The 110,661-nt window shown below is 39.2% G+C and overlaps 6 protein-coding genes across 12 annotated transcripts; 5 read left to right on the plus strand and 1 right to left on the minus strand.

The window, feature by feature from the left end:
- Positions 1–3,808: 3,808 nt before the first annotated feature.
- lrrc4bb (leucine rich repeat containing 4Bb) lies at positions 3,809–6,146 on the plus strand. Its single transcript, XM_085360671.1, has 2 exons — positions 3,809–4,051; positions 4,170–6,146. The coding sequence occupies exons 1-2, from the start codon at positions 3,809–3,811 to the stop codon at positions 6,144–6,146; spliced, it is 2,220 nt and encodes a 739-aa protein (XP_085216797.1).
- Positions 6,147–22,645: 16,499 nt separating this feature from the next.
- On the plus strand, positions 22,646–29,203 carry LOC146626551 (testicular acid phosphatase homolog). The gene is made up of 11 exons (XM_085361320.1): positions 22,646–22,735; positions 23,793–23,888; positions 24,841–24,927; positions 25,889–26,035; positions 26,274–26,372; positions 27,276–27,371; positions 27,772–27,904; positions 28,138–28,220; positions 28,335–28,441; positions 28,706–28,887; positions 29,094–29,203. Exons 1-11 carry the CDS (start codon positions 22,646–22,648, stop codon positions 29,201–29,203), a joined length of 1,230 nt encoding a protein of 409 aa, XP_085217446.1.
- Positions 29,204–29,398: 195 nt separating this feature from the next.
- Positions 29,399–54,178, minus strand: LOC146626552 (myosin-binding protein C, fast-type-like). Of its 2 annotated transcripts, XM_085361318.1 has the most exons (29): positions 54,113–54,174; positions 50,192–50,206; positions 48,334–48,354; positions 40,295–40,363; positions 40,039–40,187; positions 39,821–39,938; positions 39,661–39,709; positions 39,414–39,470; positions 39,129–39,301; positions 38,816–38,948; positions 38,161–38,285; positions 37,916–38,021; positions 36,117–36,283; positions 35,606–35,771; positions 35,387–35,493; positions 35,261–35,290; positions 35,013–35,155; positions 33,624–33,783; positions 33,383–33,487; positions 33,109–33,297; positions 32,863–32,997; positions 32,578–32,745; positions 32,330–32,418; positions 31,855–32,050; positions 31,609–31,748; positions 30,552–30,711; positions 30,021–30,157; positions 29,747–29,933; positions 29,399–29,552 (listed from the first exon to the last, which is right to left on the minus strand). In XM_085361318.1, exons 1-29 carry the CDS (start codon positions 54,132–54,134, stop codon positions 29,530–29,532), a joined length of 3,339 nt encoding a protein of 1,112 aa, XP_085217444.1. In that variant the 5' UTR covers positions 54,135–54,174; the 3' UTR covers positions 29,399–29,529. The 2 variants fall into 2 exon arrangements, with proteins under 2 accessions (XP_085217444.1, XP_085217445.1); XM_085361319.1 differs by lacking the exon at positions 48,334–48,354 and having other exon boundaries at positions 54,113–54,178.
- An 8,385-nt stretch (positions 54,179–62,563) lies between these two features.
- LOC146626553 (tenascin-N-like) lies at positions 62,564–76,423 on the plus strand. Its single transcript, XM_085361814.1, has 8 exons — positions 62,564–62,707; positions 71,782–71,848; positions 72,193–72,447; positions 73,383–73,628; positions 74,337–74,594; positions 74,710–74,940; positions 75,564–75,821; positions 76,215–76,423. The coding sequence occupies exons 1-8, from the start codon at positions 62,564–62,566 to the stop codon at positions 76,421–76,423; spliced, it is 1,668 nt and encodes a 555-aa protein (XP_085217940.1).
- Positions 76,424–79,744: 3,321 nt separating this feature from the next.
- On the plus strand, positions 79,745–82,690 carry LOC146626554 (stonustoxin subunit beta-like). 2 transcript variants are annotated; one of them, XM_085360672.1, is made up of 5 exons: positions 79,745–79,869; positions 81,271–81,303; positions 81,440–81,505; positions 81,601–81,743; positions 81,958–82,690. In XM_085360672.1, the coding sequence occupies exons 1-5, from the start codon at positions 79,821–79,823 to the stop codon at positions 82,384–82,386; spliced, it is 720 nt and encodes a 239-aa protein (XP_085216798.1). In that variant the 5' UTR covers positions 79,745–79,820; the 3' UTR covers positions 82,387–82,690. The 2 variants fall into 2 exon arrangements, with proteins under 2 accessions (XP_085216798.1, XP_085216799.1); XM_085360673.1 differs by having other exon boundaries at positions 81,443–81,505.
- Positions 82,691–88,098: 5,408 nt separating this feature from the next.
- plekha4 (pleckstrin homology domain containing A4) lies at positions 88,099–102,182 on the plus strand. 5 transcript variants are annotated; one of them, XM_085361322.1, is made up of 24 exons: positions 88,099–88,320; positions 90,291–90,354; positions 90,478–90,576; positions 90,700–90,772; positions 90,866–90,966; positions 91,117–91,235; positions 91,324–91,536; positions 91,649–91,943; positions 92,251–92,307; positions 92,479–92,628; positions 93,476–93,535; positions 93,646–93,726; positions 95,473–95,625; positions 95,747–95,845; positions 96,049–96,157; positions 96,603–96,664; positions 96,977–97,078; positions 97,170–97,260; positions 97,464–97,519; positions 97,986–98,126; positions 98,209–98,616; positions 99,223–99,344; positions 99,439–99,548; positions 100,479–102,182. In XM_085361322.1, the coding sequence occupies exons 1-24, from the start codon at positions 88,280–88,282 to the stop codon at positions 101,657–101,659; spliced, it is 3,987 nt and encodes a 1,328-aa protein (XP_085217448.1). In that variant the 5' UTR covers positions 88,099–88,279; the 3' UTR covers positions 101,660–102,182. The 5 variants fall into 5 exon arrangements, with proteins under 5 accessions (XP_085217448.1, XP_085217451.1, XP_085217453.1 ...); XM_085361325.1 differs by lacking the exon at positions 88,099–88,320 and adding an exon at positions 89,682–90,088; XM_085361327.1 differs by lacking the exon at positions 88,099–88,320 and adding an exon at positions 89,682–90,088 and having other exon boundaries at positions 90,291–90,309.
- The last annotated feature ends 8,479 nt before the right edge of the window (positions 102,183–110,661 follow it).

The raw sequence follows: 110,661 nt of genomic DNA on the forward strand, positions 1-110,661 counted from the left end.
GCTATATGATGAGGAGAGATTGCAGATCAGAGGTTGCGACTGCAGGGTAGAAAAACATGGGCAAGTTATGGGTTTTTGAGATGTGATGGAAAAAAATAAGAAAAATAGGGGGAAGAAGAAAAAAAATACAACAACTTGCAATTGTTAAAAGTCTGAAGACGTTTGCTACGAGCTTGTCTTTTTTTTCCCTCTCTCTCCCTCTCTCTAACAGTGGTTGATGTATCCATACTGGTGAAATGCGTCCCATCCATCCTACCCCAATTCCCACGTCCTGAATCAATCTGGTGTTGTCATAGTTACAGTAGATGATCTTGGCCCTGCTGCACCTGTGTCGCTTTGTGTTCATCTTGAGCATCTGTAAATACATGAGGTCTAATTGGGGCTTGTATTCAAAAAAGCAACCCACAGCCTCAGTTTATATTGAAAACAACAGCACCACAAATTTTTTTCTCCATTTTTCTGTTTTTTGGCCTCTTCATAAACCTTAATGACAGTTGTGGAGTGGAAGACATTGATACAATCAGGCACTCGCGATGATGTGATTGGTTTGTAGCAGTTGGTCAGCAGCTTTTAGCTAATTTGTCTTTTAACGAGTGAGCGATCTCTCAGGCCTGATCGAATAATCAATATCTACATCGTTGCAATCTGCTTTTGACACGAACACAAAGGGCTAAAATAAAAAAAAAAACAAACAAAAAAAAAACAAAGAGAGAGAGAGAGAGAGAGATTCATTTAAGTGAAATTGGCTTGAAGAATTTAATGTGGCCAGTGTTTCAGCTATGTCAAGAAGCCCTAGAAAACACATTTTGCACAAAGATCAGAAAGAAGGCCAACTGCGACAGGATCAGATGGGCCAAGATTCTAGAAATAAAGACCATCGCAGTGTATTTTGTAGCTCTCGAGCTCTCCTTTTGTCAAGAACTTAAAGATGGCAGGTGAAGTCAACAGGCATGTTTGCAGGTTCAAGGTCTCTCCCACAATACAGCTCTTTACAATACAATGTGGTGCTCTCCGCTGACTGGTTGCACCACCTCATTTAGTGACATTTCCCATGTAATGCAACGAACAAATGCAGCTCAAGTGCTTAACTGTACTTAAGGGAAAAAATGCTGCATTAAACAACTTATTGATTACAAGGGCCAGCTGGTTTTTAATTCAAGGGGAATGCATCTTTCCCTCAGTGATGCAATGAAGGAAGCAAGTTTGTTTTAACAAAAGGCTGTGTGTGGGGCCAAAACTTCACCATTAGCTTACATTTCTTTCTAGACTTCAAGTGTCATGAAAGTGGCTGGAGGAATTTGGAAATACTTTCCATCCAGCTGTGTTTATATGATACTTTGTACACCGCTCAATTTAAAAGGAAAAAAAAGGGAGGAAAGAAAGGCATAGCACCACCATCGCTGTGTGTTTTTAATGAAGTAGCAGCGTATGAAACACTGGTACTTCTTTGGCCGGCTGAATATTAATGATGTTTTGCTTTGATGCTTTCATGAATCATTGCAACTATCAGACCTCTACTCTGAATCAGATACAATTCTGATGTCTAAGAGAGCCAGTCAGATTATTGAAATGCATAATTAGCTGTGAGATGGGGATGAGTGGGAGACTCTTCAAGGAAGGACAACAGTGTAAAGAGCACCATAATGAGGACTGGTGCAAAGGAGCTGCTTACTGTAATATTTAGGTTTATTTGTATTCACACGTCTACATTCATTAGCTTATCTGGGATGTACGTATGTGCTGTCATTTCTTTGTGTCAGTTACAGTTACGATGGTCGTAGATCTGGATGTGGGCATGTGTCGAAGAGAGAGAATGAGACAGGGCGAGAGAGTCAGTGGGATGTGCAAAGCATCTGAAAAAAGTCTATTTTTAGCGTACATTCCCTTACGAGCTTTCTTAATAGCTGCTTTAACTTCTTCGAAGTATGTTTTAGATGAAAACCAATGTTGACCTGATCCTCAGACCTTGACCATTAAGATTCGTTGCAGATTTGTTCCTGCTGTTGTTATGCTGAAGGCCAAAGTTCAACCCTGTTCTATCTCCTATGAACAGAATTCCAAAATTCAGCTTTGGCTTTTCTTACCGAGTGTGTTATAATAGCAAATACTGCAAGCATACACTATAAGCTTTGAGTTAAATGCATTTTGATTTAGACAGCAAAGGCGCTGTTTATCCATTTTGGACACAAAATGTTGATCAAGCTCAGCTAAACACAGTAATGTGGAATAGGGCACTGGACAGTAAAAACACAAGATGGTGAGTGAGCAGGTTGCCACAGCAACAGTGTTTCTAGGCGCATGCATCGTCGCTGCATAGGAGAGGAGATGCTAAGGACTGCCATGGAGCTGTTTCATAAAAAAAGAAAGAATAAACAGTTTATTACATTAATAAGAGATTCTTTTATTTTTTAAAATGCATCCAAGAGTTATTTTAAATGCCATATCGATAGAGGTGACATTGTGTTTATATTAGTGTCAGGAAACAAGGATTTTTTATCATTTGTTCTCAGACATGACAGACTTGTGACTGCCAGAGTCATAGTGACGAGAATTATGTGCTTGAGAAAACAATGAGCACTTTCTCTTTCTAATCATTATAAGGGGAACAGCCCAAGCATTTCTAAATTTAGTGAGTCTGCTGATGCTCGCAGCCATTTCTGTTGCAAGATGTGTGTGTGTGACACTCGATTAACCAAAAACAAGGCTTTTGAAAAACACAATGCACATTCAGGAATTCAACCCCCCCCCCCCCCCCTCCAAAACAAACAGAAAGGCTTATTTTGCACCATTTTTTCCTCTTTCTGTATAATCCAGTTGTCATATTCATGTCTGGTTCATCAGTTTTAGTTGTTGGGGGAATCTTGTCCGATTTAGCGTGGCATATTGGGCACCGCATGTGCATTGCAGTAAAATGTCAAGAGTCAATAATCATTCCTTCATGTCTTAATTTCTAAACTACTGCATGCAGGCATCATTTGTTACCTCATTTGTAATGCTGTGCTGCTGATTCATGATGGATTGCATGAATTTCTGCATTAACCTTAGGGCCACATGGACTTGTAACTGCATACAACCACTTTGCATTCTTTGGGAATGTGAGAGTCTACCTCTGTCAGTGCGTATTTGGCTTGAAGAATGCCAGTATCATAAAGTGGATGCTGCAGCACCTGTGACCCAACTTGCAGTTTTAGAATTTTGTGTCCATTTCAGACCATGACCCTGATGTTAGGTTTAAACCTAAATGGCAGCTGACTCAGTGGTTGATAGACATGTCTTTAGAATAGAAAATTGTACCATTATTCCAGAGGAGATATTGGTGATATTTAGAGATTTTCAGTTCAGTTCTGCAAATAGTCGCATGTGTGTGCTAGGCTTGTAAAGTAAATCTTTCTGCACTGTGCACTCACTTGACCTCCTTCCTCTCTCTTCTTTTGTCTCTTCCCTTACAGGGAGAACCAACAGTCTCCATCGTGACAACACTTTCACAAGCAAATCCTCCCCTAAATTTGATTTCTCTTCTAATAATTGTCATGGGAAGAAAATGCAGAGTTCTCTAAAATGAAAAATTGAGAAAGCCCAAGTATTTGATTACCAAGGAACTATGAGCAAAAGCAAAGTAAGAATCTATTATTGATAAAGTCTTTAATATAGCATTGCACTTTTTTCCTCAGTTTTTAAGTGGCTGCTTGAAGGAGCAAAAGAGAATCAGAGCGTTAAATATGAACATCAAGATAAGCACCTGAAGTCGCTTGATTGGAGGTGACCTATCAACTTCTTAGCAATAGGGGTAGGTCATGACTCAGTTGCCATGCGTGTTGTCATGGTGACCAGTCCAGGTACCCCTTTCCCCCTCCTCTGGTTGGTCCAACTTTTGTTGTGGTTTCACAACCATGGACCTCAGCTGACAGAGGCAGCACCCCCGTGCCCCTCCCCCTGTATCTGCTCCAATCAGGCAAGCCGTGTCATCTGTACAAGGAGGAGTTTAGATCAAATCCCTGACAGTATTTCAGAGAACACAAGATACCTCAATCTACAAGAGAACTCAATTCAGGTAATTTTGGTTTCATCCACAAATGGAAAACACATTAAGACTTTAAAGATAGATACCTTGAGAGCATTATGTTTAATTTTGCTACAATATGCCTCCCTTTTATTTGTTTCCACACTAGGTGATCAAGTCTGATACATTTAAGCATCTGCGACATTTGGAAATCCTCCAGCTCTCAAAGAACCACATCCGACAGATTGAGGTGGGAGCTTTTAATGGTCTTCCTAACCTCAATACACTGGAGCTTTTTGACAACCGTCTTACAGTGGTGCCATCCCAAGCTTTTGAGTATCTAAGCAAGCTAAGGGAACTATGGCTAAGAAACAACCCAATCGAGACGCTGCCGGCGTTTGCCTTTCATCGTGTTCCCTCTTTACGGCGTCTTGACCTAGGGGAACTCAGGAAGCTGGATTTCATCTCAGAGGCTGCCTTTGAAGGTCTGATAAACTTGCGCTTCTTGAATCTTGGCATGTGTGGCTTGAAGGACATACCTAACCTCACCCCATTAGTGCGACTAGAGGAGTTGGAGCTATCAGGGAACCAGCTCGGGATAGTCCGGCCTGGATCCTTCCAGGGTCTAGTTTCACTTCGCAAGCTGTGGCTAATGCACTCCAGAGTGTCAGTCATTGAACGCAATGCCTTTGATGATCTCAAAAACTTGGAGGAGCTGAACCTCTCTCACAATTCCCTGCATTCCCTGCCTCATGACCTCTTCACCCCTCTGCACCAGTTGGAGAGGGTACATCTAAACCATAACCCTTGGGTTTGTAACTGTGACGTTCTCTGGCTCAGCTGGTGGCTGAAAGAAACAGTTCCCAGCAACACCACTTGTTGTGCTCGCTGCCACGCACCCCCAGGTCTAAAGGGCAAGTACATTGGAGAACTAGACCAGAGCCACTTTACCTGCTATGCCCCAGTGATTGTTGAGCCACCCACTGACCTCAATGTCACTGAAGGCATGGCTGCTGAGCTGAAATGTCGTACTGGAACGTCAATGACCTCCGTGAACTGGTTCACTCCAAATGGCACGCTGATGACCCACGGATCATACCGAGTTAGGATCTCAGTGCTCCATGACGGAACACTGAACTTCACAAATGTGACCATGCAAGACACAGGACAGTACACTTGCATGGTAACCAACTCTGCTGGAAATACCACTGCATCCGCCGTTCTCAATGTATCTGCTTCGGACCCCAGCAACACCTACAGCTATTTCACCACCGTCACTGTGGAAACACTAGAGCCAAGAACAGACGAGGAGGAGTCTGCAAGACAGTATATTAACGAGACCTTCATAGATTTTCCTAATCCTACTGTCCACCAACCTGGTGTTACTATAACGCCTTCTCTCTCTTCTCTCTCCTCACTGTCTCCACGAATCAATAGAGCTCCTGAAAATACAGTGACTGAGCCCCCAGAACATGTAACTAACATTCCAGGCCTGGATGATGTAATGAAAACAACTAAGATCATCATTGGTTGCTTTGTGGCCATTACTTTCATGGCAGCAGTAATGTTGGTGGTCTTCTATAAACTCCGTAAGCAACACCAGCTACACAAGCACCACGGCCCAGCCAGAGCCATTGAAATTGTGAATGTAGAGGATGAGATCGGAGCCGGAGCAGGAAGTGGCATCTCAGGTGGTTCGACAATGAATTCTGGAACAGGTGGAGAAGGAACCCTACGGATACATCATCCAGAAATAGTCAACCTTCCCAACATTGGTCGTACCGATACGCTAAACCATTACTACAAGACACATCATTTTAACAACAATGTGATGGGTCTTAGTATTGGCACTGAAGGGATGGGGCCAGGAGGGATCCTGAGTAACAAGAGCCAGCAAGGTCAAGATATTCCTATCTCCTGTACCTCTGTCCCGATCTCAACATCCAACTTGCTCACCTCATCAGGCAACGGCACCAACACCATCCCCAGTTCGATGTCCCCACCACTCCCCATGTCTCTGCCTATGCCTACCATGGGCTTACATGGATCGATCAAGGGTTTCATGGGCCAAAGCCAGAATCCACAAATGGAACCTCTTCTTTTCAAGGGGAGTTCGAAGGAAAATGTACAAGAGACTCAAATCTAACAGCAAAAGTGAGAGTATTGAGTGAGAGTGAGTGAGAGAGAGTTGACGACAGAGAGGGGATTGATCTTGGGTTTATGCGCAGAATGATTAGACACTAGAGTGCACTGACATTACACTAGGAAAGAGGATAGACTGAAACGGCAATACACAAACACATAGACTTATCTGTGACAGTGTACTGAGCCAAGGATTACCACAATGGCCCACTTGTGTTTGTAGTAACGATCATGGCCATGGAGATCAAGGAATGGACATTGCTACAATGTAAATCTGTGCCAAAGCAAATGTTTTTTGCAGTTTCTACAAGCTGTGTCCTCATAGGAAAAAAAAAATAGCCTTTCAGAGTAATCAGTCCCCAAACCGTTGTTGGCCAGCAGAGTTGAAAGACACGCACAGCACTTGCCACACTGAAGATCAGAGATATTGCAGAATAAAATCCAAGAGACATTTTTCTTCCTCAAAAAACCACGAGCCACATTCTCTCTCTAGTGACTCAAAAGACTCCCTCAAGGTGAAAATTATGTAGGCATAAATAGATGGACAAAAGGGTACAGTGCAAACTACTGTGAAAAATCCACAAATTATATAAATATATTTTCATCTAAATATGTATCATTGCAGACTCTGATGCAGACATATTTTGGGGTGGATGTATAAGCTGGTATAGTTTGTTTCTTTGTGAATAATCAGGGGCGGCGATAGTTGAGGTTTGTTATGATATGTTTTAAGTTTGGCTACTTCTCAGAAACATAAGGGCTCAATTGCAACACTCATTGTGAATCTTTGAATTGGCTTTGTGGCATAAAGTCCATTTAGGTTGTATTACAGTAAATGCAGATCTCTGTTTGACAAACTTTTGTCTGTTGTTTCAGTAATAATCATTACAAACTTTTGTGTTCTGAAAGTGTATTATGTATTTTGTAAAAGCCAGCTTCTTGGTATTTGAATTGACAATTCTGATACTTAAATGCCAGCATCAATTAATGGTAAAAACAAACACGAACAGGTAATCCAATGCAATGACCTGTAAGGGTAAATTAAAGTGTTGACAATGTGTTATTTGAATCAGATCAGTAGCCAGATATTTGCTTTTAGACTGGAATTTGATATGATCTCCTTGCTCGTGGTTACCATAATCATGCCATGAAATGCTGTCATAAGGATGAGTCGACATCTATCTGCAGCAGCTTTCAAGAAGGGAGTGAACATCCATCTTAAGAAGATTGGAATGAAAGGAAATGTACAGTATATTAATAATAATAATGTCTGGTTGTATGACAATTGTAAGATCCACATTTTTAAAGTGTAACTTTCATATGTTAAATGCCATTTACGCTTCTTGCGTTTCAACTATGTATTTCTTTATTTTTGTTAGTTTGATATAATGTGTACAGTTGTCTAGCCATGTATCATTACGTGTGAAATAAATCAATCATATATTGGGTTGTATCGGGTCAATATGGCAACCACGCAGGTTAAGAGTGAGACATTGTGCCGTTCTCTGTGCTAAAACCTGGATTGAATGTATGGTTAGTGGTTTAGCCATTAGTCACCCTGGTAATGACACGTACTGTCTGTCCTGTTAACGCGGTCAGACAGGCTTTTAGCGACTTGCCTGTGGATGGGCTACACTTCTGGTTTTGGAAGATGAATGTTTTCATGATCTAATCCTTTAATGAAGGCGGGTTTGTCAAAAATTAGTCTTCGCCCATGGTAATTCTTCTGCTCTTGTGCTGACAAAGTTTGAAATGTGAACAGACAATTAAGGAAAAGTAATGTTTGTTGCAATTGAGCGCAAACTGGACAAGTAACCAGTTATTCCAGACAATGGAAAATCAGTGTTGACTGTAATGAAGGTCTAATTTTGCTGGGATGTGTGTGTGTGTGTGTGTGTGTGTGTGTCCCTCAAAGCTACACATTGTATATGAGGTATTTTCTATTCAAAAGAAGGATTTTGCCATTAGCAATGAGCTCATGCGTTCTGGAAGAAGGCATAAAATGAAGTATTGATAGTAACAGTGATGATAATAAGAGTGATGCTGCTAGACAAAATCCAGAATCGGCTCTCACATTGTTATATCTGTGAAAGGAACATCTTCTAATGCTAGCAAGCTAAGGCATTTTTCAAGTATGCCTTGAACATATGTATTGATTTTTTTGTAACTTGGATTGTCTAAACTGCAGCCATTTCTCTATTATTTCTCAACCTTATGTTATTATTTCTGGTCATAAATATAATTTAAAAAAAAAATATAGTCAATGTAAATCTGCAACCTGTCCAACAGATTTAGAGGGCAGGATTTGACTGTATCCCCACAGAGACACAAAAAGAATCTAAATTAATTCTAAAGACGTAACATATGGCTGCCCCCTTGATGTGCTACATTTGGTGCTCCGTCGTCAAATTTCAAAGAGCATACTAGATACCTCCTTGTGTGCCGGGAATGAGGGTACATTTCTCCACGTTAACCGTGGAACAAATCTTTTACCTGAACATTACTGTAGCAATGTTTTATTATGATGATGATGACTCACCTAATCAGCATGGAAATGTTCCTTTCAAATCTCTGAGCATCCGTAAAACACGACATGCAAGGTTATCATCGTTATTATTAACGTTTGAAGGAAACGCAGATGGCTTTTGTTGCATCTTAGTATTGTGGCTGCCATTGTACTCTGTGTTCGATGCTACTGCAGAGAAAGCTCATTCTCGTAATGTTCAGAACTATATGACCCCTTTTAATGAAGTTGACAAGCTTGAGACTGTACATACCGATCATCTGTACCTAACTGTAGCATTGAGTTTGGCTACAGATGGAGTTCTGACATGTTTGTATCCTCTGCATCACCCATTGCTTACAATGGATGCTTCTGTCCAAGTGACATTTATTGGTTTGTTGGAGGCAAAACTCCTTAATGAAATGGATTATGGTATCTGAGACACCAAATTGCGAGACAAGAAAGTGGACTGACCTTTTGGTTCTTTAAAGGTAAGCTGTTCTGTTTGATAAAACAATATTAAAAAGATAGTCTGCTTTAAAAGATTTGAAAGAGAAATGTGCAAAGCAACAGAACTTTTAGATTCCTTTACACAAAAAAACTATATAAAAATGTCATGTGTTTTCTTTTCTTTTTCTTTTGGGTTTTATTTCCAGTTGTTGGTTGTATCTTAGTATGTGGTATTATCAGTTTGGGCCTTTATGGATTGTCATTAAATGTAATTTTTTCCCCTTCAGAAATTCATCCAGGTACACAGTGTGACAGAAGAGTGTATTTCTTGAGTTATAGCAAAATCAACATGTGCAATATTTACACTTCAATGACTGTCATGCAGTGACTGAGAGGTATTTTATTTCGCTGTTTACTATTTGTGTGATTTCAGTTTTCTGCTTCCTGTAAGGATATAGTCTTTTATTAGAAACATACCACTTTCCTTTTTTGTTGTGATTTCATTCTACAGAACACAACCACAACTATTCTAAATATGAAATGCATTAACAAGTTTAAAATGACAAATGACCTTTCAAATAAGTTATTGCGTGAACTTTTATAATATACTTTTCGTTTACTACACACGTTTGCTTTTTCAGAGGTTAATCAGGAAAGAGGAAATACTTTCAAAATAAGGTTTTGGATCAACACTATGGCTTGCCCCAGTCATGTTAAAAATAATTACATTTAGAAGTATCTTTTAGTACGGAAATGTAATTTTGTTTCTTGCAGAATTATAGCAAACATGGCTATATACACTCACTGGTCACTTTATTAGAGTTAGTACAGGCTGGGACCACCTTTTGTCTTCAGAACTGTTTTAATTCTTAATAGCATAGATTCAACAAGATGCTAAAAGCATTGCTCAGAGGTTTGGGTCCATATTGACATGAAAACATCACACAGGTGATGATGATGTGAAACCACATTCCAAAACCTTGAAATTTGGGGACAGTGAACTCATTTTCATGTTCAAAAAAACCGCTTTGAGATGATTTGAACTTTCTGATATGGCAGGTTATCCTGTTGAAAGCAGCATTATAAGATGGATACACTGTGGTTATAATATGATGGGCATGATCAGCAGCAATACTCAGGTATGTTGTGATGTTTTTAAACGATGCTTAGTGTGTACTAAGGGTCCCAAGGTGTGACAAAGAATATCCCCCACACCATTATACCACCATGAGCAATGTCGTTTATGCCAAATTCAAACCCTATTATATTGATATATATCATATGTTGCAGCAGAATTGGACACTTATCAGACCAGGCAATGCTTTTCCAATTTTCTATTCTCCAATTATGGTGAGCCTGTGTGAACTGTAGCCTCAGTTTCCAGTTTCTTCTGCTGCTTAAGCTTATTTCACAGCGTTGTGCACTCAGATACACTCTACTCCATACCTTGGTTGTAATCAGTGAATATTTAAGTGACTGTAGCCTTACTGCCAGCTTAAAGCAGTCTGGGCATTCTCCTTTGACCTCTGGTATTTCAGTCCTGAGAACTAAATGAACGATTTTCTGTTTTTTCTGACCGTTGTCTGTATACCATAGAGATGGTTATGTTAGAACACCCCAGGAAATACTCAAATACTCAGACCAGCCACGTGGCACCACCAACCATGTAAAAGGACATTCAGAGTTACTTAAGTCACTTTTCTCTAATATTTCGATATTTGTTTTTTAATGTCAACAGGTTGACTTGACCATGTCTACACCTAAATGAGTTGAGGTGCTGCCATGTGAAAAATGATCTGTTATACTTTGCTGATTGAAATCATAAAAACAGATACATTTTTATCATTTATTTTGGAAATGATCTTTCTAGCAACATTGCAATTAAAGAACAAACATTTAACACAAAGTGCTCCACAACATCACCTGCAGTCTAGAGTTGGCCTACATCAAAGTACAACTGACACACACTTCATACTAGCTGCATTTGCTTTAACTGAGCTATACAGAAAAAAGAAGGTACACAAAGGTCATACCACTAAGTCCATAATTAAGGTGTACTAATTGAATAAGAGGTGCTGGTGTGCCAATCACAATCTAACAAATTCAACAAAAAAAACTAACAACTCTGGAATCACTATAGCGTGGAAACCACGTTAGTAAATCAACTGGTGCTTTGTGTTATATTAGGGTAATTATAAATTACCCACTCTGCCAATTTTTATTACTAGTATAAATTTACTTACAAACAGGCTAAAAAGGGAAATCAAACAAACAATCACTTCTTTCCGGTGATTAGACATTTTCCATGCAAGGCAACTGTGAAACGACTCAGTGGCTATGACACCAACATGAACAGAACTATGCGCCTGACACTGTGGCTTCTTCTTGTTCTGCATCATTATCACTACTTCTTTTTCTGAAAGGGTTGATTGTGTGTTGTAAAGTGTTCTTAAGCTAAGTGAAATGAGGTGAGACTGTATACGCAATCACAGTCTTGTCTGCAAGATGTATCATAAGTTCAAGCCGCATTATAAAACAAGTTCAAGGGAATAAGCATTGCAATAAGTGTTGCATCAGCTATAAGCCATAACCATGAATCTGAATGTGTTTAGATAAAATGTTTGGACCTTACATCGGGGAGATTGTATCTGAAATATCTTTGGGGGCACTATGTAAAGTCATTTTCTTGAATGTAATTGTCCTTGGCTTGTACTACGGTCTCCAGAGACCTCAGTCCCCACGAGATGTCTTACACATAATGTTAAAGGCTTGCACACCAAAATAGCAATAGACAACACAGCTTCAGTATAATATGGTTAGGCTCTATTGAAGTATTTCAAAAGAAATGTTCTGTAACACCATGAGAACACCATGAGATGACACATCTTGAAGCATATTATAATTATCTGTTCTGTAGCATTTTTCCTGTTTGTCAGCTTGTATTAATAGCGAGCAAACATATGGTACGGAGAATGTGCAAGACTTGACTTGAATTTGTCCTTTTTCTGCCATGTTTGAAAAGAGCAATACTCACATGGAGCGAGGGGGGTGTGAGAGCGAGAAAAGAGTGTGTATGCTGCAGAAAAAAATGCATTAAAATGTGCCGAAGATGAAAGAGAAATGCTCAAAAGCGAATACATTTTTAGCATTCTGTGATCTTGGCGTGCATATAATGTAATGCAAGAGGGGTACATTTAAATTAGCAAAGGTGGAATTTAAAATACCGGTTTCATCCCTTGCAGCAAGAAACAACCACAGTCCACAGGAGGTTTATATATCAACAAAAATCTCCACTTGTAATTTTAAACTGTGCTTTCTATTAAAAGGGAAAGAGGAAAACCTGATTTCTGTTTGCAAAATTCTCCCTGTGCAATCACATCTCCTTTGCACAGTTGTAGAGCAGTCATTTCCTATAAATCCACTGTGCCTGCACTATCCTCTCCTCTTCCCTTCTCCCTTCAAATCCAATAACCTCCCAGCTGTGTGTTTCTCCAGGGATTCCCCCAGCTCCCCTGGCCCACAGACAGACTGCAGAATCTGTGGGGAACCTGACACAACATAAACTCCACTGTGAAGCAGAGGTGTCAGAGTCTGTGGGCTGCATCGAGGAGCCATGGAAATGCAAAGGCCTTTTTATTTCTTCACACTTTAAAGGTTGAAGGGACAAATGCATGCGTAAAACACAAGAGTAAAGTGTTCGATATGAATGTGTGAAAAAGTACAACCTATGACCTATTTATTCATTGTAATGTGAAGATTCACTAACTACTGTCGGGCTTAACTCTGGCTAAGGAAGCATGAGAAAAGCTGTATGGAATTATATGAGAAAAATGTGACACTGACCCACTTGGGTATAGTTTATGCAAGACGGGTAAAAGGAAACCAGTGGCCCTTTGATTTAAAGTCTGCTCTTTAAAGATTCATTTTTGACTGTTACATGAAAGTATGTGCTTACTACTGATGTACTTTGAGGGCTTTTTTATACTGTACTGAACATACAGTGCTTTGCTTTTATTTTGGTCTATATTTAGACCCCCTCAGTATTATTAAGAGGCATTGAGCAGATCTTTTTTGTTTGGTGATACAGTTTCATTTTTCACCCAAAATAACTCAATTATTAATCCAGGCATAGAAGATAAACAAACATACCATAGGGAGACTCTTTTTGCTAGACATGTATAGCCATCTCGTGTAACTTGCAAGCACTCAGAAGCCCTTGTAACCCCAGACAGTTCTTTCCCTCTACTGGGGATAAAACACTCAACCTGACCAACAAGACTTGTCACCCGGAAAAAAAAGCTGTATATCTTTCTCTCCACTGAATATTGCCAAATGGGTTTGGAAATAGAGCCGCTGCTTTATGTGTGTGGGGAATTAGGCTGATGGCAACTTATGTCTGGTTTGCTTGTGTTCTAAGTTGTTTTTACTCATGCGCAAATACTTTTATTGAAATTAGTATTTCTTACGACTGTTTATGCATAAAATAATGTATATAAGGTAGGGCTGTTCAAAATGTAAAAATAATATAAAGGTGCTTTGGAAATCTGACTATTATTAATAACACATCAGACCATTTTAGAGTCTAATTTTCTGTATTAGGTCAGAGACAAAAATATCTCTTGGTGATGAATCCAAATGACAATCTGAAATAGCCTCTTTGAAAAAACACAAAGCAGGCTTTGTTATATTGCTTTATAATCATGTTATGTGCTACCACAATATAACACAAAGAAACCTCACCAGTGTTTGTTACACTGTAGGGAAGGTATATGGTGGGTGAGGAGGTTTAAAGTAAGTACTTTCCTATTAATATTCTCTTTCCAGCATACATCGTAAACTGACACATCCTATGTATTTACTGGAAGAAGATCTGTAGTAAATTGTTCCCCAGTGCATTCACTCCCACATACTAACACATTTTTCAGGCAGTGGAGCTAATGTTGTTATTAGATTATTACACTTACTTGAATATTGATTTGCCGTAACTGCAGGTATAGGGCAATGCCTCTACTTTGCCTTGTTAATGTTGTGGCACTCTATGCATTTAATAGCACTATGAATTATGTAGAGACTTTTAGCCTACTTTGATGCTGTAGTGGTATTCAGATATTCAGCTCTAGCACTCAAGCCAGTGAAGGAGCAAAATATGAAGCCACAGCTAGCAAGCAGATAGCTTAGCACAACAACTTGACATGAGCCAGGGAATGGTATTTTGAATCTCCTGTCCAAAGGTAAAATCAGCTCACCTGCTACTCCACTGCTCATGAATTCGGTGAATAACTTCTAAATCTTTGAATTCATACTTTTTTTTTTTCAAAAGTGGAAAAATTACACACTGTAGCAGTGGTTAGCCCTACAAAGCTAGCTTAGTTAGCAAGAGTAAGAAATAGCACAGCTGATGCTTGATGTACACTCATTTGTCATTAAATATTTTTATACATAATTGTTATGCACAATTATGCACTTAAAAAACATTCAGTGTTTGTGGCAAATGACGTATACAATTACCGTAAATTGCTTCCCTTTTTAAAGTTTGAGTTTAAAGCTAAACTTGTAACTATGTCCTTGAATCCTAGTTTTATTTTTTTAGCATAAAATACGGTATATTATCTAATAATTATAGCCTAATTATTATGTTAACTGTGACAACCCAGGTGACAATGGACATGTCTGGACAGGTTGTCATCTCTGAGATAACACCTTGTACCTTGCCTTGCTTACACTAATACTATACTGCCAATTTAGCAACACTGAATCACCTACAACATGTAACTTTGGAGTTATAAAAGAAGACATAACATCTAAGCAAGCTGAGGGAGAAAATGCAAACACTAGACAGAAAGCCCAACTGACAAGCACAGTCAAAACAGATCCATCTTAATGTTAAGCAACAAAGTGACCTGAGAATTTGATCTCCCAAACAGTGGAAGAAATTATAATAAATGCCCAACAATACAACAGTGCAGCAGCACACATGTGACCAAGTCTGCTTATCCATAGTCATTCCAGCAAAGTGTGGGCTAAGCTTGTAGAAGAACAACAAACAACACAGTTTTCTCAGATTTGTGCTCAAAAATTTCTTCTCGTGTTAGGGAGCTGCCTTAAGAACCAGTAGATTAGGAACCTTTGTCGAGTTTAAAGTCAGAATTCTCTGTGTTATGAAAGCGGCTCTCTTTTTACCTGGATAAATCACTGTGATCAATTATACTGAATACACAACCTCAGTTTATATCGTGAGTTTCTGTTCGAATGATCACCTTTTCAAAGATTCTTTTGTTTAAAGAATTTTTTCAATTGCATTGCCACTAGAATGTGCATGTATTCATTTTGTTATTCATAAAATGTCTAAATGTTTTTATTCTTGATTCTAATCTGCTGCTTAATCTGTTTTACACTGCTGGAAGCTGCTAGGAAACAGGACACACATTTAAATCCATTCAGTCAAATTAAGATTAATTTCACTTTGATCTGCTAACAAACTAAAGTGATTTCAATGTCGTCTTTATTAGGCTGTGGGACAGTAACTTTTAATGACTAAACGGATCCATTTTAAAGTTTCAGAACTCTAATTTGCTGCGGTCGCCTTGGACATAAACAGTAGCACTGAGAGCGCACTCAGTGATAAAATAATTAACTTAAAATTTTTATTTTACCACTGTGTGAACTAAATCCGCATGTCATAATTTTCTGCAGAGTTAACCTTGTCTTTTTTGTAAGAGTGTCACATTTTTGCAGTTACTTTTTATGTTCTTTATAGATTTTAATCAACATGTTATCATAATTAGGTGACACTCATAGGCATCATTTTGTGTGCATGAAGAATCATGTGACCTGTGAAATGCCCCCTTTTTATGTGAGGCCTGAAGCAGAAAGCCTGAACTAAGAGAGAAAGATGAAAACTACTGCCACCACTATTGCCAACTGAGGTGTGGGTCATTGTCAAGCCAGTTGTGTTGAACATTGTAGTATACCATACCCCTGTTCTAGTTTGGTGCATTTCTTGCAGTAGTACCAACTGTGGGCCTGGCAATTTTAAGGATTCCTTTTGATGGGTTAGCTTTTGTTTAGTCAGAATGTGTGGAAAACCCTTTAAACTGGTCATCAGCCCCATTTTTTCAGAAAAGGGGGTTATGATTTGAAGTTTGATTACACAAATAGTAAAATGAAAACAATAATTTAATAGCAGAACATTTCTCCATAGACAGGCAAAATTGATATCATCGATGCCCACAGATATAAACAGATACTTCCATGTGTACCAAAAATATGATACGGTGATCAAAATGTACAAGACTGTAATTTCTCTAATGAAAGATATACTGACTTTTGTGAGAGTTAGTGGGTGGTGAATATAAGTAATGAATATAATACATTATTTATATAGTAATATATAATATAAATATTAATTTCCTTGTAAATTAATTTGTCAGAAATTGTTTTTTTTTTATTTAATTTGTATTGAAGATATTTTTGAAACTGACCAGTTGCTTGTCCAGTTTTTGTTATTATTTTCTAAAATGCCTAAAGAGATTCACTCTGACTCCAAGATAAATGATGTAAGCAAAATTGTTACATTGTTGCATTTTTCTATCTGATATTAGCAAAGTGTTTTCTAAACTTGATATATATTCAGAGGAAAATGTGTTTGTGCATGAAAAGAGTTCCTAAGAAAAGGTGGATTGTCTTTTTATTTGTATCAAAAACATGAGATTTTTCTTGGTATTTAAAAAGATGATTCATGGAGAATAGAATACACTTACCTCTCCAGATTTTAGATGCCCATTTTGCTTATTCTCTGTTTTTCCTAAAGATGGAAGTTTTTGTCCTGAGGGGGTTAAGAATATTGACAAGAAGAGTTACTGACTGAGTAGACAGCCAGGTTGTTGACATGCAGCAGAGTACTCCAGGTACCTAACAGTCTAAGCAGTCATACATGTTTGTGGGTTACATGATACATATTTGATATGATATATTTGTTTCACTCAGGGCTGATCTACTGAGTTTTGCACAAGCAGTCAAAATTTTATAGAGGAAAGGGAAGGATGTGGGCGCTTGTTTGCAGGCCACATGAGCTTTGCTTGCTTCACATCTTTACATATTGGGAAATTGATGCAACACTGCTTTGTTCTGTTGGCTTACGATATATATGAAGAGATAATGAGATTGTGTTCTGTTCTGATTGAAGGGGATGATGACATCGATATGAAATAGCTGTGGTCTTCACATGGCTTCTGTGCGTGATCTACACAGATACATCTTTGTCTAATGGGTCATTTGACCTGCACCAGTTTATGCTGATTGAATCACAGTGAAATAAGCATGTAGCACATTGCCAGCTATATACACCAGGTAGGCTAGTCTGTTTCCTTTTTCTTCTTAACAATGCCTGAGAAATGATTGAAACTAGAGGCGACTTCTATAGAAAAAAAACAAATGGCCAAGCGGACACAGTCTTCAGTATCACTTTGTGCACAGCATCAGTGATCATAAGAAACATACAAAGAAAATAGATTCTCAGTGACATTTATGCAAATGAGACTGTGGCATGTGAGTCTGCACCCAGCATGACGAGAGGGGAATTCACCATCACTTGGCTGCTCTACTGCTGCTGCTGCTGCTACCATTAGCATTAGCATTGGTCACACATCCCCTCATCTTAGGCCGCTTCCACACCCCTCCTTCTCATCCTCTCTACCCCAACTCCTGACCGTGTCTCCACCCTCCCAGTACCACCACCCCCACCCTCGTCTCTGCCTGCCTCTGCGTCCTCTCTTTCCTGTTCTCGCTGCAGTGTTGCTATAGCAACGGAGAAATGTGGGAATACCTCCGTCCTTCAGAGAGGGGGATGGAGGAGGGGTAGGGGGGAGATAGAGGCGAAGAGGAAGAGGATGGGAGAGAGACGGAGAGTTAAGCGGCAGACAGAAGAAGAGACAAGAGCAGAGGAGTGGAGGGAAGACTGTTAATTAAAAGACAGACAGAGAGGGGCTGCGACTCACTGAATGGACACCATTGCCTGTCACTGAGACTCCTGACTCACTTAGTGACTCCAACCGTTTGTCCATCTCCTCTGGCCCCTAAAAGCAACCCCCCCCCCCCCCCCCCCACACACACACACACACACACACCACACACACTACCACCACCCTCCCATTGATATTCAGTCTCTGCGATGAAGAAGATGCCACTGTTATCAGGCTGCAGAGGGGTGTGAGTGTCTGTGTGGGTGGGGGTGGGTTCGACTCAGATGGCATAGTGTCGCACAGCCATGGCGTAGCTTCACGCTGAGCCTTACGCTCACATGTTTGACGATCCATGTGTTCTGGATGTCTCCATTTGTAGTGAGGCTGCAGTTTCCATGACAACGCCCAGACTAAAATAGCACCCCCTTCCTCCCCCCAACCCCCACCACCAGCTCTTCTCTCATACACTCATAACTGTTCACTCCTGATCTTGAGGCTCGTTCTAGATGTCCCATACTGCTCGTCTCCATTCATCATATGGACTGAAGCACTAATACCGCCAACACCATCATCAGCTCCACACACACAAGTGCGTACACACGCACACACACACACACACACACACACACACACACACACACACACACACACACACACACACACATGCATGCGCACGCATACACGCCACTCATCACATCTCCTCCCACCTCTTATCTCCCATTTTCAGTCTCTCGGTCGCCCTGCAACAGATTCTGTCAACACGCATCAGCCTCTGCGTTGCCATGGCGACGGTCTTGAAAATCGCTGCAATTATTTCAGCAAAGACAGAAAAAACGAAAGAAAAGAAGAAAAAAAAGGGAAAAACCACACTATAGCCACTCGGGGGAGGGAAACTGATCGAGTGAGAGATGTCTGCCTGTGTGTATGTGTTGGTGCTTTATGTTTATGAGAGCAACAGAGGGAGAGAGTGTGTGCGTGTACATGCATGTTTTGCGACCCTTCAATGAACCAGTGTGTGAATTTTAGCATTTTTCAAACAAATATGCAAATGTGGTGATGTGATTTTACATTATATATGAGTTTCTTTTGGCCCCATATTGTAAAAAGCATTTATTATCCTCCACTAAAAACCCTAAATGGATATGCAAATATATGTATATGTTACTGTGAGATGAGTGCAGGTGGACTCGCTGACCCATATTTAAAGGGGTGCTTTTCAAAGCCAACTTGTACCAAAGTCTGTATCACACACATGTTGCCCCCATGCGTGTGTGTCTGTGTTTGTGTATCAGTGAGAGGATTACTGTGTAGTGCTGTGGTGTGGAATTGAAGGGGTTAAACAGATGTACACACAGACCACTGCACAGTATCAGAGTTTTAAATTAGTTCCGACATATGCTGAACGTCAGTGCACATATACGTTTTAAAAGCTGGCATTATAGTTGCTACAATGGACTTTATCACAAGTTCTTTAAGGTAAAGTTCTTTAATGGTCCCCATGCAGAACATTAAAAAGGACCAACAAGCAGGCAGTCAAATAAAATGTTCTTTAATGACTTAGAGAAAAATACAGAACAAAAGGCTCTGCAGGAACATGCAGAACTCTCAAGTGTCTCGCAGAGTTTCCAGAAAGGGAGCAAGGAAACCAGGAAAGCAAAATAACCAGGAATAAACAGGTAGATCACATGATGATATGGAAAAGATTGACGGAAAACACGCAGATTACACACTAGGGAGAATGTTAATAAGGCTCAGGTGAACTGAATCAGACGCTAAAGTGGGGGTAACTGTGACCGAGGACCTGTCCTGGGGCAACCATATCACCTCAGTTGTACGGAAGGCCCAACAGCGCCTCTACTACCTGAGGAGACTGCGGAGCGCACACATTCCCAGATCTCTGATGTTGAACTTCTACAACTGTGCCATCAGCAGCGTTCTGACGTATGGATTTCTAGTGTGGTTCCCCAGCTGCACCAAGGCCGATCAGCAAGCACTCCAGCGGGTGGTGAAAGAAGCTGGCAGAATTATTGGAACAAGTCTGCCAGAGATCAGTAATATCTTCCCCACTCGCTGTCTGAGGAGGGTGCACAGTATCCTGCGGGACCAACATCACCCTGCGCGCCACCTTTTCCATCTGCTGCCCTCAGGGAGAAGGTACAGGTCTATACAGGCCAGAACATCCAGACTGGCCAACAGCCTGTATCCACAGGCTGTGAGGCTCCTGAACTCTCTGCCCCCCTCTCACGGACAATAACCATATCCAACTTCTTAATAGCAATGAACTGGTCTGCATTGGTGCATCATATCTTTATTCTCTTCCCCCTCCTGCCCCCCCCCCCCCTCTTTCTTAAATAGATAACTATCATATCTGATATCATATCTCACAGTACAATAATATTGAATGGGTTGCATTGTTGTATTTTGTCATGTTTCTCAGGTCTTTGTCTGAATTTCTACGAACATTATTGCTAAGGATTGTCTTATTGCATTGGAGTCACACTGGGTTAAATATGTACACTTGGGTTTTAAGGGGTATTTATTATTTTCTTCTTTTTTTTGGGTTGTATGGAAGCCCCAAACGCAATTTCATTGTTCTTGACAATGACAATAAATAAATAAATACTAAATACTAAATACTAAGAGAACAAAGAGAGGAAGTAATAGCACAGAAGCATGTGAAGGACTAACCTTTAAATTAAGAAAAAACAGAAAAGAATAAAGTCGCAGAGAAACAAGAAGACAAAGAGAGGCGAAACATGGAAAGCAGAGAAAAAAAGTAAAATACGCGAAACATGAGGGCAAAACCAATTACACTAAGGTTACAAGCTAAACCGTGGCAACTAAAAATACTTTAAATCCAGTGTGTTTCTGTTAATACTGTGTGACACTGTAAAAATTACTATAAGGCAAAGAAATAATAATACCTGATTTTTTTGTCTTCTTGAAAATAAATCCCAGTCTGCATTAAAAGGACAAAAACTAACAGCATTTTAGTCTTTGCATAAAGTACACATAATTAGCATTGCATACATAAACAACTGAAGTGGCATTGTGATAAAATCTACAAGCCTTTAGAAAACACTTTAGTGAACTATACAAACAGAAGAATAAAGATATAAATGATCACCAAACTAAAAGCAGAACTGGACACATTTAATCTTGTTGTTGTTTTAACAAAGTACGCGGGATTCTCGCTCAGTATACAAGCTGCCAGTTATGCTCTTTTTTTCTTTGCAGATCATTATCTATAAAACCTAATTTAGTATCTAAAATGTTACTCTGACACGCCACCTCAGTGAATACTTTAAATTGCTTGTTACAAAAGATGCTATCTTACACTTATCAAACACGATGGCAACGCTGCATAGCTCTAAATCTTTACACTTACTAATCCCATTGTATCTCATAAAGCTACTTTGATACTAACAGATACTTACATGTGTGCCATGTAAGGGAAAACACTCCAGGCCCTGTAATTTTAGGGCAAAACCAACAGTGGATGACATAGCAAGTTATAATGAGTGTTTGTGGCTCTGGGCCAGTGCTTAAGTGAGGACATGTGTGTTTACGCATGCAGGAGTACAATTTTAGAAGCCAGGTGGGTGCATCTACACTTTGTCATGGTGCTATTGTAAAGCATCTAAATGTGGGGGTGCTTTTAAAGTGAAATTATCCACACAAGGGTCACACGTTTTCATAAGATCAGAAGCTGACACAAAAATGCCTGCCGTGGCGGGCTGTCATGTCATGTGCGCAGCGGGGAATAGAAGGAGACAGTGACTTGGACTCCAGTTGACAATGGAGATAGACTGGGACCAATAATCCCAGAGGAGAGGTGGAGAGAAAGACAAAGAGGGAGAGAGAGAGAGAGAGAGCGACACCCACGCAAGGCCAGGTAGGGAGGCTATAAAAGCACTGCCTAAATTTACTGAAACATGCACTTAGTGTCAGCCTGGGTGTGAGTGAGGATTTGACACACCCACCCACACAAACACACACACACACATATATATATCTATATGTCTGCGAATCATTTGTACTACAACACCAAAATATGTGAACAAGCAGCTGAGGTAAGTGCAAATCTTCATTTATATAAAAAAAAAAGCATTTTGTTGCATGCATGCGCACGCTGCATATTGCGCTTTAAGGTTTTAATTAATGTTTGAATCACAACATAATAATAATTTCTCTTAACTGGAAAGAAAGAACACTATTATCAACAGATCAGTGGCTCAGCTTGTTAAAAGATTATGGAAATTTACTGAAAGTGACTTCAACTTTTAAGAACAAAGTAACCCAAATTAAAAAAAATATATATTTCAATGATTATGTTACATGCTTAGTTGATTCCTCTTATCATAGTCAACATGTACTTCGAGTAAAATATTATAATAATAATATAAACCATATCCTAAGATCATGACTGGTACACACAGCCCACTTTATCTCCATCACTGCACTGTTTCTGTTTCTTTTTGTTCCCTTATTTAATGGGAAATTGTGATTTTATAGATTAACTTTCTTGATACTTTTCGTCTTTCAGTGAAAGAATTTTGTAAAGCAGGTGACGCTCGACTAGCTGAAAAGATGCAGAAGTTGCAGAAGAGTTTGGGCTGTTTGTTCCTTCTCTGCTGCATCTGTTTGACTGAATGCCGGGTGCTGAAGTTTGTTGTAGCTGTAAGTTCCCCCATTTGTCGCCTCCCCCCCACAAGATGTTTGACAGCATTTCTTTGTTGAATCCTGTGATTATTATATAATCTGGAAGACACTTTGCTGTGCATGGTTACTGATTGCATTGTAGTTTTCCTGCCCGATCAGTATTATTGTTTTTGCACTTTTTTGTGTAACAAAGGATTACTTTGAGCCTAAACTCCAACAGTGTCTAGCATATCTCTCCCACACACTGCAGCTTTATACATAAACCTCTTTACATAACACCTTATTACCCAACTGAATGATTTAAGAAAAAGAAATCACACTATTCTTATGATTTGGCGTTTCATATTTTTTATTTTTTTGTATCCTTTAAAAAAAAACTTGTATGTGTATGTTGCTTAAGTGCTTTAACCACTTACCTTGGGACAGCATACAATAAAATTATATATCTGCTACATAACTATTACGGCTTAACCAACTGCTTGACAGTAAAAGTGTGTTATCAGCTAAATCCACTAAATTCCTGCTAGTCTTCAGCAACCTCGTATACAGCTCCACTGAATTTCATTGAGTTTAGATTCACAAATCTTTGGGTTTTTTTTTTTTTTTTTTGAAAACTATTATTTTTAGTTATTGATTTAATTACTTTACATACATAAAAAAAATCTCATGTTGTTGTGCAGCAATTATATTCAAAAGCCTTTGGATCTTTGCTGACTTGTGCTTGTGTTATTGTGTTATTTTTATGATGTGTTTCACTCGAGTGGTTTGTAAAATTACTGTGGGATCAACAAGAGTGAATCAGATGTGTGCACAATCCCGTTAATTCAACCTTTCTGTTATGTCACGGCTCAGAAAGTGAGCTGTCAGGTAATAACACTAATGCAACAGTTCTAATGATTGTGCCTTGATGACATCATCAGAATGACACTTGTGCCTCAAATCCTGCCCACGCTGTCCACAGTCACAGATCTCTATTTATTACCTCTGTCTCAGGGTGATAATCTTGTTTAAGTGTGCAGTGTAATGCTAACACAGCAGCATGGCATCATGTGACAATATCTGTTTTGCTGCTCAGGTGTTCCGGCACGGAGATCGATCACCTATTGAGTCATATCCCAGGGATCCATATGGGGAGGAAGTGTGGGCTCAGGGTTTCGGACAGTTGACTGAGGTACTTGATTTGTCATTGACATTTTGGTTTGTTGTTAACAAAACACGTGAAGAGATTTTGGTTGTATAAACTGAATTGTCTAATAGTTTTACTCTAGCTCTTGTTTTACACAAAATCATTTGGGCTGTGGTACGGAGGCCCTACAGTGCAGAAGAAACAAAAATTGTAGAAATTGCAATACAGCATTTTAGAAAAGAGAAGAATAAAACAAAATACATAATAACAGCATAGCAAGAAACAAACAACAAAACAGTCAAAGCTGTTATTTATCTTAACAAACAAATTAGAAAATAACACCAAGAGGAAAAAAAATTAAGTTACACAACAGAACACAAGAATATTACATAAACCTTTTTTTAAAAAAAACCCCAAAAAACCCAAAAAAACCACTGACATTTAAAATTAATAACAAAACAGAAAATTACATTTCAGTAGTTTACAAAGTATGTCCTTTCTAAATGTTTCTAGTTTTCTCTTTAATGTTATTTTGTTTTGCGCTTTAAGGCCACCATACTTGAACTGGGGTGACACACAGTTCACTAAAATATAGGTGAAAAAGTCAAACAAAAGAAAAATAATAATAGAGACTTTATGCTTATAATTTGACAAGAAATTCATAAACAGGAGGATCACAGGCTTAACACAATGAATGCATCACTGTACTTCAAAAACTGCTGAATTCATTTACTTAAAATCTTTCACTATAAAATACACTTTTAACAGACTTCGGGCTTTAATTAAATTCCTTCCTCCTGTGACTTTGCTCTGTTGTCGGGCAATTAGCTGCTTTACAGTGTATAAACTCATTATTTTGTCTTTGAGAAACACTGGTAACAGGGTAAAAGTTGCTTATCTATGTAAAAAGGTTGATTAGGACCATAAATCTGCAGCGTTTTCAATCAAAAGGTCAAATTCTGCTAAAAATGTAAAATGCTGGCAATTTTCCTTCCAGCTGGGCATGAAACAGCAGTTTGAACTCGGCCGGTTTCTAAGGAGGCGTTACGGAAATTTCCTCAGTGAAGACTATAACAGCAAAGAGGTAGGTGTATCTGTGTATGCAAACACATATGCGTATCTGCGTGTTAATTGCTGTTTCCTTCCCCATCTTTGTTTAGGTGAACTCTGTTGTGAGCTTCCTAAGCCTCTTGTCATGCGTGCCCTGTAAAATCAAGTGCGCGTACGAGCAGTCACCATCTGTCACGTCTGTAAAAACATACAATAAGTTAATGAGCCTGACTCATTTTGGTGAACTCACTGTCATGACCGTGCAGTGTGCTAAACATGGGAGGGTAATGTAGCCCGTGGGCTTCATGTAAAGTACAGCTGTCAGCAAATATGCAGCTTCTGTGTGCTGGATCCTAAACACACTGACATTATAAGAGATTTGTAATTTCTTTTTTGCCTCTGCTTTGTCATACTCGTTACCTTCCTTTTTCTCTTGCTTTAAGTGCTCGTCTTTCTCTCTTAAACAAAACACAATTACCACAACTAATGACAGCTGTTCTCAGAACTTATCACTGACAATCTCTTGCCTAAATCTCAGTGAACTTGTGCCATACCTTTTCGCGTGTTGCCATGTCTGTTTTACGTTCACAAAAGGGGGGCAAAACAGAAGCACTCCTGGTATCACAAGAACATCCAACCTTATCTGCTTGATTTATGATGTGTAAAAACCTGATAGAGAGTGACAGAGAGCTATAGAAGAGGGAAGACTGATGTCAGAAGAGATCACAGCAAGACAGATTGCCCCCCCCTCCCCTTTCCTTCTCATTCATTTGACTCTTCTATGACTCTTTGGGTTAAGGAAGTACCTCAGTTGACTTGGGATGAGTACTGCTTGCAAAAATAAAGGCAAAAACTTTAATGAGATTTCTAAATGTAGAAAAGAAACGTAAGCCTCATTTACCCCAGAACACAGCACATAGTCGGATCAGTGAAACCACTCCAGTACCAGCATATGAATGCTTTTTAATGCCATGTATTCTCTGTGATTACAACAGATATATGTGCGGAGTACTGACTACGACCGCACTCTGATGAGTGCCCAGGCTTGCCTTGCTGGGATGTTCCCCCAAACCAGACCCATCATGCCCCAGTTACTGTGGCGGCCTATTCCAGTGCACACCATCCCCAGAGCCCTCGACAAGGTGGGCTGCTGAGCCACATAAATATTTTCTTTTCACAGCAGCAGCCACGCAAAGCTGATTACAAAATTGTATAAATTATTTTGGGCTTTTCTCTGTAGCTCCATGCGGCCATCTGTGTGCATCCCAGCTGTGATTCCCCACAGTGTTAAAGTGTGAAATGAGCATACATTTGTGCCCACAAGAAGTACCTCGAGTTAACGTTCATTATTTCCACTGATGTTTAACTGCTGTTTTAAAGTTGCTGAGGTCTCCAGGTAAAGACTGTCCAAGGTTCAGCGCTATGATGACGGAGACCTTCGAGAGTCATCCCTACCAGAAGTTCCTTAAAGCTCACCAGGTAAGACAAAGGCCGTCTCCACACAGCCAGACAGACCTCTAAATACACTGTTCTGTAGCCCATCAGCATCTGTTCAGTGACGTGAATGCTCACAGCCCAGTTTGTGTTCAGCATATCTTTTCCGTGAGTCATGTGCCTGCTAACCAGTGAAAACTTGTTTGTAACCCCGTCGTTTAATATCATCAGGCTTACACAATCAAAATTGCTGCAAACAAAATCGTGTCCTTACCTCAGCCTCTCCTGGTCTGCTTATCCCGGCCCTAATTTGTAAATTAACTCACATGCTGAAATGCCTATTTCAGTAAGTATATACTTCACAGTTGTTGATGTCAACGTAATCAGCACCTCTAGTAGACGTGTTTGTTATGCTGAAGACATCATGTCCTCTCAGTGATTTTCTCAGGCACGGTGACTCCAGTGCCTACGAAAAGCTGCACAGTGCAATTTCTCTCACATTCTCAGAGACACTAATTAACGGTTAGATTGAATTAGATTAAGAATTACAATAAAATGGTTTTAATTAAATGGAGTCCCACATGCGGCCTATTAGGGTGATAGTTGAGATCAGGCCAGGGCATCCTGCATTGAATTTTAACACCCTCTGCTGGAGGCAGAGTACCTGCAAGGTATATACACGAACCAAACTGGTGCCACGTATCACCGTGTTATCTGACCAAAGGTTAAACTTACAGTCATCGCCACATTAATGAACTACTAATGCTAATTTATGCAATTTTTGATTATAAACCCCTAAAATAGATATCTAATCAGTGTGCCTGGACAAATATCCATAAATAAATGGAATGTTACTCATAAAAATGGTAATTAAACTGTTGTGTTCCCTTGAGCCTTATTATTTAAAGAGTTTAAACTGATGTCCTTATTCTTTTCTTCCCTGTGCAGTACTTTGTGGAGGCTCTCTCTAACCACACTGGCTACCCCGTGTCCAAGCTGGTTGGTAAAAAAATATGGAGGGTCCACGACACTCTTAACTGTGAGGTATACTTTAAAGCAAGCCCACAAATATTTCTGCTACCTGTATTATGCACATTACAAGCTGCTACAAAACCCAGATGCAGAGAAGTGACAGAGAAAAACACAAAAAAGGAACAATAATGTGCTTTCGTCAAAGTATCTCCAGAGAAATAGAGCGAGGGTAGGAGTGCGGGGAAATCACTTTATACATACAGTAAAAGACGAATGGGGCAACATATTGAAATGATAATTAAAGCATAATGAGATGCAAAATGAGCATCTGTTATCTTCAGACTGGTGCTAAAAATAGACGGGATAATAGAAACTATAAAGTACGGCCATTTAAACCTCGTTTGCTGCCATGTTGTATAATGTGATTATTAGCGTAAGGCAGTGCCGTAATGAACATTCTTCTCTTTTGCAGAGGATTCATAACTTGACTCTGCCACGCTGGGCCACCCAAGAGGTCTTGGACACCCTGAAGAGAATAGCTTCCTTTGAGGTCATGTACAGCATCCTCAGTCACAAGCGAAAAGAGAAGGCCAGGCTCTCGGGAGGTGGGAATTCACATTAGAGGCAATTAATTTAGAGCACTCAAGAGGAAAAAAAAAAGAAGAAGCTCTGTTTATCTCATGTGACTGCTGGCCGAAGCTTTGTTTATTAGCACATATGAGCTAATGGGACAAAGATGATTACAGGGCCAAGACAGGATGCTCAATAAGGTCAAAAGGATTGTCTTGGTATGTGAGAAAAATTAATTTGCACTGTTGACATTGTGGTAATTCTCCAGGGGTCCTGCTGAATGCCATCCTGAGGAATTTCTCTAAGGCTGTAGAGCAAGGGAGCACTCTCAAATTCATTATGTACTCAGCTGTAAGTGCATTGCTTGTGTACGAGCACACATTTATAATCTGCTGTGTAAACTGCTGCTTGATGTACTGTATCTCCTCGCCTTCTTATTGCTTTGGTGCTTGTTCCTCGTTCCAGCATGACTCTACACTCATCACCCTCCAGGCAGCTCTGGACGTGTATAACGGGCTTCTTCCTCCTTACGCTGCCTGTCAACTCTTTGAGTTCTACCAGGAGCATGATGGGTAATGACTTCCTTCCAGTTTTATTTCCTGCACTATTCTCTTTTGCATATTCAAGCACACTATGTAGGTCAGATGCCCACCACATTTTGAGGTATCGCGGTTTTCTGTTTGGATGCACCGAGCAAATACCTTTCCTTTGCGATCTGAGGAAATTTGGCAGCCGCCCAGGGCTGCAGTTGTGAAAGCATCACATAATACAAATACATTTGCATAACACTTACAGATGTGTGTCCTCTCATTGGATTCGTCCTAATAATTACCCAGATCCTATTCTGTGGAGCTGCACTACCACAATGACTCTCGGAACAACCCCTACCCCAACCCTGTGCCAGAATGTAACGGGTTGAGCCCTTGTCCTTTATCCTTGTTTAATGAGCTGGTGAAGGACGTACTGGCAGATGACTGGCAGGCCGAGTGTGGGTTTAAGACAAAATGGTCAAGCACAGGTGAACAAGATAAAGTTTATAATCTGTGTCTATGTCTGTATTTGGTGTTGCCACCAGGTTTCTCTGCAACATGTTTATTATTATTGGGGGGTTTTTTTTGGAGGGGGGGCTTGTCTGGGATTATTCAGAACACACTGCCTCATTTAAACATATCAAGGCTTTTGGATATTTGCCATGTATAGCTAAACAGTTGTTGTCTCCCACAGGTACCATAACAGCTCTTGCAGTGGCTGTGGGACTCCTGGCGGTGGCGCTGTTATTCAGTATAGGGGTGATAATCCTCAGGCGGAGAGGACAGTACTCCAGGGAAGTGTAGCAGAGATGATTGACACACTTGTACCATGAAATATATAAATATAAAAATGCTTCCCAACTAATGTTCACTGTAATATGATCGTGATAGTTATTGTGTGCTTGAGCAGATTTGAGCCTTCATAAAGAATACACAATATACATAAATAATCATGAAATAATTTTTTAACAGACATAAAATGTAATCAGAATAAACAACTTTTACAGCAAGGATCACTATATTTTATTTAATTCAATCTTGACAGTGTGCTCTCCTCATTGTGACGTCCACTGCTTACATTCACTGTTTGGCTCATAATTTGAATTTCATATTCGTTGCTGTCCAGTTTCTCACTTCTCTGGCTCTTTGTAAACTGTGAAAGAACAAGAGAGATAGTGGTTGTCAGCTTTTGTTAGATTGGAGTCCAAGTGTGATGGCAATCATTGTTTTGTTGTAAAGTGTTTAGCAGAACCATCAAGACTCATCCTGTCCTAAAATAACCAAAGTTCCTCCTGTTCCTTCATCTGTCCTCCTCTACCCGCTCAGACGGTTGCCCAGTGTTCTTACCTCGGACATCAAGTGTGCACTCCACTTCATCCTTGCCCAGTTCATTGACAGCCATGCAAGAGTATTTCCCTCCATCGAAGGTGCTGGGCTTTCGAATGTTGAGGGTCAGAACTCCTTGATTGTTCTGCATCAAGTACTTGGGATCCTCCCCAATAATCATCTTGTTCTTCATCCAGACAATCTTAGGCTAAGATTTGAACAAGCTGAGTTAAGAAAGCTAAAGCTAAAACTTCTTGGCTAATTAGTGGACTCAATTTTTAACATGTGCTTTTACCTTAGGAAAGCCTTTGACAGCACAGCTGATAGCAGTGCTGTAACCAGCCACAACACTTCTATCCACCAGCGGCTGAGTAAACTTGGGAGAGCAGCACATGTCTTTCTCCTTGTAGGGCTTTGATTTGAGTTCCAAGCCTTCAGAAGAGGGTGGGAAGTAAATCAGGGAAAAAAGGTTGCAAAAATCAGAAATGAACTGTATGAACTTAAACATGCAGCTCACATGTTTAAAAAGAACAACAAAAATACAACTTTGCCACTAAAAATATAAAGTACTTCTTTGAATTATATGCAGCATGAGTATATGAAATCAAAAGTTTACTTATTTATTAAATAGAAAATCATTAAGGATAATATGGTTGGTATAAACTGAATATACACCAATGAACTAAAGACCAAACACCACTGGAATAAATGGCTTACACTGTACTTATAACTTGGCTAACTCAGATGTATTTAGATGACTTAAAATCAGCATTTTAGGCCTAAATATGTGTTCAACTGCATGTAAATATTGGAAACACTGTCATACCTGTTTTGCCAATCACAGCCGTGTTCTTGCTCATGCGCGGCTCCTCGCTCAGGCCACAGAGATTTTCGCTGTAGATGCGGAACATGTATTCGTTGCCCATGACCAGATCCGAAACTGTGCAGTTTGTTCGTCTATTGTGCTCATAAACAGTGAACCATTCCTAGAAAGAGAAAAGAAGTGATAATATTATATTAAACCACAAAATCCCCCACAAATCTAGCATGGAGAACAAACCAAGTGTTGCTAAAGGTAAAAGAAGCAGCATTTGGTAGCTAATGTTAGCAAACCCAAGATTCAGATTTGGCTCCTTCTCTGATGCAAAGACGACAAGAGTAAGCAGGATTGGCCAGAACAAATCAGTGAATCAGATAAATAGCATGTTATTCTGTAATTCTCCATAAAGCATAAATAAATATGCTTTTGTGCGAATGCAGCCAAAGCACACACTTCATCCTGTCAGCTGTGATCTCTCTGCTTTGAATGCATGAAGCAGGTTGGTCAAACAGACTCGCAAGACCTGCAGCTCTTCATAAATCCACTAAGCTATAAACTGTTTATATAAACAGATGTCTGCATAATCTGTAGGCAGGGGCCAAGATTTCTGGTTTGCTTGTATATCACGTTCTGTTGACCAATCACGCTTGAGCAGGCTTTGGCAGCATGCCGATAAAACGGTCTATGTGGAGAACAAAAGAAAGGCCGCATTTGTTAAAAGGTTTTATTTTAACTTGGAGTTAGGAATAATCCTTGATTGCAAAAGTTAAAAATTAAGTTAAACAGTATATAACAAATAGCTTAAATAAGCAGAATGATATGTAGCACAATAAAATAGAATAGACCATGCCAAAAGAAACTAATCTGAAACCACAGTAGATACAACAAAGTTAAATAAAAACGTGAATAAAGTAAGAAAGCAGTGTCCCTGCAGGTAAAGTGAGTCATGAGCGATGATTCAGAGAGATAACGTCCTGCGTAGTATACAGGTCCTCGCTGGACATCTTGGCAGGTGACTGTGGCGCTGACGAAGACTGAAAACACCCCCATTTCCCTTTCTCACCTTGGTCTTCATGTCTGCCTTCTGGATAGTGTATCCAGAAATATCACAGTTGCCATCATCCTTGGGGGGGTCCCACTCAAGTGCTGCATTGAAGCCCCAGACGTCAGTCGCCTTCACATTCAAAGGTGGCCCAGGCTTGTCTGTTTGGGGTTAAACTTTTATTAGTGTAAGCTTCTAAACTCTGATGAATATTGCATCATCTCGTGTGCCGTTGGGCTAAGTCGTCTAGAGTCCTGGGAGTCATACCAACAATCCTGATGTTAATGCTGGCCCTGTCCTCCATGTTCTCAATCTTCAGAACCAGCTCATATGTTCCAGAGTGCTCTCTCTCTGCTGAGCGAATGAACAGAATGCTGTCCACGTTTGAGTTACGCACGTTGACCATCTTCTCGTCAAGCGGTTTGCCATCCTTGAACCAGTTTGCGACGGGGCGTGGCTTGCCCTGTGGTGCAAAAACATAATCAAGTTTTATGACTTAAAAAATGTAGCTTCAGGTTGTTTTTTTTTCTTCATACTTTCAATACTCAAATTATTAAAACGATGCACAAAACAAAAAAACAAACAAACTAAAAAACTAGGTTTTGTTTTCTAAAGTAAGCTCCTAATTTATTATTCTAATGCTTTTTAGAACATAAGAAAAAAACTAAATTTGGTTCTCACTAAGATATCACTGTTACTGATTGTTATACTGATTAGTGCACAGAAACTCATCCTTTCTAACCTGGAAGGGGATAGTCAGGTTGATCTTCTCTCCCACTTTCCTGATGTACTTTGTTCTCAGGTCACGAGGAAGGCGGATCTTTGGATGTTCTGAAGAAGAAACAGACATCCTGTTTAAACTTCTTATCATAACATGAGTATGAGTATGAGTCTCTGTGGTCAACACAAAGAAAAACTATGCTACACCCAAATGTGCTATTTACATTTATACTTGCTCACTTTATTTGGCTGTGAATCTGACTCACTCACCGACGATCTCACGGATGGTGACGGGCTGTGACATTATAGCAGGAGGACTGCGCCCGGCAATGTTTACTGCCACCACCCTAAAGTTGATCTTCTCTCCCACCGGGAGGCCGCGCACCACAAATCCCTGTCTCTCGCACAGCTCCTGGTTTGCCACCACCCACTCAGTGTCTACGTTAAAAGAAAACTTCATGTATTAAATTAAACTAAGTGTGATCTGTGTCTCTTTCTTTTTTTCATTCATTCAGCTGTTTTCATTTATTACACGTAAATATACGGCATTATCACCTCCTTCCTTGCAGTATTCAATAACGTAGCCGTCGAGGCCCCCAGCTCCAATCTTCTCTGGGGCGAGCCACTTCAAGCTGCAAGTGCTGTCTGTCACATCGTGGACTGTCAGACGCGTTGGCTCGCTTGTTGGGGCTGAGGATGACAGGAAAGGAGACTCAAGAGAATCAGTGACTGGCTTCACTGAGCAAAGGAGGGACAGGGAGTTGCTGAGAAAGAGGACGTAAGGACGACTGTGAAACGTACCAATAGGCATGAACGGTTTGGAGCTGAGACTTGGCTGAGACATGCCAATGCTGTTGACAGCGAACACCCTCATCTCATACAGAACACCTTCAATCATCCTCTTAGCCTCGTATGTGGTTGATTCGTACACGTCAAAGTTGAGCTTTGTCCATCTGGAAGAGCCTTTCTTCTTCCTCTCCATGAGATAACCTGGTGGAGTAATAATGCAGTTACATGAACAGGTTGAATAATAATTTTGTTTTCCTTAAACAAATTAATATAATGCATGTTCCACCTTTAACTGGTGCACCGCCATCAAATTTAGGAGGGTCCCAAATAATGGAGGCGCAGTCCTCTCCCACTCCTGTGCACTTGATATTCTCAGGGGGGTCGGGCACATCTGATAAAAAGATTGCAGTTTATTTAAATACAACAGAGAAGACAGGTCAAACTGGTATTTGCAAAAAAACATCCCTTTTCTGCTGCCCACTATGAGGGGAAACCAGCTGATGTTATCCTGTAAAACCTTCACTTACCCACAATCTTCAGAAACAGCACAGCCTTGTCCTCTCCGGCAGGGTTGGCGACAGTGATGGAGTAGTTGCCCTCATCGTCTCTCTCCGCCCCCTCTATGACAAAGCAGCTGAGGTCTTTCCTGGACTCCACCCTTACACGTCCTTCAGTGTCTGTGATTGGCTAACACACGATATTAAAGCAGTTAAAACATGCCTAACAATTAGGGTTTACTTGTAACTTAAAGTTGGGCTAATAGAGATTAGAGTAGGGGTATCAAACATAAGGCTTCGGGGCCAGAATAAACCCACTCACATATCTAAACCAGCTGAAGGCAGAATCTTCTGACTGTTCATTGTTTTTTGCACGAGGAAATATTGTGTTGCAAGTCTTTAAGAGTGGATCACATCATGGGAAGGGGCTGTCTGTGAACTGTTAATTTTATCCAAGCCAGAGGTCTGAATCATCCTCTGTTTTACAGCCAAAGACATTACTCAGGGCCTGCAGTACCACACTGAAGTGAGGCGGTTAAGCCAAAGAGCTGTGCCAGTGCTTTTCATAAAGTTACAGCAGTAGTGTTTCTTTGTAATAAGACAGAAGACAGAGCAGGAAAAAACTGAGGCATGGCGCATTTATGAAGCTGCACTTCTTTTTCTGAAGACATCTCAGACTTTTCATCATCTTTTTTGTGGATGGATAGTTCATAAAGTGTGACCATTACAAGAATGTATTGTTTATACTGCAGGGAGATTTATCTTTTTTATTCACTTTTTACTGTCCACTTGTTCTGCTACTTCAGTCTGCTAGTGATGAAATGGTGGCACATGAACTAAAACGAGTGTTAGCTGGTGGCACTTGTGCAAACCAGAAGGGCATGAATGGACCACTTGGACTGAACTTAGGTTGAGTGTAAAATAAGAAGAAGGGAGCTGTCTTAGTATGACACTGATGGCACCTAAGGTCTGCTCATAACTCCACATGTTATCATTAAATTATATTCTAAAAAGTTTTCATTTCCACACATGTCCTATTATTTAAGTTGTCAAGTTATGCAATTAGTTATTAGGAGCAGAACCACGCCTTCTTCAAGCTGTTCGTCTCGTTTACGTGCCCCACCCTCTCTCACCTTTTCAATTCTTTAACTTCTTCACTTCTATTTAGTACATGGGGACTTGCAAGGCCCAGGAGCCGCTGTCAGTCCCTTTTGAGGCTTTCCCAAAACCACAGCTCAATTCATGTCCAAGCCATTCACCTTTACCTACCTAAATGCTGACAAACTGAAAATGAGGCCCAGCTAGTGAACTAAGAATATTTCCTTTACAATTTTATCTCATTTTTAAGTTTGCTAAATCTATATGTCCATATATCTAGTTTAGTTTTAGTTAACTGCAGCTATTTTTTGGAGCCCTTACATTATCTCCTTTGGACCAGACAACAGTTGGAGCTGGCTCGCCAGTGATCTCCACATCCAGACGAAGCTTGTTCCCAGCTACCACGATGATAGTGTTTTGGGAGACCATGTTTCCAGTGGTGTCCAGGTGGATTTTTGGAGGTTCTGGTTAAAATACAGCATTCAAAGAGAGTCATCAATCAAGTAGGCTGTCTTGGGTTTGAACTATAAACAGGATGTTTAATTAAGATGTAAATTACAGGTACCTACCTTGCCTAGGCACATAGTCGATCTTAATTTCTGTTATGAAAGAGAAAAGAGGTGACAGTATTATCCAGGCTGCTGGTGACTAATTTTTCCACAGCAGGACCTTTGTAATTGTTCGGTCTTTCTCACCCAAGAAGTTCAGTTTGGCAGAAAGTGACAGGGCATATCCATCAGGTACAAATGTGTAGTCTCCAGCATCCTCTGGCTTCACATTATCAATGACCAGTCGGTGAAACCTGAGACAAGCAGTGCAAAAGATATCATGTAGTTTTATGGAAACATCTGTGTCAATAAAACCCCCCAACTTTGTTCACATGAAGGCAAAACCGTTTGGTATCGTCTTTTCACCTTCCAATGTGGGTCATTTTGATGCGCTCGCTTGGCAAGACCTCCACGCCATCTTTGTACCACTTTCCTGTGACCTTGTCGTCAGACACTTCACACTTGAACATAGCCTGATCTGTTGCCCTGACTGTCAGATCAGCGATGTCCTGCAACACCTCCAGTTCCTTTTCTGAGGAAGGCCACAAAAGCATAGATCAGGCAGGAGACAGACTGTGTAGGTGTAGCAGGAGAGGAAATAAGGACACCCACTGATCCACTCATCTTGACACCCACTGCCATGAGTTGTTACTTTGTTTTTAAAGAGAGGTGCTGAGCCCTTGGGCCAGCAGTCTTCTGCAGTGAACGTTTAAATGAGAGAAACCCTTGGCTACTGTATATATATTACCTTTTGATACACATGTGTGAATGCTCTAAAAATATTATCATTATTAGCTTGGCTTTTCTAAAAGTTTATGTTTTACTCTCACTCAAAACTAAAATAAAGACGTGAGATTATTATGATTTCATGTGGTACCTTCCACCTCCAGTTCTCCTTTGGTATGACCCCCATTTGTCCAAGCGTGGTACATTCCGATGTCATCCAGTGTAGCTTCATGAATGATAAGTGTGTGCTTCTTTCCATCCTTCTTAAAGCGATATTTTGAATCTTTGTCTTTGTGAATCTCTTGGTCTTCAAAAAACCTGGAAATTAATATAAAACAGATATTTTTTAAAAGTTGTCACTAAAACTCTCTAAAAACAAACTGTAAGGTGAAACCAGCTCTAACTTTACAAGTCACACTGCAAAATGACTTTGGAAATGTATGATTTTAGATTAATCAAGATTTTACAAGATAATATAAATCTAGCTGTGTATACCACGTTTTTAAAAATATAATTAATTTCATTCATTTGCTCTTTGTGCTTTTTATTAGGTTTTTCAAAATGCACCTTTAAATAAGAAGACACAATATTAAATTTAGCGACGCTGTATCAAAATTATCTCAAAAATAAAAACTCCAGTGAAACAAACTGAAATAAACTTCAGAATTTGAGCTTGAAATGCTTTTGTTGACTGACGATGTTCAAAGCCATCTAACTTCCATATCAAAATCTACACATTTGGTTGAATTTGTGACAAAATCTCCTGAATCAAGCAGATCAAATAGCCTCCACACATTTTGACCAGAACCAAGATTTCCTACAATATAGTTTCATCTGATATGAAGATGAGAAGGTCACGTTTCTCTTAAGGTTCCAGCGCAGCATTTTAGGTTGAAGTCTGAACTTTGACCGAGTCATTACAACACTTCCTGCTGTTCTTAGAATCATTGTCCTGCTGCATGACCAAATTTGGGCTAAGTCACCTCACATTTGACTTAGGAATACTTTAATATACAGATGAGTTCATGGTCAGCCAGATCATTAACCCTCCACTACCGTGCTTGAGAGTTGGTTTGAGGTGTTTGTGCTGATATGCTGTGTTTAGTTTTTGCCACACACGGCCCCGTGTATTATAGCAAAACATCTACAATTTGGCCTTTGTACAGTGTACATTGTTCCAGAAGTCTTGTAGCTGATTCAGATGCAACTTTTTACACCTAAGCTGTGCTGCCATGTTGTTTTTAGAGGCTTTCCCCTGGCAACCCTTCCAAACAAGCCACACTTGTTCAATCTTACTCTAATCTTATTCTCATTAATCTTATCATTTTAGGTGCTAAAAGAGGCCTGTAGATTCATCTTTTGCAGGTTTGAGTATTGCATGGACTAACTTTGGGGCGACTTTGCTGAGACATTTGCTCCTGGGAAGATTGTGACATTGTGTTAATGTACATCTGAATGCTTCAGATCACCAAACTGCCAAATCTTTTCTTTTATAGCGCTCACACTTGCTGATTGATGACTAATTGATAACTAATCAAGTGTATTGTCCTCTTATGCACGCGGTAATGGTGTTCTTACGTTTTTTGGAGAACTTTATGGAGTCCTGTGAAAACTATTGTTTTCTACATGTGACTTTAAATCAGGGGTGGGCAATTCCAGGCCCCGAGGGCCGGTGTCCTGCAGGTTTTAGATCTCACCTTGGGTCAACACACCTGAATCACATGATTAGTTCATTACCAGGCCTCTGGAGAACTGCAGGAGCTAGTTTAGCCATTTAAATCAGCTGTGTTGGTTCAAGGACACATCTAAAACCGGCAGGGACACCGGCCCTCGAGGCCTGGAGTTGCCCACCCCTGCTTTAAATGCTTTTGTAAAAAGAACAAGTTAAAAAACTTTCAGCATATGTACATAACCTGAATCTTTATTGCTGATAATGTGAATTTCACTCACCACATCACGTGGGCACCCTCTTCCGACACCTCTATCTCAAACTCCACTCTTTCTCCCACAACCACGTGATAGTCATCCATCAGCTTGGTGATAGTCACAGGGGGCTCTGAACACAACAGAGGAAGATTTTACAATTCATGAACCAAGCACTGAAACTTCACTTTTCATGCTTTGGGACAAGACGTGCTGCTTTACTGTATTCTCAGATCGCTACTGTTACCAAACAAGCAGAAGAGAAAGTGCACCTTTGACAAACACCTCTGTGAAACACTTGTCTTCCCCAACCACGCACTCATATGCAGCATCGTCTGCCAGGGTTGCCTTATTTATGGTGAGTGTTCTGACATTGCCGCTCGCCTCCATGATATACCTTAAAAAGACAGTGTTTTTTCATCAAAAAGAAAGCACCTCTGAAAGTATTTCCACTACTGTATAGTATCAGATCCTTCCGTTTTAAAATGTGGATTTGAATCAATCTTATGACAGTTGCAGTGGTACATATTTTGTCTAGCAAAGCCAACACATATATTACAGTTTTCTGCCAGGATACAGTATTTTTCCCACATTGGGACATTTAAGGAAACAGAGATCTTTGTCCTGCTTGAGTTTCTGGATTTGGGGCATATGATGTCTTGGCAGTATGACTTGCTTTAACCCACTGGGAGGCCTCTTATGACTGCCTAAAAATAAAACATGTTGATGGCAGCATCGTTTCTGACTGTGTCGCACAGATAATTTTAGCTTGATATTTTTAAGCACTGCCCACCAAGTCAATCTAAGCTTGATGATCTGATGATATGACACACTACTGTTTAATTAAGCCGTACCCTGTACAAAGCACACAAAAAGATGCGTGTGGATAACTGGTGTGTGTGTGTGTGTTTATGCTTTTAATCATACTTGGCTGAGGGTTTGATCTCCTGACCATTCTTCAGCCATTTGACCTGAACATTGGGATCCACCACTTCACACCTCAGGGTAATTTTCTTGCCCTTTTCCACTGAGTAGCAAGATTCAAGCTTCTTCAGGAAAGCTGTAGTTGAAAACACACAGAGAAAAACCTTAAATTAACTCATTAACTCACGTATGTCATACCCGCTCAGCCTCATAGTGCCCATCCTCTTGCCTTCTTCTTTCTATCCTTTTCCTCTCAATCATATTTGCAATACTCCTCCACTTCTTCCCCTCCCTTCCGTTAATTGACCCGACTTACCCTCGCTATGTATAACAGGCACGGCCTTCATTTTTTTCAGACGCTTCAGCATGCCCCTCAGGTCAGTGATGCCATACTCAAAGGCGATTTTCTCATACTGGCTTGGGTGGGCACTCTTAAGCAGTTCCCACACATCTATCTCTGGTTCTACTTTTTCAGGTTTCTTCTTCTTCCTGGCAGAGAAATAAAAGGGGGTTTCTTAACGGGTAGGGCAGAAGAAGCACAAAATACAATGAGGAAATCATACTGTCTCCTCGATAAACAAAACAATGTCAAGATTCTCACTTAGCAGCTTTGAGCAGAGCGCTGAAATCCAGATCTCCCTCATCCTCTCCAGCGTCACTGCATGTACAGAATCAGACTAACTGTAACACACATAATGCATTTTGCCATGGCACAACATTAAGTGTACTATACTGTCAAACCAATGTGCTGTGAGACATGTTCACACATATATACACAGAAAAAAACATTTTAAAAAGTCTATGCATGCATTTTCCACAAGATGAAACACAAACCCCAGAGCACTTACGCTCTCTTGAAGGCAGACAAAATATCTGCCTGCTCGTCCTGATGTGCAGCTGTAATAAGAGAAGTTGCAGAGAACGCACATTATTCCTGGATCAGATCAAAACATCAGTATGTATAGAATCCGTGGCAGCCTTAGCAGGCGCGAGTCTGTTTTCACTCACCCTCAACAGAGATCTCAAAGGTGGAGCTGTCACATTTGTCTTTTGAAGTCACTTCACACCTGTAACCACCAGCGTCTCCAGGGACCACTTTGATGACCTTCATTTCATAAGTATAGATCTTAGGGAGAAAATATTCATTAGTTCTTAGCTATTTCTGAAGGAAGAGGATCGGCCAACACGGTACAAAAAAAATATCTATGTCTCTCTTTGACACACACTTTAGTATTTCTGTCGTAAGTTTCTTTGAACTGCAAATGTTTTCCAGCCTTGCTGCCAAGGTCCAGCCACTTGCCCTTCAACCATTTCATGGTGGGTTTTCTTGTCAGGTTGGTGGAGTCGACCTTGGCTATGAAAGTGACATCCGTTCCTGCCATTCACAAGCAACAGTTAATTCACATGACATTATATACTCAGATTGCATATTACGGATTACTGGAGACAGCAATAACACAAGCATTCATTTGTGTATCTAACCTGCGACAGCGACTACATTATCCGGCGGTTTCTCCACAAAGAGCCCAGTGAGCTCAGTAGACTGAGGCTCTGAAAAGAAGGAGTAAAAAAGATTTGTTAAATCAGTAAATCATTAAAATCTGGAGCCCATTTTTATAGATTCATTTAAGACATGTGCTGCAAAATAACATACAACAAAAAATAATGTTCAAAATGCCAAAATGCAAGAGACACGGTGAATGGTTTGGATATATCTTTGCTTATACAGAGGATCTAAAGTACATATAAAACACATACAGTATAAGTCACATTGTTTCTGAACAATGATACTTCCATGCACGATGGGGGCACTTTTTGGACACTTGCTTGCTGATAGAGCAAGCTCAGTAACAGCAGATGAAGTGTCCTGCTTGTTCAGGCAAGCAAAACGTACAGAAATACACAATCACTATATAAAAATCTGAAACTATTAACAAATGCACCTGGTGTCCTTTATGCATCAGCTTTTTTCTACCATCATCCAAGATTTGGCATTCAAGGTGCTACTCTATAAACAATGCACACTTGTAATTGGCATTAGGTTCTTTTGTTGCGTCCTACTCTACAGTGCAGCTCTCTGCTTTGTTTTCTGACAGGGAAAATAAATGTGCCTAATAAATTCAGTTTACTAAACAATCACAGCCAAGACTTGGCTTGGAAGCCATGAGAAGCTACTCAGGAATACAATCTCCTCTTTGAGCATGACCAACACATAGCTGGCACACATCTGAATTTCATCACGTTTTCACGCATTGCATTGTCACAGTCCTGCACTGTGCTTTCACATCGTCCTCATTCTCCCTCCAGTGCAGGGTCTGCTACAAAAAACAATTATCCCACTTTCACATTTGAAAGTATAACACTTCTAAGTTATACTGTACCATAAGTCTGTATAAACTCAAGGTAAGTAAACAACAGTTACACAATGATTATTTTAGAGTCATTGCATCGAAACAACACACAGTAAAATGCAACCATTCTCTCATAATGATAAGATCATGATCTCAGTAGTCATGATCTGAGCTTCAAATAATCAGTTTAATCATCAAACATCGAATCTAATATTTGAAATTATCTTGATTACTTCTGCTGGACTGATTTCCAAGGCTGCAATCAAATCAGATACTTTACCCCACACAGAGCAACAACAGAACACCCCATGCTGCCTGAATAACAACACCCCCCCCCCCCCCTCCCCCCACAAATATTACACAAAAATCCCAAGCCAGCACTGAGTTTAATTCACATTCAAACTGCTTAGTATTTACAAAAAAAAAAAAAAAAAAAGCTCAAGTGTTTATGGGAAAAAAGGTAGATCAGAATCCAGGTGTGGGTTACAGCGGTCAACTGAGAAGAAGTGATGTCCAGTCAAGTGGCACAGAAAGCACATGCTAAGGTTTTATCTATTAGGACATTATTATATAATAATAATTATAAATAACACAGTCCATATCAGGTTCTTAAATTATTTAAATACAACTAATGACATATTATAGTGTCCCACAATTTGTTAATTAAATAAATAATAATTTAAAAAGGCATTTTAACTTACTTTTTTGTAAAAAGTAAGTTAAAAAGCAGAAGCAATTTGTTAAGCGCCACCTTAGTGCTTCTATGGGAATTAAGATGGTAAGTAGCAACCAGGTGTTGTTGATCAAATGCGCTTGGTTAAATGTGAATAAATGTTGAATGCAAAAATTAAAAGAACTTGAATTTATAATTTATATACTGCTTTTAAATAGAATCAAACGACAACATTAATCTCACATACTTCACCAAATAAATCATTGAGGTGTGATTTAGATTTAACTTAAAAATCTATTTTTATATCCTGTTCTTATAAGTTATAAATCTAATACGTAGTATAAACTTAGTATAAATTTTGTTGCAATAAATTCAGCCAAGGGAATGTTGGATTCCAATACTTTTTTTTTAATTGGCAGTAACTTTTTTGCAGACATCCATTACTAGTATGAGAGCCCCGAAACAAACTGCAGTTGGCCAAGTGATGATAATCCCCCCACACATTATACCCCTGTGAGCATGGCTTTAAACAGCCTTGGTATGATAAGCACTTCCCACACAGAAATTGACTCTTAAGAGATACATTAAAGGCAAACTCAACTCAGAGGAGTGGAATAAACTTTCTGTAGCCAGGACAGGGGATCAAAGAAACGGCAGACCTGAAAATATTTTAAAAATCTATAAATCTATATTTAAAATGTGGACTGTATACAAAAGATATTTGACCCCCCTGATGATTCTTTGAAATTAAATTTAAATGCCCTGAGTAATTACTGCATGACTAAATCAGTGCACAAACTCAGCCATATGCCACAGTGTTGAGTCAATGATGTTGTTCAGCCTGATATATTAATAACATTGATCTTTGAAAAAAAAAAAAGACTTCTCAGATCTGACTTAATGAGGATGAAAAATATATTTTTTAGTGACATTATGTTGAATTATTAAGATAAATTAGTCTAGAATTTGATATAGACATCATAGCTTCTACATTAGGCTGATTTTGGTACATTTCTTCAGATTCCCTCTGTTTCTATCTTCATCCTGGCTGCGTTTGTCTGTATTGCTAACCAGAATGGTGTGGCTTGGTGGATTCGTGGTGGACGATGGTGATGATGAGAAACTGTACTCCCAGTGTTGGGGTGAAATATGGCCGACAGCTTAAGATCAGTGGTTCTTATGTTTCCCTTTGAAGGTTTTGCACATGTTCAAGGTTTTTTTGTCTTTGTTTCATGCTCCAGTTTTTCCCACTCACACTCTACCACTAAGCTTACCCTTTCTTCTCTTATATATGTGCCATGCTGAGCTGTGTCTGGATCATCTGCAGTACAATGTACCTTTCCTCCCTCTAGGCAAATGTTGTCACAGCAGGAGTAGCTTGCTGAGTTCCACATTCAGCGATGGGCATTCATGACATCAGAGGAGATGCACACTTATGAATGGTAGGAAAGGAAAAAGCTGTGGTCATACATCCACCGCTGGCCACATTTGACAGGAAATTTATAGAGGTGCCCAATTTATTATTCATGACCTCATATTGACTCTCTAGCCCACTTTTTGCTTGGCAGGCCACTACTTTCTGGTATGATTCAGCACAGCAACCAGCCTTCCCTACATGGCTGCCTTGTTGTGAGGACACAAAACAGTCTTGACACGTTTGATAGAGTCTGTGACTTCTCATCTTTCCTTTGCATACCTCCACGTCCATCATCTGTGTATTTCCAACAGTCCAAAAAAGAAACACTTTGGCAATCGTCCTGGTAATACTGCCATCGCTCCCAAGGTCCAGTCTGCCAGTCTTAACTCCAAACATATTCCTAACATATGACAACATACACCGCAGGAAAGAGTTTACATTTCTCAGTTGCCACTAATGCTGCACCTTACCTCATACTAAGAACACATAGATGTTCAAATTGGAAAAGGAAAACCCTTATAAGTGCTGTGTTTCCCTGTTAAGCACAGCAAGTCTTGGACATTTTGCACACGTCTGAAAAAGTACACCAAGAAATTAGCACCCTTCAGCTCCCTGGGGCCTTCACCCTTCCAGAACCATTCCATGCAATCTCCATCTAGTTCATAGGTGTCAAACTCTGGCCCGCGGGCCAAATTTGGCCCGCAGCCTAATTACATTTGGCCCGCGAAGCCATACCAAATTACTATTAGAGCTGGCCTACTGGTATTATACAGCTAATATATATATCGTTTAGTATTAAGCTTTGCTTGTTCCATATTCAGTTTTTCAGCAAAACTTGTTTGAGTCCATAAGAAAAGATTCATTCTTATACCTGGAGGAAGATTTTGTTTTTCAATAAATATTAGCGTTAGCCCGCGACTTTGTTCCAGTTTTGAATTTTGGCCCACTGTGTATTTGAGTTTGACACCCCTGATCTAGTTAGTCAAAATAGAGCAGACGTTCAACTGATCACTCTGGCATCACTAAGGCAGATGGGGACAGCTTTGTATCAAGAGCTCTTAAATTTTTCTTGTAAAACCTGAGCTGCAGCGCTGTAGCAACACTTTTAGATTTAGCCTTTATGACACTTTAACGAAGTTTAGTTAGTCAAACATCTCAGATCCTTTGAGCTGACAAGACATGAGCCTATATGCAGATCACATGCTCTCTGGAGGAACTGCGTTTGATAATGTCTTGGATGACCTCACTACCTGACCTCTCCTTGCAGTTTCCTAATACAGCATGATGTTAAATTTGAGAAGCAACCATAAAAAGTGTCATAACATCAGATGACACTTGGCACGTTAACAGCAACAGCTGCTATTGTGCCCCAATGAGTGCCGCACACGAACCACAGCTGTGTTTCCACTCTCATTGTTTAAATTGCCTGAGGGACAGAAGCACAAGAGGGTTGGTATCATAGGTCACAGATGGAGAGACAATAATTTTCACATGGAGAAACAAATTCTAAATTGCTGAAAGAACATAAACAAAATAATTTGTCTGTGAGTTGTCTGGTAGCATCAGTGGATACCACCAGTAGGGGACAGAAATGGATGAATGACATAAGAACGCTGTCACACACTAGGATGCCTACAGTGTTTTCTCTTTCTGAAGCTGCTACTGAGATAGATACACAGACAAGCCATCTTTAAAAACACTGGGAGAAAAAGTGAATAACATGATTATCTCTGTACACTCCCACCTATCAAGAGATTAGATATGTTAGGCACCAAATGATCTGACATATCAGGATGACATACTGCTGGCAGAGAAGAAAAGAGAAAATAAAAAGGAGCCAAGCTGACTGGGTTTCAACATATCCAATATGACAGCATTCTGGGATCCAGTCGTGGGTTGCCAAACAAAGTGTAACCAATGACTTCAGGAGAAGGACAACCTTCTAGCACCCAAGGTTCACTTACAGAGTGAAGGTTGGACCATGCAGTTAGACACAACGTGCCCTTTAAGGTGATGGATGATGCACAAATATTTGTGCCTGTCACTCCCATCTAGTGTGATGGGGTGAATTTAAACTTTTCCTAACCTTAACCAAATAGTTACCTAAAGATAAATATGTGGCATTTAGTGCCTAAACCTAATAAGTGAGTCAAAGTGAAAAGTGTGTGAAAAACAGAAAAAACCACGAGCAACCATCTGTTTGTCTGGGTTTCTCTCGGGAAGACAAGTTAGAATCCTGCACCATGGGAAATAGCTAAGCCCGTGGCGATAGTGTGACGCTCTGGGCAATGTTCTGATGAGAAAATGTGTCATTCGTGTACATGTTTGACTCGTATCACATATCCCGTCAATCGACATTGTTGCAGACAAAGTAGAACAAGTTATGGTAATGTTATTACCTGACAGAAGTGGCAAACCTTCAGGCAAACATTGCATACAGCAGAACGTTCAAATTTGTTCATGAATTAAACATTGGAGTTTTGAGTGTTAACTCCATAGTTCCCAGTTTGATTAAACATCTGTGGGATGAACCCAGAAAACAAGTCAAAACTATGAAGACCCTACCTCACACTTTACTACTATACCTGACAGGAGCAAGGTATTCAAGTGCCTTCAGGATCTCTGAAGGTAACTGAATCCGTCCTGCTAAGTCTATCCCATGACAGGTCGGAGGAAACTGTACAATATTAGGTTATTGTTTTAAAACTTATGGCTGATAAGCACTGAGAGAAGTAGAATCTCTTTTTATAATCCCCAAGAGGAGCTCTGTGGCATACCACAGAATTTTGGTCAAACAGCTTCATGCACATTTTATGAGCTCTGTAGTGAGTGATACTTTGTCTTGGCAGACAGCAGTCTCATCGCAGACCAAGAACCTTGTGTACAAACAACTTCAATCCAAAGAAGTTTTGTATGCAACCAACTGGTTTTAATAATATATGTTGTAAAACTGAAAAAATAAAAAGCACCACAAAACCTCCAACAATGCAGCTCCCTCTCTAGGCAGTGTTTTCTTTTAGGGGAATATTGTATTTTGATATAAATATTTTGGAGGAGCACATAATGGCTAATAGATATTAATTTGTAAATAATTGGATGTGAATAAAAACAAATATTATACTACAGTATATTTCTAACTTTCTTTAAAGATATAGCACATTTAAAGGCAACTTGAAAGAAAGGCAGATGTGAAATGTCAAAATGAGGTCAGAGGTCAAATATGACATAATATTTGGATAATAACTATGCTGTAGAATTTTAAACAAACTTAAAGAAAAAAATACATTTTATGAAATTTTTTATCTTAATTGAACTTAAAGAAGAGGTTGGAGGTCAAAGTAAAGCATAGCTCTGTATGGCATAATTATGACTGATCTTCAGATCAAACTATTGATGTTAAAGGAGAGGTCAGAGGTCAAATCTTTACATGATATTTTGTCGACAATACTTTTAAGATTTGTACTTTCCAAGTTATAAGGCTTTTTGTCAATTTTCATCCAGAAATCATAAAGTTTATTTTGAAGGCCTTGGTGGATGTAAGAAAAACATTTGTTGACTGTTAACATGACCCAACTCTACAACCCTACATAGTTTTATCAGAATTGTGTTTACAGACAGAATGAGGCACATGCAAATGCTAGGAAAACTTAAAAAAAAGCATTAAATCTGTCCAAACTGAAGTAATCAAATGATTTCATCTAATAAACTGGACCCAGGCTCACTAAACGATATATTATGTGACAGTTTGACTAGCACATAATACCGATATTTCACTGATATTAATCTTAACACTCAAACAGATGATTTAGAAAACTATAGTTTCAGCAAACACATCAACATAAAATGCTGCTCTTTTCTTACCATCTCCATCAGTTTCTGTATCTGCTGCAGACAAGGAAGCAAACAAAACTGAAAAAAGCAGCTATGAAGCAAAAATGCTTATTGTTGCACAAAAACCACTTATTGCTGCAACAGAGACCAAGCAACACAGCAACATGGCTGTAACACAAGCACCATGCACTGTCACATTTTTCATTAAAATTCGCTAACATCCAATCCACCTTGAATATGCAAATTCAAATATTTTCCTATTAACACATTCAGAGTTGCTAGGTAGATAAACACATTAACTATGGAATTTTTTAAAAAATAGAAACAGAAACATACTTTTAAATGATGTAAATAACAAAACTGTGCAGTTTTACTCGCTACATGTGTTTCACATGTTTAGCATATAAAGCTTAAGGTTAAAGTCGACCTATTGTGCTCATTACCAGCTTTATTTCAAACTCTTCTAGAGTAGCTCCACATGTTTCATGGTTCAAAACAACCCTCATTCATTTCAAACTAGGCCTTGGTGCAGCCACATTGGTCACCCTCTGTTTGAAGCAGCTCCTCCCTTTTTAACACCTTCCTCCCTTTAAGAAAACTTTCTAATGCTTAACTCATCCTTGCAAGAAGAAGATTTGAAAAGCAGGTGGGAGCTGGTGTGCTCACTACCAGAGCAGTGTATTTCCTTCCTATGACATCATACAGATCTAATAGCAGAGCAGTTTAGAGAGCTCTGCTTACATGTACATATGGTGACCTCGGTATTTGAAACCATGACCATGTACCGAGGCAAAAAGTAAAGCATAGTAGGTCCACTTTAATTTCACACATAACATATACTATAAGGTATATGTATATAAAGTGTATTAAAAAAAGAGCCAGGTAAGAAAAATTATCACAACATGTGAAATGAATAATCCTGTTATTCATGTCATAACAGCACAGCAGTCAGATATGTTACAGTCGGTAACGTATCGCTTAGTTCTGTGAAGAAAAATCTTTGTGAAAAAAAGAAGATTTAGCCCATTTCGAGAATACACAACAAAAAGTTGCGAGGATCACCTGAGACCAACCTACAAACTTGCAACCTGAAGGAATCATGCACATACTGTAATTTTCACACATTATGTCACATATGAACTCATATGTGAGGACATTAAATTGATACCACAGGCATATACATTAAAATATAACACTCAAGGTAAATTTAGTGCTTCCATGTCAGTTCATTCCCACGATTCTGCCTTACCTCCATCTTCAGCAGGTGCATCTAAGGAAAATGAAGGGACATTAACTTGGAGTTCCAATATACACTAGAAATAGTTACTACGTGCAGTGAAAAAGAATGTCTTTGTACATTAGACAGACACTGGGGCACCTACACATTACACCTACAGGGCATGGAAGCTCCTGGTGCGCAGTTTTTATGCTGATGTTCATGGCAGAGGAGATTTGGAGCTCGGGAGCTACTGAGAGCTATGGAAACTTTCATGCACAATCTCAGAACTCGGTGACCCTACTCGACCCGACTTTGCAATAATACTATTTACAGTTGATCATGGTTTATCCAGGAGGTAAGAAATGTCCTTCCTAGGTCCTTGATTTTATACTTCATTATATAATGTATGTGCTTTTGTGTCGTGACCCTGAATTACATAAAAGGAAGGAAAGGAATGGCTGGATGAATGGATATACTTTAGTCCTTATAGTGTATTATTCCCTGACACTAATAGACCACCACATCTTCTTCAGGATGTGGCAGAGGGAAAATGAATAATGGTTAAGTAACTAATAACAACAAATGTTGAGACCTGGAAAATGTTATATTTGGAAACGCTGCAAATGTAACAAAACCAAAAACTCACAAAAACTCATACAGTGCATGCCTGCAGTGAAATGCAAACCAAAGGTCACAGTGAGAACTCAGAGTCTACAGATGTGGAAAATGCATCCAGTTGCAGTCAGTCAATGAACTATGTTAAAATCCTCAAAGACAGCTTGTCCTGTCTGCTTCACACACACAGTTCATTTCTGTACAATCCAAAACTATTCATATTAACAAAGAAAAGAACAGTTGTTCTGAAAAGGAAAAGCAAAAGAAGGAGTAAAGACGATGATTATTTCTAATTAGAATGGTTATGAATATAAACAAACAAGCATGTTGCTTTGACATACACTGCATTCATGTGCAGATAACATGGTGTAATTTCCTTGATTTTACATAATCACAGTGTAATATTAAAGTGTCTGCTTGTAGTTAGCTCTGGTGATGAGATGTGATAGGCCAGCTAAAAAACGCAAACACACTAAATGGGAGTGGCACAACAATTTCATTATTCCATTCAGCAGTTTCCTGTTGTCTCATGATGTGATTGAATTTTAGGCCTGTCTTCTTGACTCAGTAATTGCTCAACTCATTATCTAGCAATAGCAAAACCATTTGTTCTGTATTCATCAGGTAATTAGTTTTACAGATTAGTTAAAATGCATTTTTCAACACTCAGTTCAACTCAAACCCACTCTGTGTCACTTATCAACAATGCACAAATCCTCAAAAGTCTCAAAAAAAGAAGCAAAGAAAGTCATTGTCCTTCTTCTTCTTCTTCTTCATCGGCCTCCACTGGGGCTACAATTAGTGGATGTTTGTTGGACATAGAAAAATAAAAAATAAAACCATGACAGTCCCATAGGAAAACTAACATTAGAGACACATGGCCACACTAAAATATGGCTTGTGGAAACCAAAGCACTTCTGCCAGAGCTCTTTCTGTATGGCTACATAATTTGAAGACATTGGTTAAACAACAATTTCATAATGCATTTCATAAAATATTCTCAAACACTATAAGATAAAAATAGAGACCACACAGTCGCATGTAGGCATGCAGGAATAAAATGAAGATGCTCACTCGCTTGATAAAAAGTTTATGAATAAATAATATCAGTGGACACTGATTACACGCCATTATAAGCTGAAGCCTGCCTCTGTCTGATACATGCAGTTGACATGATATATGAGTGAAAAGTGAAAATGTGAGAGCTATAATCATGTCACCATGTGATAATGTAAGACACGCAAAAGGTCAGTTGTGGAGCAGTTTACTTACCCACCGCTGGTTTCTCTGAAAAACACAAAAAGGGGAAAAGGGTTAGAAAAATATATTCAGAAGTTATAGAAATGTACTGTGATCTGTTACATTTAAGAATCCTTTATCTGTTTTCAAAGGATCCTTCCTCTCAGGGAAAACGATATCTTTAGTAGACTTACTGTTTTGCATCTTTAATAACACCTAGTCTGACGATGGTTAAAGGTCCTGTTTGTCTGAGGGTAATGGCTTTCTACAAAATGATGACGTTTACCATGTATCTTATTTATTAGTGAAGCTACTAATCCCAGAATGTAAATTTTAAATATGGCATACGGTAAGAAGATACATTTTACATACAAAGTAGCCACTTTTTAAAAAGTAGCTTTAACAATCACATCCAATGTGATTGTTAAAGCCTAAATATGGTAAAAGCAACTTGTCAATGGAAATAGAGGCTTATAATACACCCAACTTCCACAGTGTCTTGCTGGGGGTCACTGGACTAGCTGCTAAAGGCCAGGGATGGTATCTTATGACCTCCCTGAAGTCATACCATATTCTCTTAGCTACACAAAGTTTCCTTGAATAGCCACTCCAACTTGACCTGGTGTGGTTTACTGTCCACATGTTGTAAATTTCTGGATAAAACAGGTGTTGTGACAGAAAATATAATCATGATTTATTGTGTTTCTCTTTTTAAAAGATCTTAAATGTGTAGAATACAATACTAATACATGCCTGCATGCCTCATAACAACATTATATTTAATGCTACAACTGCATTATCTCATATGACATTGTTCTAACAAAAGGAAAAAATGAGACAGCTTGATAATTTTTTTTCAGTAGAAGAAGCTGGAAACAGATATAAATTGAAATAGTATTCAGAGAAAAACGAGCTTTTGGTTTTAATACTTCATATATCCTGTTTGAGGATTTAAGACCTGCATTGAGTGTAAATCTGCACCGGCATCTGCTATGTAAGTCCACATGGAGAGAGAATCTTGATCATCTTCAACAAGTCTGTGATAAAGCAGTGTAATGAACTTCTGAACAGCTGCTTCTCACAGTCAAAATAGTCCCCTCAGAGACTTTCGGTGGTTTCATGTGCAGTTCTGCTACTCATATAATTAGGAGGCTTTTGAAGATGCGCTGATAGATGTTAATATACAAGTATATTAAAAAAAGAACAAGACTTACATTATCCTTATGACAAACACAATTATTGACATTTTGGTGCACAATGTCTGTGGCGCAAACCTGACGCCACATGTTAAAACAATAACACGGGCTGCGCTAGCTGTACTATACTCACGGACATCTTACTTTGAAGGAATTGATTTCTGGGGCCTGGAAATTGAACAGCTAGCTGTGGAATGCCACTGTATTACTTTCAGAGGGAATTTTCCCGTCACTGCTGCTGCTATTTGAATTCAGTTTGGATCAATGCACTGCTTGGATTCCTCCATCAGCTGATGCAGAAGTCGTCCAAATGACTGTGGTGAATGGTTATGGATAATAAATGGATAACCCGGACGTTTCCCTGCACCAGGCAGTCAAACACGTTCTCTGATGTCTTGCTTCAGCACTGCTGCCAGGAAAGATAAAAAAAAAAACCTTTCTTGCCTCATGCCACAATATCTGCATGTGCTTGCTAAATTTTGACGATTAAGCTGCTTATTGTGTTATATATGCAGTTAATGAAAGCTCTGCCACTCAGTGAGGAAGTGACAGTGGTTTCTAGTGGTGGTACTTTATTATATGGATTATGAAATCACAGATTTTGCCATCAAGAGTGACTTAAAGACAAATGTATTCATTCGCCAAGTGGACATTAATCATTTCATCATTTTAAGTTGAGGTTTTTGAACCCTTTTGAAGATAAACAGCGCAGACGGATTGGAGAAACTTCACAGAGCAGTTTTGATTCCGCTTGCGCTCATCGTGTTTCATCAGGACACAGCGATGAAAGGAATTATGACTGTGGATCATACCATTGCTTCCAACCACTGACTACAAAACTGTCACACACTTGACTGACTGCTCTGGAGCAGTGCCACATTAAAGAGGGCATCAGACCTGAAGACCAAGAAGGAACTCTTTAGGTGAAAATGACAGATTACATAATGATTTATCTCAGCCGGGACTCCAAAACTGTTAGGCAAAACCCGATACGTCAGGGTGTGTGAAACTCTATGAAAGTAGAAAAGGTCAGGGCTTACTGCAGAGTATTTTTAGCTGTTAGTTGAGGGTGTGATCTGAGTGCTGTTAAGTGAAGTAGCACAGAAAATCTTTGAACTAATGTGGAAATGTGAAAGGTAATTCAGTTTGTGGGTAAATAGTGGTGTTGCACGCTAGGTACAAAATGTCACCAAAATTCTTTTCAACAAGAGTATTAGTTGAGAAAGTATTTAAAAAATATATTCCGTCAAATATTTCCTAGAAGCACCAAGCACAACTTAAAAACGAAAAAGTGCCAGGTTATCTGATCTTTGTATTTGAAGCTTTGCAGTTAAGTTTGGCTTGGAATGACAGAGCAGTGGGTGGTGCAGGCAGAGTATGCAAAGTGGAATCATATTCATAACACTTTGGCTCTATATGGTGAATAACAGCAGTGCCTGGTTAGGTTTCTGGGATAAAAATAAAAGGGCCATGATTAGATCTTTAAAAGGATTAGGGCAAGGACAGATGCTGGGAAACAGAATCAAATATTACACAGTCGAATTAAGAATAATGTATGAACAACTCCAGCAAAGCCTATGACTTTCACTATCACAATGTGGTCAGCGGGAGACCCCTTGGGGGAAAGGGTTTGGGAGGCTCAACACCCGTCAGCACAATCTTGCCCTACAAAACTCGGCTATCCCAAGAGATCTATCAGGGCAACTGAGACTGTCTGCAACCTGAGCCTGCTATCAGCTTAGTCGGTTGATTTAAGGTGATACTGAATGGGTCAATGTGGAAGATAGTAGTGAAGGTCAACAGGCAATTATATATGAGAAGGCATGATGCAATCAAGGATGTCAAATCCCTATCCTATTGGGCATTACATAATCCAAAATGCAGATTATCATATATAATAGCAACAACAGTTTTTTACCCTGAATGCTGCATTGAAAACAAGTACTGTGTATATGTTCTATGAAGTGAGTCAGCTACAGTGACACAAGCTGACCTTCATATAGGACTCACGTAAAGCTCCAGCAGTATTTGCTTATGGAGCTGCTGCAGCTGGAAGCTTGCCAGTTCAGCCAACAAGAAAGCAATCTGTGCTCCGATGTCATAAAGATATTCAGTCTAGTGATGTAATAACAACTGGCTACGTCATTATTTACTCCGTCTCAAATCTTCTTTATGGACAGATAACAAGAAAGCAGACAGGTGAAATGGGAATATCCTTGACAAATGCGTAGTATCAATAGTGAATTATTTCATTTATCAATAAAAAATGATGGCTATTTTCCATCATATTTTGTATCAATCACTTTGTAATATTAATATCGGGTTCAAACTCATGGTCAGTCTCACCAGTAGCTATAACATTAATACCAAAGCCACTTTCACCTCATTTAAGTTTGGTCATCTGCTTGTATTTTCTGCCATAACAGCAGACATGCTGCACAAAATATTACAAAACCATCTTTCATAGTACTCTTGTTTGTTTTTCACAACCTATAGGATATGTGTAGTGTAAATAAATATGCATATATTATTTTTAAAATAAAATTTCTCAGTTTTAGTGCACTATGTAATGATTATATATTTAACACTGAAAAAATGAAAACAAAATATAGGGAACAATTCACATTATCCATTAATTTCTACAACATTCGTGTGAATTTACTGTTATTTATATTTTTCAAGTCAACACACCTCAGTATAATGAAACTCTCTAAACTAATTACAATGAAGTATGATGTTACAAAAAGTATCTGCATACCTTCAGGGACTGGCTCAGGCATGGTTATTCCTGTGTCTTCTGTTTGCTGCTGGAAGACTGAGGGCTTGTGGGGCTTTTTTCCTTTTTATTTCTCCCCTCTCTCTCTTTCTGTTATTCAAAGCTTTCCTGGCACTCAAGTCACCCACGCCCTCCAGTGAGCGAAGAGTTTTGGAGATATGACACCCTTGGGGAGTTCAAAAAGAGACGCACCCTGAGTGAGACCTTGTTAAGGTGGAGACAAAAGAGGATAATGTGATGTTGAAAAGGGTCACATTTGCAGGATGACGAGATTAATAGGCTTACTAAACCTGTTGAGCTTTTGAAACTTTGCTGGACACATACAGAATACACTGAAACGAGTACTAGGCGATTAAGTTTTTGACACTTTATCTAGCTCCTTGCAGTGTCAGACTAATCTCTCACTTATCACCTTTTATGCTCACATTAAAATTGAGATCAACAAGCATTTGAAAGATTATCTTTAGGTTTATTTTACCTCACTTAATACTTTGTTAGATATGCTGTACTCCCTTAGATGTAAGCTATGTAGCTATATATGGTAATACATGGCTGACCCACCTAACATACATTAAATTATATATATTTGATAGATGCCTACAGTTTTTCAGAATTTAACAAGTTAGCAATCATCTAGCCTTGCATCCTTGTAAAACCTAAATAATTTGCAAATTTTTACACTGAGTACAACTATTTATAAGATTGTGTAAGAATATTTAGAAAATATACTTCATTTGCTTTCTAGCAGACAATTAGAGAAAGTGCAAAATCATTAAATATGAGAGAAGCTACTTTCCTTTAAATATGAGAGAAGCTACTTACCTTAGCACGAAGATAGAACAAAAAGGAAAAACAATTTGTCTTTAATTTCATAAAATCAAGACAATTTGCATATAAAGTAAGCATAAAAAAATTGTGGTTTCTTTATTAGCAGTGGCATGTGTTTGGTGTTTTCCTAGGGTTGCCAACTCCCTGAAAAATAAATAAGGGACACCTCGTGGCCAGGGCCGGGCGACCCAGTTGTCTTCACCCTTCCCAGTGTGGTGAATTTTCTAGCTCTTTTTTTGTGTGTGAAATTATTTTTTTAACCCTTTGACTTGAATTTGATTTAAGTAGATGTGTATTCTTTGTGATATGAACACATGTGAAACAAATGATCATTTAGCCATTTATTTTTAGCTCAAAATGACAACATTAACACAATAAAACAGGTCTCCTTCTTAAACAGAAGCCTGTCATGCTTAACTTTTGAGAATATAAGTAAATCTTTCTTTAAAAGAACTCTGTCCTGCTTAACTTAAAATAATAGAAAACAATAGAAAGAAAAACATTCTTGTAACAGTGCACATTTAGTGCATTTAGTACAATCGGCTTCAGTTGAAATATTATTTCAGCTTTTCTAATGCTAATCAGCTGCTCCTGTTTGTAAACCCGCTTGTTCCCATGATTACGCATCTTAACTCATCATCATTATTCATCTATGTATTACTTTTATGTATTAGTCATCTATTTGTTGTAATCATCTATCCTTGCAGTTGTTTATTACACAAAATAAATTATATTATCACACTTCTGGCCACATAGCGCTGATATTCATTGCACATGCCCATATTAACTTTTTCCAGCCAGGTGTTTTCCTTTTCCCATTCTTCCCTTTCTCTGAGGGGAACAAACATTGCTGCTCTAATGCTGGGCTCACACTGTGCGGTTTTAGGCCCATTTTGAGCCGATTTTTGACCGATTTTGGCCTTCATCGTGCATCGTGTAGTATACGTGGGGTAACGAGAAGTGATTAACACCTCACGACCAGCTCCCGATCATCAATCGCTCGTGAGGGTCTCATCACAGCCGCTCACACTGCTCGCGCGCAAACACGTAAACGTTGGTGTAAAAGATGGAGCAGCACGGCTGTGCAGCGTGTGATCTGGACACAAGCGATGGAGGCACAACTTGTAGAACTTTGGAAAGCTCATCCGAGCCTTTTCGATGTGGCATCACAAAATTATCACGACCACAACAACCGTGAAAACAGTTGGATTTACACTGCTGCTCAATCACAGCTGCCTGATCATGTTTTTCATTAGCAATTTAGCAAAGTTGATGGTGGTGGTGTGTCTGTGTGAGTGAAAGACAGAGAGAGCGAGCGACAGATTTTCTGTTATAACCTTCATGTTATGGAGGCACAGTGTGAGCACTCAGGTCGCATCAGAGCATCGGGCGGTATAGTGTGAGACCCTGCATCGTGACCTACCAACTTCTAACCCCTGCGAGTCAATCGTGCAGTTTGAGCAGGAGCTGAATAACGTGACTGAAAAAATCGCACAGTGTTTGCCCAGCTTTAGGTGTACTGTCGTCCGAGACTTGCACCGCCGTGTCGGCGTTTGTTTCCCTGTTGGCCATGCTTCTTGTTGTGGTCATCTGTTGTCTTCCGGTATTTTCTCCGTAAGCGACCTTTCCTCGACCAATGAGATGAGCGGTAATCTGAATTGTCATACTCGAATTGTCATAAGTGTGCTGTCAGCTCATTGGTCACAAAGCAGGAGAGGGGCTGGGAATTATGTTTTCAAACAAAGCGTTAATTCCATTAAAAGTTATAGACTACTTTTGATTCTCACGGGACAAAGTGCGTCCCTTATTAGCTCAATACGGGACGTGTACTTTTGTTTCGAAATACGGGACGATTCCGTATTTTAAGGGACGGTTGGCAACCCTATGTTTTCCCCTACTGAGAGGCTCAAGCTATTTTTTTTCTGCTAAGCTAAGCTAACCCTTTGCTAACATTCCTTTCATTAGCCATCTCCTTTTATTTCCCTCAAGAATTGCGCTCAAGTTCTTACATAAGCAAAGGTACCAACATGTTGTCATCTAAAGTAATGTTAGTTTGTATTGTAGTGCTCCAAAACGTGGCTTTTCTTTTCCCTCAAGACAACTGAAAGCAACACTTAAAATACAGGTCAATACCTGAAGCTTACATGTTGGTGTGAACAGTTGCAGCATGCTTTTATAGGGTTTATAGAGTTACCCTTTGCAGCATCTTCTTTTCCCATACATTTGTTTGTATAGATTCAGATACTATATATATCTTCATCAATGGATGCCTTCTCCTCCTTCATTTATCAGAAATGTGCATGCATCAGCTAGAGTCAATTTGGAGACAAGACCTCTGCCCCTGGGGTCAAAGTGTGAATCCCTGAAAGGGACAGGAATGTCATCCGTGGGCCCAACTGTCTGCAAGTTAGATAGCCTAGTGGTAAGACAGGTGGTCCCTAACCTAATATAACTTTAGTACCTACTCTGCAGTAGAGGCTGGCATATCTCTAGAAAGGGAAAAAGATCATTGGACTCAGGTAATTTATCTGATGTATGGTTATTTGGCTTTGGACAGGGCATCTTTATGCTGATACCTATTTTACAAAATATTGAAGCAATTGTTTTTTTAAACTCTTTATAATGTCAAAAGCTGATATAACTGAGTACAGTTCCTTGCACTATGATAACAGCATGTAAGTGGTGAATAGTAAAGCTCATGCATGGAAAGTAGACTGTGCTGTTTAAAATAACCCTGATGCAAGAAATAAAATTACAAAGAAGTTTGCGCTTGGCAGCTAGAATGACTGTGTGCATGCGCAGTAAGAGACAGATAAGTCCAGCATGTATATTAAGTTTCTCAGAGAACACTTTGCGCAGTTTAGCGCTGCAAAAAGCATTTTAAATAGTGATGAGATGATTAATTGGCAACATGAAAATAACCCTTCCTACTCAGCACCCAGTGTAGCTAATGTTATTAGTCAGTGATTATTCAGGAATATGTGATAGAGTTTTTGAGGCAGTGTCTGCAAGCAGAAATTTAAATTTTGAATTGAAAGCATTCTAGCTGATGCAGCATTTAAGAAGAAATGCTGAAATTACCACTTCATGCCTCTAGCATTCAACAGCTGTTAAACTGACAAAACCCTCAGGAGGCCGGGGATGCTCTCTTATATGGCTTTGTGTTATTCCTGTTAGGTTTTTTTCACCTTCTTACATGTTGAATTGCATGCTTCACTGTTTTTATCTAAACAGTGTAAACTGTATTGCAGATATTGACATACTTAATATTACCCCTTTTATTAATCTAGAGCCACAGAAGTTTGCAGATGATTCTGACGTTCGTGACTTTGTGTTACGGCAATAATTTTTAAACTTATACAAGATTTCTTCAAATACTCTCAACAATCTGATAAGAGAATGAAACGGAGGGAAACTTGAACTATCTAAGGACTTTTACTGATCGACAGTCGCAGATGTAATTTGTAATTTGCATTTCGTTCTCCTGAAAGAAAAGCACATCTTTCAACATCTGCTAATATATTATCACTCTGATTTACCAGATTTTATTGCTTTAGCTGTCTGACTTGCAGTTGTTGATAAGCTTTTATGAGGAGCCCCGTGGTTACTGCTGAAGACACAAATAACTGTAATCTATGGCTGTCGTGCCAAAAGATTTGCCTAAAGATGAATTTTTTTTTCTAACTCCTTCTACACATTGAATTAATTTCAAAGCAACAGGAACAGAATCTTTTTTGTACCGTCTGTAATTAGATGGCTTAATTTAAACATAAAATTCAGTAGCAGTACTTCCCTGCACTGCAGCAGCTTGGTAATTTACGCTAAAGACTGACCAATCACTTCACTGCCTGGTGGGCAATATAAATATATTAGGGTTTGTTTTATTTTATTTTGTTATGGTAACTCCCTACTTTAAGTGCATATAAATATATATTTTTTAAAATCTATTTATTTTCACGGGGTGTCTTAATACTATATACAATCTGAGCAACCCATATTTTCTGTACCTTTAAGACAAATGAAGGTTTATGTTACAAGTATTCACATAATGAACACTCTGTCATCTACATTCAATAAGTCTAATGGCATTTTCTGCCTGAAATGTTTTGTAATTAAATTAAATGTAATTGATATCAATATTTTTTCATTAGCAGAGTCATTAGTCAGTCATCTGGAAAATATGTCAACAGCTTGGGGCATTAAAAATGTCTGAGTTTGTATCTTCCAGTTCAAAGTGTCTTTTTATAATCCCACTATTTTTACATAACATTGAAACAATCCCAGCAAATGATTGCAAAATTATTGGTTAAAGGCTTCATTGTGTTAACCTCCGGCTAATGTGTGGCATGATGGCTCCATCTTGTGGTAATATTAGGAAATGTCAAATACAACTATGAAGAACTCAACTCAGGTGACTGAAAGTACTGACAGTACATCAGTGATAGTTATGAAAGATTTGAGTAATTTGAGTGAATTTAAATGTCCATCGGACAGCTCAATTGCAAGGGCTTCATCCTATCAAGATTCAAATTTCAAGATATTTTGCATGATGGTGCTCAGTTGAAAACACAAGCACAAACAAATACTTTAGACTTTACTTTCGTTTTACATTTAACTTTATTATGGTAAAGCACATACATACAAATACATAACATTCACAGCCTGAACTTAAGTACATTTTGTGCATTTGACTGAACAAATGTGAGCATTTTCTTGCAATAAAATAATTGTGGGCCTGCAGTAAGATTGCACATCAAGTGAAACTCCAAAATAAAAATCTGATGCTACAAATATTAGTAACCAAATTTTCAATTTTGCCCACTTCCCTTTCTAAAAGCACAGGGCTGAATTATAATTTTTATTTGTTGTTGTTCTGATGCATTTTTCATGTTTTGTGAAGCCATAAAGCACTTATCAAAAATCATGTCTCGCAATATATACATTTGAATCTGCATCACTTAATTTAGTCCATTTAGTTGTCATTAGAGCACCATAGGGCGAAAGGTGGGTACACTCTTGACAGGTCGCCAGTCTGTCGCAGTGCTGGGATAGCCTCCTTGGATGGATGGTTATAGCTGTAGAGTTGTCACATGTTGTATTTCACAGACAGGTGCCTCCACAGCACCTGCAAGCTGCTATAGAGTGTCTTCTATAGCAGCAGGTCCTGAAGCCTTCCAACAGTAGCAAAAAACAATTTGGATTATTTTTTAAAGAATATACTATCCCAATATTATTTTGATGTTTAAACCCAAATACCTGAAAAGAGTCGTACAGCAGAGCCAGAGATCTCAGAAAGTTACCGAATCTGACACACGGTGAAGAGAGAGAAATCCCCTCCAATGCTGACGGTGGATCAAGGAGGCCAGCGCTTATGCTGCAGGCCCGGATGCACTGTCTACACTGGCTGTCTCTCACCCTTTACCCACCCCTGTTGCTTGTCATGTGTTTCTTTGGTGTATTAAGAGTTTTTTCATGTGCTATGTGCAGAGGTGTTTTTTTTTTCTGTTCTCAAACTGAACCCCCTGTTGGAGCTCAGTCTGGGGGAGTTATTTTTTCTCCTTATCTTTCCTCATGTGGTGCATTTTCCATTGTTATACCTCTCTGACCTGTCTTCCCCATGTGATGTTTTTGTGTAATGCATGTATGGTCGGAGGGTAAGATGGCGCCTCCATTGCGTGCAAAAGGTCGGCAGCCTTAACATGAAATTTCCCCTTGTGGGACTAATAAAGACATCTTATCTTATCTTATCTTATCTGCAGCTCTCTGGGGAATTACTCATCTGCAGTAACAAACCAGTTTTATTACAGATTGACAAATATGGGACATTCATGCTGATGAAGCACAGTTTATTAAAAATCATTTAATACATGAAATGCAATGGTCCTGGAGCTGCCAGGGAAGAAAAGATGTTTAAAATCCAAGATGAAAATGCAAGTACTATTACATGGGGTTAAAATAGTGTTTTGTTGAAGTCACACCCATAAAAGGCTTTAATACAATATTTCCGACATTAGATGCTAAATATCTAAACCTATCCGGCACCCATGGAGGCAGCCTACAGTTAGAGTTGCCCAGGAAGAAGGGTGTGGCTGAGGTCTCATCAATGTTACCTAGACTTGAGCAGCCCTTCTAAGAGCGTGAGGCCCGGGTTCGAATCTTGCCCATGGCAGCATGTTTTCAGCGGACTCTTCAAGCTGAAGGAACTTCAACCTGTGCAGTTTGTTTCAGCGAATTGTTTTGCTTGGTCAGGATTTTGGCTAATTTATTACAATTTGCAAAGTTTTTATGATTTCAGCAACTTTTCTAATATGGACTCCAGCTTCTACACCTGTCTTCAGCAGACAGTTCAGCTTCTTCATGTTGTGCCAATTTTTCACCTTTCAGCAACTACTACTTTAAATGGAACTTCAGCTTGTTCAGCTTGTTCAGCTTGTTTTAGCGGACTGTTTTGGTTGTTTAATATTTCTGCTATTTTATTAAAATTCTGCAAAGTTTTTATGATTTCAGCTTCTTCAACTGTTTTCAGCAGACAGTTCAAGTTGTTCTGCACCCTGCACATTTTTTGTGTCATCATATCTCTTTTTGAAATGTGAATTGATTTGGCTCACTGAGATGAGCAGCTGCCCTGATTCTGGTCGACACAGGTTCGAGTCCTACCCGTGGTCAGTAGCGGTTTTTGATACTGGCGGTTGCCCAGGGCAGCATCGTGGTGGGGGTGGCATCAAGGACATGGGCAAAAAAAGTCGCTCGTATTCATGCTGCCCTGAAATCATGCCAGCGAATTTTGGGGATGGCATAGGCACGGATCAGTTTTCTATCACCCATTTGCTGGGAGTAAGGGCGCCCTCCGTTTGCGACGTGCGCCTGCTGCTTGCGGCACAGAGAGGAGAGGGCAGGGCGCCGGGGGATTCGCAGCATCTAATAGCCTACCCGCAAAATAAAACAAAACAAAATAAAACCCAACAAACACGAGACATAATGATACAGATTTATAATTTGAATTGATGTTTTTTCGAAATTCTATAAGCGAAAAGTGAGCGCGAGAGCCTTCGGTGCGCCTGCTTGCTACTGAAGTCAAAGTAAACTGTATTGTCATCTCCGCTTCATATAGTACAGTACATAGAGAGACGAGACGATGAGGCTCCAGTTATGTATCCTGAAACAATCAGAATCACACTCAGAATACTTTATTAATCCCTAAGGAAATTATGTGGGTCACAGTTGCTCCAAGAAGAAATGGTAAAAATAGTAACAGTAACAGATAAAACTCCAAACAATACATTATGTTACAGGTCTTAGACATTTAAGAAATATCAATAATATATACAGATTACTCAATTATAAATATCCAGGATTGACTGTGATTATAAATAAATATCAAGAAAATTGCCAAGAATATTACAGAGTAGAAAAGAGCGTGTGTAAAAAGGGTGTAACTACTGCAGTGCTTACAGTGTATTAGATGGAGGAGTTGTACAGGGAGATGGCCACAGGCAGGAATGATTTCCTGTGTTGTTCCGTGGTGCTTTTTGGTAATCTCAGTCTCTCATGAGCATGTTCCTGTGAGTAGCCAGCATGTCATGGAGTGGGTGGGAGGTATTATCCATGATTGTCCTTATCTTAGACAACATCTACCTCTCAGACACCACCCTAACAGAGTCCAGCTCCATCCCCACAACATTACTGGGCTTTAGGATCAGTTTATTTAGTTTGTTGGCATCTGTGACCCTCAACCTGCTGACCCAGCAGGTAACAGCATAGAGGATAGCACTGACCACAACCGAGATAGAACATTAAATAGTAGGGATAGTGAAAACTTCTGTTTACATTTGTTAGCCACTTGGCTATGATAGTAAACAGTAGACACTGATGTAGCCTACTGAATCTTTCGGACTGTGTTCAGCACAATATTAATTAGTGATTGTCAGTTGTTGATTTGTCCTATTCTCATTGTGTGACGAATTATGACGGCTGTTTGTTAGCCGTTTGCATACTATGCATACTCTCTCTCTCTTCATACATATGTGTGTGTGTGTGTGTGTGTGTGTGTGTGTGTGTGTTTCTCTGGTTAAATTCAGTATGGTTCTGACAACAGTTTTTACAATAAAATATGTTAATGTACAATCCTTAATATGTTTTATGTGTGGTTGGGGGGTGGGGTGGAGGGTATCGGGGCACCAGAGGGAGTGTTCGCCTAGGACGCCAAACAGGCTAGGACCGCCACTGCTCGTGGCAGTTGCTGCACAGCTTTCTTGCTAGCGCTCGTTCTGCATTCTTGACACTCTTCACTTTACCCTTTCAAATAAAGCTGTCTTCAGCAAACAGTTCAGCTTCTACACCTCTTCTCGGCAGATATTTCTCCTTTTTCAGCTTTTTTCGGCAGATAATTTCCGCTACACTGCATTCACGCTGCATTTTCACAGGAACTTTTTCTAGTCTTGTTTAGTATCACTTCGATTCATTAAGACAAGAAAACATTTACTCCAATACAAGAGAAAAAGTGGAGGTCCCACTTTTAACAGTGTAACCTTTTGGACAAAACATACTTTTGACTCTCCATTTAACATATTCCATCCAATGCTGACAAAGCATATCAACAGATACCCTGTTTTCTTGTCCCAATTTGCACGTTTGTGTGATTTGTTGATATTTTGTATTATTTTCCTATGGTTAACTAAAAAACTTTTGAAATGCTCTATCCTGTTCCAAACAAGTTTGACTCTTGAAACATCTCCTAGAAACCACTTTTAAAAGGTTCAATCAGCTCAGCTTCTCTCACAATAACACTACCATGTGGTCAGCCACACAGCTACATTTCAGAACACACTGCCTGTCCTTTATATTGCATTCAGTCTTCTCCAAAGTTAGTCCATATCACTGTTGGAAGACCTCAAACATTACCCATATGTTTGATCTAAGATAAGTTAAAATATCTGGAGGTGATCATTCAAAGCAACGGACAGTACAGATGACAGGTACAGGCAAGGTGGAGTGATTTGTGACAGAAAGGGATTAGAAAGAGTAAAAGGAAAAGTTTACAAGATGGTAGTGAGCTGGGTATTATGCATGGCATGAACAAAATGGAGGAACTGAAAAAAAGCTTACCGATGTCAAGCATAAGGGTGCTATAAATATTGCTGCTTGCTGAGACTGTACAAAAAAAAGTTAACACGTTTCACCGTAGCGTCAGAGAAACCAGCCACAGAGAGTAAACCAGACAGTTTAGTTTCCACCACATTCTACTTTCCTAAGAAGCCATTAGACCCAAATCATTTTTAAAATTGTTTAAAAATATGAAAGATATGTAATATGAAAATAAGTTAATATTGGCACCAAATTTAACTAGCACTAATAAACATGAAATGAGCAGATGGAGGTGAAAGATCTCAAGGCGCGGAAGGAGAAGTAACTATTTAGTTAGTCACTTGCCAATAAAAGAGACCAAAAGTTATAAAGTTAACAATTGAGCTGTAATATCCCAGGATCAGAGAAATTATTATTGTTAGAATATCATGTAGCTTGTTCAAGGTTATCTTAGGAAAACAAAGGAATTTGTACAGTTCAAAATATGTGGTGTCATTTGAGATTCATATGAAGCTTTTATCTTTCAGTTGTGACCACTTGATGCTGTGTAACTTCCTGAATCTACTTTGTTTTTACACATCGTGATGATCAGATAAAGCTCACTGTCAGTTACCCTGCTAAGAGGAACTTATGCAGTCAAAATGATGATCTCTTAAATATTAGTTGGTGTTTAAAATGCATCAACAATTTACAAAGAAGTGTTACACAGTGCAAACAATTTGTCTCAGTGTCACTAATCTACTATCCTTTCTTCTAAGAAGAAAAAGAGCATGAACATGGAAATGATGTCAAATCTAAATGCAGCGATATCTTAAAGACTACTTACATGTTGTAGTCTATGCAGAATTAATCAGTATGGAGTTTTAATTTGGATATTAAAGGAAAACGTATACATATGTCACCCCTTTTCTGCTCTTAGGGTGCCTCTGACCCCACTGCAGCAAATACACCAATAGTGAAATCTACTGGACTTTGTAATGTAAGAAAGTAATCAGTGAAACAAACAATGAAAGCAGCATAATCAATGCTTCAAATGTGGTTTTGACTTTTTTTTTCTCGTTTTTAGTAGCATAACTCTCAGGATAACATTGCTAGGAGGCACCAAGTCCTGCCCCATCTCACCTATGGTGGCTTTTGTTTTAAATGTGTAAACACACCTCTGTGCACCAAGATAAAAGCAAAATGTTTGTAAGTTACCCAGCTCAATAAATTCAGTTCAATTCAATTCAATTTTATTTATATAGCGCCAAATCACAACAAAAGTCACCTCAAGATGCTTTATATTGTAAAGCAGCTACAGAGAAAAACACAACAATCATATGACCCCCTATGAGCAAGCACTTTGGCGACAGTAGGAAGGAAAAACAGGAAGAAACCTCCAGCAGAACCAGGCTCAGGGAGGGGCGGCCATCTGCTGCGACCGGTTGGGGTGAGAGAAGGAAGACATGCTGTGGAAGAGAGACAGGGGTTAATAACAGATATGATTCAATGCAGAGCGGTCTATTAACACATAGTGAGTGAGAAAGGTGACTGGAAAGGAAAAACTCAATGCATGACGGGAATCCCCTGGCAGCTTACGTCTATCGCAGCATAACTAAGGGAGGATTCAGAGTCACCGGGTCCAGCCTTAACTATATGCTTTAGCAAAAAGGAAAGTTTTAAGCCTAATCTTGAAAATAGAGATAGTGTCTGTCTCCCAAATCCAAACTGGAAGCTGGTTCCACAGAAGTGAACTGAAAACTGAGGGCTCTGCCTCCCATTCTACTTGTAAATAATATAGGAACAACAAGTAGGCCTGCAGTGCAAGAGCGAAGTGCTCTAATAGGGTGATATGGTACTACAAGGTTATTAAGATAAGATTGGGCCTGATTATTTAAGACCTTGTATTTCCTTGGAGGCCATCTTGTCTTGGTGGTAAAGAGGAAAACTGCCTCAAATGCAGCTCTTTTATAGGAAATGGGCTGGCAAGAGTAGGAGTTTGGTTGGTCAACCATTTGCAGAAATTTAGTCATTAGAGATGTGTAAAATGACCTTTAAAATATGTATTTTCATACATGACACGTCTACTTTCATTTTTGACAAGTGATTGATAATGTTAGGATTATTTGTGAAAACTAATCTTCTTTGTTTGTCCCTCTCTGGAAGGATTATGTCATGGGGCGGTTTGAACTGAGAAGGCGTGGTCTGAAAGGGTATAAAGGTGGACTTAGAGAAAAGAGAGAAAATCGTTTGGGAGTCAACACCTCTTTTAGTCCACACTCCAGTTAGTGGTGGTAATACACCATTTTGTTGTTTGCCAACTGCCAATAAAACTTAAAAGAAGAAGAAGAAGAAATGGATAGGCTGCCATTTTGGAAGTTTCTGTGTGTGGGTGTAAAAGACTGGCCAATAAACTCTGTTCCATCAAGTCAGAGTGATGTCTGCTGTTTTCCATTCCACACCTCTCTGTGATCCAAATATATAATATAATGGCAATGGCATCAAAATAATGCATAATGTTTGTTTGTGTCATGTCCAGTGCTGTAGCAGGCAGGATGGGGACCCAAACGCAGGACTCAACAAAGTAGGCAGCTTCACTGCTGTAGAAACAAACTCCAAAACAAACTCATGACCAGTGTTGGGACTAACGCGTTATTAACTCATTCACTGCCAGCCATTTTCAAATCAGGTAACTCCCCACTGCCAGGGTTTTTGAGCATTTTTACTCATTTTTGAAGAGCCACAGAAAACTGTGTGTTATGATCATATAAACGCTGAACCTACCAAAATGAAGAACAGACTCTCTTCTTTCATCCAAAAAAAAAAAGCTTGTTTCTACCATTTTCCATTCTTTAGTAATCAGCTGTAGAGGAGAGGTGGGTTCCACCAAAAATGCCTGTTTTGACCAAAAAAAGGGAGAAAACGAGCTTTTTGTGAAAAATACATTTCAAGCAGAAAAGTGCCTTTGACACTAATATTTCTTGCTCTGTGACACCTCTAACATATAAAATAGTTATTCACTTCTATAAAACAGAAATAACACTGAGAAAGGTTATGTTTTATCAAAACAATTTATTTACAAATATATGAAAAAATAAAATGTATTCTAGCCCCTCCCATTGAAAAACGTAATTGACGTCTATAGACGTCAATGGCAGTCAACGTAAGTTTTTCAATTGACGTCTATAGACGTCAATGGCAGTGAATGAGTTAAGTAACGCGTTACAGTAACTACGTTATTATTGTGGTAACGAGCACGGTAACTAGTTATTATGCCAAAACCAGGAACGCGTTACTCGTTACTGGGATTTAGATAGGCTCGTTATTCGTTACTTCGTGTGGTGGCTATCGCGGAGCTTCCACAGATTCAATAACATTAGCAAGTGGTGGAGGCCAGCAGGTGGATGAAGGAAAAGGGAGGTAAGAGGAGAGACCCGAAGCGGCCACTGGTCCGAGTGTCAGGTGAACTGAACTTCACGTAAGAAGTTATAACCTGCAGTCCATCTGGGTCAGATATGAACCAAGTTTAGGTGGAGTTTATTTTCGTTGTGCTGACTTTTTCTAGCTAGCATGACGGAGTTTACAGCTGGGTGGGTGCTATGTTACTGATGTTGAACTTTATTTTGTTCATAAGGTTAATTATTAGAGTTGCCAACCGTCCCGTAAAAAATGGAATCGTCTCTATTCAGATAAAATATTACGCGTTTCTTATTGAGGTGAAAAGGAACAGTTTGTCCCGGACTTCAGCTAGAATGGAAAAAGACACAAAGCTGGAGTTTTTCTGCGTCTTTACGCTGTCAGCTGCCTTTTCTCCTCTCATTCTCTCCCCCCTCTCCTGTTTCTACTTCAATCATGAAACTGATCAATGATCAGCTGATCGGCTTTTGTCTCTTGTTTACAGTGGAGCAAAAAAGTATTTAGTCAGCCACCGATTGTGCAAGTTCCCCCACCTAAAATGATGACAGAGGTCAGTAATTTGCACCAGAGGTACACTTCAACTGTGAGAGACAGAATATGAAAAAAAAAAAAAATCCATGAATCCACATGGTAGGATTTGTAAAGAATTTATTCGTAAATCAGGGTGGAAAATAAGTATTTGGTCAATAACAAAAATACAACTCAATACTTTGTAACATAACCTTTGTTGGCAGTAACAGAGGTCAAACGTTTACTATAGGTCTTTACCAGGTTTGCACACACAGTAGCTGGTATTTTGGCCCATTCCTCCATGCAGATCTTCTCGAGAGCAGTGATGTTTTGGGGCTGTCGCCGAGCAACACGGACTTTCAACTCCCGCCACAGATTTTCTATGGGGTTGAGGTCTGGAGACTGGCTAGGCCACTCCAGGACTTTCAAATGCTTCTTACGGAGCCACTCCTTTGTTGCCCGGGCGGTGTGTTTTGGATCATTGTCATGTTGGAAGACCCAGCCTCGTTTCATCTTCAAAGTTCTCACTGATGGAAGGAGGTTTTGGCTCAAAATCTCACGATACATGGCCCCATTCATTCTGTCCTTAACACGGATCAGTCGTCCTGTCCCCTTGGCAGAAAAACAGCCCCATAGCATGATGTTTCCACCCCCATGCTTCACAGTAGGTATGGTGTTCTTGGGATGCAACTCAGTATTCGTCTTCCTCCAAACACGACGAGTTGAGTTTATACCAAAAAGTTCTACTTTGGTTTCATCTGACCACATGACATTCTCCCAATCCTCTGCTGTATCATCCATGTGCTCTCTGGCAAACTTCAGACGGGCCTGGACATGCACTGGCTTCAGCAGCGGAACACGTCTGGCACTGCGGGATTTGATTCCCTTACTTATTTTCCACCCTAATTTACGAATAAATTCTTTACAAATCCTACCATGTGAATTCATAGATTTTTTTTCACATTCTGTCTCTCACAGTTGAAGTGTACCTCTGGTGCAAATTACTGACCTCTGTCATCATTTTAAGTGGGGGAACTTGCACAATCGGTGGCTGACTAAATACTTTTTTGCCCCACTGTATTTATCGCCCACTTTGCGCCAGAAAGAGGAAACCAGCGGATGTCGCGATAAACAACAGCAGCACTTTTAAGCTTGATCAGCTGTTGTTAGAATTTATTTAATATTAATTTCTAGTATCAGTTGATGTTGACTGGAGCCACAGCTGTAAACCTGCTGGTCATGATATCGGTTTGAATATGTGGTGAGAGGGAAACATGAAGATGAAACCAGGAGATGTCCTTACTGAATCATCAGAGCTGTGATGGAGAAACAGGTTTACCTTTTAGTTAACATGAATGAGTTGAAGGGAAGTTATGAACTGTTTCTGAGAGACAAATAACACCAGGATCCTTTTCTAAGTAGCTGACAGCTGGTAACTGTGCAGGGGCGGATCTAGCAAAGTGTTGCCAGGGGTCCATGTAGGGAATTAAAAGGGAAAGGGGGGCACAAGGAAATACTTTCTTATTCTCATTTAAAATGTCTCACTTTTAAAAAAATAATTATCTGAGTCTTACAACAAACAATTGATAGATTGATACATATATACCATCAGAACAGTGTACATCACTGTCACAACAGAGTTTATTTTCATTCAAAGGCTTTATGATTTTTCCTATACTGGTGGGCCGGTCTCTAGTCAAAATGCCCGGGACGATTTTTTTGTCCCAGTCCAGCCCTGTATGCAGCTCATCTGCAGTCTGGTGTTACCTACATCTTCCTATTCAGAAGGCAGAATTTCCGAGTTCTGAGTACAATCGAAAGCACCACGACTGCAGTTTTTGTGTTGGATGTAAAAAGCAGGCTAGGATAGAATCAGGCGTGGGATTTCTCTCGTGGAAATGTGCACATTATCTTTTCCTTTCTATTGGTAGGTGGCACAGTGCACTTGTGGCAAGTAAGCAAGCTAGAAGACTGGCAATCTTGCTGGGTATCCAGTTACGGAAGCAACACATTAACAAGAGAATTCTGAGTAAAACCAAAGTTACTTTCCCTAGTAACTAGTTACTCTGAAAGTAACGAGTAACTTGAAGTAACTGAGTTACTTTTGATAGAAGTAACTAGTAATGTAACTGAGTTAATAATTTAAAGTAACTTACCCAACACTGCTCATGACAACAAACATATACTGCTGGTGTGTAACATGTTCATGTGCAGAACTGAACATGCTACATACCAGACAAGGAACTATCAAAATAAAACAGAAAACATGAGACACAGACTGAAATGTGGACTTGACACTGGGACCGAGGACGACTAGGTATGAAAGAAAGAACACAGGGGAGAGGCACAGAAACACAACCTAAATTCTAGAAACTACAAAGAATAACTGAGAAACAAGACTATGACATGAATAACACTAAATCAAAGAATATGTAAAATAACACCCAGTAAAAACCCATTTTTATTTATATCTAAATACACAATCAGCATGAACTAGCAGTTACAGAAAATGTAAAGTGATTACCTTTAATAAACACATAAAACAGACAACTTGATTAATGTACCCTTGACAAGCAGCAGACAGTTAATAATGAAGAAATGGGCGGGGCAAAGGTCTCTGTATTTATGCGAGGCCCTAAAGGAGAAGCAGCTATTTACTTCACCACTTGCTAATATGGTTACAAGAGGAGCATAGTTAAGAATTACAGTCTGTGTTGGACAGTAACCACCCAGGTGCTGAGAAATCATTTGTGTTTTTGTCAAAATACCAACAGAGGTGAATGTGTAGTATGTGTGCCAGTTACGAGTCCTGAAGACGATGAAGCTTTTATCCCTTATCTCAGACCACTTGTTGCTCTGTGTCTTCCTGAGTCTACTTTGGGTAAGTTTTTTTTTACCTTTCACTTTGATGGTGATCAGATAGTGAAGCTCAGTGTAGGTTACCCTCGACAAAAGGAAACAGTGCAGTCAAAACCACAGTGAAGCCTAAATGCATGACATGCTTCATTATGTATTTGAAACACTATAGTTATGTTTTGTAAAATACTGGTTTGTACAGAAATATAAGAACAACAAAATCTTGTTAAACGGCATGAAAATTCTGGACTTTTCCAGATTTTGAAACATGAATTTATTCCTTCTTTGCGACACCGATCTGTTTCCTCTGAGAACAAAAAGAGCACGAAAGAAGAAAATTCAACAATATCTTAAACACTTACACGATACAGACTTAATGATTTAATCAAATCAGATGTGGAATTTTAAAGAGTGTGTCCGAGGAGAAATGTGTTAGATATTTCATAGGCCAGTAACTGTAAGTAACTGTAGCTATAATATACAATATAATAATACATATGATTTGCATTTTTAGTAAAAGCAAACACTTAATTAATAGATTTTTTGCCAGCTCTGTGATTTTTATGTTACAGATGTTGCTAGTTGTAGAAGCTGACACATAAAATGCTAAAATAATTTGACACTGACTTACTTAAACTCCCAGAGACCAGCCATTTGGCTTTTCTACCTATAAAACCCGGAGAGCTGCCAAATGGCTGGTAGGCTTTTAGCTAAGGTTTAGCTTCAGCCAAGTGTTTCCTGCACATTATTTTTTTTATTTTTAGTGAAAGTTTTTGTTCTTATAAAGCAGAATGCTCAGAGGATATCTCGAAGTATTACTGTTCACATAATGTTTATGATATAATGTAGATGTGAAATTAAAAGCAGCAAACATCGCTCTGTGACTCTGCCACAGACTCGTGTTAACTGGGTATTCAATGGTGATTTTTTTTCACAGATTTTAGATTCTGTAGTTTTCACTCTTTTTCTGCTTTTAGGGCACAACTGACTCCACTAAAATAATCACACCAACAGTGACGACGACAGTGACAGCAGGACAGAAAAGTACAGCAAAAACAACACAAAAATTTATTCCACTGGCTGAAACAAGTCCCACTCCACAAACTTCAACAGAACAAACAACATCTACAACAGCAAAAGCCCGTAAGAATGAAACACTATTTTTTTTAACTTTTGTTGGTTATTGGTAAAACTGAAGTGAATATCATTCTGGGTTTTTATTGTGGTAAAAGGTGAACACCACTCTCAACTCATCACAGCTCCTGATGATGTAACAAAAGGCACAGTGGTACAAAGGAATGAAAGCAGTATAGTCAGTGCTTCAGTTCTTGTTCTTTTTAAAACTTTTTTGTAACTACAACCACTGTGTGTCCTCTTTTCTTTTTCAGCTCCAAATAATGTTGACATAGTGAATGTGACCACACAAAATGAGAACAGTATAACTCTGACCTGGAACAAGGTTAACAACATCCCAACATACATCCTGCAATATGGTAATATAATAAAAAAGATAAATAAAACTGAAGAAGGACCCATAGTACATGTGGTCACTTCTCTGACTGCTGGGAGAAACTACACATTCATTCTCTTCACCACGTCTGAGGGACTCAACAGCAGTGGATACAGATTCAGTGCTGTGACAGGTTGGTGAGCACTGAACAAAACATTCAGTCTAATTAAAACATAAACAAAATACAAGATGTTGTTGGGAACATTGTTTTAGTTTCTTTTGTGTGTGTTTTTCCTATTGTAGCTCCTCGTAATGCTAAAGAATTCAAGGCCGTTGGTCAAAATGAGACCAGCATAAAGCTGCAATGGAAAACAGTCTCCAACAGTGACAGTTATATTCTTTTGTTTAATGAAAGACAGATCAGCATTAAGAATTTTACAGAAGAATACACAGTCTCAAATTTGACTGATGGAACCAGATACAATTTCACTCTCCTCACTGTGTTTAGAAATGTCAGAAGCAGTGGAGTAAACTGCATCGCAGTCACTGGTAAGATATATTTTCTCTAACATAGACAGATAAACCAGGATGGACCGGCTCATTAGTACTTGAAACTTTAGCTGATGGAGAGTTGTTGTTTTTTTTTTAATCAAAGCCACTTTCCTCTGTTATCTTTAGCTCTACAAAGTGTTAATAATGTGACTGTGGTGCATCAAAATGAGATGAGTATACCACTGGAGTGGGACAAGGTTAAAAACATCCCAGAATACATCCTACAGAATAATAACATAAACATTTGCTAAATTTTCCAATTTGAATATGTCAAATACTAACCCGACCTATAATCCTAGACTGCTTACTGCTAACCTGGTGGAGGTTAACAGATTAAAAACATCTAAAACAGTCATAGTCCTTTAAAATGTTCCACAGTTGATGCTCCTCTACAACATGAACAAGGGCAGAGCTCTATAATGATGTTTAAGGTTTCTCAGAAACAGAAGAGTGTAGCTCACCTAATATTTTTCAAAAGGACCGATAAAAATACTGAAACTGAAGCCTCGCTCCATGTTTCTGTTTCTGACAGAAAATGTTGTTACAGTTTCTTGTTTGTGCGTTTTTCTATTCTAGCTCCTCGTAATGCTGACGAATTTAAGAAAAATGGACAAGATGAGACCAGCATAACTCTGGAGTGGAAAACAGTCCCCAACATCGACAATTATATTCTTGTGTTTAATGAAAGAGAGATCAACATTAGTAATTCTGAAAAAGAATACAGAGTGTTAAATTTGACCAGTGGAACCAGATACAATTTCACTCTCTTCACTGTGTTTGGAAATGTCAGAAGCAGTGGAGTAAACTGCATCACAGTCACTGGTGAGATGTAATTTCTCTATATTTTCTCATTTTTTTGGGGAACATGCTTATATACTAGCTTCTCGTAACATAAACATTTGTTAAATTTTCCTATTTTTTGTCTGATGTACATTTACAACATTAGACAGGGGACATTAGAATTTGAAATTTAACTTTTATACTTTCTAAAGGCTTAGGAAACATCAATGGTTACTTAAGGATGAAACATTGTGAATCAGACTTTGTAAAATTGTCTTTATTTCATCTTTAGCTCCTGATATAATATATTTAAATGGACAATATAAGTCCAAGTCGATATTCTATATTTTCCTTCTGGCCTGCAGTGCCATTTATTCATCCTGGCTCCACCCACCAACCATATCTCTGTGAAGAAGGAAGTGTGCATCTAACCCTGATGATAGGCTTGTGCTTGTGATAGAGCAGCAAATATGGATAATGTGCTCTTAGCGAGCAGCATGCTTAATTATTATATTTTATACAATAATTATCTAATTATTATATTATTAGTACACACTATTTATTTATTTAATTTTGACTGATCTGATCACCTGATTGGAAACATACATTGATGCTGAGCCATTTAGCTCACACACCTACTCAGACTTAAGTATGTAAAAGCTTGTGATAACTGAACTAGCTCTATGCTCCCGTATTTCATTTTAAAAGAAAAAGATGAACAAATTCCACTTCTGAGTTTTGTTTTTTCAGTTCCACCAGTGGTGCCTTGGGTCAGTGTGACTGAACGATTTGCTAACAGCATAACTCTAGAGTGGGAGAACATGAATAAAGCCTGGCAATACGAGCTTCAAATCAATGGTGGTGTGTCAGATAGTGTGTCAGACGTCTCCTCAGATACAATCAGAAAAGTAGTGACATCTCTTCAGCCTGGATCACAGTATGATTTCAGCTTAACCACAGTGTTCGCTGGACTCAGGAGCACTCCTTATACGAATTTCACAGTAACAGGTAAAAAAAATTATCTCTGTTAGACTTTTATAACTTTTTCTTGTCTCTTTTCAATGAGTTGTGTAAAAAAGAAGAAGCAGGTTCTTGCATATAACTGTTTTCTCCTCTATTTCAGCCATAGACTGTGCCAGTGCAGACTGGAAAGTTACCAACTCATCAATCAAAGCAAAGATTGAAGGCTTGTTCTCGACCGCAACGGCCCGTAATGGATCTAACGTTCATGTCAGTGATGGACGTGAAAATGTGTCGTTTACTGGACTTTACCCTGGTGCCACCTATAACATCTCTCTTGTCTATGAAAAGTCTTCCAGAGTTTTCCTGCAGTGTGAACACAAATTAACAATTTGTGAGTACAACAGAAACCATTTGAAGGACTAGCATATTTTTAATCTGTAAATTAGTTTTTAAGATCTTAAAGTATTCACTCATATTGGTTACAGAAAGGTTATCTGTGAATTTATTTAATTTAATTTTTAATTTTTAGTTTTCACCCTTGCATTCAATTTTTAATCTTAAAAAGGTTTATTGCAGAAAAATAATTTTGTTAACATACCTACATACCACAGGTTAACACAGTTACATAATATGATTCAGTATTAATATATGAGCTTTAACTAACTATCATTTTATTACTAACTGAAGAATTCATTCTGATGAATTAGCTCAAGAAATTAAAAAGGTTAAAACAGAAAATGAGTAATTCTTTCAATATCTAATGTGTCAATGTTGGGGTCTTTATTTTTAGTTTTTATATGAAAATTCCAAAAATATAATAAACTTTATAAACTGTAGGGTACTGCTTTGAATTAAAAGTAAAACAAATAATCTTTCTATTTGAGAACAAATTTTAAAATGATGCACTTTTCACAGACTCTGTTTTATAGTATAAAAAGTTTAATTATACTTACTATAAGTCATATATTTTCTGCTTTAGTTGTGACTGTAAAACCTTTTTCTTGTTTTACTCAGTTCCTCCTAATCTAAATGCTCACTGTGAGTACTGGGCAGCTGGATACTCTGTTCTTATTAAATGGACAGTTCCAGAGGGCGAGTGGACTAATGCGGAGGTGAATGTGGCTGGAAAGACTCACACAGTAGCTAGTCCTGAAACTGAGATCATAATCGATGGATTCCAACCTGCCAAAAAATATAAGGTGTCTGTAACTTCACTGTCTGGGGTGAGGAGTTCTGAACCGCATGTGTTTTACTGCCAAACTGATCCAAGGGGTGAGTAAAAGTAACTACATTACCATGTTACTGCTTGTAATCATAACAACATACAGTATTTTCAACTTTGACTTGATTACAAATCGTTTCATTTCACTCAAGTTTAAAAATAAACCTCTACATTTTTTAACTTCGTTGTATTTTAATAATGCTTTTGCTCCCTTTAGAAGTTAATTTACTTGAGTTATCTTCGTCTAATATGAAATGTGTGATCTGAAAAACCTCATTTTAACAAATATGCAAAAAGCTTAGAAGTCATAAAGAGAGCACTGTATACTGTCCCTAAATGCCATTTCATTGACACAGCTATTAAATTTGACAAAACATAAATAGTCTGTCTCAATGCTACAACACAAAACATCCCTAATTTAAATTTAACTGGCGCCCACTCAGGTTCATTTGTGCTGAGACTCTTCCGCCATCTAGTGGTCTTCAGTCCTTACTGCTTTTCTACTGGTCTGCTTCTGTCTATCTACTGGAGCAGGAAGATGACAAACAATCCAGCTGTCTCCATGGAGATGACCAAGTGTGATGGAGGAGGAGATGAATTATATGAAGACTATGACAATGTCACAGTGCTTGGCACCGAGCATGACTTCTAAGCAGAAGAGACCAGTTATGTACTTGGTTAGTTTAAAAACTAGATAAAAAATATTCTACTAAGTACTCTAAGTACTCAATTTAGATTAAAAAGTACTCATTTTTAGGCAAGAAAAGTACTAGTTTCATATGGCGAAAGTATTGTTTTAGTTTAGTTTAGTTTAGTTTAGTTTAGTTTAGTTTAGTTTAGTGCGCTCTCTGCCCTGTCTTAGAAACCACACTTTTTCCCATGGAGGAAATGTAATCTGAGGAGCTGTCCTGTCAGCACTTAGCTTTGGCACAAATTGATGCAGAAGACACTGCCAGTGCCAAAGTGCCTTTTGACTTTGCTTCATGTGATCTGTGTGTGTTTGTGACCGCTTAGGCTTTCTCTGAGGAGAATCTGTGAATTGCTTTGTTGACCGGTCTCTGCTGTGTTTGTTCCTGTGTTAGTTAGTAGTAGCAGCCCGGCACTTACTTTAAGATTCATCTTTAATAAAAACCTTTTGTTTTTGCTCGTGATTGTGTCTCACTGTCTCCTTTTTTAGACAATTGTGTTACTTCTCCACATAACCCTCAGTGTTGCAAATTTCATGATACTTCCCATGTCCTCTGTTTGCATCTATCACCTTCTGAGCCTTGTTCAAACACTGCATGTTGATAGATTTAAAAAAGAAAAATTTAGAAGCATTAGAATGAATGTCCTGTGATCAGTAAGATGGGAATGTTACTGTAAAAGTTCACCCTGTGTTCAAAGAGGGGGAAAAAAATTGCAATCGAAGCAGTTAAAAAGAATGCGCTCTCTCATGTTCAAGAAATCTGTTTAACCATGTAACATTAATATGATGAAAAACTTGTTCCAAATCGGCTCTATAGGAGTTTACTTTTATGTAATATTGTTATAAAACCCCTGATGTCTTCAAATGATCCAAAATTTTAGTTTGTAGTGTTTGCTTTTATTTTTAAAGACTAATCTATGGTGCAAAAATATGTCCATCCAAGCCGAACAACTGCTGAACATCTGGCTGTATTGCAGAGGAGCTATTACAGTTTCCAGATTTGTTGGGATATGTTGTTCCTAATGACAACCAGTAGGGGGAGACAGAGACAGCTTTTCCTTACCCACAAATAAAGCATGGTCCACATTTCTATTTGACAGTTTATAGTAGGAGTCACAATGGCACAGTATCAGCAGTAAAAGAAGATATATTTAATTAAGTTATTTTGTTGGTTTTACTACTACTACTACTACTAATAATAATAATGCTCAGATTATGACTTCAGTTAGACTTCATACAGATCCCCGTGCAGTTTATCCATGAAAATTCTCAGTGCAATCCTGTAATTACTGATCCTTATTCCAGTGTTATGAACATATGTCAGCACTAAGTTTGGGTCCATACCTTCTGCCTAATTTACCGCCTATCATATCTATGTGCTCGCGTGCAGCCTTGTTCATTACTTCTCAGGATCTGCTTTCATGTCACCCGTCTAATCCTCTAACTAACTCCCCTGCTTCCTGTTAACAAGGTAAGGTTAAGAGTGAAGAGGTCAGGGCAGCTGAGGTACAGTTTGAACAGTTCATCTGACACTGATGGATTAACGTTCCCAGGAGAGTATAGAGAAGGGGAAAATCTCCTGGAACGAGAAGAACGTTAATGACATGCAGTGGTTGCAGCACTGAAGGACAAGATTGAGGAAGGGACCAGAGAACCCTATAGAGGCCCACAGTGTTAGTGACACTACATACTGATTGTCATGGTCCGGGTGAGTGCCGGGTTTTTCCAGAGTCCACGTTTCCACCTCTAAGCTGAGTTGCTTTGATTTGTTTTGTTTTTTTGTTGTTTTTTTTTTACATAATAGAGATATAATTAATACCATCATGTTCATTAATGTGCTCATCCTGTCCAGAACAGAGGGGGCCTATTAGAGATGGAGATGGATAAAAAGATAAATCTGGTTTATTTGGTTTCATTTGAAGTGGAACCAGATTCCACTGTTGTTTTAAAAACATTACTTTAAAGTAAACACATTTTTCTTTATTCCTTTATTACTAGTTTTATATAGAACTTGTGTTCCCATTTTATATACTGTTTTTGGTAGATTTTTGGTCTTTTCCCACTAAGCAACATTAATAAAACATACTTATATTTATTTATTTAAAAGTTTCAAATGATCAATGCATTTGGTTTATTATCATCATGTGATTGATGAAACAAAGTATTTCAGACACAGATGTAAACACTTGGGCACTCTGGGACACTTCTGACACCACAGTGCATGGCATGCACGGCATGTACCATTTAATGTCAGCACTGCAATCAGCGCTTCAGTGAGTCATCTGCTTGCACATGCAGGAACACAAGAATCATGAGGCAGCCTTGACATGAGGTTTGGCAGGTTGCCGGAAACAGTAAACACCTCAGTCTGCCGTGGAGAGCAGAGAGATGATCACAAGAACGGGTTTACAATCAGCGACATGCTTTTTTCTTTTAACCCGACCTGTTCACATTGAGGCATCTGTAATGGTGAACGGTTTATGAGGAAGTGATGTGGGGCATGAGCACAGCTGAGCCTGGTACGATGAACCAAGGAACCTCCACTCAGGCAACTCCCTGTCGCAGTATTTGGGTCACACTTAGTCACATTAAATCCGGTTTTCAGGATTAAAACTTGAACTTGAACTAGTTTTGCATGTGTGCTGATATGTACAGTGATATGGATGTTGCATAGCAATTGTAAATGCATTTTAAAAAGTGAAAACAAAAAGAATCTATCCTCTTTTCAGGTTGCATTAGTATTTTAAGTAACAGAATTTTAAGAACATTTTACCATAGTAACAACCTTCGTAATGATAATAATTTAAAACAGTTAAATTCATATCTAAAGCTACTTGTAACTGAATTTATTAGTTTTTTATTATTATTTGTATTGCTGTAAGGACATAAAGTATCATATCTAAAAGCTAAAGTTGTTTTTTTTAGATTGGTACTTAGAATTTGTATGTGTGTGCGTTTGCATAGCTTTGCTCCCACATACATCCACCATAAGTACATCAGCACTGTCAGTGGGCAATGTACAGAGATCACTGGAGGTGATGTAGAGAGAATAGGGTGGGGTTTACTTGGTAAAAGGGGCGTCCTAGAGACGCCGAAGAATCCTTCTATACTTTAAAAGGAAAACATACATACACAGCTCTCATTACAAACCTCCTGCCTCCCCTTCTTTTCTATTGGTAACTTTTATCTCTTATGTCACCACCAATGATGATTCCTTCATCTCTGTCCTGCACCAAAGGTATATAAGCACTGCATTAAGTTGTCACATAGTCCAGTCAACGAATACTCTTCATCCTCAGTGAGACCAGCCACATCAGGTCGAGATAGACTCAAGCTACTCAAATAGCAAGCTGGTATCAAGATGCCTAACACCAACAGAATCATTTCGGAGACGAGGAAGGCAGAAAAAGGTGATTTTTTAAATATATTTTATCTAAAGATATATAACTTTTTTTTCCTTTCCTTTTTCCAGCATGTACATACTACAGTGATATGCTTTAAATGTACTCACTGAGGTGAACCAAACTGCATTTTCAGCAGTGAAGTGTTTTTCATCCTCACAGGCAGATCCTGAGAGAACAGTTGACCAGAGTTTGTCTGTATAAAAATGTCTTTAAAAAAACCTATATTTATTTACAATACTTTCACATTTCTGCTTGTTGTTGATGGGTTTATAATGGTATTATTCCCTGGGAGCAATGGTTTAAAAACAAAAAGCATCATCTGCCTGAACCAGATGTAACCCATGGGAATGCATTTATGTATTATACTGTAAGTTACAAGAACAGCTTCGAAAATGGTCACATGTTTTCAGCCTCCACTGAACAGATACTGTCTTTACAAATAGTGTCTTTGCAGATCTTATCATAGCTTATAACTTGTCTGTACTCATCTTAACTAATGCAAAACAAAAGTCAAAGGGTCAACAGAAACACAGTAAATGAATCAGTACTATAATTTAGAAAAAGCCAAAAAGAATACATGTATTACAATTCCAGGTATCATCTACTGTTTTTTGTCTAGTCTGTTTTCTGTCACCACAATTTTCAGATATATTGCAGCAGATATTTTAAACCATTTAGATATGAGCAGCTACATGTTTGTAGATTAATATTCTGAGATGATGCGTGTTGATATAAATACATCCCATTACTTTTGTTTTTGAAGGTTCATATCTTAATGCAGTGAAGATTAAGTGTCCTTACCAAAACACTGAGACTGCATCCTTATGCGTGACAGCAAAATATCACTTTCATATCTGGCTTAAGTGCCTGTTATGCAACAATTAATCAGTTAGAAATTAAGAGGGAAGTGATTTTGCTAAGATCAGCCTTCTGCATTATTAATTTTAGGGATGCCCATGTTGCATGTGTTGCAATCCATTATCTTCACATTAACTCTGACTTTAATTCAGCTAGGTGTGACTTGACACTTGGATGACTTTCCTATGATCTTGTGGCAATAAGCTAGCTTAGGATCTAGATCCCCAACTTATCTGATTTGCACAGACAGATCATGTCACTCTTCTCATCTCATAATCTGCTTTGAGCTTCACGCTGCACTCTAGTGTGACTGAAGCCAACCCCAACAGCATCTCAGATGTCTTGGTCATTCCAACTGCCTGGCATGAATCCACCACTGACTCTGGAAAGCATGCAATCTCTGATGTGATGATCTGACAAAGGCAGATGCCTTTCTAAGTATACCCAGTTTTCCTGTGGTTCACTTCATCACCGCTTGAGATGCACCTGTCACCTAATATTTATACCAGTTAAGAATATTGATGTTAATAAAGGTTTCTTTGGTTTCAGGAAAAAAGGCCAAAGTGGTAAAAACGCCCACAGGTAAGACTTGAATCCTACCACAGGTTGGATTATCTTTTTGATTTTCTTTTTTAAATCATGCCTTCTTTAAAGGCTGGCCCCACTATGGTTCATCTAACGTTTAGTATCTCCTGATATTTATTGTTATTTTACTCAGCAGAGAAGATCCCAGGGTATGAGACAAATATCCCTGAACCCAAATGTAGAGCTGATCTTATCAAATGTAAGTTTGATTGTGCAGTTTTTTTTTTTTATAATTCTTTCCAAGCACCATTTGTTAAGTTATTGTTTATTATTATTTATTTTTTGCTTTGTCAGATTGGATTAACTTGTCTCTGGATGACAAAACAGCCAATAAAATGCTGTGGATCACAGAAGGTGGTGCCAAAGTGGCCAGAATGACTGATAACCTCACGTGTCCTGTCTTGGACAGACCAGAGCGATATGAGTACGCTCCACAGGTAGAGTATGAGGATGCATTTAGCCAGAAATGGCATACATTACAAATGTATTTTCTGCTCATTTTAAATGTTTACAATGGTGTAAAATTAGATGTGCTTGGAAACAGTATGTACCCCAAGTTTATTTCAAACCTGAACCTACTGGTGTTGTATTTCCAAAAGGAGAAAGCAATGCTGCTTGTATTATAGTGACATTATCACCTCTGTGCATAAGGTTCTTTGCAAAGAGGGAATCCTGGGAAGACGAGGCTACTGGGAAATGGAGTATTCTGGATGGGTTGTGATTGGAGTCGCATACGAAGGAGCTGGAAGAAGGAACAAGGATGGGCCCTGTGGCCTGGGAGAAAACGAGGAGTCCTGGGGTCTCGGCTGGAGTGGTTCCAGCTATCATGCCTGGCACAACGGTCGCATTACACAGATTGTGGAGCTTCCCAGGTGCTCCACAATAGGTGTATATGTTGACCAGCCTGTTGGTGTCATTGATTTTTATGCTGTGGAGGATGTGATTGAGGGAGGAGAACGCAATGGGAAAAAGGAGGTTAAACTTTTGAAGCAGTTTAAGAGCTCCTTAAAGGAGAAAATGATGCCAGGTTTATGGGTAGGAACAAACTCTGACTGTGTAATCAAAAAGAAGGAGGAATAAAGGAGTGGAAGCATAGAGGCAGATTATAATCATATCTAAAATTGAGTGGAGCTGAACTCTTGTTGGGTGAGGAGTGAAGTAGCTGTTATCCTATTGCAATAAAGCTGCAATAAGGCTGTTTTATATTTTACCAAAACACTACAGTATCTCTGAGGAAAACAGAAAATTAAAAAAAAAAAAACATTTTAATCAAGGGAGCAAAGTGCAATTAGAAGATATTCAGAAAGGAGTCACCTTCTGAATGTTGTCCACACTGTTGGATTTTTCTGAAAACACAGGACCACTCAAGGTTTATACTAATATATATGTGTGTATTTGTATTTCTCTATTGTTATTGTTTGCTAAGAATGTATATTTAGTTAGACATAAGTGTATGTAAAATGTTAAATATGAAAAAATGTTAATCAAAAATAAAGTATGGAAAAAGGAGACTTTTTTTCTTTTTTTTGCTAATGTGAATGTTGCTATAGTATGAAGACAGCAAAAATATGCAAAAAAACAAAAACAAAAAGTAGGGACAGAATCAGGATTTAAGCAGTACAGTAGTACACTCACAAGGTGCATGTTAGACTCATTGTAAAATCAGACCAAGTCCCAAATCTAATTGTGATTCCCCAGAGTGCTGCTATGGAAATTACATAAGGCTGGTGTCTAACTGTGTAGTAGGTGTAAAATTTCAATTGGCATAAATGAAATATAAATAAATAAAATCCAAAAGGGATATTGCAACAGAATTAAAATGATGAATCTAAATATTTGAATTAAAGCTTATTTTCTTACCTGGCAGAAAGACTTTCTCTTTATTCCTATTATCTAATATAATCGGTATAATTTAAATTAATTAAACATGCAGCATATTCAAATTTGGATAAATTCGGGATTACATACAATTCATCTTTTTGAGATTTGTTTTTGGTTCTATACTGAAAATGAAATTAATTGCACGTTTTCTGTCTGTGGTCAATGTCTGAAGCTTTTTAAGTAGTTAAAATAAAGTCGTATGCACAGTGTTAAGTTTGCACAACATAAAACTCCTTCAGTGTTGTTCAGTAAAGAAGACTGACTAGAGACTGCTTCCCTGGAGTTTAAAGGGGCTCACTTTGACATGTGAGATGCTCCAGCTCGAACATTAGTTTCTGTCTTTGACAGCTTGACCTTACCTCCCACTGCTTTCAAAACTAAAGCATCAGCTTAATAGGAACTAAAAGTGGCACTCATTTAAAACTGTTATCCTGCCCACAAGGCACCCACAGACGTCAGTGGTATATCAGCTAAATATGCTGCAATTTTTTTAATGTAATGTAATATTTAGACAGAGATACTGACCCCTTGGAAGACCCCAGTTGGATGTTAGACATATTGATATAGATTTAACAAGTGCCAAGAAAAGCCCCAGTAAGCAATGCATTCAAGTCAATCAGGTATTTGACACACTTTTTTTTTTTTCTTTTTTCTAAATGACATCAGAAACAGCAGTATGCGACATTACGTGATGGCAGAGCTTCAGTTCATCTTTTGTCATTTTTTTTTTTTTTTTTTTTTTTTTAATAAATAGGACAGGGGGAATGAATGAGAGAAAGAGGGGGAGAGAAAGAAAGAAAACCAAAAGGGAGAAGAGACGGTGAGAAGGGGGGGGAAGAGAGAGAGAGAAAAAAAAAAAAAGAACTCCTGGGTCACCTGTATGGAGAAAAAAAAAACAAACAAACAAACAAAAAAAACAAACAGAGGAGACAGCAAACAACAAAGAGCAACATAATAATAGAGAAAACAAAGCACCATCACAATAAACTAGCTAGTCATAGATATCAATATTTACTAAATAATAAACGATATTGTGCAGCACGCAAGATAGACAGCGCACAGTGTGCTTTGAGGCAGCAGCCAAGAAAGCTTTAGTCCGCGTCTGTGAATACCCATGTGTGTACACCTGTGTGGATCAGCATGCTTGCATTCCAAAGGTTTCTCCATGTAATGATCTGCTAGGGAGTGTGGGGGGGCCACAGCCCCGTCCTCCAGGGTGTGAAGCGGGTATGGAGGAGATCAAAACTCCAGACATCCAGAGGCCCCCAGAACACAAGAGACCATGGAAGACCAACAGAGGGGCAGCCGCGCCACTGGTATTTGACACACTTAAACTGTTGTCATTGCTTCTGCATACTGTACATACAATGACAGTCATGTCAGCGTTGAGACAGCAGAGGACATACAGACATTACCCTTCCAGAAGCAGGTCAGTAGAAATCTCACTCTTCAAAGGGGGTCAAAATGAAGTCACGTGTAGTCAAATCAATGCTTTCTGTACTTTATCCATTTACTTATTCTTAATTAGTAATACTCAAAAACTGCACCTCTAGCTTTAGGCAGTTAAACACCAACCAAATTGAGCTTAGCTTAGTTTATTTAGGCTATTTCAGTGTGATTCTTGTGATGAGTATATATAAGAATTTACAGCCAGTACAGTTAAACCGATATGACAGGTACAAACATCCATCATTGACCAAAGAAAATGAAACCGGAGACTTGGATCCAAGAGTAATAAAACCCACGGTGTCACCTCACTGCGTGTTTTGGATGTGTATATGTGATCATATGATAGGTATGAGAGTTGGAAGAGTGGAAACTCTCTGCTGGTGTAATGAGCAAAGTGATATATGCTATAAAGCAAATGGCACATATGGTCACACATATAGCATGGCATAAGGAGGATGCAGGGTGAGGGTGGGAGGAATGACCAGCAATCCCTGCTGTTGTGTGAACATGCTTTGCAAACAATACAGACAGAATTTAAAATATCCCTTTAAATATTTTTGAATTGAATGTTAGAACGTTTTATGTATCTTCCCGTAGGAGCGTGATATGATGAGAGTTGGATTTTCTCCAATGTCCTGTTTTCAAACACTCTCCGAGCTTTTTGTGTGCAGCAGATAGAACCAGTTACTGACCAGTACTAAGTTCTGTTTGTTCCAGTGTGCTTCCACAATATTATTCCTTCATGGTTCCGCACCACCTGATCGACAGCAGAAGCTACTCAAGCATTACTGTGATGAAGTTATACTGGTTCCAAAAGATTTGTTGTCACGTATCTACTAGCCCACATTCACACTATCTGCAGTCTAACATGGACTGATAGGGTCACCAGTTTCATGTTGCTCTTTCGCTCCATGTTATCTATACATAACACTTTACACTGTTGTCATGCTCTGCTGCTGGACAAATGTTTCACATGTATACTTTTCTGGTTGCAAGTAGCAATTGTGGCTTTTCTTTTCCAATTGTGGCTGTACTACTCTCTATTTACTATTAAAACATACAATAATAAAGTATTTTAACATGAAGCTAATCAATGTATTTTTTAAACATATTTTTATTTATCATATATGCCCATAATGAAAAGTGCCCTCAGCAGAAACAGTGATGGACGAAATTATTAAACAGCACCACCTGCTGGATCGTACTTGTCAGTACACCACAACAGAAAACCAAACCACGTGCACACAAAAATTGATTTCTCTTTTTTGGATCTTTCGTTTTTGTATGGAACATATGGAACATCACAAAACATGTTAAAGTGCTATTGTGTGTACTTTTTTTCTCTAGAAAATTAATCATGAATGTTGTTTAAGGGAATATGGGGAAAATTATGTTCTATGTTATCACTTGTCACATAGTGTAGATCACGAACTTTAACTATTTTACCTATTACTTCGCAACACAATACTTACAATGAATAACAAATTATTATCTAGAAAAATTGTTTTCATAGTAGGAACTAATTCAAAATGACCTTAAACCTTATTGTAGATTGTAGATAATCTATGTGTGTATTATGCGAGATCTACATTATTAGGAAAAGTCTAATCAATTGAAAATTAAATAAATAATTAATTAACAACAAATTAAATAAATAATTAACACGGTATAAGCTCAATCAGTGAATGGGCATCAAACAAGGTCGCTTTCAAATGACAATACCAATAACAAACCTTTGACCAGAGAAATCTTCCTGTGATTTAATCATCTGATGGATGCAGCTGAATAAAATGTTGTTGGTGTGATTTATGCTTGACCTTTGGCCTTTCAAGCTAATGTTGCCATTTTTTCCTCACTAAAATAAACTGCATTTCCCATAATCCTATGAGAGGGCCCCACAGGTTGTTAAGCGTGTAACAGGAGACTATTAGTAGTCATGCAGCTGTCTGTCACTGCATGCGGGCGACTGCTCACTATGTTAAAAGGGAGTGGTCAATAATTACTGTAGGCTAGCTGATTTGTCCCACGTGAGAACGGGACATCCTGAGCATCCTGGATAAAGACCTTCCTGGATAAAAGCAAATGGCCTGGACACGTGAGCTAATTATAAGACAGCACGATTATTATTGAGTGTTGAGAAATAGCTTGAGTGTTTGCGTCTAGGTCGCAGGATTCTGAAAAGCTCATTTCACAGGAGATACTCTTAGATTAAAGATACTGCCAACCAGGCTTCAGGACGCTCCTGCTTACACTAAGGGCAGGGATAGCTCAGTGGGTAGAGTGGCGGCCCCATGATCGGAAGGTCGGGGGTTCGATTCCCCTGAACAGCTACCCTGAGGTACCCCTGAGCAAGGTACCGTCCCTACACACTGCTCCCCGGGCGCCCAATGGCTGCCCACTGTTTCACTGAGTGAATGGGTTAAATGCAGAGAGGGATTTTCCCCACGGGGACCAATAAAGTACACTTCTTTCTTTTCTCTTGTCTCCCGTGTTCTTATCATACCACTTAAAATGCTTTTGATATCTTACTCCTGTGCTACAATAACACCAGCTCTCCTGAGGCATGTGTACACTGCTGATTATCAGCATTCAGCTTCTCTTTGAGTGCCTTTCTTCCCGTTAAGCTTTTGTACATATAAGTATATAACAGGCATAGTTTTAATTACTCTCAATCCGTCAACCTTAAAGCGCTGTACTTTCTTTCTTCTTCTTCTTTTTTTATAGCTGTATTAACGGAGCATCATTAGTTTTCTTCTGTACTCTCTACAATCAGCTATACAAGACGCTGACTTGGCATAGCAGAAAAAATATATAAGAAGGGACCATCTCGGAAAATTATTTTTGCCTAATTGTGGGAGCCTTTCAAGTCTAGACAGGCTAATTATAAAATAATTGGTTATCTTATATTTTAATGCAGCTTCTGAAGGTTTTACATCTGTTCTTAAGGCTTCTTTTTCTTTTAATAATTTAAACTTTAATAGATTTAAAGTGCCTAAACAATCCATCAACCAAATGTCAAATTGCTTTCCTAACTCAAAACTTTACTTTGTCTTGCACATGGCATGGTTTTGGAAGTAAGCCAGAGCCTTAAAGCCTTTGTCTCATTGTGCCCCTCATTCTCTGAATATTTTGGCTTTTATTGGGGGTGCTGACTCAAGACTGGCATCCAAATCTCTGATTGTAGTAAAGCTACACTGAGAATTTAAATAATGCAAGGGGCAAAACAGAAGAACGAGAAAACAGCTGTTTTTTGTTTTTTTTAATGTGTGTGTGGGAATTCTTGAGTCACAAACCCACACTCAGCAAAAGACAGAGAGGCTGTTAAGGGCAGGGCAAGAGGGAGGGACAGTGAAGAAGAAGAGGGGGAGGAAGAAAGAAGGGGCTCACAGAGAGTGCACTGTTAGTGGACAGAAAAACAGACTGAGTGCTAACAGCCAGCGTAGGTAGAGCACCAAGCGAGGACTGCTGCTACAAGTCAGACCAGAGTGAAACAGTCGACAACAGAGAGGGAGATTCACACGTCCACGGAGAGCAGCGGAGTGTAGCAGAAGAGCGTTGTGACTGTTTGGGCAACAGGAGCTCGTGGTAGCCAAGAAGAAGGCTGCCAAGCCTGAAGAGATGCTGTGAGGAACAGTGCCAAGTGATGGAGCTTGAAGCAGCCAGCAGGCAGGCGCGATTAGTCAGGTATATACAGCAATATGGCATCTTTATTAACATTTATGTCTCATGTAGTTCTAGATGGTTGCACAGTTAAACATCACACTTCTTAATCATTTATCTTTATTTAATCTTTGGTCAATAATGTGACAAATTGTGAGCAAAGTTGCTAAAGGTTAACAATACTGTGAAGCAGCTTTGTGGCTGATATTTATTATCTGTGGCTGAAACACTCAGTGGCCCCCTGAGGGACCTCTTTGAACCTGTGCTAAACTTTTCTGTAGTAACTCAGCAAGTTTTACTCTTATAAGCATCAACTTTATGGCTTCAACACCTTAAAATGTGCAGCAACCAGCAATCTCGTGTCCTCAGAAATGACAGCCCAGTTAAGAGTCGAGAGAGTGTCCTACGTCACTGCTTTGCTTATCAAGGTCAAACGTATTTTGATAGCTTTCGTTGGCTTTTAAAAGTATGAGAATGTGGGAGACATGCAAATGTTTTTGTTGATAGAGAGAGGGAGAGGATTATTTTCTGGGGCAATGTATTCAACATGGTCTGTGTCCAACTTCACATGATGCTTCAGAGTCCTCGGGCATCACAAAGCGCACTCTGTGTCGTGCACAGACCCACCGTTTGTCCTCCCCACCATCCCTCTTTAGCATTTTAAGTCTTCTCCTCTCTGAGGTGGTGACCCTCACTGATTAAAAAGGAGATTTTCCAAATATTTCACAACACCCACAGAACCCCCAGTGGCTATGAGGTTGTTGGTCTCTAACAAAGACGTGACTGAGTTCTCTCATTTACTCCATGCCGCGCTTGTAGGGAAATGTGGTTGATACCGGCAGAGCTTGTGGATACCAAATCATATCAAACATCTGGTTCATCCATGCAAGTGTTTGTGGTGGCTCAACGTGAGATGCTCCTCGTGATTTATTTTTTCATCTTCAAGTTCATCTGTATTAGTGTTTCACAAAGGTCACAAATGAGCCAAGAAGGCCGTAAAAATACATCTTTGATAAGGAAGCTTAAGCAGGTGTAACTCGAAATTTCAGTTTCTCCATTGGAGTTATTTTGCTGTCAAATATTTATGGACGAATGCAAATGCCTTACATAATATGCACACACAAAAGAAATGTAAGGAATATTTTTGTTGTAGTACATGAAGAAATATATAAATATATACTGCACACTAATAGTAAAAGAAACAGTAATAAGAAAGTAGTTTAACATAAAATACCAAATCCACTGATTGTTGTATATTGTCACATATAAACATGCAAAAATTTTATTTTCCCTTTTATATTTAATTTTTTATACTACTATAGCATTATTATTATTATTATTATTATTATTATTATTATTATTATACAAAGTAAACAACTTTTACTTTCCCACCACCATGCTCCTTTATTTGGGTTTTCTATTCTCAGCGATCCACACTGCAGTTATGCAGTTTGGACCAGATAGTGTCTCATACCAGCCCTGTCCCTGCTGCCAGATTGGTTTTCACACAGTCCCAGCCCCTCCCTACCACCACAGCGACGCAGCTGTCACCTGTCAGTTTGCATGGTGGGGATGCGCATCGGCCTGTTATGGCTCAGAATAGAATTGTGGGAGAGTTTTTCTGGAAGTATGGGGCAACCACACCAAGTCCTTGAGAGAATGAACAGTTGAGCAGGGAAAAATCTCAACTATATAGGAATGTGGCATTTGTTACGTCGGAGCTTACAGGGCTGCTGGTCAGTGGAGTGACTGACTGCTTCTACAGAGGGGGACACTGATTCAGATTGGACTGGTAAGCGGTTACATCTTAGCCATACCAGCTTCAAGTAGCTCATTTGAATATGTGGGCAGAGTCATCTTACAGCCATGTATCTTGGTATTCAGGGGGTCTATGTGGAACTTTATGGGGTTTTATTACTGTGTGACTATTTCCTTTTAACTGTTGTTTCCATCTTTTTCCTGTGGTCTGAACACATTTATTTGTCACCCTACAGAATGGATGACCACGACAGAGTAAGCCAAGCGTCCAGCGTGGCCACAATATCTTATTTTCCCGTGGTAAAGTTTTGTTTTCAAATTACAAGGCTCCCGTCTTTGTACGCATGGGTGACCTAGTGTGATGCTGTTAATGCATAAGCACATGTGTGCACACAAATGTATTTTTCCCTGTTTTGGTAACAGGAAAGTGATGGGAAGGTGCAGACATTCGGGAAGAGGTGTCAGTCTGCCAAGAGAGATCCCAACTGCTCTGTGGTTATCAGAGGATGGCTCAACAAAAAAGTACTTTTGCATCATTTGCTTTCATGATCTACTTAAAAAGATCAACAACTTCACTGTTGCATGCGGAAGAGTGTGTGACTGAGTTTACTGAAGAGCAGAGCCTAATTGATCTTCCTCCCGCAGGATAGCTCTGGTTTGAAGCTTTGGAAAAGACGATGGTTCGTCCTCTCTAACTACTGTCTGTTTTACTATAAAGGTAAGAGATCGGCACTTTGTCTGGAGGAGAAATTGTATCATGTGTGGTGATGCATCCCTTCTTTTGTTAATGTCTCATCCATCCTCTTCTCAGACAGCAGAGAAGAATCTGTTCTGGGGAGCATCCCACTGCCAAGCTACAAAATCCTGTTCTGCACGCCGAGGGAATGCAAGAACAGAAAGTTCACCTTTAAGGTATTATTGTTAAACCAAGTCATTGCAAGGCTATAAGGCATTCTCCAATCATGCGTATGTGCATGCAATATTTAAGTGTATATGTAGATTAGGAAATGTGAATTTTTAATAATGAAAAAAACAATTTGTGAATAATATGTGTCAAACTAGGTAGTGCATCAGGGGATGCGCTCTTATTTCTTCAGTGCAGACACTCAGGAGGACATGTTGGGTTGGGTTCGAGCCCTCAGTCAGTCTGCTGCAATGGAGCCAGACAGCTCCATGAACAGGTTCAGTTCTATTCAAAATAGTCATGAGGTTTTACATTCGGTCGTTTTACACTATTTTGACTCATAAGCATTTTTCTGATGCTTTCAGGCGCTGCTCAAGTTATCACGACTTTACGCAGATAGGTGGCAGCAGTGAATCAGTGGACCTCCCTAAATCTCCCTCTGATGATGAGGGTCTATCCCAGAAACACAGGCACGTCAGCAGGATTCTGAGTGAACCGAGTAAGCTCAGTGGTGGAAGGATGGGGAGATCGCACTCAGAGCAGAGGGAGAGGCGGAGCATTCATCAAAGAAACAGCAGGTTGTCAAGTCGTCTGTGTGTGTGTGAATGGCATATCCAAGTGGTTTTCTTAAAAGCTGAAACAATAACTGCAAAGGCTGCTTTGTGCTGTTTCTGCTATATTCACAAACAGAACACCGAGCCCAGATTTAAGCAGAAGAAGAGCTTGTGGTCCAAACAAGGAGGAGGATTTTCTCCTGGGTCAAATCGCACCGTCACAAACAGATGTTATGGCAACAGGTTCTTTGACCTCCAGAGGTCAGCTGGGATCAAGACCACACACACCAATGGGAAGGGTTGACATACGACCCCATGATGACCCGATCATGCTGCCACATACTCTTTACTATGCACCTGCCTCACCGAATCTGGAGTTCAAATCCAATCCCAGCACTCCAGGCTCAGAAAGGTGGCAAAGTCTAAGCAAGGTTGGAACTTTCAAAAAAAGATCTTGATATTTAATTGTTTCATGAGAGTCAATCTGTATAAAACCTAATGCCAAAACTCATCTTATCTCAGAGAAATGGCCTCCAAACAGGGGGATTGGAAAGATTTCCCTCGAATATGAATAAAGTATTCTGATCTGAAAAGTATCCAAGTTGTATCACGCATTTTATCTAACTTGACTAATACAGTGTATTAAAAAGCATCAGCTTGAGTGGAATGGCCCTTTTAAAGCACAGTTTTGTGTTAACAGCTCATGTTTGTCAACCCTTTCTCTTTCCCTGTTTTTAGCCTGCCCCTGTATATGGTTCTGTTCATCATAGCAGTGGGCGAAGACCTTTAGGGAAGGTAAGCAATTAAAAAAATCTTTGTTGTTATTAGTAATGTTAAATTTAATTGAGTAAAATCTTCTGAAACAGATCATTAAAGTCACCAATAACAGTTTTTACTCTCTCTGCACAGTAGCACAGTGTTTGATATTGTGTTCTCTTTTCACATACATGCGGTCTCCTTCCTCAGAGTTACTCCACAGGGGCACATGCAGACTTACTGCCCCCTTTACCCCCCTCATCGAGAGCCTCACATTCTCCACACCCCCCACAACACCACCACCATCATCATCACCATCACCGCAGCCATTTATCTGATTGTGTGCTACCGCCAGCTATGGTACAGCCCAGCCTGCTGAACTGTGCTGTATTCTTACAGCTTTTTGTGTGGTACAACATGCTCAGTGGTGCTGTGGTGTCACGTGTCCTACCCCTTTATTTAAAAAAGAAAACACTGTAGACTTTTTCTAAATGTATTAATACAGTTGTCCTGTGTATGTCATTGACTTGTTATATGTCTGTCACTGTCTTTTATTGTCACTAAGTCTGTTTTTTTTTGTTACTAACAAACTGTGTGTTTGTTATTATAATTGTGTTTTTCTGTTTTATTATGTATTTATACTGTTTTGTCTGCCAAGATTATGCTACATGTACTATAATGACTATTACATGAAGTTGGTGTTTGATCAGTAATCTAAAAATACATGTGTTTTAAGCATTTTCAACATTTATGTCTCTGATTCATGGCAATTCATGCTATAAGCAGATGGTTGCAGTGTGCTAAAGCTTGTGCAGTGTTCTGCAGTGTTAAAACAGCTGAGTTTTAACATTCAGGCAGTAACATTTAAGCATTAATCTACATGTTTCCCTTAATATGATTTAACATTAGCAAGATTTTTTTTTTTAAAATTTAAAGAAAATGTTTATATATATATATATATATATATATATATATATATATATATATATATATATATATATATATATATATATATATATATATATATATATATATATATATATATATATATATATATATATATATATATATATATATATATATATATAAGGTATCTAATGATACATTGAAGGTTTGTGAAGAGGAAGGAGAAATATTTTAAAATCATTGTTAAAAAAAAAAAAAAAAAAGTACTGTGAAACAAAAGGGTGACTATGATGATTTTCAGGCCCCAAAACCTGACCCGAGGGAAATGCCACCACTCCGGCCACTTGAAAGTGATGCAGACGTGAGTGTTCATAATTTCAGCATTTGGGTCTTAACAGTCACCAGACCAGCGCAAACTGAAATCATTTGTTAGGTTTTTTTGTAGTCATGAGTTTGATTTTGTCTCCTCAGGCTGTGTTAACAAGGTTGTGTGGGTGTGACAAACTGCTGCAGTCTCTGTCTGTAGAATTGGCCCAGCTACAAATGGATAAGGTCGGAAATTCAAAAGATTTAATTCTATATAGACAATACATGACCCAAGCATTTAATCTAAAGACACACGCACACACACACATATAAACTTAGCACAAACAGCAAGGAAACTTTTGTGTGGTCGAGTATTTGTTTGCTGTAAAAATGCTTCTTGGAAACAAATCTTACACCATTTAATTCCCTTTAAATGGTGTAAGATTTGGAAGGAAAACGTATTCGTGGGTTGAGCAGCAGAGTTGAGTATGTGGATCGCACCCATAATTAACTTACCAAATCTTCTCTGCCAATCCCAAACAGCTGTTTCTGCTTTTGACTCTTTATTGGTGTCATTTATTGGATTAGATGATTGAAGCCTTAAAACAGAAGACATACTGGGCCTCAGTAGCATGTGGAAGAACCATACACAGCAACAACAGCCTGGTGCGTCCTTCTCGTGCTGCTCATCAGCTTTGTCACACACTGCTGTGGGATGGCATCCCATTCTTCAACAGCATTTGTTGCAAGTCAGTGGTGTGGCGTGATTGTGCTGATCACTCTGGCACGAATAGCACGCTCAAGCTGATACCACAAGTGTTCAGTGGGGTTGAGGTCAGGACTGCAAGCAGGCCATTCCATCCTACCCACTCCCAAATTCTGAAGGTTGTTTCTGATAAGCCCCACTCTGTGGGGGGAAGCGTTGTCTTCTTGGAGGATAGAGTTCGGTCCAGGACTGTGGAGATGTGTGACTGCCAGTGGTTGCAGAATCTCATCTTGATATTTCTCTGACTTTAGTTTGCCTCCAATGATGACATGCCTTGTTTTTTCAGTTGCCTCCACCAAAAGCCATTACCCTATAAGTGCAGCAATCAGCATAGCGTTGTCCACATCTTCTCCACACTTTGGTCCTACAATCCACCTGCTGTAGGCAAAATCTTGGCTCATTGCTTAGCGTAAACAGGCCTGGCAGTGAAGTGCAGTCCTGGCAAGCCTCCTGGCAGCCCTATGAGACCAGGGATTGGTTGTATATAGGCTGTTCTGCATTGTCTGGGTAGAGAGTAGTCAGGCATATTGTCCTGCAAACCTTGACTATAAATTTGTAGAAGACTATCTATGGTGCTGACAACATGAGGAAATGGTCTTCTTGTGGTTAACTTCTTGGTCCTGTCTCTAGCATCCACTGTTATATGGAACTTGGCCTTCAATTTGGAGACGATACTGGGATTCACTCCAAATAATGCTGCAGCTGGGTTTTGCAGAACACTAGCTTGAAATTGCCCTATGGCACAGGCTCTATCTAGCTTAGAGCAGACACTAACTGACTGCTGTAGCAGGGTCCCTGCTCACAGGTGCAACCCACCTACTCTACCTACAAATGGATTTTCCTTGTAAATATGGCACCATTTAAAGGGAAATAAACACGCTCTACAAAGGAATAAGATTTATTGGCAAGAAGCACTATTACAACCAACTAATAATCAACCAAACACCAATTTCTTTACTTTTGGTTCCACTCAACTAATAGAATTTAAAAAAAAAAAAAACATATAGGTTCACTCCCAGTACATTTATTTATTAGGACACTGTGACTTTTTAAGAACAATTATTACAGAAAAAATAGGACAGTCGTAAGAAAAGTTACTGAACTTATTGAGTAATTAAAACATTTGTGCAATTAAGCTACGAGAAGTACAGCCAGATTTTGTTTATGTTTATTTAGAACTTTACACACATATAAAGTTCTTTTCCTCACATCTGCGCGTGTTTCAGGACAATGTCCAGTGTGCTTTGGAAGTTTCCAGACTGCAGCTAGAAGAGTGGAAGAGCCATGGACCCCAGGCCCACGAGGAAGCGCTGACCGAGAAGGCTTTGTTACAAGAGGAGCTGGTGACAGTCCGGGCCAGAATGTGTGACGTATCACTGGTGTGTTAAAAAACAAAAAACAAAAACCCTCATATTAGATTACAATAATATTTCTTCACTGATGCTGAATCATCAACTATGGGTTATTGAACTAATCCTCTGATATTTTCTTTATATTCAGGAAATAGAGCGGGTTTGGTGCCAGTATGAGAGGATGGAGAGTGAACTGTCTGTTGTCCGTTCACAACTTCAGCACATCTGTAACTTTGGAATGCCACAAGTAATTTTACACTACAAACCAAATAGTTTTTGCCTGATAAGACCCATGGCCTCCCAAAGAAACTTTGTTAAAGTGTGCACAACAGCTATTGAAAAGTTTGCCTCAAATTTGATGATCCTCATGTGGGGAGTGGGGCTCAAAATGTGAAACTCTCTTATATTTTGATGTTCTATGTGGATCATGTCCATGTTCTATCCAATCAGGAGCAATCTCAGGCTCAGAGAGAGCTGTGGATGATGGAGGACATACTCGATGGACTAAAATCCAATCGGAGTCACTTCCGCTACCTGCTGGGGATACAGAGACATCACTGTGAGCATCAGCTAGACATCCTACTGTAATATTCAGACTCTTACTGCACAACTTTGCTTTCATCCATTTATAACAGTCGATCTTTGCCTGAATCTTTGCATTTCTGAACAATAACAGCACATTAAATGTGACATTTAAATGAAAAAAAGGTTATCAACAACACCAGCTCATTACACTGTCTGAGCTACTGACAACCCTTAAACTCATGTACTCAATAATACAAATGATTGAAATACCATGTTTTAAAGCAAGACACGTGATGTTGTTATTCAGTGCAGATCAGTGCCACATAGCTAATTATAATAATAATTGCTCCTGGCTGCCACTTGGGGCCACCAGTGTATACAGCAGTTTCCTGGTGTAACCTTGATACTGCACATGGAACCTGACAATAACCTGACAATGACCAGAGTCAACACTGTGACCTTTTCTGTCTCTCCCTCAGTGTTTCAGTCCACAGCTCCGCATCCTGGATCCCCTGGCTCTCCCACAGAGTGTCTTCCAGTGGTATGACACTTGTCCATTGTTCATTTGTCAGTGGCCCCTGACATTTGCGCTCTGCTTATGAACAAGCAGGGAATTGTTGTCCATTCAAGTCATTTTGCTGGCTTGCTGGCTACATGATGTTTTTTGGCTTTACAGCATTTGATTTTAGTTATTGATAATATTCATCGTGTGAGGCTAGTTGTTAGAGAGTAAAAACAGAACAGCAAGATTTGCACAGAGCAGCATTCATTTATATGACTATGTCTGGCACAGATAAATTGGCTTTTCCATAATAGTTCCACAGTGTTCATCACATTCCTATGATCCCTGCAGGACGTGGAAGAGGAGCCGCCAGTCCGCCCACCGTTACCCCAGGAGCTACAAGAAAGCCAGAGCAGGAACATGAGCCATGGATGGGCAGAGTCCCCATATGAGGTGGGCAATTTTTTAAAATCCGCCAGAAAAGACATTCAAGTTTGGTAATATTTTCATGGATGTTTCTGATATTTCTATGCTTATGTTTCAGGCAATCTACAGCCACACTGTTGATCCTGTACACAGAAGAGGAAACAGCCAGCCTGCCCTCCTTAATGTGAAAGCACATAGAGATCCCTCCGGTTGGCACAAATATGCTCACTACAGAAATAGGCTGATATTAATACACTGTGCTGTATATTAATTTTTTCTGTCATATCTATTATTAATAGCTTTAGTAGGTGTTCTATGCATAATGCTAAATTATCCCACAGTGGCTTTCTACCCTTACATTTCTTTATACCCATTCTTTTTCCACTTTCCTCTATTTTCATCTCATTTTTAGACTCTCAGTCTGGTTCAAAGTGGATCCCACCAGACACAACCAACCAATCGACCAAGGTTTGATTCTTCATAATTTCCTGTGTGTTGGCATGCGGTGTGATCCAAAATGCTCCAAATATAGAAGCAGTCAAAGCTGATATTTCCTCATTGCAATCACAGCCAAATTCTAATTCTTTGATTCTCTCATCCTCCTTGCAATTAGGGCATGTTGCAGTACCTGTTCTAGACGAGAGGGGGAGGTAGAAGCTCACGTCTCAATGCAGTAGCTCAGCTCAACTGTAGCCACAAACCCCCTCTTTCTCACCTGCACAAATGCATATATATAACAGTATATATAGACAGGCATAGCGAGCAAATATCCATCATAATTTCACACACACAGATTCTTCTGCACAAACAGATTCAAACATAAAGCTATTTTAATCATCTTTATAATGGCTGACAGGGTTTCTCGCTTTATGAATCTTTGAGCTGCAGTCATCATAAATGACTCATATTCTAAACAGCCCATGTTTTTTTCTAGAAGCTGAAGATGAAGATGAGTGAAGAAGAGCAGATTGAGAGAATGAAGAGAAATCAGGAGAGGGTGACTAATAGGAAAAAACCTCCTGTTCCTGCTCCAGGTGCCCAGACTCAGGGTCAAAGTTCAGAGCCAAAAGCAGAGGTTTGCCAAGTAATGAATGAATGAATGAATGACTATATTGTGTTGTATATATATTTACTTTTCTCACTTGGTATTCTCTCAGGCCCCTTTTCCCTTAAGGGTGACGCGAGTGGTTACAGCTGTACTACCGTCTTCGCTTGTGGCCAGACGAGTTTCTGTCGAGGATCCTCCTGCTGAGCTTGATGCTCCACTGGCTGAGCAGATCCCATCTGAGAAACAGCTAAATCTGGCTGAACAGGGTAAAAAACTGTTAAGCAAACCACCCAGGAGGCCCTTGTTGGAGAATCCTGATCAAAACTGGTCTTCAGCAGAGATGGACCAGGATCAGCCCATTAAGAAGACATACAAAGATCAGCATCAAGGAGCATCCAGGACCTCCACGAAAGAGTTACTTTCAGAAGTGAGCAGAACTGAGAGTTTAGAGACGTCAAGCAATCAAATTCGAGATGACGCCGGTTTAGAAAATGGAAGCGCAAGCTCAAATATAAGGGTAAGAAGAAGACAACATTAAGATTCATATGATTAATAAACTAAAAGGATACAATACGATAAATCCATCACATTTAATTTCATATCAGATTGCAGATTAATTTGACTCAGTCTGAATGAGCTCTAATGTGCTGTTGACAGTAGATTTATCTCCTCTGTCGGGATGTATGACAATTGCACATAAACCATTTTTCCTTTTGTTTTTTGTAAATATGCTTTATTTTTTACTTTTTATTTTACTTTCTTGAACTTAATATGTGAACATTGCGTTAAAGTTTAATGCGGATATAAAGCTTGTTTAAACAAACAGCTGGAGATTCTAGATGAAGCAAGAGGCCTTGTATCAGTGTCTGTACAGTAATTCTGAACTACAGTTAATTCAGTATCACTTTTATAAGTGACTCAAAGCCTAATAAAATGTTAAAGCTGTATTTGAGCTGTTATAGAAGGCCTGATGTGACAGATATGTTAATATCATTGCATCAGTTGTGTCATTCAGCAGTATTTATCAATACTGCATAGAAAATTATAAATGGCGCTCTTACAATTATTCTTTTAGTTAAAGTTATTGTTATATGTGCATTTTAATATAAATCCATCTCAACAGAAAGTGGAGCAGTCTACTGCCCTTCTGACCTCAAACATGGACTATGACCTCTGTCTGACCCATGAACAGCGAGAGGCCAAGCTCCGGCGAGTGGAACGAATACGAGAGAGAGTCATAAGAAGGTGTGGGGGGGGGGGCTGTTTTCTTTTTTACACAGTGTAAATGTTCTTTATATTGATGAAAGTCTCAGCAAATTGGCTGTTGTCTGTCTATCAGCGCAGTCAGAGAGAGTGCCACTACACACAGTCAGCTCTCGGTTATGGGAAAGGAGAAGGAAGTTCACCATGTTCCCTCTGATGCAGCGAGAAAACAAAGATTGAAAGCAGGTACTTACTAATTTAGCAATACAGTATTGATTTATATAGATTTACTAACATTATATAGTAGTTGAGTTAATAATTAACTTGTCACTTAGGACACTTGGCATGATTAACAATTAAAGATCACTGAATGTATATAAAAGACAGACATGGACTAGGAGTCTGAAATTGACTGGAAGCATTATTTTTTATAGCCAGCAGGGGGCAACACTTATGGATTCAAAAATAGATTCTATTGAACTCAATTTCACTCAATTTATGACTTCAATCAGCATTTTCCTAATAAGTTTATGTTTTTGATTGCCAGTTTTATGGCAGTTTTAAACAAAAAGGTGTTAATTTTGTAAATTGTTGTGACATTCAGAGGAAAGAAGAAAAACAGTAGTAAGGCCCTTGGCTACCTTGTTGCTATTGTATAAGACCATGGACAATCTGATATCCCCATGTTGGTCTTGTTCCTACATCATAACAATGTCGGTCCAGGATGAACATTGCAGCTGAACAATCTCATTATCTAAGCAGTCTGTTCACATTAGCTAAGAAGTTAGCTAATGCTATTAAAAACTATCACTAGCAAACCAACACAAGTAAGCTAAAGTTGCTTAACAGCAAGCCTAACTTGATTCTATGTCTGTTATATTGCACAAATTAATTAAGGAAACACTTGTAATGTCTACTATTTGTTTTACATAAACATTTTTTTCTTATTCCAAAACTATGATATTACAACAATGTGATTGGTTAGTTGCAATGTTGGTCCTGGGCCAACATTATAATGATGATACAGCAGCTGAACTTACAGCTTTTAACAGTAGTCCACTAGCCAGTGGGTGGCACCATGGTGGCTACGTCAAACTTTTATGATGGTTTCTATATTAGTAGAAGTGCTAACTGCTAACTATTGAACCTGACAGATTAAATCATCTGTGTTTTCAGGCCATGATGGCCATGGAAGCTGTGGGGATAACTTAAGAAGTTCTGGAGAGCTTCAGCTTTCAAGTGCAATATCTGAGGATAAAGAGGAAGAACACCAGCAACTTAATAATCAGGCCAAGTTAGAGAACAGAACACAGCACAGCGGGAGACCGGGGGTTGCCAAAAGTAAGACCAAACGTCCAGCTTCACCCTATCATATCTCATCCATGACTGTTTATCCGAAAGATGGAGGGAAGAGATTCATAGGTCTCAAAGATGATGAACAGAAAAAGGTTGAAGACAATCCTGATGGTGATGATAATGAAAGTGATTCTAAGGCCTCTGATCTGAGAGCCAAATGGTTCCTTTCCACAAACCAGTGGAAAGGATTCATACCTCTACAGATCCCTGCCACAGAAACACTGTGTAATGAGGAGGCAGCAGACAACCAGGCAGCTTCATCTGATGGCATTACTGATTCAAATGAAATGTTATCAGCAGTGAGCGAGAGCTTAGAGAAGATGAAAGAGAACCATTCACTCTTCTATAAGATTGCATGTGACATCAGTATTTCAGATTCAGACATAACAAAGAACGATGGGAATTCATGTGCTCAAACATCATCTGGGCCAGAAGATAAAGACCCACTGTTGATCACTGAGTCTGTGCCAGCCGATGCTGCCAGTAATGTTGGCCCTTCATCTGGCCAAGAGAATAAGGATGTCACTCAGCCTGTGTCATTAAATGGTAATGAAAGTAGTGGGACAGCTGCTTCCAAACCTCGAGATTCAACAGTGGACCTTCAGGAAAAAGCAACAAAAGATGCTTCTGTTTTTGAAAAGAGCGCTGCAGATGAATGTGAGCACAACTCAAGGTCAGAAAGCCAGCTGAAAGTTAAAGAAACTACTGGCAGAGTTTGCATTGGGGACACTGATCCCAAACAGACACTGGATGGAAGTGCAAATCAGACAAGAGAGGAACGTAGTAGAGCGAAAGAGTCAGGGGACAGGAAGTTTGGGCGAGTGAGATCGGAAGAACTGAAAAAGTCTGCTAGTTTATGCGACGAGAAAAATGAGAATGTCCCAGAACAAGGCAACAAAAGCTCTGCTGCTCTATCCAGCTCTGTGCGTGAAGCCGGACGTGTGATTCGGAGTGCTTCTTTCGGAAAGGCGAGAGTAACAGTATTAAGGACAAGTTTATAAAAGAAAGCACAGAGACGGCTTAAGGAGCTTAAGTGAACAAACTCAAGAAGGACAAGAACACAGTTTAGAGTGACTGCAGTGAAAAATGTTAGAAGAATTCAACTGACTGAAGGAGTCTGGACCTAATTTTAAATTACAAATTGTATAATGGGAACATATAGTATCAGAAACACCTTTAATATTTGGTAAGTTTAAACATTTCCACTATCTACTGTTGAACATTTATGCAAATGCAATGGAAAGTCTTAATATTTCATCATAACAAAAACTATGTACTGTATGGAAATAAAGTATTGTTCATGCAGTGGAAAAAACCAAATACCTTCTCTATAGCCGCTGTCTATAAACGCTCTGTGTTTGAGGCTAACATGATCATTCCTCTCAAAATATGCATTCAACATAGCGCAGGAGTCATAGCTAATGGCTGCTCGTGATTGGTAACCCTTTTATTGTTCCTGCTGCAAAATGTGTTGTTGTTTTTTGTATCTCAGATATCCTGATTAATAAAAATGCTGTGTGCCACGTCGAGACCCAGACTCGAGCTTTGTATGTGCCAGAATCACATTTATGTTTTGCTCTCATTTCAGCCCTTTTTTTCCCACCCACTGAAGGTCCCCGCGGTGTTTAGGTGCTTTTCTCTGAGGAGACCTGATGCAGAATTACACGGGGTTGCTGAAAAAGCCTTTGTCACTTTAAATCCTTGCCATGTCTCAGTCGATGACATCATTGTCTGAGAACACATTACATCACCACTTCCCAGGCTCTCTCTCTTAAAGACAGCACCACCTTATGTTTACTGAGCCACACACATATACACACACATGCAGACATACACTGAGAGAGAGACCCACTGATCTGTTTACAAATGTGATATCAATATCAGCACGCATACTAATAACAGTGAGCATACACACTATGTATGGGCTGGTGAATTAATTTGGTGTAAATGGTAAATTAGGAACAGTAATCGTAAATATAGCTTGTTTCTAACAGGGCTATTCACTTTAAACATATTCCTGCAGTCATTAAATATCATTGGCATGCATTCCAGACACCATTACAGGCTGTTAAATGCAGTCCTGAATACATTTAAAGGAGGAACCAGTAAGTTCTGATATAGGCTACAGTATTTATTGTGTGTTTGCAGCATAAAGTGAAAAAAGGTGGTGCATAATATAGACATAATTGTGACTTTTAGAGGCTTCTTCCATAACAATCACAGCATATGCAGACATATTTAACAGTTAGCAACACATAGTTTTGAGATATATGTTAAACATTCACGTGACTTTTTCTAATGAGCTGAAGTTGGACATCCCACAGCTTGCTTTTGCAGAATCATTTATATGCATATATATAACTGCCTTCTATTTAACTGGTGACTCTGTGGGCAGACTGCAGCCCAGAAACACGGGCAGAATTCGCTAGTGTCAAGAAAAATGTCAGCTGGTTATTTGCTCTTCTCTGATATACATACACACTGTATAATTAATCAGGTGTGTGGCCGGCCCGGGAGTGCGCGTGAGTGCGTGGCGCGCGCGTAAATCAGAGAGATGCGGAGAATGCTGAGAGAATGTTTCTTTAAGACCCATTACCTTCCAATCCGACAGAAGGGGGGTCTGTGGTAAGGTGGCGTATCGTCTCTCTCCGCGTCCCCTTCCTCGCTGCTTAGCTACATGTGGGCAGGGAGAGACGGGGGAAAGGAAATAATAATAATAATAATAATAATAAAACATACACTAAGCTTTATTTCGGCTCTGGGTGAGGGCACGCACGCCGAGGCGGGATCCGCGGGGGATGGATCTAAGGAATATTTAACATCAAACATGGACACTACAGGCTCCCCCCTGATGACTGTGGTAAGGATGGAACTTCACACCGCCCCATCGCAACCCAATTTCAACTGAGAGGGATAACAGTGTTCGTCGAAAGACGCAGAAGAGGAGAGGGGAGAAAAAGGCATGCATGTACTAATATATCGGTGGATGCAGTGCGCGCGTGCAAGCGTGTGATAACAAGTAGGATGCCTTGCATTGTGTTGTCACGGATCGAAAGGGGGTGCTTTACATGTGTTTGTGTGTGAGTGTGCGTTTGTTTGCGTGTGTGCTGGTTGGGGGTGGGGGGCATGGTTGTATTTGCTAAAAGCACGGGCAGTTATTAGATAGACTATGCAACGCGGTATGTCGCTGTCGGGCATTGACAGGTGTGTTGGCAGCACACGCCAAGATTTATTTAGGGCGCGCTTGCTCGCTCCCGTTTGCATACAGTTAGGTGAGGCGATAGCTACTTGCGAGGGAGAGAGAGCGAGATGGGGTCCTCATAAGATGATAAGATGCCACTGTATATTGGCCTGCTATGTTTTGCTTGTAATTAATCATGGCTGCAACTAAGCTCTTTGCCGTTGGGAGCTTTGTAGTCAAACCACCCAGCTCCTCTCACTGCCTTATGGCTTTATAACTCCATAATGGTTGAGAAAAAAATTGGTCTGAAAATGTGCATTGAGTATTTATTTATTTATTTGGTAGGGGGACATAGTCCACAGTTTTAGTCGACCAGGATCTCTGTGGAGCAGGCATGGATTTATCTTCCTCCCAATCTGCTTTGATGGCCATTTTAACAGCCGAAGTGACAGATCTGAGAGCTGCAATACACAACTGCCCTTTTTTTTACTATAAGAATGTAGATGTGCGCGTGTGCGTTCGTGCGCCCATCATCAGATGGTCTTTCCTGCATACATTCAGAAATGGAGGTGCAGGCTGGCTACAGCTTGGTCGACCTGTCAGTTTCCCCCTTTAGCCTGGTGTGCAGTGTGAATGCCACTGCAAATGAAAGCATGCTGGTTCGGATCCCGGTGTTTCCATTCCTCCACCCAAGCTGCCGACAATCATTTATCGATTCCAGTGATGCGTCTCTTGCCCAGGGGTACCGTTAAAGGGGGAAGAGTGGGGTAGGCGTCCATTATTAGTGGCTATGCTCTGCTTTTAATGGAAATGCAAATAATTCACTGGGCATGCATGCATTCTTGGCCGTGAATGTGATTTAACATTTAAGAGGATGTAAAACCGGCTGCAGAGCCCCTCATTCTTCAGTTTCTCATTGTTGGCGGCTGTGGGAGCCTGCAAACCCCTCTCCCCGCCCCAGTGTCTGGTGGAAGAGAGCTGTTTTTGCAGCTCTATCGCCCCCTCTCTCTCTTCCTCCCTCCCTCCCACAAACACACACTCAGAGCACACAGTTTTTCTTTGCCCATTTTTTCTTTTTTCTTTTTGTGGAGACAGGGAATATTTAGTAACACGATACCCCGCCTAATTAGGGGCCTTGTCCTAACTGGTCATCTAGTAATCACATACTGTAAAGCCAGTCTGTCCAAGCCAGAGAAGGGAACCCATCAGAATTCAGTGTGACTGTTTATCACTTGTGATGATGATGATGATGATGATGATGATGCTGGTGTGGGCAATCACATTCTCGCAAGTACATTCGTTTCAGTGTGGTAAGACTTCAGCTGAGACTTCAGTAGTGACACTGTGCCTGAGCTCACCCTTTACACCAATGAAGCGGATACATTTTAGGGAAATGTTGCCACCAGCTCATTGTTTTCTATCTGCTTTTCATATTTCTACAGCAATAAGGAGAAAAGAGAAAAGGTCTAAGTAATGCTACTATGCTGCTAAAGCTTGTGGCATGATAACTATCCTACAGCAGTCTCTCTTGTTTTGTCTCTTCTGCACATGCTCATAAAGACAGATCCTGAAGCCCAGTGACCTCACAGCTGACGCTTCAGTCAAAACTGCAGGCTGCACAGTTATGTTATGCCTGCACTGAATCAGGACTCCAGCTTTTATTGCCGTTTTTCCACAACAGACTCATCATATGACACTGTAGGAATTCAGAGAAATGTTAATGTGACCTGTGCATTGACTAGTATGGCTGAAGTATTTACTTTAGCCCTTTCTGAACTAATGCAAAGGTGCTTGTTAGGATGGGTTATACCAGCCAGCGTGGATGAAAGTTTAATTCTGTCCTTAGCAGTGGCCTTTCTGTGCGCCTCAGTGTATGTTTTGGGTAGTTTGGAACACAGAGTAACTGCCAGAAGCTGTTGTTTATGTTACATTGCTGGTTTGAAGGAACCACTCGGGGAAAAGTCTGAGCAAACATTTGAGGGTCTTGGTGCAATTTCATGAACAGCATATTTTCACTAAGCTATGTAATGGACCTGATTCATACACCCAAGCCAGAGGCACCATCACCAAAGGGTTTTCAGTTCATATAGTACATTTTGACAAATATATTTGGTCCTTTTTAATGTAAAAAAGATGAATACTTTCTAATCCAAACAAAATGGTGTATTATTAAATTTCACAACAACAATGATATCAACGATTTTTTTTAAAAACACCTAATCCAAGGAAATAAGTATAAACATTAATGGCTTTATTAACAGACATACTTTATCTCTGATCCATACTGAGCCTCATCATCAGCTGTCTTAGTGCTAAGGATAGGCTGTAAATAACAGCCACCGTCGTGTCAACCACTGGATTGTAAAATCCTAACATGCAGTGATAAGCTGTCAGTCATAGGGGTCATGCCCTAAATAAGCCCTTAATAATTAAGACCTAATGCAATTTTCTTTCTCCTCATACTGTTCAGTCAGACAACTCATGTTTGAACTGACTGATTTTAGAACCCAGCTGATTTACCGGCTCCGCTGCTCCCAGTATATAACCTATTGCTGATGTATCTTTATCTTTATAACGACTCATAAATCAAAATTTAAAAAGTAAAGAGGAGAAACACTTTTCAGCCATATTATAGGTGTTGATGGCACATAGTTTGTCCACCTCAGACACATGTTTGGAACCACAGAAAAACCAGCTGACCCATGCAGGATCAAGCAGCGGGTGAACGAGTACAACAACGAGTTGTTGTAGCAGTAAAACAGACTCATAAATAACTAATAATGACACATAAAAATGCTAAGTTTATGCTTTTTGCGAATGAAAGAAAAAAAATACCGCCATACAAATGAGATTTTTAAGTAATCAGATATTGGTCTTAGTTTTAAAAATATATCATTCAGGGTCTAATTTATTTATTAAAGCAGGAGAGCCTAGTTTGGCATCTTGGCTATGAACTCATTCCTTTGCATAAATATGATGCACATAGAAATCGGAGTGATAAGTAAATCTCTCTCCCTGTAGTCTATAGGTGGATGCTGAGGTGGTGGAGGGGGTGAACCAGCAGTCACCCATGCAGGGCAGCAGTGTTACTGATGTGTCAGAGAGAGAGAGAGAGAGATGGCAAGTTTTGTAGCTAAAATAGATTAGATCCAAATTATGGTGTGTGATGGTGAAAGTGAGCAGCGTTAGTTACCACAAAAAGGGGAACTAGCTGGAAATTAAATGTATTTTTACAGCAAAGTTTAAGGATGTTAATTTATGCTGTAAAGTTTTGAATTTTAACATGTGGTTGTGAATGATTGGCGTCAGTATCATTTTGTAACCCCAGAGGCTATTAGATATTCAGTGACATTTTTTGTATCAGAGAATTACACACCTAAAGAAGTTTTCCCACTATGAAGCAGATTATCACCTTATTATTTCCTGTGTCTGTGTTGAAAGGCCTTACCTAAAATCTCACCCTTTCTTAATATGGAACGCACACTGCGGTCTTGATATGGTTTATTTTTGTGTATGTGGTCATCAGACTGCAGCTATTAATCTGTCAAAGAAGTTCAAAGCTGTTCCTGAATCAGATTTTTATTTTGAACTGTATTTTAAGGATATGCAGGCGATGCCAGGTCAGTCTTGCGTCTTAATTATCCACCAGCGGAGCAGGAAAGGAAGTAAGCTGTTTTTTAGTGGGACACACAGCAATATTGCCAAGTGCTCTAGCCAGCTCACCAGCATGAGAAGCTAATTCAGAGCTGTAACAGACCTTAAATTACCAACCAACAGCTACCCCATTTGTGGTTCCTGGATGCCCATATAACAACGATAAGCACTGATTTTACAGGAAAATCTGGACCATGTTGCCTCAGTCCCCACCGCCCCATTCAACCTCCAATATTCTGTAAATACATACAGTGCTGCCCCTTAATACACTCATTTACACTGCCTTTAAGATTGATGTGTATAAAGTGCTTTAAGTGCACAATATGGCATCTGAGCATATTTAAGACGCCCTTCTTAACATACTGTAATACCGCCAAAAGGCTTTTACTGTGAGGTTTTATATCATTTTAATCAGTTTTGGTTGTCAGTGTTGTTTCTAAGTTGTTGTTTCATGATATCACATCATAAATACCCAAATTCTTTAGGCTGAAACGTTTTGAATACAAATAGTTCCAGTAATTTCTAGTCCCATTTCCACAGGTGAATTAAATAAAGCATTTGACATGTAATCTCCCTTTACAAAATTGGGTTGTCAATCAAGAATAGGTTGTTTAAAGAGGTCAGTGAATTAACAAGTCAGCCACAAAATGACAGACCACATAAAACTACAGAGTGGGGTCGGTGAGTTTTGAGGTCCAAAGTGTGTAAAAGTCGTCAGCATGCGGCTGAATCAGTAACAGCAGAGTTTAAATCCATAAACATCAGCAAAAACAAGCTGCTTGCTTGGAGCTTCACAGTGTTGGTTTCCATGGCTAAATAGCTCCTGTAGGTGTAAGTGGACCAGTAATTTTGTTCACATACTGTTTAAAGCTGTTTGAGTACTTATCCGGTATTAGGATTATATGGAGATCCTCTGAATACTCCAAATTTAAGTAACATTGCACAATTATTAAAATGTACAATTACATAAACTAAAAATGTTTTAGGAGCTGAATTTTTTTAACACCAGTCTTTTTTCACCAGCTGATTCACACTGTGGATGAACACCAGCTGATTCATTTTTCCAGCAACTATATACCTTTTATTTTTGATTTTTTAAATTCAAATTTAGGGCTGTCCTAAATACATAGTGGGGGTATTTAATGCTAAACACCAAAGGTTTTTATAGATTGATAGATTTTTATCAATCCCCCATTTTAATTTATTATGCTGTCCCCTTTATCACCGAAGAGACCACTAACTGAGTTATTATCACTGGTGCTGAGCCCTGTGGCCTAAATATGGTTGAATTACAAAAAAGATTATTTTTGCTGAACTCTGAAATTCTTCATTGCACTTCCTGTTTTGTTTTTTTTTTCAGTCTCACTGATAAAAAAGAATTATGTGTAGTTCACCACATGAGTCCAAACCACTCGAAAGTATAAAGTGCGAGCCCTTAAGTACTCCAGATAAGACAATAAAAAATATTTGTAGAAAGCAGACTCGAGACAAAATAATAATGCTGATTGCTTGGAACTGTATGATTTTGGCCCACTGTTTGCAGGATCAGACACAGGCCTCATTTGGTAATTTAAAAAAAGGGTAATTTAAGATATGCAGCTGATTAAAAGAAAACCAGTGCAGTGAGCTCACTTCTTCATACTTAACTGCCTTGTTTTAGAAAAGCCTTACATTCTCAGTCCATCCAGGTCATGAAAAAAGAAGGCAGTTGAACCAAAAGAAATTCAGCTGCTTTCTATTTTCAACTTCTCAAAAAAAGCTTTGAAATGTAAAAAAAAATTAAAACTTGTTTTGATTTTTCCTAAATTTCAAGATTACCTTAATGCTTTAACTTCACTAACATATTTGAATGTTTTGTTCATTTCTTTTTCTTGTGGCCAAGATCAGATTCCAGTATGAACTGGTCCAAAGCTCAACTGCATGCTTAGCAGAGCTAAATGACTCTTAGATTTCTCACTAAAAAGTTAAGCTCACCATAAAACAAGAATCACGTGAATGGAAGTGGCCCAAATCAGAATAAGAAATATTAGATACAGTTATGAGTTGTGCTCATATCACAAAAAGCAAACACTCTTGTTTGCTTTTGTAGCTAAAGTTTGAAAAGTAGACTGATGCCACTCTCTTATCTGTCCGTAACAATATAACGCTAGTGCATCATAATGCTAATGCAGCATTTTAGCATAAAAGCTAACACTGTTCCACCTGAAGGTAAAAACCCATGTATCCACAGTTCAACGTGATTCGCTGTGGTAGATTTTGGAAACGTTGAATCAAGCCAGAGGCAACTATTTCAGTCTTTGGGGCAGATTTACTAAATGGGACAAAACAGTGTGCTAGCACAATCCCCAAATAGGGCTCATAGGTGTATCTAGTTTTTCAGTTGATGTGCAAAAAGGTGTGCGTTTTCTAAACACAGGCACAGTCAGTAATTTTCAATGTCAAGCACAAAAAATAAGATGCTTTTGTTGGGGTGGAGTATTAGCACAAGTAACAGTAAACTGAGTTTTGCAGATGTTAGCAAATCAGATTTAAATATATCCCTCCCTATATTTTTGAGTCTTCAGAAAGGAACTCAGAGAAAAAAACATATGCAACTCTCTGAGTTTCCACCCTCCTTGGGTGTTTTTGTTTTTACACCATAACCTAGTTTATGACTTAGCTAGCTAATTTCTAGCTGGTACTTTACACTGTATTTCACAAATAGATATGAAAGTGACATCAGTCTTTTCATATTATAGTGCGTTATAACCCCGAACTTGTCGTGACAGATGACTGTCACGCATTGTATAATGGAGGTTTCTTCCTGTTCAAAGGGAGTTTTTCCTTACCACTGTCGCCAAGCACTTCCTCATAGGGCTTCTTCTGATTGCTCTGTATTACGTCTTCACCATACAATATAAAGCACCTTGAGGTGACTGTTGCTGTAATTAGAACTCTTGGTGTTTTCCAAAGTATTGAATTATTGTTTCAGTTACCTTTTAAAGTCAGAGTCTATGTTTTGTGGACTATAACTGAGTTGAACAGCATTAGTTTAAATTTTCACTCATTTCTCATGGTCCATGAATCAGTGTGAATTGTATTCAGATTCTGTTCATTTCATTGGAGCTGCCATTGCATTATTACATATTAGGTCAACCTGTTTGTCATTTTGTCAGAAATGCTAATTAC

The sequence above is a fragment of the Diplotaxodon limnothrissa genome, linkage group LG8 (genome assembly GCF_057381915.1).
Source record: "Diplotaxodon limnothrissa isolate DT_005_m linkage group LG8, D_limnothrissa_male_GT1.1, whole genome shotgun sequence".
Lineage (NCBI taxonomy): Eukaryota > Metazoa > Chordata > Actinopteri > Cichliformes > Cichlidae > Diplotaxodon > Diplotaxodon limnothrissa.

What these genes read in the sequence shown, in the direction of transcription:
- lrrc4bb (XM_085360671.1), top strand. Translation starts at nt 3,809, where the DNA reads ATGCGTGTTGTCATGGTGACCAGTCCAGGTACCCCTTTCCCCCTCCTC. An exon ending in TACAAGAGAACTCAATTCAG is followed by an intron (nt 4,052 to 4,169) that starts GTAATTTTGGTT and finishes TTTCCACACTAG; the next exon opens with GTGATCAAGTCTGATACATT.
- plekha4 (XM_085361321.1), top strand. Translation starts at nt 90,163, where the DNA reads ATGTATCTTGGTATTCAGGGGGTCTATGTGGAACTTTATGGGGTTTTA. An exon ending in ACAGAAAGTTCACCTTTAAG is followed by an intron (nt 90,967 to 91,116) that starts GTATTATTGTTA and finishes GTGTCAAACTAG; the next exon opens with GTAGTGCATCAGGGGATGCG. An exon ending in GGGCAGAGTCCCCATATGAG is followed by an intron (nt 97,079 to 97,169) that starts GTGGGCAATTTT and finishes CTTATGTTTCAG; the next exon opens with GCAATCTACAGCCACACTGT.
- LOC146626552 (XM_085361318.1), bottom strand. Translation starts at nt 54,134, where the DNA reads ATGCCTGAGCCAGTCCCTGAAG. An exon ending in GAGATCAAACCCTCAGCCAA is followed by an intron (nt 38,286 to 38,815) that starts GTATGATTAAAA and finishes TGTCTTTTTAAG; the next exon opens with GTATATCATGGAGGCGAGCG. An exon ending in ACCTGACTATCCCCTTCCAG is followed by an intron (nt 32,051 to 32,329) that starts GTTAGAAAGGAT and finishes TTTGCACCACAG; the next exon opens with GGCAAGCCACGCCCCGTCGC.
- LOC146626551 (XM_085361320.1), top strand. Translation starts at nt 22,646, where the DNA reads ATGCAGAAGTTGCAGAAGAGTTTGGGCTGTTTGTTCCTTCTCTGCTGC. An exon ending in AAGACTATAACAGCAAAGAG is followed by an intron (nt 24,928 to 25,888) that starts GTAGGTGTATCT and finishes TGATTACAACAG; the next exon opens with ATATATGTGCGGAGTACTGA. An exon ending in ACGACACTCTTAACTGTGAG is followed by an intron (nt 27,372 to 27,771) that starts GTATACTTTAAA and finishes TCTCTTTTGCAG; the next exon opens with AGGATTCATAACTTGACTCT.
- LOC146626553 (XM_085361814.1), top strand. Translation starts at nt 62,564, where the DNA reads ATGATTGTCCTTATCTTAGACAACATCTACCTCTCAGACACCACCCTA. An exon ending in CAGATTCAGTGCTGTGACAG is followed by an intron (nt 72,448 to 73,382) that starts GTTGGTGAGCAC and finishes TTTCTATTCTAG; the next exon opens with CTCCTCGTAATGCTGACGAA. An exon ending in CTGCCAAACTGATCCAAGGG is followed by an intron (nt 75,822 to 76,214) that starts GTGAGTAAAAGT and finishes GCGCCCACTCAG; the next exon opens with GTTCATTTGTGCTGAGACTC.
- LOC146626554 (XM_085360672.1), top strand. Translation starts at nt 79,821, where the DNA reads ATGCCTAACACCAACAGAATCATTTCGGAGACGAGGAAGGCAGAAAAA. An exon ending in GACGAGGAAGGCAGAAAAAG is followed by an intron (nt 79,870 to 81,270) that starts GTGATTTTTTAA and finishes CTTTGGTTTCAG; the next exon opens with GAAAAAAGGCCAAAGTGGTA. An exon ending in TAGAGCTGATCTTATCAAAT is followed by an intron (nt 81,506 to 81,600) that starts GTAAGTTTGATT and finishes TTGCTTTGTCAG; the next exon opens with ATTGGATTAACTTGTCTCTG.